The sequence below is a fragment of the Cervus elaphus genome, chromosome 3 (genome assembly GCF_910594005.1).
Source record: "Cervus elaphus chromosome 3, mCerEla1.1, whole genome shotgun sequence".
NCBI lineage: Eukaryota > Metazoa > Chordata > Mammalia > Artiodactyla > Cervidae > Cervus > Cervus elaphus.
The window spans coordinates 47,233,029-47,349,361 of record NC_057817.1 but is presented as its reverse complement, the minus strand read 5'-3'; the positions used below and the strand labels follow the sequence as shown (position 1 = coordinate 47,349,361).

Genomic DNA, 116,333 nt, shown 5'->3' with positions numbered 1-116,333 from the left:
TGAGGAATCAATGGAAACAGTGACAAGACTTTATTAGGGGGAGCTCCAAAATCACTGCAGACGATGACTGCAGCCATGAAATTAAAAGACGCTTGCTCCTTGGAAGAAAAGCTATGACCGATCTAGACAGCGTATTAAAAAGCAGAGATAAAAAAAAAAAGCAGAGGTATTACTTTGCCAACAAAGGTCCGTCTAGTCAAAGCTATGGTTTTTCCAGTAGTCATGTATGGATGTGAGAGTTGGACTAAAAAGAAAGCCGAATGCCGAATAATTGATGCTTTTTAACTGTGGTGTTCGAGAAGACTCTTGAGAGTCCCTTGGACTGCAAGGAGATCCAACCAGTCCATCCAAAAGGAAATCAGTCCAGAATATTAGCTGGAAGGACTGATGCTGAAGCTGAGACTCCAATACTTTGGCCACCTGATGCGACGAACTGACTCATTTGAAAAGACCCTGATGCTGGGAAAGATTGAAGAAGGGAGGAGAAGGGGACGACAGAGGGTGAGATGGTTGGATGGCATCACTGACTGGATGAGTTTGAGCAAGCTCCCGGAGTTGGTGATGGACAGGGAAGCCTGGTGTGCTGCAGTCCATGGGGTCGCAAAGAGTCAGACACGGCTGAGCGACTGAACTAAAAAGGGGTAATATGCCTTCCAGGTAGTGGAAGCTGGTGGGCAAAGTCTGGGTCTTACTGTATTTAATCCCTGAGTCAACAAACGCTTATTGAAAGCCCTTATATATAAAATAGCTTTTAATATTTCCTTCAGCTCATTTTAACTGTAAACCTGTCTATACTATTCCTCAGCTGATACATGATGTCAAACCAACAGTTTCAAGATATTTTGGCAGCCTAAATATCCCTTGATGGATTTGGGAGTATTTACCCTAACATTCAATTGGTGAGTTTTTGAAAGACCTCTTAGATGATGTTGGAAGCTGTGCAATTAAGCAAAAATCAATACACTGCTTTATGGCTACCCAACCAAATATTAAGTAAGCTTTGGGGGGAAATTCCAGGAACCTAGGACTCCAAATATTTCTGTAATAGCTCTAGGACAGCTGTCACTCTGCCCAAGTCTAAGAAACAGAACCATCTCTGGCCTTGGAGGGTATATGTTTAGTGAGATAAGTCATACTGAGAAAGACAGATACTCTATGTTATCATTTATATGTGGAATCTAAAAAAGAAAACAAACTAGTGAATATAGCAATAGCAAAAGAAATATCCCTGGCAAGGTGAACAAGCCTTATTATCAACTGAGGACAGCAGGCTGTACCTTCTGTTTCCGAACAGATAGAGTGTATTTTCTCTAAGCTGAGCCCTCTGACTGGAAGTCTTCAAACTTGTGGAAGCTCTGTAGTAGTATAAGGTAAAAATAATTATGGAAGGGCTTAGGAATATCATACATGCAACTAGCAGGCTTATGCAAAAGGTAATGTCCTTTGTTTTATCACTAATTTTTAATAGTAAGTACAGAAGACAAGAGAATCTTTTAAAAGTGAAGTAGAATATATAAACAGATAACTAGGAAGGACCTACCATATGATACAGGAAACTCTTACTCAATACTCTGTAATGACCTGTATGGGAAAAGAATTTAAAAAAGAGTGCATTTAACATATGCATAACTGATTCACTTTGCTATATAACAGAAACTAACACAACATTTTAAATCAGCTATACTCCAAAAAAGTTTCTTAAAAATGCTGTGAAAAAAGAGAATGCAGTAGGTTTCCACTGTAAAAGAAAACTGTGTTGGGAATCTGGTCAGAGTACTCCCCAGATGGCCCGTGTAGTGTGTTTCAGCCTCAAGGTTGGCTAATTTTGCACCCTGATGGAAAAACTAACTCCTATATATTCAGACTTCAAGGCTTCCAGTAAGACTTTCTGTGCAAATAAAAATAATCTATCTGCACTGATGATCCAAGTTGTAAAATTTTATCACTGTTTTTGTTTTGAAACTGGGTTGTAAATTATTTGAGGCCAGAGACTGTACAATTAGATACCAGCTTTGTTCCAAATGTTAGGCTCGTGCTGAGGACACACTGTTCCTCTTTCATGGAATTTGCAATCTAGTGGCAGAGAAATTTGGGGCTTGCCAGGTGGCTCAGTGGTAAAGAATCTACTTGGCTAAGGCAGGAGACACAGGAGACTCGGATTTGATCCCTGGGTCAGGACGATCCCCTGGAGAAGGAAATGGCAATACATTCCAGTATTCTTGCTAGGAAAATCCCACAGACAGAGGAGTCTGGAGGGCTACAGTCCATAGGGTCACGACGAGTTGGACATGACTGATCATGCACGCACAGGAGAGAAACACACAGTATAACAATCATAAAAGTATATAATTGCAAATAGGGAAACATGCTATGAAGGAAAAGTAGAATGTGATGAGCATTTAAGGGGGTAGTTCAGTTCAGTCGCTCAGTCGTGTCTGACTCTTTGCAACCCCACGGACTGCAGCACGCCAGGCCTTCCTGTCCATCACCAACTCTGGGAGCTTGCTCACATGCATGTCCATTGAGTCGGTGGTGCCATCCAACCATCTCATCCTCTGTCGTTCCCTTCACCTCCCACCTTCAATCTTTCCCAGCATCAGGGTCTTTTCAAGTGAGTCAGTTCTTCGCATCAGGTGGCCAGAGTATTGGAGCTTCAGCTTCAGCATTAGTCCTTCCAATGAATATTCAGTACTGATTTCCTTTAGGATGGACTGGTTGGATCTCCTTGCAGTCCAAGGGACTTTCAAGAGTCTTCTCCAACACCACAGTTTAAAAGCATCAGTTCTTTGGCACTCAGCTTTCTTTATAGTCCAACTCTCACATCCATACGTGGCTACTGGAAAAACCATAGCTTTGACTAGGCGGAGCTTTGTTGGCAAAGTAATATCTATGCTTTTTAATATGCTGTCTAGATTGGTCATAGCTTTTCTTCCAAGGAGCAAGCGTCTTTTAATTTCATGGCTACGGTCACCATCTGCAGTAATTTTGGAGCCCCCCAAAATAAAGTCTGTCACTGTCTCCATTGTTTCCCCATCTATTTGCCATGAAGTGATGGGAGTAGATGCCATGATCTTAGTTTTTTGAATGTTTGAGTTTTACTGATCTATCTAAGATACCGAAGAAATAACTTTGAATGACAGTCTGAAGTTTAAAGAAGGTAATTTTTATTTTTTTATTTTATTTTATTTTTTTAAGAAGGTAATTTTTAATAGAATAGTTGGTGGTAGAATGCCTCCTAGGCTTCCGAGGTAGTGGTGTTAGTGGTAAAGAATGTCTGCTAATGCAGGAGGCACAAGAAATGTCAGTTTGATCCCTGGATTGGGAAGATCCCCTGGAGGAGGAAATGGCAACCTGGTCCAGTATTCTTGCCTGAAAAATTCCATGGACAGAGGAGCCTTGTGGAGTCCAAGGTGTCGCAAACAGTCGTACTTGAATAAGTGCGGGGGACGCGCGCGCGCGCACACACACACACACACACACACACACACACACACACAGAGTCTCACACACACACACACACACACACACACACAGAGTCTCCTAGACATAGACTTCCGCATTTGCAGAGGCTCTAAGAATGTGCATTCAAATAACTTAAAGAAGCCAGCATGGTTGCAGCTGAGGCAGAGAAGGAGAGGGAGAGGGAGGCAAGGTCCAGACCCTTTGTTGAAGATTTTGGTCTTTAGCCTAAGGCTAATGGGAAATCACTGGAAGAGTAGAGGAGAAAAACAGTCAGACATAAATTTGTATAAGATCCTTTTGTCTGTGGCATGGTGTACAGACTAGAAGCGGACAAGAATGCGTAAAAGTAGATCAGTTAGATGGAGAAGATGATGATGACAGAGGCAAAAACAGATTTTATATGACCTGAAGCTCATATACAATTTGGGGGGCTCCTTAAGCAAAAGAATAGCAATTATAAACACAAAAGTTATATTTAGACTGAGAAGATAAATAAGGGGACTTCCCTGTAGCTCAGACGGTAAAGAATCTGCCTGCAATATAGGAGCCCTGTGTTCGATCCCTGGGTTGGAAAGATCCTCTGGAGAAGGGAATGGCAATTCACTTAAGTATTCTTGCCTGGAGAATCCCATGGACAGAGGCTGGCAGCCTACAGTGGGTGGGGTCACAAAGAGTCAGACACAACTGAGCAACTAACACCAGACTGAGGAAAGACATAGTAATATTATAAATTACTAAAAGTTGAAAAATATTATGAATAATGCAAAATTTTAAAATAATGAAATATTTTATTAGTTAACTGTCAGACATTTCTCTCCAAACTTTTCCCCCAATTTTTATGGGGTCTTTAATTGACTCTTGATATGACAATGGTTTGTAATATTTTCTATAGAGATAATACAAAGATAATTTATTTTTTCTCTAGCATGGTTGATCAGTATTTGTTTTTCATTAATACCTCAGAAAAAATATTTTCATCTTCGTAGTTCATTGTTTGTGTGTGAATGTGTATGTGTGTGTGAAATTTCAGAAGCTCTATAAATTTCAGAAGCATTTCAAATTTTCCGGCACAGTTACTAATCTTCGATATTCTTTGAATTGACAGCACTAATTTAGTGATCCGTGCACTCACTGTAATCACCTGTTTTGAGTTTAGATCATCTTCATTGATGTTTGAGGTCAAATCAGAAAAAAATTTAAATATTTTCAAATGAATTTATATGACTCACTTCTCCTTACCAATTGATTATCAAATGATTCAAGAGCCTATTTATTACTTTTATTTGCAATTTGTCTCTTCCTCTTAATGAGTTACTGTCTTTGTTACGATCTGAAAAAAAGATGATCACTACTCACTTCTCAGTGTCAAAATAATTTCGCTTGATTTTCTCACTCATCTTTATCACTTTGATATCATATTCATTCATTTTTAATCTCAATTTTATGTCAGTGCTTTAAATCAATAAATCTAAGGATGATGAAAGAAGGTACCTACTATTATATATATATCCACATCAGGAGTCTATAATTTATCAGTTGTTTCATCGAAGCATTCCAAAATGTCTTTCTAAAATTGCAATTAAAATGTTATATTTGAAAAAAAAATGTTATATTTGAGGTTTTCCAATGGGTTGAATAATGTTATTACATCTCCTGGGTATTCTGGTTTGTCTTCTGTCATTGCAAATACACTTCAGAGTCCATTTTCGTTGAGCCTTATGTTGTAAGGGTTGAACACCTTTGTAAAGCGCAGACCTTTTACTGTACTTAGACTCTTCAAAGAAAAATTCCCAATGGTATATGTGTTTAAAATATTCCATATAGTAGTTGACCCTGAAAATAAAACACACAGCTGTTCCACATTATTGAAGTAGTTAACCATGTCAAGTACTTTGAAGGCAGCCTTTCCTCTCACAAAAATAAGCTGAGGAGTTTTGCATGGCTCTTGTTCTGTCAAGTTGTCTTTAAAGAGCCTGCAGCCTTTTGGCTTAATCATGCTAACAGCTGTGCTGACATATGACTGATTGTAAATGTTGCTCAACTGCATGTTAAAATAGCCCAAATCTTGTCTCACTTTAAAGTTTCATAAATGTTTTCAGTTGGCTAAAAAAATTAAAACTTATTAATAGGGTTTCCTATTAGAAGAGTAGTGCACAATAATTGACAACTGATCAGTATTTGTCACATCCTGAACAGAATACGAAATGTTTTTATTTGGTGTCTGGTTATGAATTTGACTTACCACTTTAAAAAACAAAATTATTTATTTTTGCTGTTAGCTCTTAGTTGTGGCACACAGGCTTCATCACCCCACAGCATGTGGCTTCCTTGTTCTGTCAACAGGTATTCAACCCTTGTCCCCTGCATTGGATGGTAGAATTTTCTTTTTTTAAAAAATAATTGTATTTACCTATTTATTTATTGGCTGTGCTGGGTCTTTGTTGCCACGTGGGCTTTTCTCTAGTTGTGGTGAGTGGGGGCTACTTTCTAGTTGCTGTGTGGTGGCTTTTCATTGCAGTGACTTCTCTTTTTGCTGAGCACAGGCTTTAGGGCGTGTGGTCTTCAGTAGCTGCAGCTCAATGGCTCAGTAGTTGTGATTCCCAGGCTCTAGAGCACCGGCTTAATAGCTGTGGCACAGGGGTTAACTTGCATGGAGGCATGTGGGGTCTTCCCGGACCAGGGATAGAACCCATGTCTTCTGCATTATCAGGTAGATTCGTTACCACTGAGCCACCAGGGAAGCCCTGGAAGGCAGATTCTTAACCACTGGACCACTGGGAAGTCCCATGACTTACCACTTTTAAGAAAGCATTTTCCCATCACTTCAATTAATTTTTCATAAATTATTTTGATAAAATAAGTCATACTTATTCATTTTGTCATTTTCCCCAAGAGTTTAAACCAAAATGTATAAAATCCAGCTACTGAAAAATTTCCATGAAATTTTTTAGGTACACCACCATCTTTTATCATAACCTGTTTCACTTTTAATAACCTCCAAATTCTAGCCTCTGACCATGAAAGAGAAACAGGGCCAGATTAACCCTCTTGCTCTGAACAAGTAGAAAATAGGACAAAATGTATACTTGCACACAATGGACAAGAGTCAATGCAAGATTGAAATCTATGTGTGAAGGAAAATAAACAATTGCCCCAGTTTTCAACAGGGGAGGCACATTCTGAACCAGGGAGCCAGAAAAAAGATAACATGTAGAATAAAGTTGAATTGAAAGGAGAAAAGTTCAGTTGAGGGGCGCTGAAATAGCTAGAACTTGGGGCAAACGTTCCAAAGAGGAGGAAGCTATGTAGGTGCAAAGATATATAAATCTGCAAAGATATCCTTGTGAGACATTGTTGAACACTAAGATGCACATGCCGAGAGTGAAGGCAGTACCACCTAAGGCAATGAATGACCAGGGAGATGTAATAATTCTGAGAGGAGTTGGAAATGTTTGCAATCCGACCATCTAGAAGGGAAAGTCTTTCTTGATCACAAGGAGCCTTCAGTGGAGAACACAGAAAGGTTACACTTTTGTAACAGAGCTAAATTATCATGAATGAAAAAGTACTGTATGCCTACAATAAGCAAGTTAGAATACAAGTCTCAAAATACCAACCTGATCTGCAAGAAACAACTTGCCCGCCAACCCAAGGCCCCAGACTCTAAAAGAAGGCGACAAAATCTAGACACACAATATAAAATTTACAAGGGCCTAGATCCAATAAAAAATAAGTACTACACAGGCCCCCTCAAAAGGAGAATGTGACCCATAGCCAAAAGATAAATCAGTTAGTAAAAAGAGATAACAAATGACAAGATGAATGAATTAGCCGATCAGGGTGTTAAAACACCTATTATAACCATATGTCATAATAGAGTTTAAACAGATCTGGGCAGCCTGCAGAACATCTCTCCATCCATTACATTGATGATATCATGCTGATCAGGTTAAGATGAACAAGAGGCAGATAACAGGCTGGAATCTTTCATGTGACACAGCTCCTGAGGATAGGAGAGAGACCCTATGAAAATTCAGGGACTTGGTACTCAGTAAAGGATCTTAGGGGTCCAGGGTTGTGTCAGGACATTGCCTCCAAAGTAAAAACTGTCCACTGCTTCTTCTACTTGCTGAAAAAAAAAAAGTCGGGCTGAGGGGCGGGTGGAGGCACATTGCTTGGTAGGTCTTTTGGTATTCATGCACAACCCATTCTATCTAGGAGTATTGCTCTAGCCAGTATGCAGGGTGACAGGAAAGGATACCAGATTTGGGTAGAGGCTGGAGCAGATAGGGCTTCCCAGGTGGCACAGTGGTAAAGAATCCACCTGCGGATGCAGGAGATGCAAGAGACGTGGGTTCAATCCCTGGTCAGGAAGATCCCCTGGAGTAGGAAATGGCAACCCACTCCAGTATTCTTGCCTGGAGAATCCCATGGACAGAGGAGCCTGGCGGTCTTCCATCCATGGGGTCACAAAGAGTCGGACACGACTGAGTGGCTGGGGCAGAAAAGCTCTCTGTAGCAGAAACGGCTGGTAACACAATCCGTGGGGCCCTTTGTTAAAATAACAGGAAAAAAGTGCCACTGAAGATAGTAAGATACAAAGGTTTTCATTAAGAAATATTGGATTGCTTACAAAATACAATAGGGGTTATAGTGATAGATGAATAAATAACACTAATCTTACAAACTATAAACATTTTTTTGGTGTTATAATTTATATAATACAATAAATAATAATACTTTATTAATGTGATATCTTAATTGATGATATAATTTCTCTGGCTTGCTTCCCTACAAATTCATTTCATAGGCCTTCAAAATGTGTATTTTTACCAATGTCATTTTTCAATTGATATAACTAAAAGCGATCTCAGTGGCTCTGAGCAAATGCCTGAATTGCAAATAATTTTTGATAATTTTTAATTTTAAGGAGGATATTTCTTCTAATATAAATGATACTGGAGCTTTTAAGGGTACTCTATAGAGTGTATAACTGGGATAAATTTTTGACAGATTATTTCAAAATACAAATTTTAGCACAGGTAGAGCTAATGACTGTGGAATAATTTTTATAAAAACATTTAATTATTTCTACAGATCAGTTTTATTTAGATATGAATTTAATTTTAAATGTAAATCATACATTTTTATAATTTTGCAATTGTAAAGTTCTAACTGGTGTAATAGTTACATTTTAATATTTCCTCTGACATTTCCTATGACTTGTGAAGGGTATACAAGAAACCTCAGGTGGCTTCAAGTTTTTATATAAGTGCCTGTATATGCATTTTACCACTGTACCTTCAATTATAAGAGAAAATTAAAATTTTAAGTTATTTTCATCACTAGTAACTCATTTATCCAGAGCTACATATGAAAATAGTGTTCTTTTCCATCCAGTGCAATGATCTTTTTAAAAAACTAATTAATTAACTAACTATTTTTGGCTGCCATGGGTCTTTGTTGCTGCACATGGGCTTTCCCTAGTTGCAGGAAGCAGGGGTTACTCTATTTGTCTGAGTGGGCTTCTGTTTATGGTGTGCTGTCTTCTCATTGCAGTGGCCTCTCTTGTGGAACATGGCCTCTAGGCACATGGACTTCAGTAGTTGCTCAATGACGTGTGGAATCTTCCCAGATCAAGGATTGCAGGGGACCTGTGTCCCCTGCATTGGCAGCCAGATTCTTATCCACTGCACCACCAGGGAAGTCTGCATGCAATGATCTTTAATTTCTATCTAAGCTCGTGGATATTTGATTTGCCACATTGTAGAAGTTTTCAAAACCAGAGACTCTAAACTCTTTGAAGAACTCTAATAATTTTCTGATATGCCTTATTTCAATATCCATATGTGTGCTTTTATTTTGTAGTGATTTACTGACAAAGTGTATTGCCTGAAAGCCGGCAGTTCCTGTCCTGGATCTCAGAGATCTGTGCAAACATCGTTGGGGAACAGATGGGCAAGCTATACCCTTACGGTAGGTCTCAGTATCAGTTTTAAGTAGAAAATCTTCCTTTCCTCCTGCTGCTGGCTGCTGCTTTCCCACTGTTCTCTCCACTGTTGCTGCCGCCAGCCCCGGGCTCTGGTCTCTGCCTGCTCACCTGGGGGCCCTGAGGCTCTCTGGCCTGCCTGGAGATGGGGTATGACAATTTCTTGGTGCTTGGCTACTGCCTGCTCTACCCCTAATCCTGGTTTATCTCCACTGTTTATGCACACCTTCCATTGTCCCGTGGGACTTCACTTACAAAACACAAGCTGAAAGAAAATATTTTTAGTAATTTCAAGTTGATGACAACAAAGTGTTAAACCAAGCCTGGGGACTTGCTGAGACTGCAGATCTGTACAACTGCAGAGGTCATATCTTGCAGTCTTTCCCGTTGGCAGTTCCAACTCTTGGTGCACACAGCCCTTCTGCTTGGGCCATGCATTCTGGCAGACGCTCTGGTACTCCAGGTGTCAGTGATGAGAAAAGAGGCAATGTGAAGCACACTCCAATGGGAAGATCACAATGCAGACTCCTGGGACTTTGGAGCAAAGTTATGCTACCTATAGCAGGAATTACACATCTTTTGAAAAACAGCTCCTAATGTACTGAAATGGGACGGCACTAAATGACGATGCTTCCTGAGCTGTCCATCACCAGTTGGGTTCGCTAGGATCCTCAAGTCACAGAGCTGGTCAGCATCAGCAGTAGTTCTGCCGCTGTGCTGTCCTTAGTTTCCCAGTCATGTCCAGCTCTTTGCGACCCATGGACTGTAGCCTGCCAGGCTCCTCTGTTCATGAGATGCTCTAGGCAAGAATACTGGAGTGGGTTGCCATGCTGTCCTCCAGCAGCTCTTCCCAACCCAGGGATTGAACCCAGGTCTCCCACACTGCAGGTGGACTCTGTACCGACTGAGCACCAGGGAAGCCTCAGCAGTAGTTCTACATAAGATGAAATGGTACATCTCAAACTAAGCGTGAATGAGGGTGCACATGAGTGCATGAAGAGATAGTGCAGACTCCCACATCACTCACTGTGGTTACCCTGTATGCCTATCTCGGCTCACACCTGTGGGACTAAAGGCCAGCCGAAAGAGGAGGAGAAAGCCTGAACTTGGTTTTAGGATAAAACAGCTTGGTATATGGGTGGGTGATGGTTGCGTTACAGCCTCACTTGGGCTTGGCCTTGAATGACAGTGGTGAGAGAAAACCTTTTAATGGGCAGAGCTTTGGGTAGTGCACCTGACCATCCAGTTTATGTAGAAAGAAATGATCTAAGGTTAGAATATACATGGACTCAATGGCAATGATGAACGGCTGCTGCAGGCTGTTCATCACCCTGGAAGGAAAATGACTGGGAGATTGGAGAAGGGGAGGTCTGGGGCGGAGGCACAGGGATAGACTTGTAGGAACAGGCTCAAAGTGTGAAGATCTTTCCATCAGAAAGCATTCATGTGAGGCACGAAGCAAGGATTTAGACAAAGCAGTTTAGGCAAATGATGTTAGTCGGCCTTTGTCAGTGACTACCTAAGTGCTGGCACAATAGACATCTCATTTTCAAGGAATGTCACTTGAATATGGGTGAAAGATGAGAGATTCAGTTCCCAGCTTATATGCATTGAGCAGTGACAACATTTTTTTTTTAACTATTGCAGAGGTGAGGTTATAGTCTGTCACTTTGAAATATAGTATAATAATTTTTAAGCACTAGTCAAATGAGATCTCCAAAGTTCTCTAAGCACTCAAATTTTATGACTTAAATGTCTTTCTACTGTCCACTATGCATTACTACATATTTCCCAAGGTGTCTGTCTAAGGCTTGGTGGCTTTTAAAGTATGAAATCCTCTTTTTACCTCTTATCCCAGCTTTTTGGATTGAAAACTATGATTCTTCATGTAGAGTTATTAAATTGAAAACAGAAATTGTATTGCACTCCAAGGATATAAATAAATTGTAATCAGTAATTAATTTTGAGCAAGAGTGAACTTCCACGCAGAAAAGCTGAAACCCAGCACTGATCCTGTGCATTTCTCTTGTGACTCAAAAATGAGTAATCCCTGAAGGATTAGAGTAAAAGGTTAACTGTTAGATTCTACAAATCAGCCATTCCAAGAATCATCATAATTTTCATCATAGCAATTTAGTCTTTATGTGTTTGCACATGCTGAAAAAAATTATCAAGTTATCAAAAATGTTGAGAGTCTTGTTAAGGTAGTTTTAAATGACAGGTGAACAGAAGGTTATTGGCAAGACTGTGATACAGGTTTGGAAATAATTTAAATGTTCATAGTCTGTATCTTGTATACAGATTTATATAAATTACATTCTATAGATTATAGTAAATTACCCTCAACTTTGAGATAGATGCTTCTTAGCTTCTTGTAAATATAATGCAATACTAGACCTTATATCTGATAAAAAATAATTAATATAATTGTTTAAATATTAAAACTAAAGTTTCAAACAAAATGCTGATTATTATTAGCATAGTCAACCATAGTAAATTTAATTTAAGCTATTAATTAGTCATGATCAGTTTGAGATCATATTGTCTAGCCAGTGGTTCTCTCTCATATCCAATTATTTGATTTCAGAACTTTAGGGAACTCATTGCGGTCCTTCCTATTACTGGGAAAGCAGAAAGGCAGGGTACAAACATGGACTGCTTTCATCAACAGCTCTCCTAGGATTCTGTTTAATGGAATTCACTTTTCTAAGGAAATCAGGTAATTGGCTGATCTTTTCTCTAGTTTTCTTGTTATTCATTCAGTTAATTAATTCAACACATATTTATTGAGTACATATAATGAACTAGCATCTGTTCCAAGTGGTGGGCATACCTCAGTGAACAAAACTGTTTGCTTTCAAGAGCTTATAATTTACTAGCAGAAGACAGAGAATAAAATAAATCCATCGATGTTATAGTATGTTGGAAGGTGGTGAGTGCTATGGGAAAAAAGAGAACAAAGAGGGGGAAGAAGGGAATACTGAGGGGTGGAGAGCTGCAATTTTAAATGGGGCAGTTAGAAAGGATTCACGGAGAAGGTATTTAAACAGAGACCTGACCTGGTGGGAAAAGAGTCACGTGGATATCTGGGCCAAGATCATTCCAACGAGAGCAAGGAGCTTGAATCTACTCTCCTTCTTAGTTTTTATTTTGCCAGTTTTCTCTCCTCAGGAACAGGAGATGATTTTGAAGTTCTGATTAATTTAGAAATGTTGACTGTCAATGACATACTGTGTCCTGGCCTCTCTCACCACCCCCTTCAGCTCAGTTTGAGTTTCTTTATCGGTCCTGATAGTGATACCCCGGGTGTGAATTGTGCTGAAGACTAGTAGTTATCACTTCTCTTACTAGGTGGAGATAGGGAGAAAGGGCTGGGAAATCAGCTAAGAAAAGAGATTCAATCTCAGTGTTTCTCTTTGCTTAAGTCTTGCTTGTTGCAAGGTTTGACATCTGAAGGAACAATTTCAGGACTCAAATGCCATGCCGGAGACAACAGGGAAAAAAAAACCCTCAAAAAACAAAAACAACAATAAAATAACAAATAATTTCATTCCTTCTATTGCATACATTTTAAAGTTAAATGGATATAGTAGTAGTTAATACAGTTACAAAACCAAAAAATACTATTTCTAGTGCAATTTTAAATTCTGGATACATTAAAGTTATAAAACTTCTGCTTCCCTTATAATTAACTCCAGTTTCTAAAAGTCTTATTGCTCTCACTCTTTACACATATTTTGGTGGCGGTGCCAAAGGACATCGGGTTTCTACAGGCTCTATTATGCAAGTGCCTTGGAAAGTAAAGTGTACTGAACAAACATGAAACATCACCATTGTTTACCAGGTACATTGTTGTTCCTTTAAAAAATATGCAAGTATTTAACAGCATTAGTTCAGTTCAGTTGCTCAGTTGTGTCCGACTCTGCAACCCCATGGACTCCAGCACGCCAGGCCTCCCTGTCCATCACCAACTCCCGGAGCTTGCTCACACCCTTGTCCATCAAGTCGGTGATGCCATCCAGCCATCTCATCCTCTGTCGTCCCCTTCTCCTCTCTCCTTCAATCTTTCTCAGCATCAGGGTCTTTTCCAATGAGTTGTTCTTGGCATCAGGTAGCCGAAGTATTGGAGTTTCAGCTTCAGTATCAGTCCTTCTAACAAATATTCAGGGCTGATTTTCTTTAGGATTGACTGGTTGGATCTCCTTGCAGTCCAAGGGACTCTCAAGAGTCTTCTCCAACACCACAGTTCAAAAGCATCAATTCTTTGGCACTCAGCTTTCTTTATAGTCCAACTCTCACATCCATACATGACTACTGGAAAAACCATAGCTTTGACTAGATGAACCTTTGAGGGCAAATTAATGTCTCTGCTTTTTAATATGCTGTCTAGGTTGGTCATAGCTTTTCTTCTAAGGAGCAAGCATCTTTTAATTTCATGGCTGCAGTCACCATCTGCAGTGATTTTAGAACCCAAGATAATAAAGTCTGTCACTGTTTCCATTGTTTCCCCATCTATTTGCCATGAAATGATGGGACCGGATACCATGATCTTAGTTTTCTGAATGTTGAGTTTTAAGCCAACTTTTTCACTCTCCTCTTTCACTTTCATCAAGAGGCTCTTTAGTTCTTCTTCGCTTTCTGCCATAAGGGTGGTGTCATCTGCATATCTGAGGTAATATAACAGCATTAGGAGATAGACAAATACATACTTACCCATAACGAAATATGTATTCATCCATAATGAAAGCCAGACACTTTAGGTTTTAAGGAAAATTTACTTGACTCTTTGTGAATGACCAGTGATTCAGCATTTCTGTGCTTCAGCTCTCTCATCTGAAGAGTGAGGGGAAAAACAAATAGTTCTTACCCTTATAAGTGTACGGTAACATATATGAACTAGTCTTACTGTGGTGATCATTTTGCAACATGTACAAATGTCAAATCACTATGTTGTATCCCTGAAACTAATATAATGTTATATGTCAAGCGGGGATTTCCCTGGTGGTCCAGTAGTGAAGATTCTGGGCTTCCAAAGCAGGCAGTGAAGGTTCGATCTCTGTTCAGGAACTAAGATCCCGCAGGCTGCCCAGTGTGGGCTCCCCATCCCCCAAAATGTGCTCACTCCTTCATTGGGTTAAAGTGTGAATTAAATGGGAGGATTCATGCAAAGAAGTCAGAACAGTCCCTGGCACATGAAAACACTGACAATAATTAATAATTCACAAAAATATCTACAGTGGAGGGGCATCCAGTTCTTCCACTGAGGTCTAGGGTATCATGTAAACATTTTACTGATAGAATCAGCAGCGTCAATTTATTAGTTTTGTCTTCTGGTAACATTTATTAAATCCCCCTTCTGTTAGCTCTTGTGCCAGAGATTTAGTCGATCTTAATCTAGGTGAAAGAACCTTTGTTAATCTTAATTCTCCGAAGGAAAAAATTTTACCGCGTTATTAAATCTCAAGTACATGCCAGATCTTCGGAAAGGTTACTGTCGGAATCTGAACTAAGAAACGCCTTTGGGCAGTGCTTAGTCGCTCAGTCGTGTCCGACTCAGGTGGGAAGGTGAGAAGGGCTGGCTTCGAGAAGGAGTATGTGAAGGAGGGAGCTCCCGGCCTCGGCCTGTTGCTGGGTGTTTGGAAGTCTCCCAGGCACCTTTTCCTACTGGCGGCTGGACAGGACGCAAGAGTTGCCCGCTTTTTGAGTTAATCACTTACGTGCAAGTGAAGGCGGCGGCAGCCAGGGCGCCCTTCCCCCTCCGGGCTAAGGGCTTCATCCTGCTCCGTTCTGGCCACATCCTGCTCCTCGGCTCTCTTTAAACAGTGCTCCCGGGCTCCGGCGGGCCTCACCTGCGGCAGGTGAACCCAGGCATCCACTGGCGTGGCCGCCCCCCTCTCCTCCCCGCCCGGGGCCGAGGAGCGGCGGCGCGGGTTCCGGCCCCGGGGAGGTCGGCCACCGGGGGATCCGGAGCCCGCTGGCGCCGCGCCCGGCCCGGGACACCGGCTGCGGGGCCGAGGCCGCGCCTCCTCCCGGAACTGGCCGGCGCGGCACCGCGGGAGGAGCGGCGGGAGCGGGGCCGGGGGCCATGGAGGTCCTAACGGCCGGCGGGGGCCGGACGCGGCGCCCGCAGCCCGAGGCGAGGCCGGAGGACTCGGGGCGCGGAGCTCCCCCGGCGCAGCGCGCGCGGGGCTCCCGGGACGCCTGGGAGGGCGAAGAGGACCCGGAGCCCGGCGAGCCACGGGGCAGCCGCACGGCGTCCCTGGTGAGCGGGCTGCTGACCGAGCTGTACAGCTGCACCGAGGAGGAGGAGGCGGTCGGCGGGGGCCGGGGGCCCCGGGGCCGCCGGCGGCGCCGGGACAGCCTCGACAGCTCCACCGAGGCCTCCGGCTCCGACGTGTTCCTGGGCGGCCGCGGCGGCGCCGGCGACTCCCGCGTGCTGCAGGAGCTGCAGGAGCGGCCGAGCCCGCGGCACCAGATGCAGTACCTGCGGCAGAAAGGTGAGGCCCGGGGCGGCTGGGGGTGCCCGGGGAGCGCCCCTGTGCAGAGCCCCTCCAGGTCTGCCGGCGCGCACCTGCGCGCACCTGCGCTGATGGGCCGAGCGCCCGGGGTTACTGTTTAGGGCGTCTCCTTTGATCTGTCGCGGCTGGCCAGTGTCACGGATTCATAACTAGTCTTAGTTCTTACTCCACCCCCCCCCCCCATTCCCTCTCGAGTTGGCGAGTGAAGCATCACTTGTTGGAATGGTAGCCACGGGTCTCCCCCACTCCCCGACCCCTTCCCCATCCTTCTCGTGTTTGCAGAGGCCGGAGGCGAGAGGCAGTCCAGATTCTAATTTCAGCAGAACAGCTGTTAAGACGGGTTTGGATTTTTCTGATTTATCCATCTGAAATTACCTAGAGGGGCCCCAGGCGGAATAGAGGCGACCCTCAGGGCTGGTTTAAGAAGAAAAAAAAGCCGCTTTTTTTTTTTTTTTAAATCTGCCTTCTTTGGCTACATACTTGGATAGTATTTAGTGAGGCAGAATAATTCAATAATGCAATTTCTAAGCAGAATGTGTGAAATCCATTTCTTAGAACGCCTGATTTCAAAAAGCTCACTAAGTGGATTTTTTTTTCCCCCTTGGGTGGCGGGTTAGTGGAGGGCCCTAGAGCAAATGTAATTATCCTAGCATTTAAGTGCTGGAACCTTCAGTTGAAGAGGTCGATCAGAAAATGGCCTTGACTTTTGGGGGCAGAGGTTAATTTGGTGTTTCTTTTGTTATCAGACTCTGATGCTGCTGTCCTGTCCTAATTGGGATAATTTTTCCCCCCTCAACTTGCCTTTCAGGCACTTACACTTACTTACAATTATCTTTTTGTACAGATATATCCAGACCTCAATTTACAAAATGAAGTGAGGTGTGGAAAACAAATGCTAAGCTATCATAACATTTCTTGAATTAATGTCCTGTGCTAAATTACCAGGAAAGGGAGGAACAAGAATACTATGGAGTGGTCTCCTGTCTCCTGTTATAAGATCAGTCTCACTGGTACCAGAGGGGAAAAGAAACTAGAAACCCAGTAAATCTGTCTGCTTTCTGAAATCTGTGTAAATAGCTTTCAGCTTCCTCTTTTGGCTTCCCCTGAAGATTTTTTTTTCCCCCAGCTGATTGTTACAAATGGCTTCCACCTTCCTCCCCCTGCCTGAGAGGTTAGCTGGAGTCCTGCCATTTAATTTTATACCATTATTTGGCTGTTATCAGAGTGTCTGTTTATGCCAAGAAGTTCCGTAGGGCAATAGCTCTTTCAGAATCCAGCAAAATCAGTTTTGAAGAATTAATTTGGCTTTTCATTTTTTTCACAAGGCTATTTACTTTTCATTACTGAGAGAATTTTGTGGATTAGTAATTTCCTTTTGGAAGAGGAAATTTGGCAAGCTAAAGTTTAAGGAAGAGGTCACAGTTTTGGAAATACAGATCACAATGAGTGACCACTCTCCTAATCATTTCTAAGACCTGTAAGAACCAGTTTTGTCCAAGTCCCAGTCTTAAACTGCTTAATAATCTCTTCTTTTTTTGTAGTCGACTCTGTAAGGAAGAGCATGATGCCATATTATAACAACCCTACACACACACAGATACACGCCTTTATCAATAAACATCATCAGAATACTAAGAATGAAGAATCAAGTGATGGAAACTGCTGTCTGCTGAAATAATTTTACATCTTATTAGGTTATTTGATTTTTTTCAGTATCAAAAAATATCCGTCCTGACATAAAACGGTCAAGACTCTCTTATAAAGTAGATAACCTGTGTGTTAATTCTCTTTTCCCTCTATTAGGGATTTTGCTGTGGCACCTATTTAGACATTTAGCACCTGTGGGTCATTTATTTATGTGAGGCACCACAATGGTTTCTCAGGAAATCCAGGTGCTCTTCTCACTGTTTTCATTAAGGGCGTGAACTTTGGAGTTAGCTTGAGTTAACATCCTGCCGCTTGCTGTTCCTTATGAGCAAGCTCTTTAACCTCTCTGAGTCTCATTTTCCTTACCTACAAATAGGGATAATAATGCTACTGCTTCATCAGTCAGGCAGAGAAAGACAAATATACAGTATCACTTATATGTGGAATCTAACAAATAATACAAATGAATTTATTTACAAAGTAGCAACAGACATAGAAAACAAATTTATGATTATCAAAGGGGAAAGCCAGGGGGAATGGATAAATTAGCAGTATGGGATTAACAGATGCACACTTCTATATATAAAATAGATAAGCAACAAAGATTTCCTATATAGCACAGGGAACTGTATCTTGTAATAGCCTATAGTGGAAAAGAATTAAAAAAATATAAACTGAATCACTTTGCTGTATATCTTAATTAATACAAATATTGTAAAGCAACTATACTTCAACAAAAGAAAATACTATGGCTTTATAGAGAGGACGTGAGACTTATGTAAGTTAATGTGTATGAAGTGCTCAATAAATGTTCAGTTCAGTAGCTTAGTTGTGTCTGGTGTCTGACTCTTGGCAACCCCATGGACTGCAGCATGCCAGACTTCCCCGTCTATTACTAACTCCTGGAGCTTGCTCAAACTCATGTCCATCGAGTTGATAATGCTTATTTTTATTATTATATACACTAGAGTTCCTTAAAGAGGAGATGATGATCATTGATGGTGATCACTGATGATGATCAGTTGATGATCTCTTCAGTTTTCCTCATTTATTTAACGCTATGTTAGGAGCTGATGCTGTGGGACATATAAAGATAAAGGAGACCTTATTTCTATCTTCCAGATATTTATATACCAGCAGACGTTGCTGTAAAAGACATTTTCAAATTCAACTTTGATGATTTTTCCTATTTTGGACAGTGCATATTATTCAAAATCATAGATCTATAGGTACCTTAAGAGTCACTGAAAAATCACTCTCTTGTGGAAGGAAAGTGTAATTTAAATGCAAGATGATGATATTCCTACCTCTTTTGTTTCTAGAAGGAACAACTTTAAACATTCAAATTTGCTCTATTTGAAGGAATATAGGTTTAAAGAGTCTCCGGTGTTTTCCTGTTGCTTGATTCCATATTTAATCCTCAGAACCCAAGTATTTTCAACTAAGTGTGTTGTTACTTCTTCTTATATCTCACCACATTTGAACTCAAGGTGAGAGAAATAATGGGCTTTTGTTCTCTTCTTCATAGCAATTCCTATTCTTACTTTATTGCTCTTTATATTAATGTTTATAAATGCTGTTCACATTTGTTTCCCAGAATAATCTTGTATAATTTGAGACCTGGAGTACTGCCTTGTCTAAGATCAGACAGAACGTTGATTAATCCAAAGGCAGTGTTTTTTAACTCAGGGTCAAATGCATTTTTCATAATGAGGTCAGCTGAGGATGACAGCTGTTAGCGCAAATACCCCCTCCACTTGCATTACTCAGACCCCCAAAGTTCACTTCCTTTGATCTCTGGAATATTTTTCTTACTTTTGAACATTTCTTTTGTCTCTCTGATCCTCTCTAGTTTCTCTAAATCTCTTTCAGAATGAGTAGATCCAAACCGCACACAGGACCTCTAATGAGGGCCTCGCCAGTGCCACGCCAAGTAGAAGGCTTCTCTCGCCTGGCAGGTCACAGTATGACTAATGATAACATTAAGTATGATTAACAAAACCCCCAAATTGTAATGGTTATTCACGTAAATGTTGTGATGGCTTCGATTCTCGTCTTATTTCTTTTGTAGAAAAACTGATGTTGAGAGTATTAGTTTTATGGATGTGAACTATTTTTCATTTGTCTGATTGAAGGAAATGTATTTTCTATTGTATGTGGACGTGAAGTATTGTCCCAATAGTCAAGCTATTGGAAGACTGTGTATTTGAAACAAAATGGTCATCACTGCATGTATCTACATTAGAACATGCAGTATTACCTACTTTTAACTGATCATTTACAAAGCTGAGTACTTAAAAATGTTGTTATCAGCTGTTAGGTTTATCACTGATTTAACAGACTAGAAAATTCTCTTTTCTTGCAAATTTACTGTCTGAACACTTCAATGATACAATTTTGAGTCAATGAAACATCCAGCTCTGGTTGCAAATTTACATCTTAAGATTCTTTGCTTACATGTTACAGGTAGCCTCAAGAATAAAATTTTTTTACAGTATTTACCTAGACAGGGAAGGAAATAGATGAGTGATTTATTTCATCAGAATCTCTTAGCTGAGTATGTATATGTAATCCTGGGTGAAAATTCAGAATTGCTTGGTTTAAAGGTTGTTTCAGAGATTTATCTTATGATCAGTATCATATTGGAATTTGTATTCCTCTGAGAGTATTTATTGTTCTATTTTCCTTTTTGCTGATAGACATGAATGAACTGGAGACGATCCTTCGAGAGCTAAAATACAGGATTGGCATTCAGTCAGCGAAGTTACTTCGGCAGCTGAAGCAGAAAGATCGGCTTGTGCACAAAGTACAGAGAAACTGTGATGTTGTGACGGCATGCCTGCAGGCCGTGTCTCAGAAGAGAAGTAAGTGCGGAGCGGGGCTAGCCCGTTAGCCATGTGGGACTGGAGTGCTAGTGACGCTACATCAGTAGTCACGATATTTTTGAGTATTTATATTGAGAAATTTTAAATGGAAGCCTATCCCTTCAGAACCAAGAACGATGAACAACTCAGTCAGTTTCCTATATTTTTCATTTAAAGTGTATATTATTGGTTTGGCCCAAAAGTTTGCTTGGGTTTTTCCATAAGATAGAATGGGAAAACCTGAACGAACTTTTGGGCCAAGCCGATACATATCTGATATTACAGACTTGGTTTTATTATTCTAAATTTGAAGTAGTATTCCACTTTGAAAATGGTTATTTTTGCCTAATGCTGAATAATGTCTGAAATCTTTATTTTTAAAACAGCAGCAAAGAGACACAACCTAGAAGTCATGTCTCTGCTGCTTTATGCTGCATGTTGCTCTAATAAGTGAATTAAGCTGTTGACTTAAAAGGAGACTCTTGTCTCCAGGATCTTATAACTTGCTCTGAAATCTGAAGAGGATAAAATGTTTTAAAAATTAAATTGTCTCAGGGAGTTTTTCCATTCAAAAGCAAGAGATACATGGTTTGTTAAAAACAAAATGTTAAATTACTAATCCATGTTAGGTACTAGATATAAAAGCTTATGAATTCATTTTTTAAAATTCTCCATGCAAGAGTTTTATGTTTTATTCTGCTAATATTTCCCCATTTTTGTTTTGTATTTTTTATTAACATGCAGCACGGCAGAGCAGTATGTTCAGGTATGGTAAATATCGGCACAGTGATGTGTTCTGATGGAATGCAGCTTTTTAGGTGCATGTGAAAGTTGCCTTTTTTGTTCCTTTACCTTCTCACATTTTGTGTGTAAAGTGACACTTCCTGGAGTTTTTTTTTTAAATTCTAAATTAAGATGTGTCTATTTTCATAAAACAAGTTTCAGGGCTTGATTAGCTTCAGATAATATAATGGCTATTTTTAATGGCTATATTTAAAAGAAAATACTGTTTGCTTCCTCTCCTTTTATTGTATCACTGTTATCCCAAAATTATTATTCATGGTGTTTACTGAAGAAGGTTTTGACCTAATTAAACAGAATACTGCTTATTATAATGATATAATACTCTGTACAAGAAGCAAAAATGTAATTCCATAGAGGGTTTTCTCCAGAGCTAGGTACTTGTCTGAAATCGCTGGAGAAGGAGGGTAGAGATACATAAATATACATGTACATATATAGACAGATGTATACTATATAGTACATATCATCTGTATATGCATGTGTATCTACAAGAAGTTGTCATGTGTTATAAGTATTTGATATTTTTCCATGGATTCTGGTTGATTCACTGGTATTCAGTAAAAATGGTATTATTTTCCCTTTTAATTGTGAAATGTTTTGATCTTGATTTTTCTCTTTTCAACTGTTGTTTTCATCTTCCCATTAGTATTGTTTGTTCCAGAAGTTAAAAACCCAGAGTGGTAAATGCATGGATTTACATTGGATGTGTGGAAAAGTGTAAGTGGGCGATGGAGTCAGTATTAGGAGAGAGAAAGGAAGGTCAGGTCAGCACAGTATCACGGGTTGGTAATTACCAGGGACTGATCATCGTTTAGAATTTGAGTTTGCCTGACTGATGAAAGGACTGGTTTTTGTGTCTTTTAAGAAAAATATGTCCACAAGCCACTGATTCACCTTGTGAATTTGTGGATGCACCGTTCCTATGTATTTTAGATTTTTGTCTCTTTAAATCTAGGGTTTTACATTCCAGAGAATATGGGGCATAATGGCTCCTTCCCTGGGATTTAAATTCTCACCTAGCTAATAAGACTCTATTAGATGGAACTAATACAGTATTTTTGTTGAATTAAGAAATAACAACAACAACAAAAAGAAATAACAGTGTCTCAGAATTATTCTCATCATATGATACAGCATTATGATGTAGACTTTGTTAGAAATTTGACTAAGTGGTTATTTAGAGAACTCCAGAGATTTGGTGTTCAGTGACTGAATGCCTGAGTCCAGTAGTAGTACTGAGCTGTACTGTACATTTGTCCTCTTTCCTCAAAGTCAGCTAACAACAGATGAATAGATGTATATAATTAGTCACTGAACTTTCATTTTAGTAGTGACTGTCAGTGATTCATTCGAATACAGCGACATGTTGAATCATTTGTATTTGATGTGCAGGAGTCCAGATAATCCCTATTTTTCTCTCCATATAGATTCAGTGCTTATGATTCTTTCCATAAGTGATTTTTTCCCTTTCATGACATGCCATAGAATAAAACAACTTAAATCTTTTATTAAAATGGGTTTTTCCTATTGATATATTAAAGGGGATATATTAATTTTGAAATAATCATAAGTATGGATTATGAACCAAAATGACGAGACCATTTTTATTTCTAACACAGGTGAAGTAAGCACTTAGACTTTTTGATTTTCTACACCAAGTCTTATGGTAACATCTCTTTATTTTTACACTGGGGTGAGAATAAGAGCAGGATCAATATTTGCCTTCCAGAGCAGCAGATTTTTCCCTTATATTTTACCAGTCATCTAAGGGTAACCATAATATAACCACTTTAGTATTAATGATATAACTAATAATAACAGTAGCAGCAGTTGTTTTATGCCAAACTGTTGGTTTTATCTCTCATAGCAATTCTGAAAGTATATTGTCTTTGCCTGTATGCTTAGTCATGTCTGACTCTTTGTGACCCCATGGACTGTAGCCCGCCAGGCTCCTCTGTCCATGGGATTCTCCAGGCAAGAATACTGGAGTGGGTTGCTGTTCCCTCCTCTAGGGGATCTTCCTGACCCAGGTATCAAATCTGTATCTCCTGTGTCTTGGCAGGCAGATTCTTTACCACTGAGCCACCTGGAAAGCCCATTTAGACACCTTTTATTGTTTTTAGGCACATTTTATTGGGAAATTGAGATTCAGAAAGTTTAAGGAATTTGTCTAGTGGCTGAGAGGAATTTAAAGATAGATATCCTAAAAATTCACTCTTTGTACTATAAATTGTGACATGAGTGTTTTACTTTTTTTCTTAGCCATTGGATTGATACTTCTATAATACTGGATTACTGTTGGAGCAATAAGAAATTTGTAACATGCAAAGCACGTAATATAGAATTTCAGGTTTATTAGAATATATTGCTTTAGCATTGTTTGCATGTGAAATAAAATACTTTATCTTTTCTTGGCCAGATGGATTATGGAACAAATGCATGTGGTGTGCAGGAAAATCCACCCAAAGACATTAAGGTGATGGCAAGAATAAGATGACTATTTGGCTAGGAGTTTGACTCTGATGTTAAGATTTTTAAGCAGTTTGCTTATCCCATGGTTTGATTATTTTTCCTGAAAGCAGAAGGGAGGCCATGTTAGTGATCGGCCTTGCCTAGTTCTACAGTTTTTTTGCATTGGTGCATTAAATGTTTAAGTTATGCTGGTTGAGTTTGTGAAAGGTGCTAAGAATCCAGTGATAAAATCTAGTGATAACTGAAAAACTATGAAAAGCATATATATGAAAATACTGTTTTCTTTTTTTAAAGAATCACTATTCATTTACTTATTTGGCTGCCCTGGGTCTTGGTTGTGGCACACAGGATCTTTGCTGCGTCATGCAGATCTTTCATTACAGGGTACGGACCCTCTCGTTGTGGCATGTGGACTTCAGTAGTTGCGCCCATGGGCTCTCTAGTTGTGGTGCGTGGGTTCGGCTGCTGTGGCCGTTTCAGGAGTTGCAGCCGGTTCAGTTAGTTGCTGTGGCATGTGGAATCTTCATTCCCTGAATTGGAATTGAACCCACGTCCCCTGCATTGCAAAGTGGATTCTTAACTACTGGACCACCAGGAGAGTCTTGGAAATATTGTCTTTATTTTTAGCCTGGTCAGTAAGTACAGGAATTTTAGGCCGCTTATAGACTCATTTTATTAGTGCGTCAGCCCTGGCATCTTGATTATTATGATTATTATCATTAAATCTTGCTATCGTAAATGCCTGGTAGAGACTTTGTCAAAAAGTAGCGGTCATTGTTCTTCTCTGTCTGTGGCTGTCTTCTCTGCAGTAGGACCTTGTCCTCTCTGGCAAGAGAAGGAATTTGTGTGACCCTAAGCTTGGTGTCACTGACATTCCACATTTTCCATTAAAAAGCAATTCCTTTTGCTTTTTAAAAAATTATAAAAGTAATGCACTCAACCATCTACCTACTCCTAGGTATTTCCCCAACAGAACTGGAGATGTATATCCCCATGAAAATTGGTACATGAATGTTCATAGCAACTTTTTTTTAATCATAGCCCCAAAGTGGAAACAACTCAAATGTCAGTTAGTGGATGAATGGATATTCAAATGTGATACACCCATATGTTGGAATATTATTCAGCCACAAACAGGAATGAAGTTACTAATTCATTTTACAACATGGATGACCCTTGAAAACAGGCTTAGTGAAAGAAGCAGACACAAAAGTGCACATACTTTATGATTCCATTTGAAATGTTCAGAATAGACAAATCCATAGAAATAGAAAATAAATTAGTCATTGCTAAGGCTGGCAGTTCGGGAGAACAGGAAGTGACTGCTGATGGCAAGGCTTTTTTGTTGGAGCGATGAAAATGTTGTGCTGTTAGATAATGCACAATTTTGTGAATATACTAAAAATCATCAAACTGTACAGTTGAAAAGGGTGAATATTTTATGGTATGTCAATTATATCTCAATAAAAAGTGTTAAAATATATTAAAGGACCTTTGAAAAATACAGAAGTGTTGGAAAAAAGAGGAAAAAATAATTTTCTAAAGATGCTCTCTTAAAGTTTTTGAATTTTTATTCTACTTGAATAAAAATATGAAGCTTTGTAATATGAAGTTTTTCCAAAGTCAGTGTACTATATAATATTTCTGTATCCCGCCTTTTTCATGTGACATACCATAAACTAGTTCCATTGTCATAAATTATTCATAAATGTAATTTTGGATGATTAATGAACTATTTTTCAGTCTACCATTTTTTTTTGTTACTATCTCGTAACAGTGATGAATCTCCTTTCAGTTGGGGGTATAGAAACACATTATTTAAGCAATAAAGGAAATTCATGGACTTATCTAATTAAAAGTCCAGGGATGTGCCTTCAGGTGTAGCTAAATCAGATACAAGTGCTCAAAGGGCATCTTTAAAAATATAACTTCATCTCTTAGCTGTGCTTTCCTCTGTATTAGATAACACCCAAATGACCAATAGCAGCTCCAACTCAGCAAACTTATCAAAAGAACAGATCTTTTTCCATAACTCCAGAAAGTCTCATAGTTCACTTTCCTTGACCTAGTTGGGTCACAGGCTTACTGAGAATCAATCAATCCTTTTTCATATGTAAGTAAGAAGGTGTTAGGGCTTCCCGGGTAGCTCAGTTGGTAAAGAATCTGCCTGCAGTGCAGGAGACCCGGGTTCAATCCCTGTGTTGGAAAGATCCCCTGGAAAAGGAAATGGCTACCCACTCCAGTATTCTTGCCTTTAAAATCCCATGGACAGAGGAACTTAGTGGGCTACAGTCCATGGGGTCGCAAGAGTCAAACATGACTTAGCGACTAAACCACCAAGAAGGTGTTAAAGTAATAAGTGCTGCGGGGAAAAACAACAACAGGATAAGACAGATTTGGAGTTGCCAACAGTTGGTGTTGTCAATCCTTCAAATTTTAACTATTCTAGTGAGTGTTTTAGTGGCTGCATGATTTTTGTTTTAATTTTGCTGATTACTAATGTGGTTCAGCACCTCTTCCTGTTACTATTTGTCCCTAAGAAAAAGGTTGTCTTTTTCTTACAGATTTGTAGGACTTCTTTATGTAGTCTGAATATGAGTCTTTGTCAGATGTATGTGATGCAAATACCTTCTCCCACTTTTCTGGTTTGCCTTTTCACTCTCAAGAGTGTTGTTTAGAAGGAATCTATGTATGTTCTCCTGGGAGTCGTTCTTTCCTTTCTGGAATCTTACCTGCTGCTTTGTGTATTTGGTCAGATTCCTGACATGTTTTGTTTCCTGTTGTTTAGTAAAGTGGCTCTTCCTGGGGTGTACTAAACCGGGTGATCTCTTTGAAAGCTTTTTTCCCCTTTTGTTTTAATATACTGAGAAAGAAAGGGGAATGTTAAGATCAATTTTAGGAGTGGTGTGTGTTGTTGTTATTATTGTTCAGTCGCTCAGTTGTGTCTGACTCTGAGACCCCATGGACCACAGCACACCAGGCTTCCCTGACCTTCACCATCTCCTGGAGCTTGCTCAAACTCATGTCCTTTGAGTCGGTGATGCCATCCAACCATCTCATCTTCTGTCATCCCCTTCTCCTGCCTTCAGTCTTTCCCAGCATCAGGGTCTTTTCCAGTGAGTTGGCTCCTTGCATCCAATGGCTGCAGCATCAAGCCTTCCAGTAAATATTTACTGGTGTGTATATTAAATAACTATTCATTCTGGAACATGGGGACAGGATTATAATAAAAGGAGATGGAGCAGTTGAAAAAGAGGAGTGTCATTCAATGAACAAGAGTCCTTAGTTTTTATGTAGTCCAATTTACTAGTCTTTTAGCTTCTTGGAGGGCCAGCTTCATCAGCATGTGATCTGTGCAGACACGTGGGGCCCATGCTCATTAGAGCCCCACACTTGATTTAATGCTCTGTTGTTGCTGTTTATAATTTTAAGGGGTTCCCATAGATTACAAAACCAGTCCTGTATTTATAACTGGTGCTTTTTTATTCTCCCATTTTATTTTCAGAAAGCTTTATTATTTTGTTTTCAGATCTTGAGTCACCTAGAATTGATTCATTTTGTTTGTGATATGACATAGGAGTCAAATTTCATTTGTCCATATGGACATCTAATTACTTAGCCTAGTTCACCAGCGACCATCCTTTTCCCACTGCTCTATGGTGCCATTTTTGTAAAACTGTCCGTATGTGTGTAGTCTACTTTGAAGCTTTTATTCTGTTTTGTTTTGTCTATCCTTGAGCTAATGCAGCACTGTCTTAATTACTGTACTTTATAATAACTCTTGCTGATAGTTGGTTCTTACACCTTGTTCTTCTTTAAGATTGTTTTGTTTATTATTGGCTTTTTGGGGAGAATTGACGTCTTTACAATGGTGGGTCTTCTGGTCTATAAAGATGGCATTTTAAATTATTATTTATTATTATTCCAACTTATTTGAATGATATTTTCCAGTTTTCTATGTGGAAGCCTTATATATTTTTGCTGTATTTATTCTTAGGAAATTGAGTTTTCTTGATGCTGTTTTGAATTGGTATCTTTTAAGAAACTGTTTCTAGAACACAGAAATATGATTGTATTCTGCACCTGAACCTTATACCTAGTAATCTTACTTTTTCTTTTGTTAATTTTAATAATTTATGTAAAAGCTTCTGTTTTTTTCTAAGTGCAAGATCTTTATCACCTGTGAATACTTTGTTTTATGGATTTCTTTACCATACTTTTATTTTTCTCCTCTTGTGTATTGGTTATGAACTTCAGTTTAATCTTGAATAGAAGCAATGATAATGGATGGAAATTTTTGTATCATTTTTTAGATTCCACATATAAGGGATGTCATATGATATTACTCCTTCAGAGTACCTATTTTTCATTTCTTTAGAAGAGATTGTGTAAGACTGGAATTATTCCTTTCATAAATATTCGGTGGAATTCACTGGTAAAATATTTAGGCCCTAAGTTTCCTTTGTAGGAATGTTTTAAATTATGGATTCAACTTTAGAAATTATAGGATTATTTGTATTCTCTAATTCTTATTCTATCAGCTTGGGTCAGTGACATAGAATTTGCCCATTTCATATAACATTACACATTTACAAGCATAAAAATTTTAAGAAAAATTTTGGCTCTTTTTAGTATTTTAATATAATAAAACAATATCACTGATTTAAATAGAATTCACTTACTACTTAAAATATTATAGAATGTATCACCATAAAGAAGAATATTCTAATACATATATATATTAAAAAATAAGCAAAAGGTGATGTATGTGGATATCCACCTAACAAGACTGAGTAACAAATATTACTGGCACATTAGAAACCTCTGTGTGTTCCTCCCCGCTTGCAATCAGCTTTCTCCGCTGCATTTGTGTTAATTATTCCCTTGCTTCTCTTCATAGTTTTTCCCACCTCCTGTACATATTCAGAAATAACATATAAAGAGCTGAGTAGCAAGCCCATCCCTACTTGTGGAGGGAGAGGGTAATGTTACCTCTGGAAAAGCTCTGAAAAGACAACCAGTTTCTGGGTCACAGTCTGATGAATTCACTGGAACCCCTTCTGGGGGTGTCAGAGGGCAAGATTGTAAGCAGGTCCTATAGCATTTGCCAGGACTGTAGTTTGGACTAGTTGCTGAGTGATCAGCGAAATTAGGGGAGTAGACTACTGCTTTTTTTTTTTTTTTAATTGAAGGATAATTACTTTACAATATTGTGTTGGTTTCTGCCATATGTCAACATTCATCAGCCCTAGGTATACATATATCCCCTCCCTCTTAAACCTCCCTCCCACCTGCCACCCTATCCCACCTGTCTAGGTTGTCACAGAGCATCTGTTTGAGCTCCCCGAGTCATCCAGCAAAGTCCCCGTTGGCTATCTGTTTTACATATGGTAATGTATGTGTTCCCATGATTCTGTCTCCATTGTCCCACCCTCTCGTTCCCCGACTGTGTCCACAAGTCTGTGCTCTATTCATTTTTGGCTGTGCTGGGTGTTTGCTGCTGTGTGCAGGCTTTCTAGTTGCGGTGCACGGGCTTCTCATCGTGGTGACTTCCCTTGTGGGGCGTGGACTCTAGCTGCACGGGCTCGGTAGTTGTGGCCCGGGCTTAATTGCTCCGTGACTGCTGCTTGCTTTTGATTTGAAGCCCGCCATGGCTTTGCTCCTGCTCTCAGAAGTAGGTCCAAGCAGAATACTTTTGTGGGCACGGAGGGGAGTGGAGAATAGGCACTTCATCGGCACACTGAGATAAACAAGCCCAGGTGAGAATCTGGGCCAGCTGGCCTGGGAATTCTCTCCTGGCGTTAGAAAGAGGGTCCGGGAGCAGGAAGCCTCTTGTGTTGACTGCAGTCCCCACCCCTGGGACTTGAGCTGCTGCTGCGCTCCGCGCCGGCCGTGCCCTGTCTGCGGTTCACCGGTCATCTAGAGATCCCTCTTCACTCTTACCCTGGAGGTTGTCTTTGTCTGCTGTGTTGGATCTCTTTCTTCTTGTGTCCCGTGTTTTCTCCTCCTTACTTTTTATATCATTGCCCATGTCCCCTTGAGAAAGGATGCCTATGAGGTCAATTTCTGAAAACTGTGCAGGGATGGAAATGTCTTTATTGTATCCTTGCTTCGACTGACATTTCTATACTTGCTCTGTTGCCTCCTTGCTTTCATTGTTGGTCTAGAGAAATCTGAAGCCTTCTGATCCGTCATCCTTTGTACTGGACTGTTTATTTCTCCTCGTTGAAAGCTCGTGAACTCCTCTCTTTGTTCTTGGCCTTCTGAAATTCATGGGCAGGTTGCTTGGTATGGGTCTATTTTCATCCATTGTGCTGGGTCTAGGCAGGCTTTTTCAATCAGGCAACTTGTCTTTCAGTTCTGGAAAATTTATGTGAATTAATCCTTTGCCTTTCCTCTCTTTTTTTTAAAAATCAAGTTTTATTGAAGTATAGTTGCTTTATAGTGCTGTGTTGGTTGCTGCTGTACAACATCCTCTATATTTTTATTTTTCCTCCTTTTTCTCTTTCTGGAATTCTGTTGTTTGGCTGTTAGAGCATCTGAACTAGTTCTATAATTCTTTTTTATTTTTAAATTGGCCAGATATTCTTTTAATGCGAATTATAAAAGACCAAAAACATTTTTTTTGCAAACTGCCTTTTTTTGTAAACAAATGATTTACTTTTAATTACAAATACTGTGTGAGACGATGCCTTCTTTTGCAAAACCAGTATATACAAGAACAAATTTTAAACATATGTAGTTTGTCCAAGATACGTGGGGGGAGGGGGAACCTGATTTTTTTCCCCCAGTATTAAAAAAAAAAATCAGTATGCTCTAGCTTGACAAAGAATAAGTTTGAAGGTATGACTCAGCTGGAGAAGAGAGGGAGGCCATTTTATAGCTGCTTTAAGTAGCTCCTGATGATTCTTCCGATGTTACCTTTCCTTTCTGAAACCCATATCTTCACAAAGTAGTTGAATTTAAAATATTTCTAATAAACTGATTAATGTGGAAAAGAAAATATGTATCAAACACATGTATAAATTTTACCATTAACAATTATGCATATAAATAAGACACTATCTTTAAAAGGTACAAAAAAAGTGAGGAAAAACCTGAATTACAGAAAAGAAAGTCAAATTTACTTAATGAAAAACTAGAATTAATAAAAATTAGCAAATACACAAACTCAAAAATATACACACAGCAGCAGCACTATGTCTTGACTCACATAGGGGAAAAGCAGTGGTCCAAGACCACTCAACATGGCTTTTTCAGTTAAAGGGGAAAAAAAATCCAAACACACACACACACATGCACACCAAAAACAAGAACCCAGTATTTTTCAACAATATACTCAATCTACAACAAACACAAATTCAGAATTATTTTACAGTGCTTCCTTAATACAAAAGATGCCCATCTTGGGTGTATATATATATATTTAAGTGGCTTACTGTTGACTTATTTTTAAATATATTACTGTTATTACATTTATTACATTAAATATATTGCATGCTATTACATGTATTTAATGGCCTTTCCTTTTATTTAGCATGACGTGTCTAGCTTCCGCCTACCAAAAATTCTGATTGGTAGGCAGACAGGTGCCTTATTTTCTGAAATCGAATGCAGTGGTTTTAAACACTGGCCAGAAAATGTTTGACTGTCGTTTCAACACATGGAAATAGTTACATTGATGCCTAAATTGCCATTTTCTTCAAAAAGCTGTGCAACTCTGGTGTCAAAGACGAGGCAGTCGCTGTTCATGATGGCTGTTGCAACTCCCTCGCGAATAGATCGAGGCGTGGCCTCCCAGGTCAGTCGCCGCCGAGGACCACTGAGCTCAAGTCGATAAACGAAGTTTTCAGCTTGCTTGCGTGTTCCTATCAGCTGTACAATGGCAAAGAATTGCTGGTGACCGACATATTTTTCCTGTTTCTCTAAGACTAATATGAAGTGAACTCCGAAGCAGGACTGCATCATCACCCAGTCGACGGCGCCAGGAAGGTTAATGTCGGTAGCGAGGAAAACTATGTCCTCGCCCTGAAGGGTTGTGATGGACTCGTGCTGGTGCATCAGATGCGGTATGACAGCATCCAGAGAGCCTTGCCATTTACAGGAGGCGCCAGGGCACGGGCAGCAGTAAGGCCGACGCTCACAGACCTCTTCGTGGTCGGCCTTCTCCGTGTGTGGCAGAGCGGCTTCACAGCCAGAAGAGGCGTACTTACAAGGAAAGAGGACTGAATTGGCCACTTTCTCCATAGCCAAGTTGCGAATGGATCCCAACGGGTCGAGGCAAGTCGGGCAACAGGAGATCTTTGGGCGACAGTTGCCACAGACAAGATGGCCACTCTGACACTGAAGGATGGGCGGTAACACATAGTCAGAGCAGCCCGGACACTTAAAGAGACTTGCCCAGTCACTGTTGGACGAAGTTGTGCCCGTCAGGGCGGCCACGCTCTGGGAGGTGCCAGGAGGGGTCTCTGTCTGACGGCTCATTTCTGTGGACGGAGAGTACGCCTCGGCCCGGTCCTGCCTCAAACGCTGTCGGTCGCCGCCAACCGCCGCCACCGCCTCTTCCTCAGGCCAACACTGACGGGACACGCTGGGTGGCCGATGCCGCCGGAGAGTGCGCCCCACAGCGGCCGCCCGGTCTCCCCCTGGCCTCTGCCACCGTTTAGCGCGACGTTCCTGTAGCCCGCCGCCTATTCCCGCTCAACACCACACAGTGCTGCGGCTGCCATGGAGGCGCGGCCGCCAAGAGGAGGCGCTCCGGCGTCCTGGAGTGGGCGCGCTGTTGTTCTCGTTTTGTTTTCTCTATCTGTTACCTTGCTTTCCTTTCTTAGAGGTTATCTCAACTTTATTTCCCAATCCTGTTACGGAGACGTCTTTGGGGCATTGTTATTTGAATGCTTCATGTATATATACAGTATTCTGTTCTTATCTCATAGATGCAGTATATTTTCTTATTGCTCTAGGGATATTAATGATGGAGACTAAAACAGACAAACAGAAAACAGCTATTTGGAAAAAATAGGCTGTACAAGGAGGAAAAAAATTTTTCAAAACTACTGTTGTAGTTCGAGTTCCCTGAATATTTGGTAGTCCTTGGCTGTCTGCTCTTAAATGTGAGGATCTAAAAGAATGACTTAACTCTGAGCTCACCACTAGGGCTTATGGGCTTGCAACTTTACTGAAGGGTTATGGGGATGAGACCTTTCTTATCCCCTACCTCCCCCACCCCCCCACCCCTCAGCCCAGGTCATTGTCTTTAGGTTTTTCTTGGGGAGCTGGTGAGAGGCCTCAGGGAAGAGTCTCCTAACTTCTTGCCTGGGCGCAAGTTTTGTGGGGATAAGAGCTGGGTCTCTGCATTCAGCGCTCAGGGTGCATATGGTCTAAGAATCCCTCTGTTTTAGGTCGAGTTCTCACTCTTAGCTGGTTGTCCAGCAACTCTGTTCTAACCCCTTTTATGAAAGAAAACTTCAGTCTCTTTTGCAGGGATGGTAGAGAAGTAAGTCGGGCTTTCCAGGTGGTGCTAGTGGTAAAGAACCTGCCTGCCAATGCAGGAGGCCTAAGAGATGTGGGTTTGATCCCTGGGTTGGGAAGTCCCCTGGAGGAGAGCATGGTGACCCACTCCAGTATTCTTGCCTGGAGAATACCATGGACAGAGGAGCCTGGTGAGCTACAGTCCATGGTGTCCACAAAGAGTTGGACATGACTGAAGTTACTTACCACACAGAGAAGTAATTGACCAGCCTCATGAAGTAGAAGAGAGAATCTAGGGATGCAAATATTTTTCAACAGCTTTCTCCCAATTCTCCTTATTAAGCAGGGCTGCCTCTTTTCATGGAGTATGTGGTGTAATAGAGTTTGGATTTCAGCTTTCCCATGTCATTTTGGGATCTGGCTTTCTAGGATATGCTAAGTCAATTTCTACTTGTCTGTATGTTTTTTTTTTTTTCCGCTTCAAAACTCTATTGCTGTTGTCTGTGCTGCTTTTTTGTTTTGTTTTGTTTTTACTTCTTGATCCTTGTTGGTTACGTTAAACAAAGATCTCTTAACTGTAATTTTAGTGTGATTTTGATGGGGAACAAAATTAATTGGGACCAAAATTCATTGGAAGTACTGATGCGGAAACTCCAGTACTTTGGCCACCTGATGTGAAGAACTGACTCATTGGAAAAGACCTGATGCTGGGAAAGATTGAAGGCAGGAGAAGAGGATGACAGAGGATGCAATGGTTGGATGGCATCACAGACTCTATGGACATGAGTTTGAGCAAGCTCTGGGAGTTGATGATGGACAGGGAAGCCTGACGTGCTGCAGTCTATGGGGCTGCCACGAGTTGGACATGACTGAGTGACTGAACTGAACTGAAAATTAATTGGAATTTTTTTTGAATCCTCCTTAATCCAGATGTGTGTGCTCCTTTCTTCATAAGCTCATTTGTTTTGCTAGGTGGAGAGAAATGAGCATTTTTTCAACTTTATTGAGATATAATTGATTTAACTTAGCATTTAGATTAAGGTAGATGTGCCTTAACTTTGGAACATGGTTGCAAAATTGTGAATTTTGGCATAAACCTGATAACAGATTTAGGTAATGTCTTGATAAATGATTAGCAGCTTGGTCTGCCCTAAAGTTACTTAGTAAGACTATGACTAGTATAAAGAAAGTAGCTTATCATTGCTTACAATGTATTTTAACAGCAGTTTCCTCTCATATTCTTTAAGCTCTTAGTGTCTTGCTGCTGAATTATTTTTTCATTTTGTCATAATTTACTTATCCTTATTGGAAATTTGTAAAATGTTTGAAAGTACTGTGTAGCTTTGGAACCTCTCACTTCTGGGGAGATTCTTGTGGCTTTGAAAGAAAAAACAGTAGATGTTTCTTGTGACCTCATCACAAAGAGAACTGGTTTTTAGAGGAAAAAAAATCTGAGTCTCAAATTCATAATAATTTAGAGCTAGACTAGAACTTAAACGTGATTTCTGTTTACTCCTGACCTTAGGGCTGAGCAAAGCGAGGTGTGGAAGAGTTAAAAGTGTTGCTGAATATAATCTGAAAAACAAAGAACAGAACAACAGCAACACAAAAACTGAATCACTATGCTGTACACCTAAATCTAACCCAATATTGTAAATCGACTATACTTCAATTAAAAAAAAAACATTATGGAAACTGTGTTGATTGGCAACTCAATCAAGGCTCCCAGGTTGGTGGTGTCCTAGTGATCAATTATGACAAAGAAAACTGTACATACATCAGCAGAAATAGTTCTCTTTCTCTTTTTAGTTTTCCTAAGAACTGTGTTAAATTTATGTTCTCTGTATGGTTGGTCGTGGCTTGAATCCTGGTTCAGCCGCATAACTACATGAGGTGCAGTTTCATGTAAGTTGTCTGACATCCCTGTGCTTCATTTTTCTCATCAGTGGAAAAAAAAAACATGGGGGCGGGGCATGATGATAATACCTACTTCATAGGATGGTTATGAGAATTAAGTGAGTTAAATTATGCAAAATGATTATTGAAGAGGGTCTGGACATACCATTTTCTATTAATGCCATTATTTCTGCTCGGAGGAGGTTTAGAGGCTGCCTTTTCCATCAACATTTGGGTACTTGCTTTTTGAAGGCAACTGTGAAGGCTCTTGGGGTTCTTCCCATTTTAAAAATTTGATAGGATGAGATTATTTGAGGAGGAGATCCTCGGTTATCATAATTTGGGATTTTAGATTTTTTAGATCTTTGGGAAAGGATGGCTTACTCTTGTCCAGTAGCATGGAAGGAGATTGCTCCTCTTTTATGTGTTTTATGTGTTTCAGTTGAAAAGCTGACGTTTAAACATGTTTTGGGGATACACGTTATATCTGAAAGTTGGCAACTGCCTGTGTGTACAAGGGCAATAGGGTCCAAGGTGAGAATCACCTAAGTTCCCCTTAAAGCCTTGCAAAGAAGAACTAGGTTTAGAAATGATAGGAATGTGCTACATGGCTAGGGGTAGGTGGGCTGGGGAAATATCCCAGGCAGAGATAATTGTAGAGGCTGTGAGGACATCAGGTACTTAGGATACTTCTGGTAATCCTAGTATTTCTGGGTATAAAATTGGGCTGTGTAACTAACTGCCTGTTGAACATAGAACACTAATGTCCATGAACTGCCTTCTCAGCTAGATTGAAAGCTGTTTGAGGGCATGGCTATTTGACAATAGTTGTTGGATAAGTAAACATTTATTTTGTTAGTATACAGTACTGATGATGATAATGCAATCTTATCTCTATGTGAGGGTGAAGTGAATGGAGAAAATTAGATGTCATTCTAGTTAGAAAGTCTGAAAAATAGGTTGAGAATTTATACTGTTTATAAATTTATGTATTTCAAATGGTAAAAGAGTCTGCCTGCAGTGCAGGAGACCCGGGTTCAATCCCTGGGTCTAGATGATCCCCTGGAGAAAGAAATAGCAACCCACCCCAGTATTCTTGCCTGGGAAATCCCATGGACAGAGGAACCTGGCGGGCTACAATTTAGTGATTAAGCAACAAAAAAGCAACAGGAGAATAGCCAAAACAGATAATTCAGCTATGTTGTCTTTATAGAGTATCTCTTACACAGCATTGTAAAATTTTACCTCTGTACTGTCAATTCTAAATATGGATCCGATCTAACCCCCTCCCCAAACTGCAGGACCTTTATTTTCCTACCTACTTCTTGGAATTTTCATCAGGATTTTACTTTTGATGTCATTGACCAATAGTCTAGCTTTTTTTTTTTTTTTTTTTTCTGGGGAGGGCATGAACAAGTCGGTGTTTCCAACAGACTCTGTATAGAAACATATTTTAATATGTTGGAAGAGAATTGTCTCTAATGAATGCACATTGTTGGTTTGTGCCTAGTCTTTTAGACAGAGCTCTTTTTTGGTCTCATCCAGTATTGTCTTCTCAACACCATTTGCAGAAAGAAATGTTCTGGGATGTGGTCACTAAAGCAACATCAAAATTTACTCTCTGGCCTGGAATCTCTTCAATAAGCTTTCTGTGCTGTATGCAAGTTGCCATAGCTGGGCGCCTTATTTTTTTGCGTGTCTAGTTCTTCCAGCTCAAGGTGGAGATGGCCTCACACCTTACTGACACTCCCCAGGGCTGACAGCAGAGGGCAGGCCTGCTCCTTTCTCTGACCTGGGGCCTGCGCTCTTCTTCCTGACTGGGTCTGCCGCCTCTGACATTCAGCAGTTTTCTGATTTGTCAGATCACAGTTTCTGGCATCAGTTATGTAACATAATTCAAAACCGGTGGAAAGAGGACACAGAAGTCATTTCGTTGTTTTCTCCGTACATCTTCATTCTTTCTGGGCAGATTCTTTTAGCCCATGTTGGTGGCCCTCTCTGAACTTTTTCTGCCCTATTTCTCCCAGGATGACCCTTAAGAGCTATTAGGGATTCAACTCTCGTGTAATATGAGAAGATTGTGGTCCTCAGGTGTTAGATTCAGCTCTCTACTCTCTACTCATGTAATGTGAGAAGGTGTGGTTCTCAGGTGTTAGGTGATGATTCTTAATAGGTCATCAAGGAAGCTTTTCAGGTTTGATTCGCGCATTGAGAGCCACATCCGTATTAATAGATTTGTTGTTATTCTTGGAAAGATGTGATAATAATATTTCTCCTTTATAGAGGAGGTGCTAAGTCTGCAGATAGTATTGGGCTATTTCAGGAGTGAGTCCAGGAGTCCTGGATTCTGTGTCTGATGCTGTTGGTTTTTCTGCACATCATCCCGCTTGCCTTTGTTCATCTATTTAAAGAAACAGTATTCTTCTAGGGGACTTACTGGTGACTCTTCTTTGTGGTATCTCATTGAGGGAAACAACATATTCTCTTTCAAAGTTTTAGCCTTTGTATTTGAGAGTGGAAACAGTTAACCCCACATCAGAAAATTAGCAAATTTCCCAACCTGACCATTAAAAAATTTAGTTGCAACGTTTACCCTTTATTTGAGTGAAAGTTGAACAGTGAGTGGAAGGTGTCTCCATTATTGTCGTCGTCATGCTGTGCTCAGTTATGGCCCACTCTTTGTGACCTCATGGACTGTAGCCTGCCAGGCTCCTCTGTCCATGGGATTGCCCAGGCAAGAACACTGGATCTGGTTGCCCATTTCCTACACCAGGGGGTCTTCTTGACCCAGGGATCGAACCCATGACTCTTCTGTCTCCTGCATTGGCAAGTATAGGTAAAGAACCCCTAGTGCTACCTGGCAAGCCCTGGTGTGCTATATAGTCCTGCTGCTGCTAAGTCACGTCAGTCGCGTCCGACTGTGCGACCCCATAGATGGCAGCCCATCAGGCTTCCGTCCCTGGGATTCTCCAGGCAAGAACACTGGAGTGGGCTGCCATTTCCTTCTCCAGCGCATGAAAGTGAAAAGTGAAAGTGAAGTCGCTCAGTTGTGTCCAACTCTTCACGACCCCATGGACTGCAGCCTACCAGGCTCCTCCGTCCATGGGATTTCCCAGGCAAGAGTACTGGAGTGGGGTGCCATTGCCTTTCTCCGGCTATATAGTCTGCAGGGTTGCAAAGAGTCAGATACGACAAAGAGTCAGAAGCAATAGCACACACACATGCACCTGGGAAGGCCAGTGGTATGTGAGATTCACTCCACCTGTGTGGACCAGTCACCTTCAGCATCCAGTGGTGTTCATGTCCTCTCCGTGAGTGGCTGAGATCATACTTTTTTAAACCTTCCTATGAAGTTAATACTCCTTGCACTTGAATTTCAGTCTGTGTTTTACTTGAAACTATATCCAGAATTGCTATCAGTGCTATAACTATAGTTAGGGAATGGGAGTCTCAGAATGAGTAAATGACCTGACTGAGATTTCCCTGTTAATCAACCCAATGCTCCTCTCAATTTATAGAATAATGAAATTTGAGATCCTTGGGGACCAGCTAATCCGGCATGTTTATTTTACAGGTGAGGAAATTGGAGGCTAAAAGGGGCTAATAAGATGGTTGCAACTACCTCACATCTTTTAGGAAGGCCGCCATTAAAAAAAGAAAACAGAAAACAAGTGTTGGTGAGAATGTGTGAAAAAAGGAAACCCTTGTGCATTTTTGGTGGGAAAATAAAATGGTGCTGCTGCTATGAAAAATGGTATGACAGTTCCCCCCAAAATTAAAAATAGAATTACCACGAAGAAGTGAAGTGAAGTCGCTCAGACGTGTCTGACTCTTTGCAACCCCATGGACTGTAGCCTATCAGGCTCCTCTGTCCATGGGATTTTCCAGGCAAGAGTACCGGAGTGGGTTGCCATTTCCTTCTCCAGGAGATCTTCCTGATCCAGGGATTGAACCTGGGTCTCCCGCATTATAGGCAGATGCTTTACCATCTGAGCCCCATATGATCTCACGATTCTGGGTATACAGTTGTCCCTCGGTGTCCACAGGGTCAGTTCCAGGACCATCTGTGAATCCCAAAAGCCTTGGATGCTTGAGTCTCTCTGTATCTACAGTCTGTGTCTGTGGAGTCAGCCAGCTGCAGATGGTGTAAAAAATCTGCATATAAATGAACAAGCACAGTTCAAACCCATGTTGTTCAAGAGTCATCTGTATACCCCAAAGAATTGAAAGGGGGGTCTAGAAAAGATATCTGTACACCCATGTTTATAGCAACATTATTCATAGTAGCCAAGGTGTGGAAGCGACCCAAGTGTCCATCGATGGATGAACGGATAAATGAAATGCGATGTATACATATGTGTGCTTAGTCGCTCAGTCATGTCCGACTCTGCAACCCTATGGACTGTAGCCCACCAGGTTCCTCTGTCCATGGGGATTCTCCAGGCAAAGTTACTGGAGTGGGTTGCCATGCCTTCCTCTGATATATACATATGGTGGAATCTTATTTACCGTTTAAAGGGAAAACAAGTCTCACATATGCTAAAACATGGCTGAACCTTGAGGACATTATGCTAAGTGAAATAATAGTCACAAAAAGACAATTAGGTACCAGTTATATGAGGCACCTAGAATCATGAAATTCACAGAGACAGGAAGTAGAATGGTCATCACTAGGGGCTGGGAGTACTGTTTAATAAGTACAGAGTTTCAGTTTGGAAAGATGAAGAGTTCTGGAGATGGGTTGCACAACAGTGTGAATGTACTTAACACTATTGAACTGTACATGGAAAATGGTTAAGAGGGTAAATTTTATGTTACGCATATTTTATCACTCCTCTTCAAAGATTTTATGGTCACATGGATAGTTGGTGCTTCCTTGCCTCTCAACTATTCTGTGCTTGTCCTCATGTGCCATTAATGGCATTCTTCCCGCAAAATCAATCATGCGTCAAGCTAACACATCCTTTCCTAACTGGCTTGTCACCACCCAGAAAGATCATTTTCATTGTTGAAGTGTGGCTGCTGTTTGATGCTCCATCCTCCTCTCTTCAAATTGTTCTTTCCCCCTCTGCGCTCCAGGCAGGATGAATTACAGCTGGTTGTAAAAATTCACCACATGCTCTTGCCACGAGCTATTCGCTTTGATACTCTCCTCTCCATTACCTCTCTATGGTAACTCCTACTTTTAGGATCCAGCTGAGGCATCATGCCTGCTGGAAAGGACCTTTGACCACAGAGTCTGAATTCGGTGCTTCTCTGTTCAGGCTCGTCCTGGCCACACGGGGTTGTCATGCTCTGTTCCCTGGTCTGTATCTCCTGCTGAATTGTGCCTTACTTATTTGATGTTCCCAGTGTCTGGTACTCTGCTTGCATGGGGTAGTGGCTCAGAAACCTTTGCTGAAAAAATAACAGTGTCTTGGAAGATGCTGTTGTAAGAGAGGCATATTCAGAAATGTCCATCATCAATCACTGATCTGCAACTCTCTGGCTTTTTTTTTTTAAAGGGTATCTCTCATTTTTTTAAACTGTGATAAAATGTATATGACAGAAACTGTGCCATCTTTTTAAAAACAATTTTATTTTGCACTGCGCTGGGTCTCTGTTGCTGTGCATTCTTTTCTCTAGTTGTGGCGAGCAGGGGCTACTCTCTAGTTGCGGTGCACGGGCTTCTCGTTGCGGTGGCTTCTGTGGCGGAGCATGTGCTCCAGGGCTTCAGCAGCTGTGGCTCCCAGGCTGTAGAACTCAGGCTCAAAAGTTGTGGCCCACTGGCTTAGTTGCACTGTGGCATGTGGGATCTTCCTAGGCCAGGGATTGAATCCATGTTTCCTGCATTGGCAGCTGGATTCTTTACCACTGAGCCACCAGAGAAGACCCTAAACGTTGCCATTTTAAGTACGAAGTTCATTAGTGTTCCGTAGAGCGGTTGTTGTGCGGCCATCACCACCATCTGTCTCCAGAACTCTTCTTCTTGCAGAACTGAAGCTCTGCACCCATTTAGCAAAACTCCCCAGTCCTCTCCTCAGTCCCCGGCAACCTCCACCGAGTATGGGTCCTTGATGGGCTTATTTCATTTAGCAGAGTGTCCTCAAGGTTCATCCATGTAGTAGCAGCATGTGTCAGAATTGCCCTCATTGTTAAGGCCCTCATTGTTCCACTGTGTGTAGGTACCACATTTTGTTTATTTATTCATTGATCGACACTTGTATTGCTTCCACCCCTTGGCTATTGTGAAAAATGCTGGCATGTACATGGGGCAGGCTCTGACTTTTTAAGCATGACAAGCCTGTCCTTGTGTTGTTCACACAGCACCACATAAACACAGCTTTCATACCCTGAATCCTTCCTACCTCCATCCTGAATCATTTTTCTCCATCCATCTGCTTTCTGTCCTGTTTCAGTCTCCCCAGTTTAGATCTTGTAACTTGTTTTCCTCACTTAGAACTGCTTCTGTTATGACAAACCCACAGCCAGTGCAATACTCAAGGGTGAAAAGCTGAAAGCCTTTCCACTAAAATCTGGTACAAGACAAGAATGTTCACTCTTACCACTTCTCTTCACCATAGTATTGGGAGTCCTAGGCACAGCAGTCAGACACGTAGAAGAAATAAAAGGTATCCAAATTGGAAGGGAGGAGGTAAAATTGGCGCTCTATGCAAATGAAACCGTAGAGTTGCTTCTGTGGTTTCCCTCTGCATCTGTGATTCACACTCACCCTCTTGTCTATTTTTTCAGATCAGTCATGCTACAGGCCCAGTTGTGGAAGACCTGTTTCTCTGCCTCGTGGAGTTTGGGATCTTTTGACAGAATGTTTTCCCTTCCCTCGTCTATTCTCTCCTCCCTGCCAGCATTTTCTCTTCTGCTTTGCGAGCTATTCCCAACTGGAGAAAGGAGGCTTCACTGGCAGCAGTCTTCCCATGCCCTGTTCAGCGTGAAGCACCCCCTTCCTTCCCCTTGACACCTACTGCTTCCTCTCCGCCATCTCCCACGATTGCAAGGCCTTGGAGAAATGGAAAGTGATCTCCTGAGCTAGAGATGACCTATTGCACAATACAGCCCCCGCTCCCAGCAGCCCTTGTTAGGGAATCTGGTGGGGGAGGGGTTTGTTTCATATCTTTTCTGCCTGGTTCATCCTGCTTCTCCAAGGTCACGTGCTGTCTGTCCCCGTAGCACCGTCTTTTCTCTTCACTCTAAGCCTGTTCCTTCTGTCTCAGTCCCTGAAGTACCGCTGGCAGGAGGCTGGCTGTGAGTAATGTCCTTGACTGAAGGTCTTCGGATGACGTGGAGGAAAGCTGCAGCGTGGAAGGATACAAGAGGTGGTTGACTGGTGAACTGAATCTTGGACATCCTTGCTCTTAAATGCTCTTGGGCCATTTTCCTCTGGGAATTTCTCCCTGACAGTCTTTTCCTTTAGGCTGTAGTAATCTGGTGGCTCAGATGGTAAAAAATGTGTCTGCAATGCAGGAGACTCAGGTTCGATCCCAGGGTCTGGAAGATCCTCTGGAGAAGGGAATGGCAACCCCCTCCCGTACTCTTGCCTGGAGAATCCCATGGGCAGAGGAACCTGACGGGCTATAGTCCATGGGGTTGAACAGAGTCTGGACACAACTGAGCGACTAACACTTTCACAATAATCTATTTTAGGCTTCCCAGGTGGTGCTAGTGGTAAATAACCAGCCTGCCAATGCAGGAGATGTAAGAGATTCAGGTTTGATCCCTGGGTTGGGAAGATTCCCCTGGAGAAGCAAATGGTGACCCACTCCAGTATTCTGGTTGGGATAATCCCATGGACAGAGGGGCCTGGTGGGCTATAGTCCACCTGGGTTGCAAAGAGTCCAACAGGACTAAAGTGATTTAGCACAAGCACAAGCTATTTTAGGGCTCAACTGCCCTTGCTGCTAGAAAGCCAGAGGATCAGGGGTTAGACGGTAAACCCACACATCACTGGGCTTGCCTAGATTTTCCCTCACAGGAGAGTCAGCTGTAGTTAACTTTGCTGCCTGTGTACCCTTCCCAGCTCATCTAGAATGATGTCAGGTGGGGTGGTGGAGGCATTCTAAACACTTCTGTTTGGCTAAAGTTCATTTTGAATCAAGTCATACAGTAAATTTTGTTTTTATTTTTAAAACTTTTTTTTATTGAATGAAAGATTCTTTAAATTCTATGGTGCTTTACAGTTTTTGAAATGTTCACACACGTGATTTCATAAAATCTCATAATAACCCTTTTTTCTCTTTTCCTCTCCCCTTTTACATTGCCCCTCCCCCTTCCCAGTGGTCACCACTGGTTTGTTCTCTGTATTTGTGGGTCTGCTTCTTTTTTATTTTATTCACTAGTTCATTGTGTTTTTTAAGTTCCACATGTAAGTGATGGGTTTCCCTGGTGGCTCAGATGGTAAAAAATCTGTCTGCAATGCTGGAGACCAAGCTTTGATCCCTGGGCTGGGGAGATCCTTGGGAGAAGGGAATGACAACCCACTCCAGTATTCTTGCCTGGAGAATTCCATGAACAGAGGAGCCTGGTGGGCTGTATAGTCCATGGGGTTGCAAAGAGTCTGACATGACTGAGTGACTAACACTAACTAACTATAAGTGATATCATACAGTATTTCACAGAGCATAGTGCCCTCTAGGTTCATGCATGTTGCTCCAGATGACATTATTACATTCTTTCTTAATGGCCATGTATCATTCCATTGTGTGTGTGTGTGTGTGTGTGTGTACACATGCACACATCCTTTTTACCCATTCATCTGTTGATGTACACTTAGGTTGCTTCCATTGGGGTGCATGTATCTTTTTGAATTAGTGTTTTTTGTTTTTCTTCAGATATGTACCCAGAAGTTGCTGGGTCATACGAATCCTCCATAGTGGCTGCACCAATTTACATTTCCACCAACAGTGGATGAGGGTTCCCTTTTCTCCACGTCTCTGCCAGCATTTGTTCTTTGTGTTCTTTTTGATGACAGCCATTCTGACCGGTTGTACACCAAATTTTGTAATGCAAGTGTTGGACATACAGCAAGGAGGCATCTGAAGCGTTGAGTCACTACATCAAAGCCTCAACATCAGCAAGTGGTTAATGAGCTTTTTCTGCTGTGTGTGATATTGTGCAAGAGTTTTCAAACACAGTTTTTAAAGTCTGGGCAATTTAGTTTGAATCATCTCAGATGTTACCCTAACTTTGGGACACAGTGATTGTGACAGCTGGTCCCTGCACAAGAGGGAACACAACAATGGCACAGAAATTATTCAAGAACAATTATACCCAAAGTCCTCATCATCTAATGTTTTCTCTCTATGGAGAGGATCTTTGGTTTGTTGCTTTCTCAGCTCTTGAGCCTGTTTCCTGTTTCACATTTGACAAATTATTTTCAGAGACAAATCATATCTGCAGTTTCTTGAGGGAACTTCAAGGGGGCCCAGATTTTTCCTGGATGAGTTATAGGGTGGTTGATGCAGAAATGATTGTCTTGTGAGGTTTCCACCAAGCCCCATCTCGCCATGGGCTCTTAGAAACAGCTGGTCTTCAGTAATCCTTACGAAAGAGCTTCACCCATTTTCTCTGGCATCATGGAATCTTTTTATTTAATTGGCAGTGCTAGGTGGACCTTGTTGATGCTGCTTCTCTATTATCTCTACCAGTACCTTATTTGTTTTAGTAGGTAAATAATATATGGGGAGTTTAAGGAAATGGTGGATGTTTCATTCACTTGGTAACGTAAATGAGGCTGTGAACAAGTCTCCTTTCAAAACTTCCGGAGTGTTTTTGGTCGTGCTTAGATCAGAACTATCTGGTTATATTTTATTGGCTTGGTATAGCTTTTCAGGGAGGTAGATCTGGGTTCAAACCCCAGCTCCACCACTTTTTAGTCATATGACCTTGGGAAACTTATTTAACCTCTTCATTTGTTCCTTCTTTTTTCCTTTCTTCCTTCAGGAATAAAAAAATTTTTAAGTACAAGGAAAAATACAATAAATTCCTATATTCCTACCACTCCGAATTAGCTATTTATAGTTGAATCTATTTTCTTTTAGTCATTTCCCCCTCATGCTTAGTAAAAAAAAATATTACCCTGATAATATATGAGTACACTGTCCCTTTACTCCCCACTTCTTGGGGAATAATGCTTACCCTGTTGGGTTAAAATGAGATAAGAGAACTAAAGCACCTAGCCCAGTGCCTGAGCCATAGCAGACAGCTGGTACATGGTAGTTGTTATTTATTTTTCTCCTCCCATCCTTCTCTCTTTGTGCATCTTCATTAGAAACTTTAGTCCTCGAAAACTGACAAGCCTCCAAAAATGATTTTTTTCACAAACTCTTTTCCCTTCTAGGGTATATTTGCAGTCCCAAACTCGAGGAATTGATATCAATACATGTGGGAATGGATAGAATGCACCAAACAACTTATTTATATTGCAAATAATTAAAATACATTGAAAGGCCAGGACTTGCTGGTAAATGATGGATTACATTTGGGAAACCCTTTAAAACAAAATGATTGAACCAAATTTTAGATAACTGCATGCATTATTTTAAAAGCTGTGATATTGCAGGAACAGAAAGATTGAGATGAAAATTGCTTATTTAAACTCTGTTGAGGAAGATTGGTTTCTTCCTCTCAAGGCAAGAGGCTTTTGGGTAATTAATACTAGGGCTTTATTAATTTATGAAGAGCAGAGAAAGATTAGCTTGTTTGCACTGAAGTGAATTCTCTCCAAGTAACATGTTGAAAAAATTAAAATGAGAAATGCAAACAGTTTGTCGATTTAAGTGAATGTTCCTTTTTATGGGCTTCCTAGACTGGTTTGGGGGCTTCCCTTGTGGCTCAGCTGGTCAAGAATCTGCCTGCAATGCAGGAGACTTGGGATCGATCCCTGGGTTGGGAAGATCCCCTGGAGAAGGGAAAGGCTACCCACTCCAGTATTCTGGCCTGGAGAATTCCATGGACTGTATAGCCCATGGGGTTGCAAAGAGTCGGACACAACTGAGCGACTTTCACTTTCACTTAGACTGGTTTTGCGCTAAAATCTCTAGGCCCAAATGCAAGGTAATGTTATTAAAGAGCAAAGACACTCAAGTGACCAGGTGGCATCATTTGTTCTCTACAACAATGTTGATGTAAAAACTTCCAAGATGTCTTTCCTTAAAAAAATTCTAAGTGCTTTTAATATTGTGTGCTAATGATACAATAAGTCATTTATAAAGAACTTACTCTGAGTCAGACAGTACCATAAGTGCTTTCCTTGTATTATTTGATCCTTAGAATAATTGTTTTGAAATACATTATTTCCCATTTTATGGGTGAAGAGATTGAGATAATTAACCCACCCAAGTTTATGTAGTTACTGAATGTTGGAGCCAGGTTTCGATCCAGGTAGCTGGTTCCAGAGTCTGATTTTAGCTACTATACTATCCTGGAGGTTCCCCGGTAGCTCAGGTGGTGAAGTATCCACCTGCACTGCGGGAGATCTTGGTTTGATCCCTGGGTTGGGAAGATCCCCTGGAAGAGGGCATGGCAACCCACGCTAGTATTCTTGCCTGGAGAATCCCATGGACAGAGGACTGCCATTGTAGCTAGAATTTAGGAGTGTGTTGCCTGATGAAAGTGAAAGTCACTCAGTTGTGTCCGACTCTTTGAGACCCCGTGGACTGTGGCCCACCAGGCTCCTCTGTCCATGGAATTCTCCAGGCAGGAATACTGGAGTGGGTAGCTATTTAGCAGCAGCAGCAGCAGCTGTTCCCTTCTCCAGGGGATCTTCCTGACCCAGGGATCAAACCCAGGTCTTCTGTATTACAGGAGAATATTTTACTGTCTGAGCCACCGGGGATGAGTAGAGCACATATGTGATATTTGAGCATCACATATATTTTGGAAACTTGTCAGGGAGACTAAGAATAGTGATTATGGATTTTTTTGGATACATGGCATAAATGTCAGTCAAAATAACTGTTCATAAACACATCTGCTTATTTCTCTTGTAGTTGAATAAAAAGTCCTCCACCCCTGCTTTTTTTGTTTTTTATTTTTTAAGGAGTGAGAATGTCTGGCTGTCTTCTTGACGTGAGTTTATGATATTATTTATTGTTCGTGGTCTTGTACTGAGTGTCAGATGTGTATAAGCCACATGCTGCCTGCAGGCAGGGGAGGGGAGAGATCCAACAATGAAGAAGTCTTAGTCCCTGTGCTCAATGTAATTTATGATCTACTGAGAAGCCTGTAAATAATTCAAGGGCCTGGATGAATCAGGTGTGGGGGTGGGAGAAGTGTGGCGTCTGAAATATAGGCAGTTACCATTTAAAAATGTTCAGTCAGCAGGATCCCAACCTGATATTCTTTGTGTCATAGATACAATTAAAAAAATTTACTGAGTTCTTAACTGTATTTTAGGCCTCGTGTTAGAAAATTATTCTGAACTTTCCTAAAAGAGACTGTGGTACTTATTTTCAAGCATTAGGAAGGTTTAAAGTTTAGAGAAGCCAGAGGTAACTTTACTTAGACATAGTCTATTCCCTCCTTTGGATCTGGTGTATCTGATTGATGCTGGCATTAGGCCAGAGTGACGTACCGTGATGTGACACTCTGCAGCAAGCTGGGACTAAAGGCAGTGGTAATTAAAGGTACCAGTGCTGCTATATTAAGTACATGAGTATACTAGGCCACACCTGTATTGCTTCTAGAAGAGAAGAACAGTTGGGAAGTATATTTAGTAAGAGTGTCTGCTTCCTTAAGAGTTTTTCTCTGTTACCAAAACTTTACATTGACTTGCAAAAGTAGAACACATAGATGACTATTTTAAGACTACACGGGTGAATTCCTGTGTCTGTGGAGGTAAAGATAAAAGTGAGTATCAGTCACCAGACTTGCTACCCTTTAAAATGCTGAGTCCTGTATTGACTGACATAAACTCCTCTTACCCCCAAGTCTCTGTCACCTGTATAATTCAGGAGACATGTGTTTTCCTTTTAATGTAATTCCTAATGTGATTTTCAGTTCCTTTCTAATACCTGTCCTGGACTCTCAGACAATGAGAATAAAAATATAAAGACAATGTAAGATTTTTTGTAAATACATAAAAATTCAGTTTGTTCAGGCTCCTCTTTTTAAGTCAAGAAAATATAATGATACATTTAAAAAATATCCTTAATGAGGGTTGAAGCCTCATTAAGCCCCTTTTTTGCTTAAATGTCAGTTTACCTGAAACTATAATAATCCAAGCTATATGCTCTAAGCATTACAATTGGTCAGTATTATGTTGGATGGAGGAATTCTTAGTAATAGACTTGAATATCCATTCAGTTGGTCTCAGAGAATCATAGTGTTGGAAGCTGTCTTACTGGTGATATTAGTGGAACCTCATCTCATTTTAAGTGTCCTTTTGCAGCACTCCTTACTGCTGGGCTTGCAGTCTTCGCCTGGAAACTCCAAAGAAAGGCCATTTATGATCTCCTGAGGCTACGATTTACTACAGTTAGAGTGTCCTTAAATTGTGATGTGTGCCCCATTTAGCGGTTCTGATTTTGCACTTTGACATGAACATGAATATACAACCAATATTCCTCCCCCTGAGTGAGGGTATGAGGGTAGGAACGCTAAAGGGGAGCATCTGGTGAAGACCTCAAGGGAGTGTTCTAGCCAGCCAGACTTTCCCTGTAGGTCAGGTCCTGGGCCTCTGTTGCACAGACTTCTGGGTAGACTGTGAACAGGGCTATTTTATTGAACCTTTATTTTGTATAGTTATCAACAAACACTGAGGACACCCCAGTGCCAAGGTGTTGAGTGACTGCTTTGCATCACTCCAGTGTTAGAGTCTTGACTTCCATTATGCGACCCCATTCTCACAATTACTCGAGTTAAGTATCATTAATTCCAAAGAGGAGAAACTGAAACCCAGAAATTAAGCAAGTTGCCCAAGGACGTAGAACTAGTACGTATGGGCAGTGGCATTCTAATCTTGGTCTCTCTCCTGCATCATCAGGATCTTCCTTTTTATTTTATTTTTTATTAAATTTATTGATTTTTAATTGAAGGATTAATTGCTTTACAGAATTGTGTTGGTTTCTGCCAAACATCAACATGAGCCAGCCATAGGCATACATATCTCCCCTCCCTCAGGACCTTTCTGACCCACCACATTGCCTCCTGGAGGCCTTATGGGTGCAGCTTTCATGGGTTTCCTCATCCGTTCACATGCTCTGTATCTTCTCTTCTGAATGAATCCAGCTGGGAAGTCTAAGTTTCCCAGGCCAGCTAAGTCCACATTCATATTAATTCAGCTCTCTCTCCTCTTTTTGCTACCTCTGTAGCATTACCATCAAAGTTAAGCATGTTGTTTTTAAAGCATATTATTTCCTTTTTTCCTCTCTAGGAACATATATTTCTAAGCCAAACTAATACACATCAATAGGTATGGGAAACCTCTCCTTTCATATCCCTCAACTGGATCAAAAAGAATCTCAGAATAGTTTGGTGTAAAGGTTGGGAAATCTTAGGTAAGCAGTCAGTCGTGACCAGGTTGAACCATGATTTCATCTTCTAAAATGATTGGTCTCAGTTCTACTCTTGATGTACAAGTAAAAGGCTGAATATCACAATTATGAGAAGAGCAGAGATAAGCTTTGTCCTTAGCCTGCTTTCAGGTGAAATTTAATATTCAATAAAATGAAGCCCTGGGAAAACACTGGAATATGTCTGATACTTAGGAGGAGTAGAGATAATGGTATCCCTCCAAGTACTTGCATAGTAATTAATTAATTTTTAATTGAATTATAGGAGATGTATAATATTATATAAGTTACAGATGTACAATATAGTGGTTCACAATTTTTAAAGGTTATATTCCACTTACATTTATTATATTTGCTATAATCATGCTCCCTGACTTTGCACTATACTATAAGGCTACAGCAACCAAAACCGTATGGTGCTGGGAAAACTGGGCATGTAAAAAAATGAAATTAGAACACCCTATACATTGTCTAACATTATATACAAAAATACAGTGAATTGAAGACCTAAATGTGAGACTGGATACCATCAAACTCCTAGGGGAACACATAGGCAGAACACTTTTTGATGAAAATCAGAGCAATATATTTTTTTTGCAAAGTATTTGAAATGAACCTTTCACACTGTACTGTTACTACCTGCTTTGTCTGTCCCTCAGTGAATTTAAGCTTCTTGAAGGTAGAGAACATACTGAATTCAAACTTTTATTTCTCAGAGGCCATAGCACCATGCCTTTCCCACAGCAATTGAGGAATAACTTTTCACTAATGAATGAATGAATTACAGAAATTAAAGACGTCTTATATGGTCAGCATAAACCTTCCTTGAGTGGTGTTGAATCAATTTCCGTTATTGTTTTTAAAAATTATTTATTTTTGGCTGCACTAGATCTTCACGGCTGTGCTTGGTGTGCTAGGGCTACTCTCTGTTGCGGAGCATGGGCTTCGCATTGCAGTGGCTTCTCTTGTTGTGGAGCAGGGACTCTAGGCACGTGGGTTTCAGTAGCTGCAGCACACGTACTTGGTAGTTGTGGCCCACAGGCCCAGCCGCTCCACGACATTCAGGATCCTCCTGGACCACGGATCCGCCTTGGCAGGTGGGCTCCCAACCACTGGACCACCGAGGAAGTCCCTCAATTTCCGTTCTTTTGAGGCAAGAAAATACTTTTCTAGAAAATAGAAAATCTTGGGTTAGTTATGCATCTGAAGTTATGTGGACCTGGCTGCAGCGTTTTATGTGTATTTCCAGGATGGTACTCTGAAATAGGGCTTCACTTCAGCTAGGAATTAAATTTTTATATTAGATAAATTTTGAATTTGAAACTTTCTGGTTTGTAAATAAAATTGGTTATCCTTAAAATACTTCATCCAAGATATTTGAGCATGCTTGAGGGAAATGTTAGGTGTGGTTTTGTTTTTGAAAATACCTGATTAAAAGCATGATTCTGAGAAAGCATAAGCAGGGACCATTGGGACGTAGAAGATGGTGCTGAGTGTGATTTGGTGTTGAAATTGCAAAGCCTCTCTGTTCCATGTGCAACAGAATTCTATCTCTGAGATAAACAAAATAGAAAAGCTACACCTAATTGTCTTCAAGAATACCTGTATTTAAGTGGACACATATGTTTTATGACTAAGAGAAACCATTCAAAAAGAAAACAAAATGGTCCAGTATATCATGTGATGTGTCAGATAATTGTAAGGTTCTTCCCTTCTTCTCTGTCTCTCTCATGAGGGAAAATGGTTATGACAATGTCTTCATGAGCTCATAGTTGTGTGGGCTCCTTCCTGGGTAGTGAGTTGAAGGAACTATTTATTAAGGCCCTACTTTTAGTTAGGTCTGAGGAGAGAACTTATGGGCCTGGTCACAGTTTACTGTCCCTTTAGGAGATATGACTTTTCCTATTTTAGGAGTTGCTCATGGACCTGCAGAAATTGTGGGCAGAGCAGAGAGAGGAGACTTCATGCCACCAGCGTGTGTGCGCGCTCAGTAGTGTCTGACTCTTTGCGACCCCATGAACTGTGGCCCGCCAGGCTCCTCTGTCCATGCGATTTCCCGGGTAAAAATACTGGAGGGGGTTGCCATTTCCTACTCCTGGGGATCTTCCCGACCTGGGAATCGAACCTGCATCTCCTGCATTGGTAGGTGGATTCTTCACCGCTGTGCCACCTGGGAAGCCCATGCCGCCAGACCACCACCCTTTCCATTAGCACAAATGCAGAGACGTACCAGACTTCCCAGGTGGCTCAGTGATAAAGAATCTGCCTGCAACACAGGAGACGTGGGTTGGATCCCTGGGTCGGGAAGATCCCCTGGAGAAGGACATGACAACCCACTCCAGTATTCTTACCTAGGAAATCTCTTAGTCAGAGATGCCTGGCGGGCTACAGTCCACGGGGTCACAAAAGGGTCAGACACAACTTAGCAACCAAAGAACAACAACGGAAGACATACTGTCTCCTGCCTGATGGAGGACAGCACTGGGCCTGATGTCTGGTACATCTCTTCTAACTCTCAAACACTTGTGAGCTTGAGCACAGCTGCCAGAGAGAGGTGAAGCCGGGAGGATGAGTTCACGCCACCTTCCCAGAGTGGGTCAGCTCCTGTGCTTTCTGTCTCTCCGCTTCAGGTTTTCAGAGCTTTTTCTCTTGGTAATTGTCACTACTTGCTCTGTTCAATCCCCAAAGATAAACACATAGGCTCTTTTTCTTTTAAGATTTACCTGTTAAAAGTAGCAGCGTTAGGAAATCACAGAAACCCCGGACCTGATTCCCTTCTGGAAGCCCCGGGGGACTTGGCTTTTATTTTTTAAAAATGTTGGACTTGCCCTTCCTGCTAACTTGTCTCCTTTCTCCATTAAAGGATTCATCTGCTCTCAAGAAAGCTTCTACTGCCAGCATGTAGGCCTGGAGATGCACAACTAGCTGAATGATCCCTACTTCCTTGTTTTGGTCTGGAGCTTGCATCTCTGGGGATGTACTATGGGTATTGGACTCTGAGACATTCAGAGTATTTCCTCAAGCGCTCATTTTCTTTGGCAAGCCAGTAACGGATTCTCATCCAACGTGAAGTTTTTAGTTTTCCTAAGTTCAGCTTAAATCATAAGTGCTCTGGACTATGCCAAAGGCTGATTTGCCCAAACGTGAATTCACAGATATTATTTGATTAGGGAAAATCACTCAGTTAGTGACGAGTGACGCTAAGTTGGGCTTGGGTGGAAATCTCACTAGCTGAGATCCTCCAGCTGACTTCATACTCGCATTGTTTCCTCTGCGAGTGGACTTCAGATGACATCTTTATCTTTTGCTTTTGGAAAACAATATTCCAGACACAAATCAGAAACTATGAGTCATACAATAAATATAATGCTAGGGTTGTGCCATGACTGTTTTTAGAGCATTGTATTTTAGTGTTTAATTATCTGTTTGCTACAAAAGTTGGCAGTCTTGGCTTTCCTCTCCCATGTAAACAAAATAATATTATTTAATTCCTTCATTATGTATTGCTTTAATAGTAGAAACTCTTAATTTTTTTTGTGTGTGTGTCAACTTCTATGTAGTTTAGAATGAGAAATTTTCAAGAAAGTTTTTTTTTTTAGAGTCAGTTTTTCCTTGTAATCTTAAGTGCAATAAGATTCTGATCTTGAAGGTAAACAAGCCCCTGTCACTCACAGTAAGAAAAATGCTGTAACTGAAGAATTTCAGAGGCAAACCTTTTTGTCAGCCATGACATATCTGGGTGAGCTGGCGGTCTGAGGTCTATACTCAAGCTTCGGCTGCCTAGAGATATGATTTCTTCAATTCACTGAGAGTTGAGTGAACTCAGGGATGTTGACTGCTGTTAACTGGTCAGTGTGGTCTCTCCTCGGTGGCGAAGTCTCTACATGAAGCCAAATGCAATCAAAAGTTTGTTTGGTGAGCGTGTCTCAGTCAGAGGGTGTGGGATGGTCTGAGTGGTGGATGTCAGCAGGGCCTAGATGTCCTCCTCTCTAGCCTGGAGGCAGTGTTGTAGAGCAGCGTCCATTTCTCCTCCTCTTGGCTGGTGAGGCTGTCTTTCCTGCTGGCCCAGTGCTAAAACCTGAGCGTGAGTAGCCTTTCATGTTAAAAGAGGACATAAACCCTCTGTGGTTTGAGCAAATGAGACTTCTGGAAAGCCAGACCAAGTGTCCACTTCTCAGCTGGATTTTCTTTCTCCTTCCAGTTTTCTGCCTTTAACTATGGGTGTTCAATACCATCTTCACCCAGGGGCTTGTGTTGCCCTGTAAAAAAATTGGCTAACGTCCAACATCAGATGGGCTTCCCCGGTGGCTCAGTGGTCAAGAATTTGCCTGCAGTGCAGGAGGCACAGGTTCCAGTCCCTGGGCTTGGAAGATCCTCTGGAGAAGGAAATGGCAACCCACTGCAATATGCTTGCCTGGAGAATCCCATGGACAGAGGAGCCTGGCGGGCCACAGTCCATGGGGTTGCAAAGAGTCAGACATGACTGAGGCTCTGGGCACGCATAGTTGATTTACAATGTTGTGCTAGTTTCTGGTGTAGAGCAAAGTAATTCACTTACACGTACATACATATACTTTTCATATTGTTTTTCATTATGGTTTATTATAGAATGTTGAATATAGTTCCCCTTGCTATACAGATGTGCCTTGTTGTTTATCTATTTTATATGCAGTGGTTTGTATTTGTTAATCCTAAGCTCCCCATTTATCCCTCTTCCACCCCCTGTCTCTTTTGGAAACTGTTAAGTCTGTTTTCTATATCTGTGAGTCTGTTTCTGTTTTGTAAATAAGTTCCTTTGTGTCATGTTTTGAATCCCTCATATTGGTGATATCATATGGTATTTGTCTTTTTCTGACTTACTTCCCTTGTGGCTCAGCTGGTAAAAGAATCTGCCTGTGATGCGAGAGACCTGGGTTTGATCCCTGGGTTGGGAAGATCCCCTGGAGAAGGGAAAGGCTACCCACTCCAGTATTCTGGCCTGGAGAATTCCATGGACTGTATAGTCCATGGGGTCACAAAAAGTCGGACACGACTGAACGACTTACTTCACTTCACTTCTGACCTACTTCACTTAGTATGATGATATCTAGGTCCATCTATATTGCCATAAAAGAATGTTATTTCATTCTTTCTTATGGCTGAGTAGTATTCCATTGTGTATATATACCACATCTTTCTTTATCCATTCATCTGTCCATTAGCAACCATTGTTTTTGATGCTCAAAATGTTCCAAATAGGTCAATAGTATCCTGTTGTGTGGCTTTCATGTCTTTTTGCCATGACTCAGTTGGTCTTGAAGCACCTCCTTTCTTCCTTTGTTCATCAAGATGTTTCTAAAGGAACCCTGGTTCCTTTTAGTGGGGAGTGAGTTTTAGAGACCAAATTCTGGATGCTAGGGTTATTCAGTGATGCTGGGTGGCTCTTAGTTCTAAACCTATTCAATGGCTTTATATGTATTTTTGAAAAGAAAAAATATGAGTTCATACATTATTTCCATTTAAGATATACTGTTGCAGGATTTAAAAACTTAATTTCTTTGATTACACACTTTTATTTTTTGTTACATTGAAAACACCTTGGTTCCTTTTGGCATTAACATTATTTAGGTTATTCTATAGTGTACATAAGAATTAAAAAAACACCAATATTTTTAATAACAATAATGCTACAGAATGACATTTAAGATTTTTTTGTAGTTCTATTTGCTCTTAAAAGGTATACCACCATTCTACAAGCATAATACTATACTCTAAAAGCAACTTATTTTTTTCTGTGTTCCTCTGCCATCAAAAGGATATTGAGTTAGGTTCATGTGTTTCTATTCATTTGTAAATTTTAGAGTTTTCTTTTTGTTTGATTTATTAATATTATTACTATAATGAACTAATAATGCTATTAATAACCATTAATAATATTAATGTTATTCCAGAGTCCAAACTACATAAGGTACATCCACAGAAATGTGTTTTCTATTTCTCTCTCTTCTACATTGTTCTCTTCCATATAAATACTATTTAGTTTTTTTAATCCATCTGTTGTGCCTTTTCTAAATATATATATACAAATATATATACAAATATCTTCGTATTTCCCTCCACATCCTTTCCTTTCTTATGACTCATTCACCTTTATGATTAATATCCATTGGAGAACGTCGGAATGCCCTAGTTTATGAATGACTTAAAAACAGCAGTAATTATTGCTAGTAGTTCTGACTACTGAAGTCTCTGGCTGGAGAGAAAAACCGTGCTTTTAAGTGGGACAGTTTTATTTTTAATTCCACTCTTCCAAAAGAAACAGCCATTATTATAATAATATTATGTATTTAATTAACATACAACATATAAATAATATTAATACTACTAATAATGATAATAATACTTCTAACGTGCTTCCCATGCCCCTCTAAGATGCCAGGAAAGAGTTTAACATGATTTGGGATGAAGCTGGTGCTTCACCATCCACCAGTCACTCGCTGGTATTCTGCACCCGAGATTTGCTCCCTTTAGCGCTCCCTCCAGCGTCTCAGATCTTGGGAGAAGCTCGGAGATCTCTGTCACTGCTCCTGGTCTCGGGACGCCGTTGCTCATCCGCCCGCGCGCGGGCTGGGGGTGCTCCGCGGCTCCCGCACGCAGGTGCCGGGAGCCTGCCAGGCGCTGGGGAGCTAAGGCTGCCCCGCCTGCGCATGGTGATGCCGGGATTGGGGGCGGGAGCGCCGCCTCCGTCTCCCAGCACTCGATCGCTCCCGCCCTCCTCCCCGCCCCAAGCCCTCTCTAAGCCTCAGCCTGGCTGGCTCCGCACTGCAGATACCTGCCGGCCGCCCCACTCTCGGCGGCGCCCACAGTGCTCCGCGAGTCCGTCGATCCCCGAGCATTCTCGCTGCTTCCCAGGGACTCTGGACTAAGCGATCTCACCAAGCCCCCGGCGCGCGCCAAGCCGCTACGCCAGCGGAGCGGCGGGGACCCAGGCGGAGCGCGGGATCCCAGGGCGCTCTCGGATGCGGCAGGACAAGCTGACCGGCTCCCTGAGACGTGGAGGGAGATGCCTGAAGCGGCAGGGTGGTGGTGGCGGCGGCGGCGGCGTGGGCACCATCCTGAGCAATGTGCTCAAGAAGCGCAGCTGCATTTCTCGGACCGCGCCCCGGCTGCTCTGCACCCTGGAGCCGGGTGAGGACCCGGGGCGGCAGAGGGGAGCTCTGGAGAGTCACGTGGCGCCCCCGGCGCTGGTGCCTCTGCCGTAGCTGGGACTCCGCTAGGCCCGGGAGCACCCGCCGCTGGGCGCAGGCGGGGCCGGGTCGGCCTGGGAGGGAAAAGCGAGGACCCAGGCCTGGCCCGGGCAGCGGCCTCCCTAGGCGCGGAGGAGGCTGCTCCCGCCGGCTGCCCGCGCGCCCCCGCCCCGCGGCCTGTGAGTGGTCCAGCCCTGGCTTGTTCCCCGAGCCGCCGGCTAGTGCGCCCGGCTGCCTGGGCTGTCAGAGGCCGTGCAACCAATTGTGGTTCGGACTCACAAGAAGCCACACCTTAAAGGAGGTGTGGGAGGCGGAGAAAGGCACAGGTTTGATACTTGGGGTCGGAGGGAAAGGTAGGGACCGCGAAGGAAAAAAAATCGAGTGCATTTTCTTGAGCGTCCCTGCTTCGTGAGTGCCGGGATCATATCACCAGGAGCCTCCGCGTGGAGAGCAGGCAGGAAATACTCCTGCAAAGGAGAGATCCTTTCTGGAGGTAAAGACCGAGTGAGCTGCCTGTGTTAGGCCAGGCCCTTTCTGCTGTCAGCCTGTGTTTACACATCCCTGCATCTCCAGGCTGCAGAACTCCGCGCCTGCTCCATCACCCGGCATTCCTCCCCGGGGGTTTTATGAGCCCAGCCTTAGCGTGCTCAGGCCCCTGGGCATAAGGCTTCGTGGTTAGGAGTGGCCACAGAGGGAGCCGGCTGTTCCCGGACCCGTGCTTAGCACCCACTTGTCCCCAGGGTGGCACCAGCTGGCTTCCAGGGGGTTTGTCCTCTCCTGAGCCCCCTCCTCCCTCCACTCCGTCTCCTTGCGCCTTGGGGGACCTGCTATCCCGAGGCTGCAGAGAGAATCAAGGCCCTGAGCCCCAAAGGGTGGAACGCGTCACTGCCTTTCCGAACCTCGTGGTTTCTTTGTTTTTCTCCCCAAGGAAGTGTCTAGTTACAGAGACTATAGTAGTTATTCACAGTCTTTCTTTAGCCTTAAAGAAAAAAAAAAAAAAAAAATCTCCTTCCCACGTTAAAAGTGTTTTGTGTTCCTGAATCCGGAATATCCAGTGATTAACAGATGAAACACAAACCTTCTCCCCTTCCTTGTTCAGTTAGAAGAAAAGAGGTAGAAATGACCTGATTTCAGCTTTTGCATGCAGGCGGCGAATGATCAATTCCAGTGAAATCCTGTGACTCATTTTTGATCGTGAGAAAATAGTTGTGGTTTTGACTAACCCCAGCCGGGTGTCAGCTCAGCGAGGCGATTGGCAAGATGCCCAGCAGGTACTTCTGATAAAGTCAAGGCAGCATATTCAGTCGTACAGGCAGGGAATCCAAGGATTTTAGATCGGTTGAGATAAGAGCATGGGACCGAATTTCCTGGTCTTTGTTATGTTATAAAGCAAACGTCATTACTAAACGCGCTTCCATTCAGCACCCTGCATCTGGACAGCAACCTCACCAAGAGGTTTTATCTTGTCTTAAAATCGTGGCTCCAGCTGGAGGCACTCTTATCACCCGTTGTATCATTGCACACTGAGGCAAGACTTCATTTAAATCATCTCAGAGTAATGAGAATCCATCAAGATACATAATATACCTTCAAAGAAGAAAATCTTATCTATCTAAACCGTGTATGCTTTTGGCTGGGAAGCTCTGAAAAGAATTATCAGGGCACTGATTATAAAGCTTGACTTTAGAAATCTAGGACCAATCTCTTGAATACACAGTACTCTTCTAGGACTCCAAGAAGGGCATCTTCATACTGTCATGGACTTGGGTAAATCAGACACATCTCTTTTCAGCTTCTTGACTCCATATATGCTTTTAAAAAGACATGTCTACTTTAGCATTATAATTTTACAAATTCTGAAGTATCTTCCTATCTACATACCAGCTTCTAAAGAAAGATTGTTCCCTAAGTAGTGGAAGTTGTGGACAGGTTTCAGTATGCTTAATCTGCCATTCAACGTCTTAGAAGCAAAAATGTCATCATAAATGACAATTGTAAATTGTAAAACAATGCTACTGACAATTTTTGGTGTATCTTGGTCCTTGAATTATTAAGTTTAAAGTGGGCTTAAAATGTCATTTTGAAATTATAAAAAAAGAATACCTAGCATTTTCAGATTTGTTTACATTATTTTTGACTTGTCCAGTGGGTGGGGTTGGACGTTTGGCTTGTCATAGGAAACCCATTATTTTTGATATAATTTAAGTGGGAATAAAAATTGTCATGTAATTTCATCTCAATAATAAAAAAGTCCAATATGAATATTGCATATAGTCTTTATACATTTTCCTCTTTATTTGCTCCTATTCTGTAGATTTGAGATTTGAGTCAAAGAAGTTTATCTAAGGTTGTATATAACTTGCAACTGGGGTTCAGTTCTATTCTTAGCTTGTAATCTAAATATACAAACATGTCTTTAATGAATAAGTCTATCATTACAATTTTAAAATATGGATTATTTCACAAGTGGGAAGGCAATGACATTATTTTTTTATACCTTTTGATATTTCACTGAATTTTCCTTAATAGAATTAGCCAATGCAACTGTCCTAAAAAACAAATTCTGTAAGTAAAGAATTCTCTTCCCATGTTTCATAAATGTTAATTATACTGTACTAAGTGATTTACAGTTAATCATTGCAACAACTAACTGAGATAGGCTTTATCCTCATTTGAAGGATGGAGAATTGAAACTCAGGTTAAATACTTTGTTTGACTGTAGGAACCAATGCTGAGTGGAAGTCTGTGTGACTGCAAGCCCATGTGTCACTTTTTGTGTTTGCACCACTCTATGGATAAGTTCCATTTTATTACCATAGGATGTTTTTCTATTTTAATAATTAATATTCTTTTCCTTTTAACAAAATTGACAATTAACAAGATTGTAATCTAGTTAAAAAATGAGTGTTTTAAAAATTTTATGATGACCCAGTAGTATAAGGTTAATTTTTACTTTTATTTTTCATATAGTGTATTTTCTCCCTAGATAACTGCTATTTATGTCTTTTTATTTTAGGAGTTGACACAAAGTTGAAGTTCACTCTTGAGCCATCTTTAGGTCAAAATGGTTTTCAGCAGGTAATTTTATTTTTAGTTTCAAAAATACCTTTATTTGGGGGTAACGACAAGGTACACTGAGATATATTCTCAAAGTGGGAAGATTAGCATGTGTTTGGATATGCATAAGATGAGTCAGGTTTTAAAATTATGGATGAAATAGCTTGCGAAGCTATAAGTGGCCTGGATTTATACTTGCAGTGAAAAATTTTGTACTTTCTTTTAATGGTTCAAGTGTGGGAAAAAAATTTGAAAACTAACTGCTGTTGTTCTGAATCTGTAACACACGTTTTGATTTCTCAGCCAGAGCTTCCCAACCCTTGTGTGCATGGGTTGCAAGTGGATAACAGGTGTGTTAAGGGGTCCTAAGTGGAGGAACTTGGGGCAGTCATGGCCCTTAGACCAGACATAGCTGGCTGAAGGAAGCTCGGAGTGTTTACCCCAGTGTTCTGTATAAATATTATCATATTCTACAAATGTCAAGATGGAGAAATGGTTGAAAGTGCTTAATCAGGTCAATATTATCACTTTGATAGTGTTTCTTCTTTATTTCTAGTGGTACGATGCTCTAAAGGCAGTTGCCAGACTATCGACAGGAATACCAAAGGAATGGAGGAGAAAGGTGAGGAGAATTTGTATGGCTAAAATGCAAAAGGATCATCACTCTGTCTCTCTTTAAAGTGTCTGGAATGTCAAAAAGAATATTCTAGATTTAGCCATTTGAAGTCTGTCCCTCTTCACTATTCATTAATTCAATAAGTATTTATGGATTATTCTGTGCCAGATACTTTCTGTAGGTACTGGGGATACAGCAGTGGGAAAAAACCCCAACAGGCCAAAATTTTTACCCTTGTAGAGTTTATTATGAATATAATATAAAGTATTTCAGATGTTGCTAAGTGCAACATCTTTAAAAATAAAGCAAAGAAAGAAGTAAGGAGAGTGTAGGGAAATGGAGATAAGGAGGTAGCATTTTAAATGGCAAGGTAACATTTGAATAGGGCCCTTAAAGAAGTGAGCAGGTGGCCATGTAGCTGCCTTGTGGAAAGGACGCCAAACAGAAAACACGCTCAGGTGGGAGCTTCTCAGGAGTATCCAAGCAGAAGTAAGAGACCAGGGTGGCTGAAGCCCAGTGGACAAAGGGGTAAGCAGTGTGTGTGGGGGGAGGTCACAGTGGTAACGTGGTGACCTTAGAGGAATGGCAGATCTTGTGGGACCTTACAGGCCGTAGGAGGACTTTTGCCCAGTGTGAGATGAGAAAGCATTGGAAAGTTTTGAGCAGGGGGATAACATGGTAGACTTATATTTTAAATGGACCATTCTGACTGCTAGCTTGAGAATGTGTGGGACAAGGGCAACAGCAGAGAGAAAGAGCAGTGGGAAACTTGCAGTAATTCAGGCAAGAGATGGATCAGGGTTTTGGTAGTGGAGATGGAGAGAAGGGATAAGATTCTAGATATATTTTGAAGACTGAGTTGACTTGAATTCCTGCCAGATTGAATATAAAGTGTAAGAGCAATGTCATCAAAACCTTCAGGATTGACTTGAGCTTCTGAAAGGGTAGAGTTACTATTTTCCCAGAGGGGACAAGCATGTGTATGTGTGTATCTATATAGTTGGGGGTGACGGTTGGTTAGATGATTGGTTTTGGATATGTTAAGGTTATGATGCCTGTTAGATATCTAAATTGAAGATATCAAGTGTATATTTGCACATATGATTGTGATGATTAGGAGAGAGGTCTGGCTAGAGGTATTAATCAGTGTTAGTCCTGCTAAGTTATGTTCAAAAAGTCAACACTGGACTATTGATAGTTGTTGACCTGTTGATAGTCAAAATGTCAGCTATTTATTTGTAAACCTAGTTTCTCTCCCCTTTAAAAAATTTTTACTGAAGTATAGTTGATTTACAATGTTGTATTAATTTCCAGTGTACAGCAGAGTGATGTGATTCAGTTATATATTTTTTCTTCATATTCTTTTCCACTATGGTTTATCAGGGAATATTGAGTTGCCCTTGTCTAGAATAATGAATATAGTTCCCTGTGCTACACAGTAGGACCTTGTTTATCCATTCTACATATAATAGTTTGCATCTGCTAATCCAAAACTTATCCATCCTTGCGCCTCCCCCGTTTGGCAACCACAATTCCCCTTTCTTTTTTAAAACTTAATTTTTATTATATATTGGAGTATAGTTGATGTACAATGCTGTATTAGCTTCATATGTAGAGCAAAGGGATTCAGTTGTACGTATACACACATCCATTCCATTGCAGATTCTCTTTCCATGTAGACCCGCCACAGACTATGCGCAGAGTTCCCTGTACTGTGTAGTAAGTCCTTGTTGGTTGTCGGTTTTATATGTAGTGCTGTGTACATTTTAACCCCCCACATTTCCCCCTCGGTAACCCTAAGTTCGCTTTCAAAGCCTGTGAACCTCTTTTCTAAATAAACTTGTTTCTATTATAAGCTAATCTTAATACTCCTAGAATTTGAACATTGAGGGTTCTTCAAAGTGCACATGAAAAATGGCATTATGAAGCAACTTTTCTGGATAAGGTAATGAAAGGAGTCAAAGTATCCAGTGATTCCTTTAAAAAATTATCCTTTATGGGAACCCATCTATCAGTTTTCTTGTGTGTGTTAGAGAGGGATGGTTCAAATGCAGAGGCGAAACAGGCCCATTCTCCGTGGAGCTACAAAGAGTCAGACATGACTGAGCGCGCACACATGTGTGTGTATGTGCAGACACATACACAAACAAAAACACACTCCACCCCCCTCTCTCTCCATGGGTGACCAAGGAGCTCTTGCCCAAGCGTAGAGAGTAATCCGGAGCCTAGTATAACAAGCTCGTAAGATACTTTGGAATAGGGAATGGCTACCCAATCCAATAAACAATAGAATGGGAAAGACTAGAGATCTCTTCAAGAAAATTAGAGATACCAAGGGAACTTTTCATGCGAAGATGGACACAATAAAGGACAGAAATGGTATGTACCTAACAGAAGCAGAAAATGTTAAGAAGAGGTGGCAAGAATACACAGAAGAACTGTACAAAAAAGATCTTCACGGCCCAGATAATCATGATGGTGTGATCACTCACCTAGAGCCAGACATCCTGCAATGCGAAGTCAAGTGGGCCTTAGAAAGCGTCACTATGAACAAAGCTAGTGGAGATGATGGAATTCCAGTTGAGCTATTTCAAATCCTGAAAGATGATGCTATGAAAGTGCTGCACTCAATATGCCAGCAAATTTGGAAAACTCAGCAGTGGCCACAGGACTGGAAAAGGTCAGCTTTCATTCCAATCCCAAAGAAGGCAATGCCAAAGAATGCTCAATCTACTGCACAATTGCACTCATCTCACACATTGGTAAAGTAATGCTTAAAATTCTCCAATCCAGGCTTCAACAGTATGGGAACCGTGAACTTCCAGATGTTCAAGATGGTTTTAGAAAAGGCAGAGGAACCAGAGATCAAATTGCTAACATCTGCTGGATCATCGAAAAAGCAAGTGAATTCCAGAAAAACATCTGCTTTATTGACTATGCCAAATCCTTTGACTGTGTGGATCACAATAAACTGTGGAAAATTCTGAAAGAGATGGGAATACCAGACCACCTGACCTGTCTCTTGAGAAACCTGTATGCAGGTCAGGAAGGAACAGTTAGAACTGGACATGGAACAACACACTGGTTCCAAATGGGGAAAGGAGTGCATCAGGGTTGTATATTGTCACCCTGCTTATTTAACTTATATGCAGAGTACATCATGAGAAATGTTGGGCCGGAGGAAGCACAAGCTGGAGTCAAGTTTGCCGGTTGAAATATCAATAACCTCAGATATGCAGATGACACCACCCTATGGCAGAAAGTGAAGAAGAACTAAAGAGACTCTTGATGAAAGTGAAAGAGGAGAGTGAAAAAGTTGGCTTAAAACTCAACATTCAGAAAACAAAGATCATGGCATCTGGTTCCATCACCTCATGGCAAATAGATGGGGAAACAGTGGAAACAGTGGCAGACTTTATTTTTCTGGTCTCCAAAATCACTGCAGATGGTGATTGCAGCCATGAAATTAAAAGACGCTTGCTCCTTGGAAGAAAAGCTATGACTAACCTAGACAGCATATTAAAATGCAGAGACATTACTTTGCCAACAAAGGTCTGTCTAGTCAAAGCTATAGTTTTTCCTGTAGTCATGTATGGATGTGAGAGTTGGATTATAAAGAAAGCTGAGCACCAAAGAATTGATGCTTTTGAACTATGGTGTTGGAGAAGACTCTTGTGAGTCCCTTGGACTGCAAGGAGATCCAACCAGTCCATCCTAAAGGAAATCCATCCTGAATATTCATTGGAAGGACTGATGCAGAAGCTCCAATACTTGGGTCACCTGATGTGAAGAACTGACTCATTTGAAAAGACCCTGATCCTGGGAAAGATTGAAGGTGGGAGGAGAAGGGGATGACAGAGGATGAGATAGTTGGATGCCATCACCGACTCAACGAACATGAGTTTGAGTGAACTCCAGGATTTGGTGATGGACAGGGTGGCCTTGGGTGCTGCGGTCCATGGGGTCACAAAGAGTCACACAAGACTGAGTGACTGAACTGAACTGAACCCACTCCAGTAATCTTGCATGGAAAATCCTATGGACAGAGGAGGCATGCAGGCTACAGATTATGGGGTTTCAAAAGAGTCAAGCGTTACTGAGAAACTAAACAACAACAGCAAAGATAATCTAGCTATTCTACTAGTACTGAAATAAAATTTGATATGTTTTTGTTTTCTTAACAATATCTTTAATGGCTGGATTGTTACTTGGTACATAGTAGGAACTCAATAAATATTAATTGAAAGAATAAATAAAAATCCATAATTGGTACAATTTAGTACATCAGACTTTTCAATGAGGTTCTTAGTTTTCTACATGTGGGCCATATCTCTTCTAGTAACAGTTTTCATTTTCTTGTTGGATGCAATCAGTATTGCCTAATAAAGAAAGATGAAATTATGCATTTTACTTTAGCATTCTTCTTTATTACTATTTTAGGTTTGGTTGACCTTGGCAGATCATTATTTGCACAGTATAGCCATTGACTGGGACAAAACCATGCGTTTCACTTTCAATGAGAGGAGTAATCCTGATGATGACTCGATGGGAATTCAGATAGTTAAGGTAATACCTCTGAGTTTGGCTTACTGTCTTAACTTGGAAGATTTCTAAGAACCAGATGCGTCCTGGACAGAGGATCAAGCCTTATGGTTTGAATGTCTGTGTATTTCCTGCTGTTAATTTCATTAGTTAACAGCTTTTTAAAATGGGGAATTTGTCGATGCCTTGTCTGTGTACATCTGCATGTTGCTAGTAAGAAGAAAATGTTTCCATTCATAATCAACTTATTTTGCGTGCATGATAAGAAATGGAATTTCCTTTTTTGTTTAGCATGGGTCAGTGCTTTTAACTGGATTTTTACATCAAAGTCACTGAGAAATTTAGTTAAGCCTATTTCATATTAGAATAATTGGGCAGTTATTAGGATTTTGATAATTTCTTAACTGTCATTTTATGAAGATAGTTAAATTGACTGATGGGTTTACCTTGCACCAGATGGTTGAATGCTCAGGCCAGCTGTGGAGGCAGCCGAGGTTCACCTACCTGGATTATTACAGTTGATTAGAGCCTGGCACCAAAAGCCAAGGATATTGATTTGATTTAATCCCATTATTCTTCTCTTGCATAAGCCTCTAGGGCATGCTTTTTATTTTATATGAGTACATTACCTGTGATGCTAAGCTGAGGTTTTAAAAGGAAAGTTGTTTCATGCAGTTTGGTCACCAGAAGTTGGCTAATGTTTTGACAGATTTGAAAATATTTTTTTTCAGGAGCAAGTACTAACTAAAAAGAGCTATATTTTGATCTTACTTGTGTTTCAGACAAGTTTCAAAAAAATGAAATTTTATACTGTAATATGCTTGAAAAGCCCCTGCATTATGCACATTTGAGCTGTTTGTTTGTAGTTTCAGTATGTGTTCCCTAGAGATGAAGTATTCCATATTTGAAATACTTTCTTTCTATTTAAGTGGTGAGTTAAGGCAATGCATGTCTTGTAAGAATCATGTTATTAAGAGAATCTTTTTTTCTCGTTGAAATGAATATGTCACTAAAGTGAGTATGTCCTGAAAATCAGTCTCTGCTGATAATTATAGGTATTACCTTCATTATATATTAAAGCACAGCAAATGTTTCTGTCCTTTTATACATATTTATAAAACAAATTGGACAGAATGATTTTTCTGTGTCTTTTTGGTACTGGTTGCATTTTGCTCCTGAATACTCTTTGGAGTTTTGATAGCTAAATATTTATATATATACATATACATATCTTTTTTTTGTAGACAGAAACAATGTTAGCATCTATCATACATGTGTTGAAATGACTTGTTTTATTTGAGATGTATCATTAAAATAAACTGTCAATTTATTTGAAAGCCTAATGTTATATTTGTTAATTCTGAGGGTCTTTTTGTGTTAACTCTGGCAATACTTTTGGTAGAAAATTTGCCTGACTGAAATTCCCCTCAAAAATGCCTCAGCATGTTAGAAAACTAAAAGATACAAGCTTTGGTCCATGTATATAAGTTGCTTATATATTTTAAAAACTAAAATCCATTTTGATAATCTGACTTAATGCCGAGACAAAGAAAAAAATGAAAGTTTTTTTTTCTTTTAGAGAGAGTATAAGGAGTTATTTTAAAAAATATTGTTTTCCCTCTCATTTTAGGATCTTCACCGCACAGGCTGCAGTTCGTACTGTGGCCAGGAGGCCGAGCAGGACAGGGTCGTATTGAAGCGTGTCCTTCTGGCTTATGCCCGATGGAACAAGAATGTCGGGTATTGCCAAGGCTTTAACATCCTGGCTGCACTGATTCTGGAAGTAGTGGAAGGCAATGAAGGCGATGCTCTGAAAGTGAGTATCAGACTCTGAAGAAGGCAACTGAAATTCTTCAGAGAGTGAAATACTGGAACTGAGGTTTCTCTTCCCTGATGCCCCACCTCCTTCCAAAGTATTTACTGTATCTTTCTGATTATCCATGATTTCCCCAGGTTAAAGCCTGGTCACAGGACAAACTTCTGTAGCTGCCAAATTTGAGGAGAATGATTATGTTTTTAACTCCCTTATGAGACATATAAGGACATATATATATATGTGTGTGTGTGTGTGTTAGTTGGTTAGTTGTGTCCGAGTCTCTGCAACCCCATAGACTGCAGCCCACCAGGCTCCTCTGTCCACGGGATTCTCCAGACAAGAATACTGGAGTGGGTTGCCATTTCCGTCTCTAGGACACACACACACACACACACACACACACACACACACACACACACGGCTTTCTGAGGATGAGGGTGGGGGAACGGATCTTTCTTTCTCTCTCTCTCTCTGCTGTGCCGCGTGTGGGATCTTACTTCCCCCATTTCCGTCTCTAGGACACACACACACACACACACAAACACACACACACATACACACACACACACACACACACACACGGCTTTCTGAGGATGAGGGTGGGGGAACGGATCTTTCTTTCTCTCTCTCTCTCTGCTGTGCCGCGTGTGGGATCTTACTTCCCCCATTTCCGTCTCTAGGACACACACACACATACACACACACACACACACACACACGGCTTTCTGAGGATGAGGGTGGGGGAACGGATCTTTCTTTCTCTCTTTCTCTCTGCTGTGCCGCGTGTGGGATCTTACTTCCCCAACCAGGTATTGAATCCACGTTCCCTGTGTTGGGAGCTCGGAGTCTTTACACTGGACTACCAGAGAAATCCCTGAGACATCATATTTTTAAACCAAATTCAGTACTACTTATATTGATGACCCAGTGCTGCATAGCAAATCCGTTGCTTCAAACAGCAAATGTGTATGACCTCCCAGTTTCTCTGAGTCAGGAATCTGGGCACAGCTTAGCTGGCTCAGAGTCACATGATCGTGGCATTCAAACTCTCAGCTAGGGCTTTAGTCTCCTCCGAAGGCTCAGTTGAGTGGGAAGAGCACTGGCTTCCAAGCTCATTCGCGTGATCCTTGGGAAGGTTTCACTCCCCATAGACTTCTGGACTGAGGGCCTCAGTTTTTTGCTGGATGTTGTTCTCTGCTCTGGGGGCCTTTCCATTGTGCTGCATGGTGGCTGGCATTCCTTAGAGTGAGCAAGAGAGTAAAAGAGAACAGGTCAGAGGAGACTATGTTACAGATCTGCAGCCTAGTGTTAGAAGTGACATTCCATCATTTTTGCCATGTTTTATTTTTTTAATTTATTTTTAATTGGCGAATAATTGCTTTACAACGATGTGTTGGTTTCTGCCATACATGGGTCAGCATAAGCATACACACATCCCCTTCTCCTTGCACCTCCTTCCCACCTCCCACCCCACCCACCCCTCCTGGTTGGCACAGAGCACCAGGTGGAGCTGCCTGTCTCACACAGAAACTTCTGCCATGTTTTATTTATTAGAAGCCAGTCACTAGGTCCAGCTCCTGTTTAAGGGGCAGGGCTTATACAAGAGTGTGACTGCCAGCAGGTGTAGATTCTGGGGGGTCATGCTCTAAATTGCTCTTGGGGTCCTTTAATGGACCGGAACCTTGTGGTGCGGAGTCGACGATAAGAAAGTGAAAGAGAGAAAGAGAGAGAGAGAGAGAGACAAAAAAGACCCAGGGACCTAAGCTCTGATGGAGCAAAGGTGCTTTAATGATTTTTCTATGAGTATATATAGGCTGCAGTACAAGAAACTTCTTTCGGGAATGATAGAGATCAGAAAACCAAATGTACAGCAACCGTTACCAAGGGAACAAGGGGTAACTTTAGTCACAAGGTCAGGAGACAATCCATATCTCAAGAAAGGGGAAGGAGATTAAGCTGTTTTGTCCTAAGGAGAATGTTTACTAAAGGAGACTCATGCTTGCCTCACACAATGACCTCAGTCCCTGGGAGCAGCGTGCTGTTCTGCTTGAAGAGGGACAAAGGACTCATGAGAGACAGCATGTAGGAATCCTTCCATCAAACATTCCCTGACAATTCCCCCTTATTTATTTATAATATTTGTAAGAAGAGTTCTGACCATCAGAGTTTGTTTAGTTTTGACAATCTTTGCATGAAGGCAACGGTAGACAACAAATATAATTGTTAAGACAATCACCAAAATTATGATTCCAGATCCAATGCTATGAGTAAGACTTTGAAACCATCCACGTGGGTCTAGCCCAGATAATTGATCAGCCAATTGTTTAGCTAAAGTTTCCATATCAATGGAAGAGGGCAGATTATTAGAAAAGGTTTCAAATATTTATTTTTGTAATAATTGTACATTCAGAGAGGCATTATCATGTATGTTTTGTAAATGAAACTTGATTTGTTCCCAGTTGTAGGCACTATTATTAAAATGAACAGGAGTAACACAAAATTGAGTAGAATTCCAGTCACATTTTAGCATCACCTGTTTTTGTACATCTGTTAATTGATCTCCAACCCATTCGATGGCTGTTTTCAGTTCCTGTATTTCTTTTTTAATATCCTCATCTATTTGAGACTGAGTGGCCCACATAGTATGAGCATTTTTAGTCCAATTTTGGATAAAATTATGTGTTTGAATTGAGGTTTGTAAAGTAACGCTAGTGATGACAGCAATGGTGCAAATAGTTATTAATCCTATAATGCCAAAAATCAGCCATCCAATGAATCGTTTACATCGCTAGAGCAATTTAGTAAGCAACGGGGAAGCAAGTCCAGCCATGGGACCTTCTTCCCAGGGCCGTTGGAGATTTATTGGTAACCATAGACTACATCGAGATTGAAGAATTAAAAGAGAATCATATCTTAAGGAAATAGAGGAGTTAAGACAAGTATATAATCTGCAATTTATGCAAGTTACAAAACGTATAGTCTTATTGAATTGTAAGTTTCCTATAGCTATAACAAAAGGAAATGGAACATAGGCTTGTATAAAATATGATCGATTATAGCGAAAGAAATAATTGCTATAGCTATGATTGGTCCCTGTGGAATGTCTGGTCCAAGTCCCAAGTTCTTCGGTGTTTGCAGCAAGTTTTCAGATGTCCCATTGTTTAGGCCCAATCTGTTTATCAAAGATGATTTGAGGACGAGGTGGGGGCCATTCCATCATCAAGCTAGCCAAGAAGTCCTCTGTCATGGTAATGTTCCATTGTAGTATTAGTAACCTTCCATGTTACTTGAGTAATGTAATCATACATAGTATTGTTAATATCATCTGAGCAGTTCAATAACCACATACTATGGGTTCCCCAATTGACAATTGTATGATTAGCTATAAACATTAATTTTCCTGGTTTGGCCTGACATTTGTCCCAATGATCAGGAATATATTTAAAGTTCTTATTAGTAAACCCTTGGCATGTTGTTCTTTGTTCTTTCCCTAATTCTTTCCCTAAAGTTTCAGTAGTATAAACATGGTTCACTGACAAAGAAAGGGCAGTAAATAATCCAAGTAGTGTCCGAAAATCCTTTTCTGGAGTCAGGATGAAAGCCCAAGTTTGTCGACTAACGTTTATACATAATTCTGCTGGGCCCATACATAAAGGAAGGACTTCATAACCTAGAACGATATTAATTAGTTTTTCTTTTTCTTCAGGATGAGAGGGCCCCTCCAGTTCCAAGGAGGGGGCATATGTGTTGACTCATTAGTGGATGTGATTGGTTCTATATCTGTCCATTTTACAACCTACAATAAAAAAGGGGGGTTAGGTATATAAGCCCAGTAAGTGTGATCAATCAGGTCAGCCTGAGCAGGGGAAGCAAAAGCAAGCAAAGCAAGCATAGTGAAGAAAAATATTTTTAGGATTCCGAGGCATTCCCTGTTGAGAAATCAGGTTTTCAGTTTAGTTAGTAAGGGTTTTTATCTGTCCCCAAGTAGGGAGATCATAAGGTCGATGACGTCGAGTGCGGCGTTTTTTGGAAATTTTTAATGTCGCCATGGCTTATATTGGAATTCTTTCTTCCTGGGTTTTTTGTTGTTTCATCTCTAGTCTGAATGCTGGGGGCCCCCTTAGGTTGAATCTTCTGAAGAGGAAGTCATGTGAGCTCGTTGGATCCATCTGGAGAAATAGAAGTATATCCTTTCCCTGTAAGATTAGTTTCTTAGATATGGCGGGTTAGGGTTAGGGTTAGATATGGCGCCAAGAACAGGGACCCTGGTATACGTGGCATATCGGGCGGAGTGACTCAGGGGCCTATTGAGGTCGGTAAGTACTAAGGCATGGGTTAAATGGCTGGCCAGCCCCATTATTTTTCTACTTTACTTCACCATTTGTTTAAATTTCAGGGACTTCTGGCTTCACGGCAATGAATAGAGGCTTGCCTTCAAACAGTAGTTGAACATAATCCTTAGTTTCCTGATAAATGCAGTTTTGATTTAGAAATTTGGCTCCAGGTCAAAGAAAATGTTAAATGAGCAGCCAAACAAGGAAAAAATATTCCAATTGATCTCTAGCCCCTATGGGCTCTTATTAAAGCTATAATTCTGCCATTTCAAGGTACATTCTAGCCCTTCCAATATTCAGCAACAGACAGAACACTTATTACATAAATATAAATTAAATGATTAAACTTTACAAAAGGCCCAATTAAAACAATACAAAATATCTCAAAATTTTCTTACTAGCCCTGCCCCGGCTGCTCCAAATGCTTCTCCTCTGCCAACAGTCACAACTCCAAAAGTCTCTCATTTGTTGGAACCTAATGAAAAGTTATGCTAATTTTTAAACTAGATTAGAAGCTGCTATTTCCCGTACTGTAATCGGAGAAGAAACCAAAAAACAGCTAGAGAAATTACTTGCTTATGAGAATGCAAATCAAAAATGTCAAAGAGCTATAGCTGCAATTTGTGAGACTAAGATTATTATTGATTATTTGAAAGCTTATTGCAATCTAGGATCAGAAACTCAAAAGATACAAATGCTGATTGAGGCAATGGCTACTACCTTTAGAAAGGAAAATGAAAGATGCTTTAATTGTGGAGATAAAAATCATTTAAAAAGGGGCTGCCCTAAGAAGGCTAATAAAATACCAAAAAATTTGCCCTCGCTGCCGTAGAAGAATGCACTGGGCCAAAAGTTGTCAATTTAAATTTGATATTCATGGAAAACCTATTCCGGGAAACTCCAAACAGGGGACCCCCCAGGTCCCCTACAACAAAAACCAGGGGCAAATTCTATCTTTTCCCTCAAACCCTCAACATCTAGCAGTGCTGCCGTCGATATACCAGCCCTAAATGATTTTTTCCTTTACCCTCAAGCAGTCCCTACTAGAGTGCCTACCAGACTTTTTGGACCCCTGCCCCCACAAACTTTTGGTCTTTTGCTTGGCCGATCTAGTCTGACTTCTAAAGGAATTACTGTTCACCCTGAAATAATTGATTCAGATTATAAAGGAGAGATTCAAATTCTGATGTCATCTCAGATTCTATGGCAATTCAAAAAGGGGGACAAAATTGCTCAATTACTTCTTTTACCTTACATTTCTATTAATTCCTCTAATAATGTACGGGCAGATGGGTTTGAAAGTACAGATCAAAAACAATCTTTGTGGACATCATTAGTATCTCAGTATGCCCGACCAAATATAAATATCAAAATTAATGGTAAAAGATTTTCTGGTCTCCTCGACACTGGATCTGATATTGCTATTATTTCCAAACATTTATGGCCCAAATCCTGGCCTGTACAAAAGGTCTCTCGCCAAATTGCAAGAATTTCTCAAATTAAAGTACAAGAAGTTTATCAAATTGTTCAAATATACTCATGTGAGGGACCAGAAGGCCAACCTGCAACATTAAAACCTTATGTGATAAATGTACCCTTTAATCTAATAGGAAGGGACTTACTTATACAATGGCAAACTCAGATATGCATTCCACATTTTTCCTAGGGGCCACTGCTCATTTAACAAACAAAACAATTATTAATATAACTAAGAAAAATTATGAGCCTATTTGGACAAAGCAATGGCCCCTTATGAAAGAAAAATTACAAGCTACTAAAGAACTTATAAACACACAATTAAAATTGAAACATATTGAAGAATCTTGCTCTTTTTTGCAACCAGAGATCCCATCACCTATTACTGTTCCTCAAAATTGGCACATTATTATTACTGATTCACAAGATTGCTTTTTAAATATACCTTTACACCCTTTAGACCGGCAGAGATTCACTTTCTCTCTCCCTTATCCTAATCATATCGGGCCTCATAAAAGATTTCAATAGACTATGTTACCTCAAGGTATGCTTAAAAGTCCTGCTACTGCTGCTGCTAAGTCACTTCGGTCGTGTCCTACTCCATATGACCCCATGGATGTCAGCCCGCCAGGCTCCCCCGTCCCTAGGATTCTCCAGACAAGAGTACTGAAATAGGATGCCATTGCCGTCTCCATAACAGTCCTAGTATTTGTCAAAATTTTGTAGCCAAGGCTTTACTTCCTATGTGACAACAAATTGCCTTATTTGTTATACTTAATTCTGGTTGGTTCTTCTTCTTTTTTTTTTTGATGTTGACCATTTTTAAAGTTTTTATTGAATTTGTTACAGTATTGCTTCTGTTTTATGTTTTGTTTTGGCCCCAAGGCATATGGGATCTTAGTTCCCCCACTAGGCATTGAACCTGCACCTCTTGCATTGGAAGGTGAAGTCTTAACCACTGGACAACCAGGGAAGTCCCTGGTTGGATCTTCTTAACAGGTTGCTTTCATATCTGGGGTGAGGTGTGAAGGAAATAGGCTGCAAGTAAATGTCTGCTGAAAGGTGCTTGTGTGGAGAAAGGTTATGAAATTGAATGATATGGCTAATCTTTTAATCTTTGATGTCTAGGGCCTATTTTTAGTAAAAAAAAATTTCTGGAAACATTTTGAGATGGGACGTTAGTAAGCTAAACTTCTGGTCTGAATATGACTCAGGAAGTCATCACAAAAAGTCTTTATGAGAAATGAAGGATTTCAGGTGTCAAGGATGGCCACTGCCTTATTTGCTTGGGGTAATATAGGGTTGCTAATTTGTATTTGAACCCTGAAACTGTTGTTGATTGCAGTGTTGTGAGATGGATGGGATAAATACTTAGTCTTTGTATTCAAGATCCTGCTCCTCCCAATTCTGTTTAATTATAGTGCATACCTTAGTGATCAGTAACTCTGAAGAAGCTGAACAGTTCTATGAAGACCTACAAGACCTTTTAGAACTAACATCCCAAAAAAGATGTCCTTTTCATTATAAAGGACTGGAGTGCAAAAGTAGGCAGTCAAGAAACACCTGGAGTAACAGGCAAATTTGGCCTTGGAGTACAGAATGAAGCAGGGCAAAGGCTAATAGCGTTCTGTCAAGAGAACACACTGGTTATAGCAAATACCCTCTTCCAACAACACAAGAGAAGACTCTACACATGGACATCACCAGATGGTCGACACCGAAATCAGATTGATTATATCCTTTGCAGCCAAAGATGGAGAAGCTCTATACAGTCAGCAAAAACAAGACCGGGAGCTGACTGTGGCTTGGATCATGAACTCCTTATTGCCAAATTCAGACTGAAATTGAAGAAAGCGGAGAAAGCCACTGGACCATTCAGGTATGACCTAAATCAAATCCCTTATGACTGTACAGTGGAAGTGAGAAATAGATTTAAGGGACTAGATCTGATAGACAGAGTGCCTGATGAACTATGGATGGAGGTTTGTGACATTGTACAGGAGACAGGAATCAAGACCATCCCCAAGATAAAGAAATGCAAAAAAACAAAATGGCTGTCTGAGGAGGCCTTACAAATAGCGTGAAAAGAAGCGAAGCAAAAAGCAAAGGAAAAAAAGGAAAGGAAAGATATTCCCATCTGAATGCAGAGTTCCAAAGAATAGCAAGGAGAGATAAGAAAGCCTTCCTCAGCAATCAATGCAAAGAAATAGAGGAAAACAATAGAATGAGAAAGACTAGAGATCTCTTCAAGAAAATTAGAGATATCAAGGGAACTTTTCATGCAAAGATGGGCACAATAAAGGACAGAAATGGTATGGACCTAACAGAAGCAGAAGATATTAACAAGAGGTGGCAAGAATACACAGAAGAACTGTACAAAAAAGATCTTCACGGCCCAGATAATCACGATGGTGTGATCACTCACCTAGAGCCAGACATCCTGGAATGTGAAGTCAAGTGGGCCTTAGGAAGCATCACTACGAACAAAGCTAGTGGAGGTGATGGAGTTCCAGTTGAGCTATTTCAAATCCTGAAAGATGATGCTGTGACAGTGCTGCACTCAATATGCCAGCAAATTTGAAAAACTCAGCAGTGGCCACAGGACTGGAAAAGGTCAGTTTTCATTCTAATCCCAAAGAAGGCAATGCCAAAGAATGCTCAAACTCCCGCACAATCACACTCATCTCACACGCTAGCAAAGTAATGCTCAAAATTCTCCAAGCCAGGCTTCAGCAAAACGTGAACCGTGAACTTCCAGATGTTCAAGCTGGTTTTAGAAAAGGCAGAGGAACCAGAGATCAAATTGCCAACATCCACTGGATCATCAAAAAAGCAAGAGAATTCCAGAAAAACATCTATTTCTGCTTTATTACTATGCCAAAGCCTTTGAATGTGTGTACCACAACAAACTGTGGAAAATTCTGAAGGAGATGGGAATACCAGACCACCTGACCTGCCTCTTGAGAAACCTGTATGCAGGTCAGGAAGCAACAGTTAGAACTGGGCATGCAACAACAGACTGGTTCCAAATAGGAAAAGGAGTACATCAAGGCTGTATATTGTCACCCTGCTTATTTAACTTACATGGAGAGTACATCATGAGAAACGCTGGGCTGGAAGAAGCACAAGCTGGAATCAAGACTGCTGGGAGAAATATCAATAACCTCAGATATGCAGATGACACCACCCTTATGGCAGAAGGTGAAGAAGAACTAAAGAGCCTCTTGATGAAAGTGAAAGAGGAGAGTGAGAAAGTTGGCTTAAAACTCAACATTCAGAAAACTAAGATCATGGCATCCTGTTCCATCACTTCATGGCAAATAGATGGGGAAACAGTGGACACAGTAGCTGACTTTATTTTTCTGGGCTCCATCGCTTCTCGGCCTTTTGGCTAAGATCAAGTGTATTTTTCTGGGCTCCAAAGTCACTGCAGATGGTGATTGCAGCCATGAAATTAAAAGACGCTTACTCCTTCGAAGGACAGTTATGACCAACCTAGACAGCATATTAAAAAGCAGAGACATTACTTTGCCAACAAAGGTCTGTCTGGTCAAGGCTATGTCCAGTGGTCATGTATGGATGTGAGAGTTGGATTATAAAGAAAGCTGAGTGCCAAAGAATTGATGCTTTTGAACTGTTGTGTTGAAGAAGGATCTTGAGAGTCCCTTGGACTGCAAGGAGATCCAACCAGTCCATTCTAAAGGAGATCAGTCCTGGGTGTTCATTGGAAGGACTGATGTTGAAGCTGAAACTCCAATACTTTGGCTACCTGATGCAAAGAGCTGACTCATTGGAAAATACCCTGATGCTGGGAAAGATTGAGGGCAGGAGAAGGGGACGACAGAGGATGAGATGGCTGGATGGCATCACTGACTCGATGGACATGGTTTTGGGTGGACTCCAGGAGTTGGTGATGGGCAGGGAGGCCTGGTGTGCTGTGGTTCATGGGGTCGCAAAGAGTTGGACACGGCTGAGCGACTGAACTGAACTGAACCTTAGTGATAGTCTCAGTAACTCACTTTATGTCATATGGAAAAATGAGCATGTTTTTCTCTTGGTTTTATACACATTGTGTTGGAATTAATTATAAATCCATCCTGACATGATCTCAATCTGTATTCACCCTCTCAGATTTTTCATTGATGTATTTAAGGAAGCAGCTTTGAAGCTACTTGTGTATCACATAGTTAGGGGTGGAAGTGGGGGAGGCAGTGACAAATACATGAGTTTAGAACATTTTTTATTAAAAGCAATTTTGTTTATTCATTCTGTATGATTTACTCGGTTTTTCCCCAGGTGTAATTTGCACGACTATGGAATGAGAACTGTTTATTTGAACAGCTGAAATGAACAATTCAGGTTAGGGAGTGGGGTAGAGAGGTTTGGGATACAGGATGTACTTGCCAATCAAGTCATGAATCTCAGTGATACTTGAGAAGCTAAAAATTCACATAAAAAGATGAATTAGACAAAGCTGAGGAATTGAATATTTATATTTCTACCTCTAAGAAAATGAACTCTGTGGAATGAAATGACATCATCATCATTTGGAAATCTTGTGGTTAGACATTCAATATGCAGACGAAGGTTGGATTTCTGAAGATAGTTCCTATGCTAAGGGAATTATTGGATATCAGTGTTTTTCTAGGGGCTATTTTGGCCTCTGTAAGTTTTAGTTAATAGGGAAATAAATAGTTTATCAGAGTAGGTAAACCATTTTCCCTGCTTTTTTGCATTTATTGTTTTTTCTTAGTAACTTAGGTTTTTAAAATAGTAAAAAACAGAGTTTTGAAAGTAGTTAAAAACAAAGATTTAACTGTTAAAAATTTGAATCTTAAAAAAAATTTTGAATCTTCCCCATTATTTTTTTAATACTTCATTTTAAGGAGCAGTTTCAGGTTGAAATCAAAATTTAGAGGAAGAGACAGAAATTTTCCATATACCCCCCGCCAGTGCAGGAGACATAAGAGATGCTGGTTGGATCCCTGGGTCAGGAAGATCCCCTGGAGTAGGAAATGGCTACCCACTTCAGTATTCTCGCCTGGAAAATCCTATGAACAGGGGAGCCTGGCAGTCTCCCAGTCCATGGGGTTGCAAAGAGTTGGACATGACCAAGCAACTGAGCTTGCACGCACACTTATTTCTTTTTAGTGATGAATAATATTCCATTTTCTGGACCTACTGAAGGACATCTTTGTTGCTTCCAAGTTTTGGTAATTATGAATAAAGCTGCTATAAAAATCCACATGCAGGTTTCTATGTGGATAGAAGTTTTCATCTCCTTTTGCTAAATACCAAGTAGTACAATTGCTAGATTGCATGAAGAGTGTGCTTAATTTTATAAAAAACTGTTAAACTGTCTTACAAAGTGCCTTCACCAGTTTGCATTCCTACCAGCAAATCTAGAGTTCTTGTTATTCCATATCCTTGCCAGCATTTGGTGTGGGCAGCATTCCAAATTTTGGCCATTGTAATAAATGCATAGTGGTATCTCATTGTTTTAATTTGAATTTCTCTGATGACTGTGATATGAAACATCTTTTCACAGCATATTTGCCATCTGAATATCTTTGGTAAGGTATCTGTTGAGGTCTTTGGTCCATTTTTTAATTGGGTTGCTTGTTTTCTTATAATTGTTAAGTTTTAAGAGTTCTTTGTATATTTTGGGTGACAGTCCTTTGTCAGATGTGTCTTTTCAAATATTTTCTCCCAATCTCTGGCTTGTCTTCTAATCTTCTTGACTGTCTTTCACACAACAGAAGTTTTAAATTTTAATAAAGTCTAGCCTCCCAAGTATTTCTTTCATGGATTGTGCCTTTGGTATTTTATGTAAAAAGTCATTCCCATATCCAAGGTCATCTAGGCTATATTTATCTCCTGTGAGTTTTATAGTATTGTGTTTTACATTTAGGTCCATGATCCCTTTTGAGTTACATTTTGTGGAGAGTGTAGGGTTGTTCCAGCACCATTTGTTGATGAGACTATCTTTGTTCCACTGCCATTATTTATCCTATTTTTTTTTTAATCTAATGTTTGTTCTTTGAAATATAGGAGTAGGTGAAGCAACATAACTGGCTCTTATGTCTTATGTTAAGACTTTGAGATGCCTTTGGACAGAGAATTTCATTGAGTCAGAAGAATTACTGTGATAATTGGAATTTTTTTTTCTAGTTTTCATATAATTTTGAGGGATTGTTATCTTTTCATAAAACCTGATAAATTCATTTATATAATTCATAAAAATCTTTCTTGGTATCATGTAACTTACTCTAGATGAAAAGTGCAATAATACACTGTTACCTTTAAATTTTGTCTTTGTGTTCCCATCAGTTCCTCTTCTCCTTACCTGTAGAGTGTGAGGTCCCTGACAGAGCCCTCTGTTCTGCTAAAAATCTGTCCTCCCCCTCAACTGGCCTGGCTCCTCGAGGACTTCCTCCCTCCACACAAGCTGAATATATTGCTTTTGTTGCTAAGCTCTTATTTCTAGGGTGATGATACATTTACCTGGTAAATTCTGTCTCTGTGTAAGAAAGCTAAAGTGACTCCCTGGACTGGGTCACTCCTGTAATATAGGCTTCAGGGAGGCCTTTCTGAGAGGGTATTCCCACCCTTGTTGACTTAGTCAAAACTATGACCCTAAAAGTAGAAGTTATAAGTCAAGGATGAGGGAAATATGGGCCCTTGGCAGATCTGGGAGATAATTTTTTTAAAATAGTATTTTATGAAAAAATATGAGACAACTACTTCTCCACCACTGTATAGGGCCAGCTATGATTTTGCTCTTCATTTTGCCTTTCCTGTGTTCTGGGAAATGTGTAGGTCTTCTAGGAAGCAGGGCATACACAGAGCATTCAAGCTGACAGGGAACGGAGCAGAGATTGGCATATAGAACTCAGGTGTATTTTTCTGGGTCTTTCCAGTGGTTCTTGACGTCTTAGAAAAGATAACCACAAATAGAAAAGTTAGGATGAAAACAGTTGTTTGAAGAACATGAGGCAATCTCATCTGATTTTAAAAGTACCATATGCTCAAAACCAAAATGTACCCTTTGTTGCATTGTCCCAGGAGAGGAAGTGGACAAAAAGCTGACATCAGTTGTTCGAATACCTCAGGTTGATGGTCAGTGGATCTTGCGATCTACTGCAGTCGGGATGTTCCATGATGGGCCAGCTCTGGGTTTTCAGATTAAGGTTGTGACACTGTGCTGCCATCAAGGAGCTGACCTTGAGATTTCTGCTGGGTGCTGAGAAAGCGTGAGCTCCGTGGCTTGTCAGAGGGAGTTCAGTTCAGTTCAGTTCAGTCGCTCAGTCGTGTCCGACTCTTTGCGACCCCATGAACCGCTGCATGCGAGGCCTCCCTGTCCATCACCAGCTCCCAGAGTCCACCCAAACCCATGTCCATCGAGTCGGTGATGCCATCCAAACATCCCATCCTCTGTCGTCCCCTTCTCCTCCTGCCCTCAATCTTTCCCAGCCTCAGGGTCTTTTCCAATGAGTCAGCTCTTCACCTCAGGTGGCCAAAGAGGGAGCCTGAGGGTTATATCGTCACAGCTACTTCCAGGATGCACTCAGTTCTAGTGACCCAGCTAAAAATTTTAGACAGCAACAGACTTGGGGTCTGAGTTAGTTAAACCAGTGGTCCCCAGCCTTTTTGGCATCGGGGACTGGTTTCATGAAAGACGGTTTTTCCACGGATGGGGCGTGGGCAGAGGAGACGGTTCAGGCCGTAACATGAACAACGGGGAGCAGCAGATGATCTGTGTGTGGCCAGGTTCCTAACTGGCCGAGGGCTGGTACCAGTCCATGGCCCTGGGGTTGGGGACCCCTGACTTAGACAAGTATGCCACCTACGCCTTACCTTGGAGTGGAGAGGAGCCTTGAAAATCCAGAACACTTGGTGTTGACATGTGTAAAGAATGGTGTGCTTTGGCTGTCTTTTGCCAATTTGAATATGTTCTATGTAGGACGTGTTAGTATAGCAAGCAGTTTTTGTGAAGCAATCTTATTCTATATCTTTTTTCTTCAGATTATGATTTACCTTATTGACAAGGTACTTCCCGAAAGCTATTTTGTCAACAATCTCCGGGCACTGTCCGTGGATATGGCCGTCTTCCGTGACCTCTTGAGACTGAATCTCCCAGAATTATCTCAGCACCTGGATACTCTTCAGAAAACTGCAAACAAGGAGAGTGGAGGTAGTGATGATTCGATGCTATTTTACCTTTGAAAATAGTTTACTTTTCTGATACCACTGTACCTATGAGCCTAAACCTTGAATGGTGGAAATACATGTTTTCAGATATTTCAGTTGGTAGGAGCTTGGTGCAGTGAAATAGATTTCTAGAGAACAAAAACAGAACTAAGAACAAAACCCAAACAGAGGGCCAGATGTTGAATCTCTAACTGGTTATGGTTAAGAAGTCAGTCAGGAACCCAATACCTCACCAGTACCAGCTCACCAACTATGTATTGTACTCTAGGTAAAGAATGGTATCTATGCCTTGCTATTAGTTAAACTGCTCTAAGTTGGCATCAAAACCATAAGAGTTCTTTAAAATTGAACTACAGATACAGCTTGGCCGAGCCTGTGGTTTTGCTTCAACCACTGAGGTTATGGAGAGCAGAATATATATTTTCATAAAGTTGTAGGAGATAAAAGCAGTCCTTTGGGCTGAGATGTTTAATGCTCCTTTATTCATTCATGTGAAGGATATCTAGACTTACTTGAGATGAATGGACCAGTTCTTACTGGAGAAGGGCTCTCTTGGCCTCCAGGTATAATCTGAGCCCTGAAGGAAGGGGCTGGGTTGATTAAGGTGGCAATGGAGATGTTTCCGCAAGTAGCTGAGTCTCCACCATCTAGTTGGCATCACCAGCTTCCCAAGTACCCAAGCTCGTAGCTGTCATCATACCCACTGCTTGCACTTCTCCAGATACCAAAAATACAATAAGTTTGCTATGTTTTCTTTAAATGGTTGTCAGTTCTTGACCCATGAATTTAAATCTGGGAAAATCTGAAAGGGTTTTGAGGATCTCATCTATGATTAAAATACACTGGAAATTATAGTGACACCCAGGTGTCTCTAAGCATTTTCTTCCAAGTAGTTGGAGTAATCTTATTTAATTTGGCTGTGTAGTATACTTGTGCACCAGTCAGGATTTCATAAAGCTTCCAGCAAGACCAGATTGGCCTGTTCCAGAGTCAGACACACTTCACTGGGCTCCACATTTGCTCAAATGCCTTGGTGACCTTAGATTCTAGCCTGTGAACAAAGATCCTCCTTTGTTTGTAGATAAGAAGGAAGAAAATGGATACAGGAGGACAGATCTTGTTTTGCTTGTACTTGGGTAAATGTACCTTCTGACTGTAATTTGGAAAAAGGATTAGTCTAGTATCTAAATTTTTATATTTCATTAAAATACATGCTTATGCAGTCATAATGGGGAGTGTGAGAGGACTCTGTTGTTTTAGTGAATTCGGAAACTTCAAAGTAAGCTGGATCCCAGATCTTTAAAACTGAATGTAGTTTAGTTAAAAATATTTTAAAATGCCACTTTGCTTAATCTCCAAGGATTTGGGGATTTTCCAGCTTTCTTTCTGTTATTGATTTCTGGTTTAATTCCATTGTGGTCTGAGGACTATGGATAAATTAACAAGTAAACAAGTAATTGCTTATAAGCAATTTTATTTTTATCAGCAGCATTTGAATAAAAGTAGGATTTAGGAGGTTTTGGAAATCAGCTTTTACTTTTGAGAGGTTAAAATCCTTTCTTTTTATCTTGTTTTCGATAAGGAGAACATCCTCCTTGATTTTCTGTGCCCCATGGTAGGTAGACCCAAGTTAAATTTTAGGTTAAGATTTCTGAAATGTCACAAAGCATTTGTGAAGGTCATAGTATTGCGATTTTTATTAAACACACCTATGTTCTCCCTCTAACCCCACCCAAATAAGGAGAGAACAAGAATTTAGAGAGATTTAAAAATCAGCCAGGAAATAGATCATAACATATTAGGTTGGCCAAAAAAAGTTCTTTTGGTTTTTCTTGTAAGATGGTATGGGAAAACCCGAAGGAACTTTTTGGCCAAGCCAATATTTGCGTGGACATGAGAGATTGAAAGAGGGTATTTTCGTATCTTACACATGATCAATTCTGCAGAAATTAGAGTGTTTGTTTTATTGCAGGTGGATATGAGCCCCCACTGACAAATGTCTTCACGATGCAGTGGTTTCTGACTCTCTTCGCTACGTGTCTCCCTAACCACACAGTTTTAAAGATTTGGGATTCAGTTTTCTTTGAAGGTTCGGAAATCATCCTACGGGTGTCGCTGGCTATCTGGGCAAAGTTGGGAGAGTAAGTAATTTCCCCTTCCCGTTCTGTACTGTGGTGTGAGAGCCTTAGAGCACTTTTGTTCTCCAATGTGTAAAGCCATCAATATTGAAGTGTGAGGAAAACAGAAAGTGGTGAACGCTGTGCAATTGCTTTCCTTCTGAACTCTCTGTCGGCTCATCAGTGAATGTTGGGTCAAGTGGAAGCTGTTTTAGAGAAGGGGGCAGGCTGTTCCAGGCCTGGAGTTCTCCTCCTCCTCAGTGCTGGCGTCCTGGCAACCACGCTGTTGGCATCTTTCCTAACCCTGGTTGGGGAGAGGGAGAGGGGCTTAGGTGGAAGAGGAACTGAAAGATCTGGAGACAACTGTGTGGGTTTGTTGGTTAAGACTGCAATTTGACTTATGTTTGAGTCCTTATAATTATTTTGTTGTTGTTCAGTCGCTTAGTCGTGTCTGACTCTGTGACCCCATGGACTGCAGCACACCAGGCTTCCCTGTCCTTCATTATCTCCTGGAGTTTGCTCAAACTCATGTCCATTGAGTCAGTGATACCATCCAACCATCTCATCCTCTGCTGCCCCCTTCTTCTCCTGCCCTCAATTTTCCCAGCATCAGGGTCTTTTCCAAAGTGTTGGCTCTTCACATCCAAAAGTATTGGAGCTTCAACTTCAGCATCAGTCCTTCCAGTAAATATTCAGGGTTGGTATTTTGTGGAATGTGATAAAATTAAATGAGATAATATGTATAAAGGTATCTAGCATGGTGCATGGTACCTAGTCAATAGTAGAACACATGGAACTTTTTTCCTTTCATCAAGAGTTAATTCCATTTGAAGTCTATTACCACCAAACAGATTTCACTTACATTCTCGTCTAGTATCAGGGCTGAAAACCCTAGGGTATTTTCACCCATCTCTAATGTATTATGACTATTACATTAAATATCTGCCTTTTGGGTAATGGAAGAGACATCAGGATGAAATTGTTACAGTTAACTGAAGATGCAGAAAAGCTTTTAATGTTTCTTTCCTAGAGCTATTTTTAAATGACTTGAGTGGGTACCCATGGACAACACGTCAGAGAACTTATAAATCATTTCTAGTGTTTTGTTTCAGAAACCTCCTAAGTAGCCTTTTTATTGATGGGAAGCTGTTTCCTGAGAGACTTGCAGCATTTTTTAATTTTGTAAGAAAAATCCACCACCTAACAATTCAGGGATTAAAAAAAAATTGTTGTGTGGGAGTGTTTTTAAATATCACGTAGCAATCTCCTCTGCCTTTGTTTCACTGTAGATAGCTTTTCAGTGAGGCACATGAATTCACCTGTGGGGGATTTGTTGTGACATTTACATACCTGTTTACTTTCTTCTGATGTCAGCCTTTTTCTGCATTCGTGTATTTCCAACCTACTACCTCGTAAACTATTTGAGCGTTGGTAGTTTATTAGCAGTATCACCCTCTAACCATTGTGATAGTTATTGAGTAATTAGCTTGTAGGATTAAAATACTACAGCACTTTATGCTGGGTTGATTCTAGTCCCCTTTTTGTTAGTTCTTGATTATGGGGCAGGAGGAAAAAAGGTGGTTCTTGTTTTATTCCTATCTAATCTATCCATTATCTGTAGGATCAGAATTTATTAATATGGTCATCCCACGGATGTCACACTATTGAGATATTAATAGCTACACTTAACGTCCAATATTCACAGAGTGCTTTCAATGGACAGGCATGATTCTAAGCACTGTAGATGTAAAATTAACTCATTTAATCTCACTGTCATCCTAGGAGGTAGGTTCTGTTATCATCCCCATTTTACAGATGTCGTCACTGAGGCACAGAGAAGTTAAGGAAATTGCCCCATGTCACCTAGTTAGTTAAGTGGAAAGACCTGATTTTGAATGTGGGTACCTTGGCTCTATTATCTGTGCTTCTAGTAATGTGAATCTACTGATTATAAATGACTCCTGTTTATGAAGCTCAGGAATCTGTGGGTTAGACTGGTGGAATTTTAAATGTTTCAGAGTCTTTGCTCATTATAATTTCACGTGTTTTGAGCATGCAGCTCATTAGTTGAAAGGAAAGACAACCAACACACACCATCAAGGTCCTGTAGTGCAGTCGTTATGTTAAGAAGTTTAAACTTCTTACTTATCTTACTCAGTTCTCCCCACAGCCCCGTGAAGTAGGTAGGATTATTTTCCCTGTCTTTTCAGGTGAGAAAACTGCCCCAGGAAGGCTGACTAACTAGTTCAGGGTCCCACAGCTAGTGAGTAGAGAGAGCTAGGATTTAGCCCTGGCTCTATCTGACTCCCGGGCCTGTCGTCTTCCCCACAAACTGTCCATCGGAAAAGTCTGACCATCACGCAGGTGATCCCTGGTCCTGTGTACCTGAGTAACATCAGGGCTTCGTGTGTGAGTATCCATGGGGCCCTTCCCGTCACCTTGATTCTGCAACGTGAGATTTCCTCCTCTGTTCGTACAAGGGCACTTGTGGAACATGTAAGCCGTCGACCGTCAGCACAGTCTCAGTGGCATCTCTTTCATGTGTCCTTTCTCCTCTGACCCGCCTGCCTTGGCTCCCTCCCTCATTGTCTCATGCCTGGCACAGTCCTCCGTGGCCTCCCATCATGCCCTCCACTTGCCATGCCACCTCTGGGGCAACCTGGCCAATGGCATCTCTGTTCCCACACTCTCTATTAAAGGCCTTGCAGTGACTCTTGTCCTGAGAGGGTTCAGCAGGCAGATGAGGCCTTTGCGATTTGCTCTCTGCACCTCTCTACCTTCAGCTTCTCTAGTGGCTCAGTGGTAAAGAACAGGAGACAAGGGTTCGATCCCTGGGTCGAGAAGATCCCCTGAAGGAGGAAATGGCAACTCACTCCAGTATTCTTCCCGGGAACTGAGGAGCCTGGCGTACTGCAGTCCATGGGGTCACAAAAGAGCTGGACACGACTAAGCGACTAAACATCATCACCACCACCCTCAGCTCTCTCTGGCTACCCCTGGCCATACAGCCATCCCCACTGTGATCTATAGACCTACATGCATTTCCCCGGGTCGGGCCTTCTGTCTCCTGTATCCACATGTTTGGGATGCTTTTTCCTCCTTGTCAACCTGGAGAATATTTATCAAAACTCACCTTAAACATTACTTCTCTTCCTCACTCTCCACCTGACCCCCAGGATAAACTTAACCACTTTTCAATTTATGCCCACATGCTGCTCTAAATTTTTGTATCAGCACTTCAACAGTTCATTTCATTTATTTACTTACATGATTGTGGCAATGTGATTTGAACAGAATTCTAGAGCCTGGAATTTTCCCAGGATCATATATTTTTTTGACTGGCTCTATGGAGATCCCCCAACCTTAGCATATGTCAAAGAGTATGTCTTATGATTGGTAAGGCAAATAGTTTTTCTGCTGTGCAAAGAATGACATAATAGATAAAACAAATACCCAGGTCTCTGCTTTGGATCGGAAAAGGCAATGGCACCCCATTCCAGTACTCTTGCCTGGAAAATCCCACGGATGGAGGAGCCTCGTAGGCTGCAGTCCATGGGGTCGCTAAAAGTTGGACACGACTGAGCGACTTCACTTTCACTTTTCACTTTCATGCATTGGAGAAGGAAACGGCAACCCACTCCAGTGTTCTTGCCTGGAGAATCCCAGGGATGGGGGAGCCTGGTGGGCTTCCGTCTATGGGGTCGCACAGAGTCGGACATGACTGAAGCGACTTAGCAGCAGCAGCTGCTTTGGATAATTCCTTTTTCTCCTCTCTCTAGAAGAAGAATTAAAAGTTTCACCTGTCTCACAGGATGGCAGGTGACACTCTTTGTTTACCTGTTGAACCAAATGCAAGAAACAAGGTGTAACTGCTATGTTTAAAATGGATAACCAACGAGGACCTACTATTTAGCACATGGAACTCTGCTCAATGTTATATGGCAGGTTGGATGGGAGGAGAGTTTGAAGGAGAATGGATACATACACACATACACATATGGCTGGGTCCCTTCAGTGTTCACCTGAAACTATCAGAACAATACAAAATAAGAAGTTAAAAAATATAACAGAATATAATCTCCAGCTAGCAGCAGTGTCCTGAGAAGGGCTGGAAAGACTGTCTGTGAAAATATCCTGAGGACTGATGAAATGTGCAGATAAAGTTCTCGTGTGTTTCATCTTTCATTTCTGCTGCGGTTTGGTTTCAGTCTGTCAGTGGTACTGCTGTTTGCAGATTGAGAGCAACAGATTCCCTCCAGGGGACAATTGTTCGTGGGTACCCAATTTCTTAGGTATTATTTCTGATCAGTGATGGGTGTTCAGATGTGTAGAAGGTGTCACGTGGAAGCAATAAAAATGCCACAGGGGGAGCTGTGAGTCAGGAGAGCGGCATAGCAAAAAGAGGAACTCACCCTGGGATAAGCGCCACTATGTTGACCTTCCCGTTTTTAAAATCTCTTCTCTGCCTACCGCAGGCTGTACTGTGAGTGTAATCACAGGATTCTGACTTCCGCTGATTGCTAACTTGGTTGATTTGATGGCAAGGGAAAACATGTCTTGTGCCTGCAGCATGTACCTGACAGCAGGGGTCTTCTAAACAATTCCTTTTTCTGTCCTTTCTTTATCTAGGCAGATAGAATGTTGTGAGACAGCAGATGAATTCTATAGCACCATGGGGCGCCTCACCCAGGAGATGCTAGAGAATGATCTTCTGGAAAGCCATGAACTCATGCAGGTGAGTGGGCAATGCCTGCCCCGCTTGGCTCAGAGGACCCCAATACCTTGATAACAAGCAGAGGAAGAAAGAAACAAATAATGGATATTTATTATGACTTTCATTAAACAGTGTTATATTTCAATTGTGGCTCAAATAAAGCTGGAAAGTTTTTTAAAAAGCCAGAAAATGCATTACAAAAACAAACGAAAAACCCCACCGGAGCACCTCCCCCCTCACCAGCAAATCCCCAGGCGCTTATTCTGGATCTGATTCTTAGCCTTAAAGGGAGGCTGTTGGGGAGAAATAATTATTTCTGGGAAGGAATTATTGAGGATCAAAAGGAGATTATTCTACTTCTCATTTTGGTTTATTTGTTTTGTCCACATTTGCAACTCGTGTTTTTACATAGGAATCATAAATTTCAAAATCACGGACTTGAAGGGTTTTGTTACTGTCTGGCATGTTACTGTATCTCAACATCATACTGGGCAAGTCATTAAAAATGGCAGTGAGCGCAGAAGAGATAGCAGATTTGTTAACACTGTGTCTTCCATTAGGCTCTATAACGTGATTTTTTTTCTCAGTCTTCTCCTGGGCTTCTGATGACTATTTCTCTTCCAGGTTCTTCCTTCGTCCTGCAAGCTAACCAGCAGTGGTTCTTGTCCAAAGTTGTTGTTGGGCCTTGGTTCCTTCTTTCTCTGTGGTGCCTCTCTCTCTCTTTTCTTGGTTTCAACTTTAATGTTGGGTTCCATGCCTGAGGTCGTTTTGGTGACTGAGGCCCAGTCAACAGGTTAGAAAACAAAGACTCAGGCCCTCATTTAGGACCTGAGAAGAGGTTTTATTTCTCTCCTCATCTCCTGGCACCTCCACCTGCTTCTGGGAACCCCGCACTTTTAGCAGAAAGCTGCCCAAGTTGTTGAGAATACTGACCACCCGGTAGAATTTCCCTGAGCATTTCTGTTTTTCATTTCACCTTTTCTTTGCGTTCTCATCTCTTCTTCCTTCCTGTCTGACTTAGGGCAGGAAGTATGCTCTCTGCACCTGTCCTCTGTGCACAGAGGTCAGCTCCTGTCACACCTCCCGAGCCATTGCTTTCTTGCTTCTTCTCTCTCGTAGAGGGAAGTGTCTTTTATGGAACATTATTCTCATATTCCCCATGTGAGATCCTTTTCGGAGGTCCCCAGTCTTTTTGGCAACAGGGACAGATTTTGTAGAAGACAAGTTTTCCACAGACCGGGGTCAGGGGAGTGGTTTCAGGACGATTCAAGATTCAAGCATGTTATTTATTGTGCACTTTATTTCTAATCTGATACTGCTGGTGATCTGACGGGAGGTACTGATCTGTGGCCTGGAGGATGGGGACCCGGCTTGACATCCTACAGAACTGCCTGATTCACATGCCCCAGGCAGGACTCTGAGATCTTATCCCTTTTTCCTCACTCATGAAAGAAACTTCAGTGACTACTTATTACCTACAAAACAGAGCGTGGATTTCTCAGCTCCTCATCCAATGCTCTTGACTCTCTGGCATTTACCTCTCTTTCCAGCCATAGTTCCTATTATTCCCTTTTGTACCCTTGACCCAAGTCTCGGCAAGCCACACTGTCTTGCGTGTTCCTGGAGCTACTGAGGGATATGCCTGCTCCAGACCTTTGCTCCGTCTGTTCAGTGTCCCTCGGTCCCTTCACATGTTTCGGGCCTGCCTCCCTGTGAAAGTGCCAGTTCATATGCCATTGCCTTCATGAAACAGTCGTTCATCGGTCAGTTCATTTCGGTTGCTCAGTCGTGTCCAACTCTTTGTGATCCCATGGACTGCAGCACGCCAGGCCTCCCTGCCCATCACTAACTCCCAGAGTTTACTCAAACTCATGTCCTTTGAGTCAGTGATGCCATCCAACCATCTCATCCTCTGTCATCCCCTTCTCCCGCCATCAATCTTCCCCAGCATCAGAGTCTTTTCAAATGAGTCAGTTCTTCGTATCAGGTGGTCAAAGTATTGGAGTTTCAACTTCAGCATCAGTCCAGTCTCTGATAGACTCAACTAAAAGCATCTCCTTCTTTGACTCGCCACGTTTTCCTTGTACCGCTCTTGTGAGCCTTCATCACCTTCTACCTTGATTTGAGGCTGGATTTTATTTCCTCAGCGATATTATGAATTCCTGGAGGACAGGCACTCTTTTCTCATAATATGTAGCACTTTACCTTCTCCTAGAGAGAAACAAGAAAGAAAGTGAAGTTGCTCAGTTGTGTCCGACACTTTGCGACCCCATGGACTGTAGTCTGCCAGGGCCCTTCATCGATGGGATTTCCCCAGCAAGAATACATTTCCTTCTCCAGGGGATCTTCCCGACTCAGGGATCGAACCCAGGTCTTCTGCACTACAGGCAGACTTTTTACTGCCTGAACCACCAGGGAGATACTACCTTCTCCTAGTGCTGCACAATAAATGTATTAGTTCATTAAGCAGATAGCCATTGAGTGTCTGCAACTAGCTTTCTTGCCTTCTGTCTCTCTTTTTTTAAAAAAGTATTCATTTGTGTATTTGGCCGTGCCGGGTCTCAGTTGCAGCCTGCAGGATCTTCCATCTTCCTTGTGGCGTGTGGAGTATTTTAGTTGTGGCCTGCAGGATCTTTAGTGGCAGCATGTGGGATCTAGCTCCCTGAGCAGGAATCGAACCCAGGCCCCCTGCATTGGGAGCATGGAGTCTTAGCCACTGGACCACCACGGAAGTCCCTCTGCCTTCTTTTTCTCAGCAAGTGTTTGCTGACTTAAACCACCTCACCTGACGGCCCTCCTTCCATGGCCCCTCTCCTCTAATACACTCTGTACTTTGCTGCCAGAGGAATCGTCAACACTTACTGCTTTAGTCATTTTATTGTTCTTCATAAAACCTTCCTGCGCTTCCTTGTTATTAACAAATAAAATGCTTCAGCCTAGTCTTCTAGGCCCTGTATTAAGTTCTCCAAATGTTAACTGAGCGCCTCTCTCTGTCAGAAGACCTTGTTGTGGAAATTAATGTCTGGTTTTACCTCTAAAGATGAACAGGAGTAGGTCATACTCTGTGTGTGTATGTGAGTGTGTGTGTATGCGGGAGTGCATGCACATGTGAGGGTGTGTGTGTGTGTTGGAGACAGTGGTGCAGATCAGAGAGGCAATTCATGGTCGGCAGAGCAGCAGGAGTCAAGGCATCGGCAGTGGGAAACATGGTGTGGGAAGGAAGCTATAGGAGTTTGGTTTGCTGATTGGAAGACTGATGCTGAAGCTGAAGCTCCAATACTTTGGCCACTTGATGTGAAGAGCTGACTCATTGGAAAAGACCCTGATGCTGGGAAAGATTCAGGGCAGGAGGAGACGAGGGTGACAGAGGATGAGATGGTTGGATGGCTTCATTGACTCAGTAGGCATGAGTCTGAGCAAACTCCGGAGGAGACAGTGATGGACAGGGAAGGCTGACATGCTGCAGTCCTTGGGGTTGCAAAGAGTCGGACAGGACTGAACACTGAACAAATGTAGGGAAGACCACAACCCATGGTAAGGAGTGTGGACTTGATCCTTCAGGTCAAGGTTGTGAGGTGGTGCTTGCTGGAGTTCCTGGGCTTCTGTTGAACCTTTGGAAAGGGGAGAAGAAGAGCTATGGGTCTGAGAGGTTTCAGGGAGAGGAGGGAAACAGTCTTAGTTGTGTCTTATGTCGACTCCAGGGGCAACTCCATGAAGGGTGGACTTGAAGGGGTCTCTGTCAGGAGGTAGGGAATTGAAGAAGCAAGAATGGGAACAGAAGCAATACTTAGAGGGTGAAGTTGAGAGGACTTGGCTGTGGAAAAGGGACATGGGGTGAGGGAGAAAGGAAGGGAGAGACAAGGACAGCCCACAGGTTTCTGGCTTAGGAAGAAGAGGGGACGTTCGTGGGGGGAGAAAGGTGGGTTTGTTCTCATATTGGCTGCATTGGCGGTATTCCGTGGTTGCCCCATTCCTCACCTATCCAGAGGTGTTCCCCACTACTCCACAGCCGGGACCTATTGCCCTGGCCATAGCTCCGTCCTCACCCTGTCCTCTGTGGGCCGTGTTCATCCCCATGGCAAGGTTTGGGGTTCCCTCCAACATCCTCTCTGAAAATCCTTTCTGTCTACCATATCCTTCTCAGTCTCCCCCAGCTCCTCCCACCAGGCTGTTAGCTCAGCCCTTGTTAATGATACTAATAGTTCCTCCCTACTCCTTCAGCACTTAAGATTGTCAGCAATTGTTACTACAGACTTAGTGCTCATTACAAATTATATTGTTTGGTATTTTTTCAAATATGTTCATGTTCTCTCCCTAACGAAGTAGCAGGTTGCTTAATGATAAGGGCCTCATATTACCGTGTATCCCCATAATGCCTAACGTAGTGCTAAGAATCCCCCTGGCTGCTCCATGGATACACGGAACTATAAAACATTAGGATTTGAGGCAGTGTTTTTCAAACTTGACTGTGTATAAGCAACATGTCAGAAGTGTCTTAAAAGGCAGATATTTGGCCCATGGATAGTTATTATGCAAGTGGTTTGAACTAACGCTTACAGAAACACTGGTTTGAAAGACACAAAAGGTCCACTAACCTAATTCTGTCACTTAACAGAGAAGAAACTAAGACACAGAGAGTGAGCATCTTGCCGTATTCTTGGGTTATCTAGCGGCAGGCCCAGAACTGGTGGGATCCAAGCTCAACACGTGGTCTGCTGCTGCTCCTCACCACCCAGCACAGGGCTTCCACCTTATTCAAAACATGTCTTTCTAAAATCTGAAATCCCCTTTAGAAGAATGAGCAACATTTTATTTCATCTAAAGTTTAAACATTGTAAATGACAGATACATTGCACTTTGTCTTCTGGGAATTTCCTATCTTAGATACCAGGAAAAAAGAGAACCCCCTCTTTACTTTGCTTTAAGAGAATCCTAGAAGGAAAAATGTAGACTGTGGCTTGATTGATTAGATTTCATTTTAGCAGCATTTCTCCTGCCGAGGAAAACATCTGGTGAAGATGAACTGAGCCTAATTTTGTACAACTTATGTTTTCACATTTTTTTGTAAAACATGTCAGTGATGAAAAAGAGAAATACTATTCCTTTTCAGTAGTACCTAAATATAAATGTCTATTTAAACACATGTTGGTAATTTGGGCAGTAAAGAGACTTGTTGGTTTTCCTTGACATCATAGAGTATTAAGGAAAGAAATGCTGAATGTCATTTCAAGCGCTCTCTTTTTTGTATTTACTCCTTAAGAAAATTAATTCAGTGGCTATGATCCAATTACGGTAGACCTTAAGTCTGTCAGCAAACTTGAAATGACTCCAGATGAAAAATGCAGACTGCATACAAGATCTTTATTTTTGAACTGAAGAAATGCAAAGATTCTCCCTGTTTGGTTTTCACTATTTCTTTCAATTCTAGGTGCCATGCACCAAATTATCTGCTGTTTTTTTTTTTTTTTTACCATAAATCTCATCACTCTTTTATATTATTAGCAATGTCCATTTAAATAAGAGATAATGTTAGAAAAAGAGACTGGGAGAATACTGATGAAATAGTTTATATGGATTTTGCTATGCCTTTTAACAAAGTCTCATGGATTCTTTGAGAGAAAAGTTATAGATTTTTTTTTTTTAACTGCTCCAGGACTTGGTTATGGCATGCAAGATTTTTTTTTTTTTTTTTTTTTTTTTAGCTGTGGCAAGTGAACTCTTAGTTGCAGCATGTGGAATCTCATTCTCCGACCAGGGATCAAACTGGGTCCCCCTGCACTGGGAGCACAGAGTCTTAGGAATTAGATCACCAAGAAAATCTCCCTATATAATTTTACATATAGTTATTATATATAGAGGGCTTCCCTGGTTGGTCAGCAGTAAAGAATCTGACTGCAATGCAGGAGACCCAGGTTTGATCCCTGGGTTGGAAAGATTCCCTGGAGGAGGGCGTGGCAACCCACTCCAGTACTGTTGCCTGGAGAATCCCATGGACAGAGGAGCCCGGCAAGCTGCAGTCCAAGTGTCGCACAGAGTCAAACGTGACTGAAGCGACTAAGCGTCAGAAGCATTATATATAGAAAAGTTGGTTACGTGCAATTACTAGACGAGTTTGGAAAAACCTCACCCAAAGTGGTTGTCAGTAATTTACGGTTACCTGAGGGGAGCTTTCATGTGCCGTGAGACAGGATCTGCCCTTGGACTGTTCCCTTTTTCTATCAGTGATGAAATGGAAATCACGTGGATGTGAATGCTTGTCCAATAGAAGGATACCATCTGATTAACTAGTGCTGTCAAAAATGAAACTGTCTGCCTTGCAAAATTGTGTGGGTCCATAACTGCAAGTGTTCAAGCAGCACCCTTGTGATCAAATGTTGGAGATGCTCTAGAGGGCGCTCTTGCGTGGGAGGGAGGTTGAACCAAATTATGTTTAAATTCCTTTTTAACCTTAAGATACTGTTTGTGTACTATACTTTGGCTCTAAGATAATTAGTAAAATTCCTTTCTTGAAGTCAGTTGTAAATCTCTGATTTACACAGTTGGGCACCTAGAGCTCTCAGGTACCCGGAGGACCGTGGTATGCCATGTACCTTCATGGGATAACTGTCTGCCGACAAGCGAGACCTTTAAGTGAGTGAATACATGCGAAATGCCATAAGCACATTTCTTTCAGAAACACTGATTTATACTTTAAAGGGCTCACTGAAAGTAAATTATAGAGAAAGGCAGAGCAGGAAAAGAGCGTGAATCCCGGTGGAGCCAGTGTTCTTTTTGGTCCAGCATCTTTAGCTGAGTGGCCCTTGAAGGAGCTTGGTGAGACCCCAGACCATTTACTCTGGGGCAGGATGGGACAGATCAGGCCCAAATGTACTCCTCTTTCTTTTCTCACACACTTCCTTCATGAGGCTGGGCCAAGGAGTTTTCTGATAACTTTTAATAAAATTGGCAGAAATAAAAGGTGACTCTTCAGCTAGACATCTCACTGATTGTCTCCAGTGAGACATCTTCCTTCGTTTGTAGAGAATTTTGAAATTCCTAACATTAGTAATTTCATCTTTTTTAATAGTGAAATTTATTTTTAATTGAAGGATATTTGCTTAACAATATTGTATTGGTTTCTGCCAAACATCAGCATGAATCAGCCATAGGTATACCTGTATCTCTCTGTCTTGAACGTCCCTCCCAGTAATTCCATCTTTTAAACTTGAATCACAATGATATGGGTTTGTTTATTGAGATATGATTGACATATATTAGTTTCAGGTATACAACATAATGATTCGGTATTTGTATACATTGTGAAATGATCACAAAAGTCCAGTCAACATCCATCACTGTGCATATTTAAGACTTTTAAAAAACATTTATTTATTTATTTTGCTGCACCAGGTCTTAGTTGCAGCATGTGGTGTCTAGTTCCCTGACCGTGGATCAAACCTCTCCTGGCATTCTGTACTGTCAGTAAAGCAGCTTTTTGGGCAGTGAACTGCTAGCAGCCTTTGTGGCGTCAAAGAGAGTGTACTCTGACCATGTTATTAATGAAACTATGTGAAGTATTTCAGGCATACAGAATGTATTAAAATAATATGACAAAACTTACACACCCATGACCCAGTTTAAGAAATAAAACATTAACAACACAGGTGAACACCCTCATCTACTCCTCTCTGATCCCGCTCCTCTCAGAGGTAACCACCATCCTTCACTTTTTCACGATGAGTTTCATGCCTTCACTTTTCAGATGAAAAGGAGGCACAGAGAGGTTGGGAACCAGCATAATCTCACATTCCGGAATAACGGGAGCCACAGAGTACCTTCTGCTTCTTTCCAGGGGGAAACCGTTCACTGTTAGTACATTTGTGCTGCTTCTCAGCCATTTTGGTACATGGATCTTCCTGGACTTAGGATGGGGTTACATGCAGATAAACTCATCATACACTGAAAATGTATTTAATACACCTAACCTACCAAACATCACAGTTCAGCCTAGCCTGCCTTAAACATGCTCAGGACACTTATGTTAACCTATACTTGGGCAACATCGTCTGATGTGAAGCCTGTTTTATAATGGAAAGTTGAATAATCCATATAATTTAATGAATGCTGAACTGCAAGTGAAAAACAGAACAGTTGTCTAGGTCCATAATGGTTGTAAATGTATTGTTTGTTTCCCCTGGTGATCACTTGGCAGATGGGGAGCTTGATTGCCTAGCATCATGAGAGAGGATCTATGGCACATTGTAAGCCCAGGAAAAGATCCAAATTCAGAATTCAAAGAAGAGTTTCTACTGAATGCATATCACTTTTGCACCACCGTAAAGAGGAAAAATCATTTCAGTTGAACTGTTGTGAGTCAGGGACTATCAGTGATCAAGTATGCATGAGATAAGGTGATTTAGAGAGGATTTTTGTGGTCTTGATAAACTTTGTAACTTTGCACAATAAGCAATGGAGAATCAAAGGAATTGTAGCCAGCACTTCTGTGTTTGGAGTCTTGGGATGTTACACTAAGGTCTAAGAGGATACCATGAAGTTTGGAGACAGTCAGATATGCAGGCTGTTTAGAATGGAGATTTCAGTGGACTGATCCAGTGGTAGCTCTGAGCTGTGGGGGGAGACTGCAGTGCTAGGAGGCCCCTTTCAGAGCCCTCCTTTTTCTACCTGTGCAGAGATGAGACATTTCCTAAACCTTCTGAATTGAAAAATACTACTTTAAAATATTTTCCTCGAAAAGTGTCATCAGGACATTTGAATGGCTTCCCGGAAGAAATGAAAGTTCATATGACTATTATGCATCTTCTGATGAATAAGAACCCAAAAGGTTGAAGAAATATGTTTGGAGCAATTAAATTTTTATCAAGAGAACAAACAAGATGATTTTCTTCTCACTGGTAGAATGATAGAGCATCTTAAAATTCTGGAGGAAGCACAGGTGCTTTTCCCATTTTTATTTATAGATTTTTTTAACAGCCTATGCTTTACACCCTGTCACTTCCTTCTTCTTTTTTTTTTTTCTTTAAAAATAACAGTTAACAATTTTCGCCTAGAACTTATTCACAGACATTTGAAAAGGTGGTATCTTTGGAGGAAGCTTGCAGGTGATCATGAGATCGTCCCCCAGATTTAATTTTATCTGGAAGGCTGACATTTAATGTCTATAAAAATCATCAAGGAAAGCTTTGGAAAATGAGCAGTACATATAAAGAAGATTGATGGGTTCTCTGGGAAAGCAGTAATAGGGAGCTATGAATTTCTGAATTAATCCATTTATCAAAGGAGCAGGGGCATGCCAGACTGTCCCCATTCCCCCATCTCCACCCTCACCCTGCGCTCACCAGTTGGAGTGCCCAGTCGCGGCTAGATTGGTTTGAGGGCTCACTATTGTTTTTTTAATTTTTTTTTTATTCTTGTCTTTCTCTAAGATAATATTGAAGTGGACCCTCTCCATCAGCAGCCTCTACCTCTTCACACCCAAATCATAGAACTTTCCTGTCTTCGCAGGATTGATAAACTTGTGTAAGGCCACAATTTCAGACATGGCGTTTTTGTTCTTGTTTTCCAGACTGTTTATTCTATGGCTCCATTCCCTTTTCCACAGTTGGCAGAGTTGAGGGAAAAATACACTTACAACATTACACCATTCCCTGCCACAGTTAAGCCCACCTCAGTTTCTGGGTAAGGTCTTTTTTTTTCCTTGTTATTTTCATCATGAAAGACTTAATATTTTGTTATTTATATTTATTAAACCTCAGAAATACATTCAAAATAGCTTAGTGCTTAAAATCTGAATATCTCTTTCCCAAAGGCTTTGATTTAAATTCAGGAGGAAGATTTTTGAAAGTGTTACTTTTCAAAGAAGTTTGGGACATAAACTGAAAGGGTATTTAGCAACCCTACAACTTATTTAAAAACATCAAATATTAAAAATCTCAGTAATTTAAAAAGTGTAGAATTGGTGCCTGAAGAGACAGATGAGCTAATTTAAAATACTGTGGTGACCAGAAATTGACAAATATATGTACATAGGAATTTAATATATGAAAATGTACATCACAGTGAAAAGATACACTATTTAGTAAGTGGTGCTGGACCAATGAGACTCAATCTGGAAAGAAATAAAATAGGAGTCATATTTTATATATACCACACATCAGGATAAATTCCATATAGATGAGAGTTAAATGGAAAAAAATGAAATAATAAAATAAGCAGCAGAAAATATGGAAGGATGTCTTTACTTCTTTGTAATTGGGAAGGTCTTAATAACTGACTCACAATTTTTAAAATTAAGGAAAAAATTAAGCACTTTAAAAATAATTTTCTGCTTGACCAAAACCAAAACAGAGCAAAACAAAACAAAACAAAACAAAAAAACTCCATAAGCAGACAAAAAAATACTTGTGTAAAAATATTTGTAACTTATTTCTCTCATGTATAAAGTTCTTAGAAGTCCATAAGAAAATGACCACCCAACTGAAAAATGATGAAAGAAGGGGAATAGGCAGTTACATATAAGCAGCATCACTTAGACTTAGGGAAACGCAAAGTGAGATTGTGAGATTAAAGTGAGATTGAGATTCTGTTTTTTCACCTATCAGACTGACAAAAATTTAAAAGGTCGTTGTGCTCTCTGTCGATAAGGCTATAGGGAAACAGACACTCTTATACTTTGCTGATGAGAGGTTAATTACCATAGGATTTGGGACAGGCAATTTGACAGTATTTCCCCAAATTATTAATGCGTATATCCTGTGACCCAGCAATTCTACCTTTCTGATTTATCTCACAAATATATTTGTACACATGCAAAACACAGTGTGTATAAGGTTACTAACTGCAGTGATGTTTGTAATAGTATAATATTGGAAACCACTCAGGTGTGCATCATTAGTAGCCTAGTCCATGACATGGGCTATGTAGATATAGTACAGTACATGCATACATATGATTATGTATACATTCAGTATAGTGCAGCCATTAGAAAGATGAGAAAGAAGCTCTGTGTGTGAATACAGAGGCTTTTTTTTTCCAGTTGAATAAAAGCAAGGTGCAGAAGAGTGTACTCATATGTAGTATCCTAATACTTATGAAAAAGAAAAATAAGACTAGTCATATTTGCTTATTTAACTGATAACAAAGCTGAAGAATACATCAGAAATGAGTAACAGTGATCACCCGTGGGGATTAGGTGAGGCAAGAACCAGGCAGAAGTTGGACAGGGATGGGAGATGGACTTTATATTGGGTTGGCCAAAAGGTTTGTTTGGGTTTTCCTGTAACATCTTGCAGAAAAACCAAATGAACTTTTTGGCTAACCTAATATATATAATACATAATAACTATGTAAATATATTAAAATGTATAAGTATAATTATATAAATGTGTTATATAAATTATAGCATATATGTATGTCATTTAAATCATGTGGGTATGTTACTTAAAAGTAATACCGCTAGTTTTTTGAATATTTCTTCTTCTTTTATGTTTTCCAAGACGACATGGTAAGGTCAGAGAGAGCGATGAAGAGAATGACCCAGATGATGAAGATGCTGTTGCTAATGCAGTGGGGTGTCTCGGACCTTTCAGCGGGCTCCTGGCACCTGAACTGCAGAAGTACCAGAAGCAAGTTAAAGGTAAAGAGGAGGCCTCTGTTAGATAATCACTGTGCGTTGGTTCACTATAGGCAGGGTATTATTACTGTGGCCTGTAATATATAATATATTGTGGCCTATTGTTTCCTGAGCTGACTACCGCTGTTAAAGATCTTTATTAGAAGTATCCTCTCTGTTACTTTATCATTTAAGAGGATCTCTCTGTTATGTGTCACATACATCATACCATGTTTCTTTTTCTTTATGATTTAGTTTTGCTTTCCACTCATCTGATTCAACTTTGTGTGCTCACTTCCTTAGCACAGAGCCAGACATATAATAGATGCTTACTCTATTCTGTTTGAGTTTAATTGGATTCATTATAGACTAACTTCTTTTCCATTATAGAAATATTCTCTAAAGCCAAAACATTATGGTAGCCTCTATTTGAATCTCAATGACCACAAACGTGTGATCTCATAGGACATTCCGCTAAATTCCTCTGCTTAGCCCAAGGTTTCTAGATTTGAAAATATAACTTCCACTTACCAGTTCTGATTATCAATAGTTCTTCTGTTCAGAGCAAAACAGAACAAGTCTGCTCCCTCTTCTGCTGGATGTCTCTTGGATCCTGAGACCAGTCATCATATCCCCTAGAGCTTTCTCCATGGTCCAAGTTCAGAATTTCTTGAAGATGTGTCTTCCAGAACTTTTAATATTCTATAAATTCACCTCTTAATGTCCTGCAGTTTGGTAGTATTCCTCTTAAAAATGGTACTCTAAATTGAATGCCATGCTATTTTGTTTTTTCCTTGCAGAGAACAGACTTCCTGTGGTCTGGACATTATCCATGCAATGAACTCTTTTGAAGCAGTTGTTCTCCCACTATGATCTTTCCTATCTTGGGTGGCAGTTCTTCCCTTAGGACATTTAATTCTGTCTCTTCTAATTTGAAGACCATTCTCCTTGCTGGAAGAGTACAGAAACAAAAGATGTCCGGCACCTCTGCGTTCTCTCTGCCATCTGCTAGCTTTATACTGCCTTTTCAAAGTCACGAGCTATTTTCTCATTTTTTTGTTCTTCGCGCTTTTTTTGTTTGTTCATTTCATCGTTGGCGTTTGGGTCATGGTAGTTTTAACCCTCAGCATGTTTTGTATTTTAACCTGCTTTAATGTTCGGTTCATGTCATTTTGTGTGTGTGTCCTTGGTATGTACTCCCTTGTCATCTTTTGAAAGGACTTAAAAAAAAATCTGAACTCAGCCAGGATTCTATTGATTTTGTAATGCCTTCTTCCTTCTCTTTTGTTGCCTGAATTTTAGCTTTTGGTTTCTGGCCATGGGATCAATATGTATTATAACTCTAACGTTTTGAATCTAACATTATAGTGTATTATTAACTCTAGCATTTTTATAGTCTGGGTCTGTGTTCCATTTTTCTACCCTGTTATTTTTTTCTGTGCAATTATGTGCTCTGGTTTGACTTGATAACTTTCTCCTAAATTTCATCATTAGTCTTTGTTGTTGGTTTAACTTTAGTTTAGATTAGCAGACCTCCTTTTAATTTTCTTCTCCTTAGAGAAGTATTTTCAATAAAAATATCAGATATTCAGTCTTTATCTGAATAACACTTTCAACAGATGTTAGGATGCTTGAAATCCCCTAATAATCTTTGTTTTTAAAGCTTGTCCCCAGGCTGGTTTTACATACTGTGTTAGAAAAATCTCAGTTTATCCCCTATTGCCTATGTGACATGGGAATGTATTCTCCCACAGTACTTATTTCTGTTTCTTGGCTTCCTGGGTGGCTCAGATGGTAAAGAATCTGCCTGCAAAGTGGGAGACCCAGGTTTGATCCCTGGGTCGGGAAGATCCCCTAGAGAAGGAAATGGCAACCCACTCCAGTATTCTTGCTTGGGAAATCCCATGGACAGAGGAGCCTGGCGGGCTACAGTCCACGGGGTTGCAAAGAATCAGATACGACTGAGTGACTAACATCTTTCATTTTCATACTTGGATGTAATCTCAAATTTAAGGATATATCTAGTTGTTGTGTCACAGGAGCAGAAACCACACCAGATATAACAAACATAACAGAGAGTCAGGAAATGCTTATTAAATGAATAAAAACATTAATTTCTAGTGATACTGTGATCTGAAGTCTTGATAATCTTGTCTTGCTATTTTTAACTAAGGAAAAAACTCACATTTAATGCCTAACTAAACCCTGCAAACGGCCGATTCCTTGTAAATTGTCATTCAGTTATATGGAAATCTGTACCCTGACTTTACATAGCTAGAGTTGTATTTTTCTAAGGGAAGTTTAGAAAATGGCAGTGATTTTTATGTGGAAACAGCTGAACTTATATCCATATAATGATCAAAGTGGTAATAAAATCAAACAATGAACCCACACAGCTCATTCCAGATTACAGTTAGGCTAATAAGAAAATGCGGAAGTATTTTCAGGACCAAATGAAAACAAGTACTAGACACATTCTAGTGTACCTGGATTTTTTCTGTGGTTCAGAATTTCCTGGAGGTTAAGATACTACCCCTGGGTTATATAGTGTCATCAGTTCCCACTTAGTTCTGTTCCCCTCTAGTGACACCATCTCCTTGGCTCTCTTCCCTGGAATACAGAATCAAACGGGGACCAGAGTCTGAGATCCAATAACATTGCAGAGCTGAGTCCAGGAGCGATCAATTCCTGCCGAAGTGAATACCATGCAGCTTTTAACAGTATGATGATGGAACGCATGACCACGGATATCAATGCACTGAAGCGGCAATATTCTCGGATTAAAAAGAAGCAGCAGCAGCAGGTTCATCAGGTGTATATCAGGGCAGGTAATGCGCTTCTTGGAGTTAACTTCAGTATTTCTGGGATGGCCTGGGAATCACTGCTCACTCTGGCTTAGCACCCACCAATGCAGCTGGCAGGAGACAACAGCATCTTTACCTTTTGACTTTTTATTTTATCTTATCAGGCTCTAAAGAAGAAAAAGGTCCCAAGGACCAGGCAGCTGATGGTACTGAACACCTCTTTGCTCTCTGTGCTTTTGGAGAAGGGTTTACAAATGATGAGAATGTTACAAAGCCATGCAATCCTTGGATTTGAGACATTTTGGAGCTCTTGCTTCTTAAGCACCAGCCATTTGGAAGTGGAATTTAGTCATCTGTGTACTAGTAAATTAAGCTATTCTTCAGTCATTTAGATAGTAATATAACAGATGTTGTGATCAGAGGAAAAGGAAAAAGCCATTTCTATGCCTGGCTGATGGGGTAGCAGTGTCTTGGGAGTCCGCTGAGAAGAACACAATTGTACTGTAGTTGGAGATGCTCTTTTCCAAGGATTGTTAAGATTCTTTTTTTTTCTTTAAATTCCCTGAATCCCAATGAACAATCTGCTTTATTGTTTAATATATGCTGATTTTGGAATTGGTATGTCTTGTTCTAAGTGAAATCCTAATGAAAATGATGCCAGTCCAGAGTTAACCACAGTATAAATTTGACATGTTTTTAAGAGACTGGTGAGCATGTGACTGTCTTGCACAAAAACTGAATTTACCTTTCACTTGTCGGGAAGAAGTAGGCAACTTCTTGAAGATTCTTACTTTATCCTGAATCATTATAAAAATCTATCACAAAAGAAACTAAAAACTGTAACACTTTAATTTTCAAATCATTGACGCATACATGTCCTCATTTGTCCTTAAATCTACAAGGAAAGCAAGAACAGATGTTTTCATATCCTGTGAAAAATAAGGAAATGGTAATTCAGGAAGGCTTAGCAATTGTCTAGGATTATATAGCTATAGTGAGTGGTCAGGCCAAGACTGTAACCCCCATGTTTTGATTCTTTATGTAGTTCTGTTCGAACCACTTTCAAAAGCTTTGGATGGGATGTTGAACAGTTGCCTTTGGGTACTAAATCAGCCCAGAACTATGGTCTGTAGGTCAAATTCTGCTCAATGCCTGTTTTTGTAAATACAGTTTTATTGGAACACAGGCATGCCAATTTGTCTGCATATTGTCTATGATGGCTTTTACACCTCAGTGGCAAAAATATTTATAGCCTGGTCCTTTATAGGAAAAGTTTGCTGACCCCTACTTTAGATCATGGTTTCTGTGGTTATTTTTAGAGAGATTGCTGCTCAAGGGCCAGAGTTCAAGAACATTGCTTCTCAGACTTTAGTGTGAATATGCATTGCTCGGGGATATGTTAAAATGAAGAATCTCCTTCCTGTAGCTGTGCGGTGGGGCTAAGATTATGCATATCCAATAAGCCTCTAGGTGATGCCACTGCTGCTGGGTGAGGACTGCACATTGAGTGGAAAGGTTTTGGAGGAGATGGTGTAGGTTAGGGTTAGCAGCACAGGTTTTGGAGGAGATGGTGGAGGTTAGGGTTAGCAGCACAGGTGGAGAGAGTGAACTTCAGCTGGAGGCAAAAGTTCCCCGCTTCTGGGATGTCCCTGGTGACCCAGTGTTTTACATTGCCAACGCAGGGGGCACAGGTTTGATCCCTGGTTGGGGAACTAAGATCCCACATGCTGCGTGGCGCGATCAAAACAAACAAAAATCCTCAGCTTCTGAGATTTAAAGAAAGGTGGTGAGGATGGTGGTTGAGGTACCAGCTTTCTAGGTTAGGGAGGACAGGAAGTTAAGACATTTTAGTCCTAATAGTTTCTGTTTTTATGAAGAAACTGGAGAAAAAGTTGTTTGCTTGGGAGTCAGTTGAAGGTTGTGTAGGAGCTTAAAGAAAGGAATGAAGATTTAGATTGTACACTCAAAGCAATGGGAGAGGGAAAGAAAGTTTGTCCAGTGCAACTGAGGACCTAGAAAAATAGGCAGTTATGAATTTAAGGAATATCAATCCACATAACTGTGTGAATCCCCCGTTCCCCACCCCCTACCCCCAGCAGCTTTTAGCTCCCATTTTGGAAGAGAGAACGTGAATTGTGGCTTTAGAGTGGTGTTTTGTCAGGCATGTGCGGTACAGCCACTGGGATGTCGAAACGTGGTTATTGATGAGGTGTGGTCCAAGCGATCAGCCATGGACCTAGCAGGGCGGCGGTGGTGGTGTAAGGGAGCCGAAGAAACGGTGAGAGATTACGAGAGGACTGGGGGATCAAGGAACCGAAGTCTCCGTGGTTCATTACCAAGAACAGTTACATCCAAGGTCTGAGAGCTGGAAGAGTCAAAGAGAAGAACAGGAGAGTCCAATGGTTTTTCATGTGAGGCAGATCCAGGTGATGTTTAGGAAGGAATTGGACAGGTTGAAGATGGGTCAGTCACAGAGGCCGCGAGGTAACTCCGGGAGGTAGGAGGACATAGAGTGAAGGGTTAGTGTCACGGAAGACTGCACTGTGACCAGGGGTAGATAGGTGGGAGCAGCTGAGAAGCACAGAAGGGAGGACCACCGCACCCACATGACCTGGTGATGTCAGAAGGAAGGCTGTCACACAGAGATGCCAGGGTCTTTTTCTGCTACTTCTGCCTGCAGCTCTTGTCCCTGGGGCTATGAGTGTGCAAACTTCATTGAAAACAGGGGCTTGGTCATAGCCACAGGAGGGAGACGGTACTACCGTTAATAGTGTTTTCCAGGGTCAAGTGCTTTCCTGTTTTCAATTTGCTTTCCGAGTCTGCTCAGGACACAGGAGCGGACCTGGGACCAGGCCCTTGATGCCTGTGATGTCACTGAGTTTTTACCACCTCCTTATCACTTCTCTCATGCTGCTGTCTCTCACTTAATAACATGCAGTGTGTGGTTTTCCCACCTCTCAGATGCTGACAGCTGGTAATCCATATGGTCATAGTGTTTGACTTATTATTTAAAAAAAAATTTTTTTTTTCTTCAAAGATTTCCTAGATATATAGCCTTGGAGGCTGCTTCCCAGAAACAAAGCTCTCTGTAGAAAACATTAGAGAGCCTGGACTCTAACTGGTAATGAGGGGTCAGAGTGTTCCCTTTGTGTCCTCAGTGCCTGGTCTCCTCTGTATGAAGGGAGGGAATCTGCACCCCAGGCTCAAGGACTGAATTCAGTTTCTGCTGCCTTCCTTCCATGACTCTGCCCTTACCTGGGAAATATGTGGGCAGGGGGCGGGGACAGCCTGTGTTGACTCCTCTTCCAAGATGGATGTTTTTCTCTGTGGTACCTTTCACACGACCTTTCAACCTTTCTTTCAGACAAAGGGCCGGCGACCAGCATCCTCCCATCTCAGGTAAACAGCTCTCCAGTTATCAACCACCTTCTTTTAGGCAAGAAGATGAAAATGTCAAACAGAGCCGCCAAGAATGCTGTCATCCACATCCCTGGTCACACAGGAGGCAAAATATCACCCGTCCCCTACGAAGACCTTAGGACCAAGCTCAATTCTCCCTGGCGAACCCACATCCGTGTCCACAAAAAGAACATGGCCAGGACCAGGAGCCAGCTGGGCTGCGGGGACATGGTCGGGCTGATAGAAGAGCAGATGGAGGGCTCCAAGACCCACACCCCGGGGGCGGCCGAGGCATCTCCCTCCGATTGTGCCGGGACAGCTCGAGGGGAAAGCGGCTGCTCCGACGGCAGCACAGGCCGGACCATCGAAGGGCGGTCTCCGGAGCCGGTGTTTGGGGACGCAGATGCCGACGTGTCTGAGGTCCAGGTGAAGATGGAAGCCTTGGCATTGACCCCAAGGGATGCTGCTGCTGAACCTGAGCCCAGGGTGCCTCCGCCCAGCCAGCGGCACTTCCCGGAGCCACCCAGTGCCCCGGCAGGGAACAAGGCCCCCGGCAAAGCCCCCCAAGGCGGTGGCCACCCGAAGACCCCCGTCTTTAGCCCCTTCCCCAGCGTCAAGCCCCTGCGGAAGTCCGCCGCCGCCAGGAATTTGGGGTTATACGGTCCGACAGAAAGAACCCCAGCCGTGCCGTTTCCTCACATGAGCAGGAGCTTTAGCAAGTCCAGCAGTGGCAACAGCAGCACCAGGAAGCGGTGACCTTCTCTCCGAAGCTGTCCGCGTTCACCTCTTCACGGCGGCGGGGGCGTTCCAGCCCGATGGATGGCTCCAGCCGAGCTCCCGTCGTCCGCTGAGCGTGAATCCATAGGTTCAGAGATGAGCCGCGGTCCTTAAAACATGGGAATGGGAAATTGTGTAATTGGCGCTAGAATTGCGGTGTCTTCTGATTACGGATACCGTGGGTTCTTGTGGCAAAATAAATATTGTGGTTTTAAAGTGTTTGCCCAACTTTTCCTTGTGAGCTGTTTAGAAAAGACTTTGTATCTAGACTGTTAACTCTTCTTCCTTCCCTCCGGTTCTGAGGGCCTTCAGGGTCCCAGTGGCAAGCCCCGAAACTTCCAGTTCTCTGGGTGTTATTAATACTCAAGCATGCACACTAGCTGGCTAGAACAGAAACTGCAGAGAGAAAGTTAGTTTCTTAGTTGCAAAAAAAAAAAAAAAACCTTCCCAATTTCCCTCCTCATGCCCTATTTGGGGCAGCGGGGAAATGTTTGTGTGAGTTTTCCTTCAGTAGTTTCGGCCAGTCTCAAAACTGGTTTTTATTCTTGTGCTGAAGTTCAGGAGAAAAATCTAGGCAGCCTTTCCTTCACTTTCTGTTTCTACCTGCAAAATGAAGAAACCCTCATCTGTTGAAATGTAGGTTCATCACCAACTCGAAGATCTTATGCAGGGGTTCCAAAGGGGATATGCAGGAAGCAATTGCCCCAAACAACTTGCTGATTCCACTAAGCTTTCCCTGAGCTCCATGTTCTTCTCCTAAGGAGAGTTTAGGTCATCAGTGGTGGGATCTCTGATGGGCTCTACAGAGCTTGTCCTGCACCCCCCACCATGCAGCTCATTTACCGACCAGCTCTCCACTGCAGATGCAGGAAGCCTCTGCTCAGAAGCCAGAACATAGTACCTGCAACTCTGTTACTTGAATTTTGTGCTTTTTTGGGGAGGTTGGAGTTCTTTGTTACTTGAACACTGCCTTTTCCTGGAGAAGGCCCCAGTACTTTCTAGCTCTCTCACCCCTTCCTCCTCAGAGATAGCACCTGTTATCTCCACTATGCAGATGGGAACCCTGAGTCACCCAGAGGTGAATAACCCTTCAGACACTCCAGGTAAATACTCTCGGTACTCAGTGTGACTCAGCCACATTTCCTCCAGTGCAATAGGCGGGTTTCATGCTCTTTGTACACAGATGCATTGGCTCCCTAGGTTCTAGAAAGCAAGACTTGGAAGCCATTCACTGCACTCCCTCCTGACTCGAAGAACCTTTCGCCAGATGGTACAGAGTACTGTCATGGCATTTCGTAAAACCAGCTCTGACCTGCTTATCTGAAAAGGTAGTTTATTAAAAAAGAAAAAAACAAACACTTCATGCAGCTGTCATTTTGGCTGGACAGAAGGCTCACTCCCAACCCCCCTTCCCCACCATCTTTAGACAGACTCAGCATTTTTATCCTCGTCCCTGGAAGACCTCCACCAGGCTGACAGGCATTTTGATGATGCAGACAGTATTCATTTGACCTAATTGGAGGATTGCTAATTCTGAAACCAAAACTATAGTTTAAGAAAGGATTTTTTTCCTATGGAGAGGCACTAATTTTTAGAATAAAATAGACAGTGTGATTGTGTGGGCTTTTTTTGAAAAGAAAACATGAGAATGATATATACAATGAGAAGAGTTATCCTTTTTGTGGTATTTTCACCCCTTAAAGAATTGAAGATGGAAAATCTGAGTAAGAAGTTACTGCAATTTGGATCTTGAATTCTGTGCTCTCCAAAGTTAGCATGTAGCTTCTTAAAAAGCAGCCACACCCACAGCCTGTGTGTTGGGAAGAGTGTAGGTAGAGAGTCGAGATTACTTTACATAAGAGACCATATTTTCCAAAGTTAAGCCAGTGACATGGTTTTCTTCCGTCTGCTCAGCCTTTCAGATAAGAATGATTCCACCTTGTACTCTTTTCTCCTCCCCCGTCCCCAGTGAGTCAGAATCGTCCTGTTCCCCTGGAGGGATGCCTGATTTGAGCGGAGAATTGTTTTTCCTCTCTTGAGTCAGTTTCCAGCTCCCCGAGGGGTCTGAGATTGGGGAGGTGGGTAATAAGGTGGTCCGTACTTACAGGCTCGTTCCGTTGCTGTCTGCTACCCATCTTAGGGTTTGTAGCACATATTGTACCAGTTTCCTGCGGTTGGTCTTCCTGAGGAAAGGGTGGATGTGATGGCAGGCAGTTGGGGATAAGAATTTGTTGATGATGAGTAAACTACTGAAAAGGATGGTAGTCTTCTGAGGTAAGAATGACCACATCAGGATTTCAAAACCCGACAGATTCCTGCTCAAGCACTGTCCTGTTAAAGTGCATGCGTTGTACCATGTAATCACCATGTGAATTGGTCAATTTGTGAGCTTTGCCTACTTAAGAAAATAAAGAGTCTGCAGTAGCCTGTAGCACACAGCATGTACGAAGACCAGTGTGGACTGTTATCTTCCTTTGTATTGGACACTGTACGCCAGCAGCAGAAGTACTTACTAAGTAGCGGTTTCTTTATTTTAGTTACGTCCCGTACCCTGTCAGCGCTATTCTGGGGGTCGTGTCTCTGCACCTCAGTCCTCTTACAAAAGCCTCCAGCTAATCTAAACCTAGTTTGTAATGTCAACAATGGGGCTGTAACTGTTTGGAATATTGTATTCCTTCTTTCTGTCTCTCTTGTTCTGAAGAACTGTACTGATCACAAAAATATATGCATAAAGATTCGCATTGTTGTAGCTATTGTGGCGTTGTTTATCTGAGCGCCTGCATGGAATGCTGTGTGACTTTGCCCATCCTCTTCTCTTTTCCTGTCAACGTCCCCCCAGCCTCCGCCCCCCCCCCCGCCTTTGTTCATGTGAACCAAGGGAGCAGCCCAATAAACTCCAGTGACCCCAGTTTAATCGCTAGGTTGCAAGGTGGCCTATGATCTGCCAGGAACTTGGCAGAATGGTGGGTTCCTGAATATGAGTAAGAGAGTTTGCTCAAAATTGTGCGTACGTGTGTGTGAATGTATGTGTATAAAATTAATCTGTAGATCTGTCATTTTTCTTTGCTTTAATAAAATAGAGCAGTAAGAATGCAGTTCATCTTCCTGGTCTTATGGAATCTAGATGAATAGAGAACTGTGGTCCAGCGTACAGCTGCTGCCATCTCCCCTCAAAAAATCTCTGTTTACTCTTTCTGAGTTACTTTTTTTTTTTTTCGCTGCATACAGCCATCATCTGAGGCAGCATTTTAAATATACTATGTTTCCTTATTAGAAAAATGACACGTGTGTTAAGAAAATTTGGAAAACAGAGCACAAGGGACCATCGGTGTTCCAGAATGGGTCTCTCTGCTGTTTGTGTATGTTTGCATGTACATACGCACCGCTGTCTACTAAAAGGTATATTGAGAACACTAGTTGAAGCTTTGATTTCAGCAAATGCTCTTCTACAGCATCATTTCATTGACCAGTATTTCATCCTGTGTTCATGCCAGAATTCACATAACAGCATCTTGTTGTAAAAGAGATGTCTTTTTTTTTTTCTTATTGAAATGCAGTTGATTTACAATATTATGTTAGTTTTAGGTATATAGTAATTAATTTGGTTATACATATATCCGTATATTGTTTTTTAGATTCTTTTCCCATTATAGTTTAACATGAGATAGTGAATATAATTCCCTGTGCTATACAGTAAATCATTGTTTATCTGTTTTATATTTGGTAGGATGTATCTCAAACTGGTATTTTCTGGTTATAGATAGTACTGGAAAGACTACCCTAACACTTATATCTTTGTGCAATGACCTAAGAATTTTCTTAGGCTATGTTCATCCAAATGGAGTTGCAAGGTCAGAAAATATGTGAATTTCTAATATATATAATATATATATATATATATATATATATTTATCTCTACCTCCAAATTGCTATACTTGAAGTAACTATACAAGTACTCAATGAAAATGCCTTTTTTTGGCCCCAAGGACCTCCAGAATTGATAGAAACAGTGATAATGGGCATTCATATCTCATCCCTGACTTTTAAGAAAACCATTAAGTAGGATGTTTCCTGAGGTTCTTGGTAGCCATCTTTTAACAGATTAAGGAAAGTACCTTTTATTCTTTGCTCACTACGAGTTTTTAAAAAATCAACACAGGGCTTCCCTGGTGGCTCCGTGGTAAGGAATCCGCCTGCCAATGCAGGAGACACGGGTTCAATCCCTGATCCAGGAAGATCCAACATGCCGCAGAGCAAGTAAGCCTGTGTGCTGCAAGTACGGAACCTGTGCTCTCGAGGCCGTGCTCTGCGACGGGAGAAGCCACCGCAATGAGAAGCCTGTGCACCATCGCTAGAGCAGCTCCCACTCACCCCAGCTAGAGAAAGCTCACACAGCAACGAAGACCCAGCACAGCCAAAAATAAATAAAGGAATTAAATTAAAAAAAAAAATAAAAATAAAAAATCAACACATATTTAACTTTATCAAATGATCCCTAAATTGCATCCTTTGAAAAGGAAGTGATGCTTAAGACTTTGTATCTTGAACTTGAGAAAATAGCCATTACCCAGTTTCATCATAGCATATTAAGGTGTTTTAGAGTTGGAAGTGATAGTGATGAAAGTTCTAGGTGCAAATTTTCATTGCAATATTAAATATAATAGAGGAAACTTGGAAATAATGTAAACATCTGAAAATATGGATAACAGTTGCATGAATTATGGTTCGTTTACAAGATGGAAGTATAAGGGCCCATGAGTGTTTGGACCATTGACATGGTGGTTCTCTTATCTTCATGAGGCAGTTCAGGTGAAAATTTCAGCGAAATCTGGAATCATAGAATCACTGGATACAACTATGAATGGGAGGCCCTTACCAGATGATGGCTGAAACCAGAACCATGCAATGTGGCTGTTCCACAGAGGCAGTCTGGGCTCAGTTAAGTGGGGACTGCATGGAGATCCATAGACACTTGGGGCAGGTTCAGCTCCCATGAGGTTCCCTGCTGGCATCTCCTGAAGCTGAGTCTACTTCTTTCCTGGTGTGCAGCTCTGATCAAACCCATTGACCTTTTGCAAAGTCACTCTCCATCCCATTCTCTTCCTTCCTTCCAGCATGGGCAAGCCTTATCTGACTGCTTCATCCTGCATCCAATGGGCCTCAAGAGTCTTCTTCTTAAGGTTAAAAAACTAGAAAGTTGACTGTTTTTTTTAATACTCGTTTTCCTTCTATATACTCCTGTAACACTTCTAGTTTTTCTTTAGGCAGTGCTGATCCTTGAGAACGAGGTGGATCAATTGCCCTGTGGGGCCACTAGCTCTCTGGGTGGAAATTAGCTGATACTTCAAACCCAGGTGTCTCCCAGCCCCTGGAGAGTCTAGAAATCTGGGTTGAAACAAAGCAAAGCAGCCACAGAACAAAAAACCTCCCCTAGAAATTTTGATACTGAACTAGATTTGGCCACCACTGGTCAACCTATTTTAATGGTCTTTCAAATAGTCTCCCAGCCCACCCCATCTCTCTTTGTTGGTGTGACTACCTATTGTTGCCAGAGTAATTCTTCTAAAATGAAAAACTGATCAGACAATTCCTCTGGTCAAAATCCTTCAGTTGGTTCCTATCTTCTGAAGGATAAATGTTGAGACCCTTATCTGGCCCGTGATCATTTTTCCAGCTTATTTTCCCACCGTCTTTCCCATTCATTGCCTTCTGCAGTCTGTCATCATCAGTGCAATAAGGTCAACCCTTTGTTGAGATCTTATCTGCTAGGCACTGTACTAGCTCCTTTATCTATGTGATCTTGCTGGCATATTCCTCCTAAGAACCCCACAAACATATTATTCCTGTGTTAGAGATGATAAAAATGGGGTGAGTGGTTGTATTCTTGACCACAGTCACCTCATGGTAACTGGCAGAGTCCTGATCCTTCTGACACCAGAGCCCAAGCTCTCTGCTTTGCACTATCTGCACCGTCTGAGACCTTTGCATACAGCAACTTGAAATGCCCTGAGAGCTTCTTACTCTCCCAACGCCCTTGTAACTGTGTATTTATTAACCTCTTCCCCGTGCTCCCTCCTTACCCCAGTCTGCTTGGAAAACACCCACCCACCCTTTTAGTCTTATCACACACATTAATAGCTTCAGCTCCTACCCTTGCCACTTTCCAATAGTGTGATTTTGTGTGTGTTTCTTAACCTTCTCTTTCCACATCTGTACAATGAGGATAATCATTTCAATCTCACAAGGTTTGTTGTGGACTTCTGTGATTTTTGCTGACCTAGAATTAACATTCTTCCTTTGGCAGTGATGTCCTGGAGAGCTTTGTTCTTTTACCCTCGCCACGTACATCTCTGTGAGGCTGATGCCCTAGGAGCACACAGTCCAAGCTAACCCATTCAGCATTCTCCCTCTTCCCAGCCATGGTGTCTGACCCATGGTCAAGCACACAGACAAGAATCTCAATTCCTGGGCTCTTGTTTTGAACTCATGGGGAAAGCTGATTTGCTCACTTTTAGTGGATTTGAACCTGGAAGGAAAAAGCCAAGGAGTTGCTGCTAGCAACCATCTTGTAACGTCTCCCCATCCAGGGAGAGTCTTGGAAAAATGAATCAAGACTGAGCAAGCAGAGCTGAGAAACAGAAACCTGGCCCTTTTCGTATCAGAGACTCCTGGATCAGACCGTACCTGAAGCAAGATTCATCTCTCTACACCATGTATTACATCGGCCAACCTTCCAGTTTTTGGTTTTAACCTGTTTGGTCAGGTTTTTTTATCATTCATATTAAAAACCTGTTAATTGGAATAGGTATTTTATGAGGATAACAGGTTAAAAGGCAAAATAGTAGGTACTGTGACTAACAAGTAGCTAATAGTTTTAGTTGACAGCGACTCAGACATCTCCTGAGATCTCTCTATTATTTTTGGCTCTGTCTTCCCCATTCTATTAATAGATAGTGTAAGCTGGTGACAGGAAGTGTGGTTCTTGTTTTATGAATGGGGTTCTTTCCTCCAACCTTTGACTCTTCTTTGGCCTTGTATCTCCTTGTGGCAGAAGGAGGTGATCCTGAGTATGAACAGTTTTCCACCAATTTCGCCTCTCGTTCCAGCTCCATCTTTGTTCACAGCTGAGTCCTGTGGAGAGTAACATAACTGTAAGCAAGTCACAAAAGGGTAGTTTTAATGAAATTCCACAGAAGTTGGGAGTCCAGGCAGCCTGTGTGTGGAACTTCCTTCACCGGGTGTGATGGAAACCAAGGTCATCTCCCGCTGCTCCCTCAGGAGCCTGTTCAGCTCTCTCACAGAGAAGGCTCTGGAGCAGCTCTGATGGCGTCTGTTGGGAAGTAGCAGGGCTGGATGGGGGTGGGTGGGCCTCTTGGGGACTGGAGCGCCCACTGGGAGCACCCACTAGGAGCACGCCTTCTGGGAAGAAAAAGAGGAGCACCTCGTGAGGATTTCAAGAAAGCATTGCCGGTGTTAAGGGGATGGAAAGACGTTATAGCCACTGCCTCAAAATATGTGAGAACAATGGTTTTTAAAAATTTAAATTAACTTTTATTGCAGTATGTTTGCTTTACCATGTCGTGTGGGCTTCTAGTGCATGGCAAAGTGAATCAGCTGTGCATACAGGTATATCCGCTCCTCTTTGGAGTTCCCTCCCTTTAGGTCACCACAGAGCATTAACTAGAGTTCCCTGTGCTAGAGAGTAGGTTCCCAAGAGTTGTCTGCTTTTGCATAGCATCAGTAGTGTATATGTATTAATTCCAGTCTCCTAGTTCCTTCCACCCGACCCCTTTCCCTCTTGGTATCCACACATTTAGAGAACAGCGGTTTGAGTCATTGCTCCAGGGACCCTATGTGGGCCAAAAATTTGCTGAGTTTGTGAAAAGTCAGGTTACATATGACCTGTATCACACATACGTGCTAAATTCCACAAATGTATATGCAACAGAACCTAGCAGACGGTGAAAAGCTTTAAAGTATATATATATTTTTTTTTTTTTGGCATATGGAGCTATGGACTGGAGTTTCTAGTGCATTTTTCAAGTGGGAAACAAATCAGAGTCATGGAATTATCTAGCAAAAATGTTCACTCAGAATAATGAAATCACTAGACGTCAGACCCAGAGAGCATGGAGCTCAGTTTTAAAAATGTACTTCCTTATTTATTTACAGTGGAGTCTATTTGCTTTACAATGTTGTGTGAGTCTCTGCTGTGCCCCAATGAGTCAGCTCTATGTATATGTATATCCCCTCCCTCTCGGACCTGCCCCCACCCCATCCCACCCATCTAGTCATCACAGAGCGCAGAGCTAAGCTCCCCTGCTACGCAGCATCTTCCCACTAGCTAGCTATTTTACACATGGTACGTATTTTACACAATGTATATATATGTAAATGCTACTCGCTCCATGTAAACTTTCACTTTAAATAAGTAATATTTGCACGTTGAAAATTCAAAATGTACAAAAAGCATATGGTAAAAACTAAGTCTCCCTCCATACCCTGTCTCTTAGCCAGCAGTTTCCTTATTCACTGGAAACCACTGCTACGGCTTTGGTGCATCTCCTTCCAGAGGGATTTTATGCATATTCAAGTACTTTCACACACACGCATTTGCATAGGTGGTGGCATAATAACCTTCTGAACCCTTCTTTCTCACTTAATGTATCACAGAGGGGATTCCGTAAGAGTGCAGGTAGCAACCTCAGCCTGTTTTTTTTTTTTTGTCTTTTTATGGCTGCTTTAATTTTCAACTTACTGTACACAGTGAATTTGCCCTTTTGGCTTTTGTTAGATAATTTGGTTGCTTACAGTCCCATACGTGTACTAAGCAGGAGGCGCCAGTGGTAAAGAACCCACCTGCCAATGCAGGAGACATAAGACACGCGTGTTTGATCCCTGGGTCAGGAAGATCCCTTGGAGGCGAAATGGCAACCCACTCCAGTATTCTTGCCTGGGAAATCCCAAGGATGGAGGAGCCTGGCGGGCTACAGTCCCTGCATGGTGTCGCAAAGAGTCGGACACGACTGAAGCGACTTAGCCCTTAGTCCCTTACCTGTGAGGATACATATCCTTGTACATGTGTTGTTATATTACAAGCAAGCAAGTTTAGCTACAGGATAAATTCCTAGATATGGAATTATCTGGTAACTGTGTGCATTTTAGGTTTTGATAAAGTTGCCAAATTACTCTCTACAGTTGTTCTGTATATAAATTTTGACTTCCATTGGAGATGTGTGAGAATGCCCAATTTCTCCTACCCTCATATTACTCAATATTTTATCAAATCTTTTTATCAGGTGTTTAATGTGCATTTAAAAACATGCGTGAAGTTAACGTTCATTTAAAAATTCTTTATATGTTGTTTGTTCATAGCATTTGCTCAGTTTTGCTCTTTTTTTCCTTATTGATGCCAGTTCTTTTTTAAAAAAATTAAAATATAATTTTATTCTAAATGTGGACAATTTGCATATGTTTTAATTGTATTTTTAAAAACTACTTATATTGGGGTATAGCCAATTAACAACATTATGATAGTTACAGGTACACAGCAGAATGACTCAGCCATGCATAAACATGTATTCATTCTCGTCCAAATTCCATTCCACCGAGAACAGAGTTCCCTGTGCCATACAATAGGTCCTTGATGGTTATTCATTTTAAATGTAGCAGGATGTGTGTGTGTGCTGTCGTGTCTGGCTCTTTGTGACCCCATGGACACATGGACCCCATATGACTCTTCGTGACCCCATGGAGCCTGCTAGGCTCCTCTGTCCATGGGATTTCCCAGGCAAGAATACTGGAGTGGGTTGCCATTTCCCCCTCCAAGGGATCTTCCTGACTCAGCAATCGAACCCATGTCTCTAGCGTCTCCTGCATTGGCAGGCGGATTCTTTACTACTGTGCCACCTGGGAAGCCCAAATATAGCAGGATACCCGTTCTCTATACAAGAAAAATGTCCTTGTCTGTTACATGAGTTGTGATATTTTTCCTATTTTGCTGATT

General features: G+C 41.3%; 2 protein-coding genes across 5 annotated transcripts; one reads left to right on the top strand and one right to left on the bottom strand.

Annotated features, from left to right (window-relative positions):
* The first annotated feature begins 15,180 nt into the window (after window positions 1–15,180).
* Window positions 15,181–109,076, top strand: TBC1D30 (TBC1 domain family member 30). 4 transcript variants are annotated; one of them, XM_043888032.1, is made up of 14 exons: window positions 15,186–15,948; window positions 20,316–20,480; window positions 59,873–59,934; window positions 60,470–60,535; window positions 64,970–65,095; window positions 66,702–66,887; window positions 80,723–80,891; window positions 82,881–83,049; window positions 87,655–87,760; window positions 97,302–97,414; window positions 99,232–99,371; window positions 101,969–102,175; window positions 102,316–102,357; window positions 105,516–109,076. In XM_043888032.1, exons 1-14 carry the CDS (start codon window positions 15,537–15,539, stop codon window positions 106,304–106,306), a joined length of 2,754 nt encoding a protein of 917 aa, XP_043743967.1. In that variant the 5' UTR covers window positions 15,186–15,536; the 3' UTR covers window positions 106,307–109,076. The 4 variants fall into 4 exon arrangements, with proteins under 4 accessions (XP_043743976.1, XP_043743967.1, XP_043743986.1 ...); XM_043888041.1 differs by lacking the exon at window positions 102,316–102,357 and having other exon boundaries at window positions 15,181–15,948; XM_043888051.1 differs by lacking the exons at window positions 15,186–15,948; window positions 20,316–20,480 and adding an exon at window positions 56,462–56,797.
* Window positions 31,413–32,255, bottom strand: LOC122684151 (E3 ubiquitin-protein ligase SIAH1-like). Its single transcript, XM_043888076.1, has one exon. The coding sequence runs from the start codon at window positions 32,238–32,240 to the stop codon at window positions 31,413–31,415; it is 828 nt and encodes a 275-aa protein (XP_043744011.1). The 5' UTR covers window positions 32,241–32,255.
* Window positions 109,077–116,333: the final 7,257 nt, after the last annotated feature.

Excerpts from the sequence above, each read along its gene's own strand:
- TBC1D30 (XM_043888032.1), top strand. The coding sequence starts at position 15,537 with ATGGAGGTCCTAACGGCCGGCGGGGGCCGGACGCGGCGCCCGCAGCCC. Across the intron at positions 83,050-87,654 it reads ATCTGGGCAAAGTTGGGAGA|GCAGATAGAATGTTGTGAGA; the intron begins GTAAGTAATTTC and ends TTCTTTATCTAG. Across the intron at positions 102,358-105,515 it reads CAAGGACCAGGCAGCTGATG|ACAAAGGGCCGGCGACCAGC; the intron begins GTACTGAACACC and ends CCTTTCTTTCAG.
- LOC122684151 (XM_043888076.1), bottom strand. The coding sequence starts at position 32,240 with ATGAGCCGTCAGACAGAGACCCCTCCTGGCACCTCCCAGAGCGTGGCC.